This window comes from Heterocephalus glaber, unplaced genomic scaffold (genome assembly GCF_053883595.1).
Source record: "Heterocephalus glaber isolate CG9 unplaced genomic scaffold, H.glaber_assembly_v1.0 deba00000347, whole genome shotgun sequence".
Taxonomy (NCBI): Eukaryota; Metazoa; Chordata; class Mammalia; order Rodentia; family Bathyergidae; genus Heterocephalus; species Heterocephalus glaber.
Window position 1 is genome coordinate 46,610,924 of NW_028258143.1, and position 144,179 is coordinate 46,755,102.

Sequence of the window (144,179 nt, forward strand, 5' to 3'; positions counted from 1 at the left end):
ATTAATGATTCAGAAGACACATTATTGCTAACATAGAAATAATCTTCAAACAAACTGCAAACTCAAGTGAGCCTTATCAAAATCCTGTTTCCTTTTTTACATAATTTGACAGGCTGATCATAAATTCATATAAAAATTCAAGTGCCACTGCATTGAATAGAGTTACCTTCTTCTCTAATTGTTAAAATTTGCCTTTATATTCAGGGGCTCACTTTACTAAATTCATCTTTAATTTCCATCATTCCTTCCTTTATGTTTATTACAATTTATACCAGTAGTATAAAAATTATCATATATTATAATAAGCTGCATAGTTCTGTTTTCTCCTAGTAGTAATCTTTTAAATCTCAGATTTATCTTTGTGTGTGGATAGGCTTGGAGTTGGCCTCAGTTAGCACCTACTAAATGTTGAAAGTTTCTCTTCTTGTATCCTTTTTGCCTTTTCTCTTTTCAGGAATGCTCTCTACTTCTAAATTCTCTGCAAGGCCAGGGTGAGGGTGGGGAAGAGAGAGGAGATAGAGGACACCAAGCCTCAGGAACTAAATGTGGCTAGTGTCCTAGCCTTGTCATTAAGTTGTGTGCCATATAAAAGCTCATAACCTTTCTAAGCTTATTGTTTATTGTTCTATAAGTTGAGAGTTATTACTGTTTCATGCATAATAAATACTTAGTACAGGGCAGGGTGTTAAGTCAGCTCAATAAATGGAAATTATTAAGATTATCTTTAAAACCACCTCAAGTATATTATATTAATAAATCTGAAATAATACTGTGAAGCAGAAATTGATAAATAATAGCATACTAATAAATTTAATTCAGTATTATCTTCTTAAGGAAAATTTTTAATAACACTGCATGATATATAGAAAAACTGTAATTATAATTCTAATAATTGATTTTTACATTTTGTCAATGTATAGGGCCACCCAATGAGCTCACTAACATTTACTTTACAAAGTTAAGTGATTTAAAAGAAGCCTAAGTGTTTCAAGTCTTAATTTTGAGTCTGAATGAATAAATTTTGTGCAAAGTATTTTTTAAAATTCTGCTATACTATACAAAGCTGCCAACCTGAATGACCAAATTGAAAGAGAAAAACAAACATAGCTTAGTATGGTTAACATACTGTATTTATTATTTTTCATAGTATCTAAAAAGTAGAATATATTGCATTATTTTGTTAAAAATAAATCTTTATACAGTTTTTGGAAAGTTAATGGCAAATATATTTTACAAACAAAAGCAATTGTTTTCAAATTAAAGTCAATCTGTGGTCTTTATGAAGTCTATAGAAGCATGTTATGATTTAGTTTAAGTATCTGAAGCAGTTTCTATCTTAAGACATTCCCAAGAAATAGAAAACTGGAAAGCTTAGATAAAGCACCAGATGTCACCACATCACCAAATTAACACTGAATCTTTTCTGTCTTCATTGCATGAAGAAAAAAGAGAAAGAAAGGAACATTTATAGGAGAGAAAAAAACCCCAAAAGTCTGAATATGCATTTATTTATGGGATTCCCCAAAGGCATCTTGGTAAGGTTACTGTATTTCTGAGGATCAAAAATAGATTATAATACTTAAGGCTCAAGACCATGCATTCATAATAAAATACAGTTACTGATATGTAAGTGAATGGAATGCCATACAATGTATTTGACTTATTTAAGTAAACAGTATACATTTTATATTTTAATCCTTTAGGACTTTGTAGGCACATTGAAATCAATTTTTATACAAATGGAGTAAACATCAGATTCTCAGACTACGTAAATATGAATGATAATACTTTGGTGAATAAATCAAAGGACAAGTATTTGTGGCCAACTTAAAAAAATAATTTCAAATGTGAAAACTAATGTTTAGGGTCGTAAAGTTTCTCAAATATAATGCACTTTACGTGTTACTTATATATGATGAGATATAATCACAAAACTTAGAAAGGTAAATGAATAAGTAAAACCTAAGTAGTAAATACTGATGTTATAAAAGAAGAAAATAAAAATGGGTTGGGGATTTAGCTCAGTGGTTTTGCTGTCTGCTGTGCAAGCACAAGGACCTGAGTTCAATCTCCAGTACCAAAAAATAATAATAAAATAAAATAAAATAAGAACTTACACTTTTATCTCCTAATTCAGTCTTTATAGTTTGAATGTTCATTTTTGCCTCTAAATTCTAAGAAACACAAAGTACAATGGAAAGTACTTTGAAGTGGCTACAGGTTCCCAATTAAAGGTCAAGATACTGTGAAAATCCTTAGATATACTAGTAGCTGTCAATTCTGCTAATTCATTTTAACATGCACTTGTCATAGTTTATATACTCAATGTTATATTATAAATAAATGGTAAAAATATATGAATTTTATAATGAGGTAAAGCTTAGATCTATTAACATATTATTTACTATGTAATTTTAGTAAATGAATACATTTTTAAGTGTGTAAATGAGAAGATAATAAGGAAAGTGTAGGCCATAGCTGTAGTTTTATTTATATTTCCTATATTTCCTATTGTATGAATCTACATCCATCATGTTGTAGATTTAGAGCATATGTAGAACTAGCCAAAGAGATAAGAACCCAGGAGCCCATGAACAATGAAACACTAATTTCCACCACCAGGAAAAAAAAATAGACAAAAGAGGAGGGAGAGCAGGAGGAAAAGGAAGAGGAGGAGGAAGAAGAGGAGAAGGAAAGATGAGGGAGGAGAAGGAAAGAGAGGATGGGAGAAGGAAGGAAGGAAAGAAAGAAGGAAGAAAGGAAGGAAGGAGGAAGGAACAGAGGATGAGGGAAGGAAGGAGGGAAGGAAGGGGAGGTGGAGAAAAAAAGAAGAAAGAAAAAGAAAGGAAGAAAGAAAGGAAGAAAGAGACAGAAAGAGAAAGAAAAGAAAGAAAGAAAGAAAGAAAACAGGAACAAAATTTTAAAATAGGGCTTTGATCTTTTTCAAACAGTTTTTAATCAGCCCGAAAGTCTCTGTGATTGATCTCAAAGGCACTTTCTAAAGAACTACCCTCTCCCTTCCCCCAGTTGGTATTCCTTTAGGCAAGCTCATGATTTAGTGACCTATAGCCTTTCACTATTTCTTAACCACCATCTCACATTAAGAAAATCTTCATTTGCAACTGAGCCCTGGTAGTGTTGATTTGAAACCTATTACATTTTACATAAAATATATGAAGAAACCTCTTCTGGTCATAATCTTTACTACCATTTCCCCCAATCCTTGAGAAGAGGCTTACATCAAATAAGGCAGATAGAAAAGTATTAGATTGCCATATGGCAAATTCAACCTACTTTAACAAACTGCAGCAATATTAATTCATCATCTTTCCCAATAGATTAGTTGGGCTGAATATAAGGTTAAAAACATGAGTTTGGTATGGAGATTTGTGACCACAAGCTTAATTTTCATTGGTTGTAAGCAACTGATCATATCTGTACTCTTCCTCTGATTGTTGTTTTGTTACTTAAGCTTTTAAAACTCTGGAGATCCATAAAGAAAATAGAAAGGTGATAACTGGGATTAGATCTGATTTTGAATAGATGACTTTTCCTTAGTTTTGTCAAGACAGACACCTTCTTTAGTACCTTGGGCATCTTGATCACCATCCAATGTAGAAATATCTGATGTATTTTTGTCATTTTGCCGTGAGCGGTAATTTTTATAAGCACGTTGAATGATGGTTGCTGAAATTGCCTCTTGTTTTCGTTTCAAAGTAGTTGTGATTGGTTCATATGTGATTTTAAAAGGGTTGGCTAATGCAAACGCTGATTCTATCTCTGAAAGGATTTTCTCCATCCCTGCATCTTTTCCCACAACTCTTTTTGTGAAAGCAAGTAAGATATCAAGGCAATGAATTCTGTCACCAACAGCCATGGGAAGATCCATAGCCACAAGCTGTCCCTTGTTTGGTTTTGCCAAGAAAAGAGGAGGATCAAGAGCAGCTGCGAAATCTGAAAGCTGGCTGGAATCTATGTACTGGGTCCTATCAGGATCAAATCTCTTCCATACCTGAAAGAATTTCCTAAAATCATCTTCACTCAAGGTCCTAGTTTTTTTCTTAGAAACAATATTTAAAACTTCCTTGACCATAACGATATACATATTAACAATGATCAGCCATATTATGAAAATGTAACTGACAAAATAGAAAATCCCAACAGAAGGGTTACCACAATCTCCTCTAACCTGAGTCCCAGGGTTAATTTTATCAGGATCACAGTCAGACCATTTACTGTTGAAAATTGCATTAAGCATTCCATCCCAACCTGCAAATATTGTAACTTGAAAAAGACAAATCATACTGCTGCCAAATGTTTCAAAATTGGACACGTCATTAATTCCAGCTTCTTTTTTAACATAGGCAAAGTTGTACATTCCAAAAATGGCATAGATAAACATGACTAGGAAGATTAGAAGACTGATGTTCAACAGGGCTGGGAGAGACAGCATCAAAGGGACCATCAGATCATGGAACACCTTTGGTCCTTTCCCAAGACGCAGGATGTGGATGATGCGAGAGAGAAGTATCAGTTGCACAAGTGAAGGGGGAACCAAGTAGTGTCCCACTGTCATAGGCAGAAATAGTCCTGGGTAAAGAGAAAAGAGTCAAGAAAATTATCCATGTGCAATGGTATTTAGAGGAATGTGTTATTTTATACTTAAGTGGTTGTTTATAGATTTTATTAATTTTTTTTTGGTACTGGGGATCGAACTCAGGACTTTGCCCTTGCGAGGAAGGCAGCGGAACCCCTGAGCTAAATCCCCAGCCCTATTAATTTCTATTAATACCTCCTATTTAACAGTTTATTGGATGTTTAGGTTAGTGAAATACCAATTGTATCAATGTCAGGTATCTAGCAAAATTTAGAAAGAATTTCTTCTGTACTGTATCTTGGGAATATTGCAGATCAAGTACTTCAGGAATTACAGATGACTTGAAAGTATAATATAGGACCATAGTCATAAGTTTGTTTGTTTTCTGATTCCTGTTGGATCAGGAATTCCAGTGGCTTAGTGCCTGCCTGGCAAGCGAAAGGTCCTGACTTCAATCTCAGGTACCGGAAAAAAAAAAACCTACAAAAAAAAATCAACAAGAATTCAAACTTATATTGAGTGCCTTATAAAGGCATCATGAAAATATGCCAACATGAATAACATGATTTCTGCCTCAAAGACTTTATAATCTAGTAACTAGTGATGGCTAGTTAAAAACATTACAAAGCAAGGTAGAAAAACTGAATTGTTAAATGTAATTACAAAAATGTTTGGCATTCAGTGACTCATAATTTGTGCTTTAATTCATTTGTTTCCTAAGTGGCATTTCTTTCTCAGGAGCTTTAAATATGAAGGAAGTGAGATTTTCCTTAGAACCTAGGGATGGTTCACTTTGGGTTGAAAAGGTGGAGGATGGGAAAATTCCACGGACCTTCTAAGGAGAGGGCATGTTTGCTGACAGGAAGTGTCATGCCACATATTTCTGTCAAACTTGGTCACTGCCTAAGATGACATTCTTTGTGGGTTTTTTCCACATCCACCTTCTTTAGAGTGCTCTAGTGAATTTTCCATGCCGACTCAAATTTTCATTTCATCTATATCTTCAAAACTCCTCAGTTGTGCAGGAAATATTCTCACTTAATGTAAACAAACTCCCAATATTCTCACCACTTGACTTTTAAACTCCCCTTCTTATCTGAAGCCGAATGATGACATTATGCCCCAATGTGACAATTTCAAGCACAGGCAGCTTAGTCTCCCCAACTCCGTGTTTCTCAAGGAAGAAAGATGAATAAGTTTTTTTTTTTTTCTTTCCAATGAGAATTCCAGATACTTCTTATTTGCACCACTTTAATGAACAAAAATAAATAAATTTCTGGCACTTTATGAATCATGTCATTCAACTATTCCATTTCCTACCATTCCTTGGCTCTAGGATCTACTCATTCCACTTCATTTATACACATCGAAGACTTCAGCAGTTTTCTTCTTGTTTTACCTCAGCATCTACCATCAATAATCCATCCAAAGTCCAACTTCTTTATTCCTGACATTCTCAACCTTCATAATCTTCACCGTTTCACATTTGCCAACCACATCTATGACCCTATTATTGACACAATACCTGATCTATAAAATCTCAAATTCAAATAGCTTTCTTTCTGTCTATATTTTCTCCTTAAAATTTTTCTGAATAAGGAACTCCTACTTCAATCTCATAGGGCTCTTTAGTTTTGAAATTCCTGTTTTCTTTCTCTCAGCCCCTTCCTGTTGGTATTTTCTTCACAATCAAGCTTCATAAACTTTTCAATAGATGGTTGCATTACTTCACTTATCCACTGAATGAATGAATTTTCTAGAAACACAACTAGACAGATAATCTACCTTTCCCACTGCTCAATCATAGAATAGTGCCCGACATAATTATCTCTTAAATATTGTCCCCATGAAAACAAACCTTGCAACTAGATATGTGTTATGGGGAAGCAGACAATAAAGAAACTCCTGTCTTCAGAAACACTTTGATCCAAATTCTTTGCTTGGCTACCTCCTTATACAATAGGTCTTTGTTTAAATTTTTCTTCTTACACAAAATTTGCTCTGATGTCTACTAGTTGAGTGGATGCCGCTGCCTGTTATGCTGCTGTAGCACCCTGTACTTCCTTTAGCATAACTCTAACAACACAGCATTAAAATATACTCTAATTATTTGTGTCCTTTAATAGATTTAAACTATGTATATGCAGGAATTATCCCTATCTTGTTTACCACTGGTATTTTTGTTTTGTTTTGTTTATTGTTAGGAAGCATACTTGGGATTGAACCCAGGACCTTTGTATTGAAATATATCCTGTCCCTTTTTGATTGATTGACTGATTGATTGATTGATTGATTTTTGGTACCGGGGGTTGAACTTGGGCCTTTTTGATTTTTTATTTTGAAACAGGGTCTCTCTAAGTTGCACAAGCTTGGTTTAAACTTATGATCCTCCTGCCTTGGCCTCCAGAGCACTGGGATTACCGGTATGTACCACCACACCCAAGTAACTACTGTATTCCTTCCATATAGTATAACATCTGTGCACAAAGAAAATAATTAAATATATTTCTTAAATAAAAGAGTGAGCTCTCCCAAGTAAGAGAAAACTAGGGACAAATGAATTACAACCTAAAACTCCAGTGTTGTTTTATATAGCTTTGGACAATTAGAGGGAAGGAATAGTGAGTTTCAAAGGTTAAATCATTCTAAGATATAAAGATCCTTCTACTGTTATCCTAGAAATGAATTTACATTATATATTGAAGGGTAATTAAGCATTTATCTTGTGGTTTGTGACATAAAGTATATTCTATTAGTTTAAGAAATATATATTTTTAGCATTCCTATCCTTATGCACATGTGTGAATGAAAAAAATGTGAAGCATTCCTGATTGAAATGAAAAAGGTCTCTACCTGTTTAGCTAAGAGACTATATCTGAAGTGATATTAATAACTTTGGCTGAATTAATATGAATATAAATGAAAATTGGACTGAACAAAATCTTACCTGTGATGGAGAAAATGACCACCATAAAATCCAAAATGTTCCACACAATGGTGAAATAGTAACAGTGGAAGGAGATGAGCTTCAGTATACATTCTACAGTATATAGCATAACAAATGTTGCGTTAATCCAGTAGAGAGCAAGATCCATTTGTAGACTCTGGTCATCACTTTCTATCATCATGATCATTGCTTGGAGACAGATAAGAACCATGATGATGGCATTAAAAACTCGGTTTGTTACCAAGTCAAAAATGAAGCCTTGGAACATGTTCTATGGGTAAAGAAAACAAGTGTGGCACCATTAATAACAAGACGTACATTCATACATATAGTCATCAGAGTCTATAACTTTCCCTAAAATAAACATACGTGAGGGTGTAAGTTTTTACCAAGTAAACCCATATAGTAAAAACAAGGGTGGATGGACATGGCAAATACAAAACATATGCATGTGTGGAAATATTACAATTTTATATAATTAAAGTATGTTAATAATTGTAACATAAAACAATGTTAGAGCAAAAAATGACCATTAAAATCTTTGTGGAGGAACATATTTTATAAATGTCAAAAGCACTGAAGATATTTTAAAATACATTTTATTTGTAAAATAAAGTAAAAGAACTTATTAAAGCTTCAAAAAACATCTACACATTTTCTTACTATTGGACGAGGTATTTGTTTTTGAGAATCTTCATACATCAGCCTCTTTAGTCCATGATATTGTTTCTTCTGTTTTGCAGTTATAAAGATATTGGAGACTCCCTGGTATACAAATGAAAGAAAAAGACATTAAAATCACTTTTAATCCAAACTTTCCTTTTTATTAATATGCACTTAAGAAAAGTTGACAGTTATTAATATAATTCTTTTCAGAAGGTTTAACTGCAATGGTCTAAATCATGTGTGACCATGACTCATGTTCTGGACAAAAATGCGTATAAAACAGACATGGAATACTAATCAGTAATGAGTGCTGTTCAACAATCTTTTGATGTACTTTCCTCTAGGCAGTCACCCCTATTTATAATATTTAGTCTATTATGTCTTTCCTTTTCTTACAGAAGACAAACATACAATGGGGGATATCTGAAAAAATTAACTGAGAAGAACTGAACTCAATAGACAAAGGTTAAATTTATTTGTACCTGTTAATAAACAGGAACAAATAGAATTGCTCAATTTTTGGTTTGTTTTTGCAGCATTAGGGTTTGAACCAAGGGCCTTTGCACTGACCTACATTCCCAGCCCTTTATAAAACTTTATTTCAAGACAGGGTCTTGCTAAATCATTTCCCCAGGCTGGGATCAAGCTTGCAATTCTCCTACTTCAGGCTCCCAGATTATTGGGATTACAGAATGTACCACCCTATTCAGGAAAGTATTTATTTTTTACATGTTCATATATTGCTTTATTTGATAAACCCTGTAAGAAGATATTTTTATTATTCCAAAAGTACCTTCAGTTTGCACCTTCTAGGGCTCATTCATTTTTGTCATTCTAATGCTAATTTTAGTATCTTGTACAAAAAATATAAAGTAATAATGACATGTTAAGCTAGAAATTAGGAATTGTTGATGCCTAAGTTAGAATCCATTCACTTAAAACTGACAGGGATAACCAATGAGAAGCCCAGAAGTAAACCTAGGATGTCACCACACTGGGCTGACCTGCTCAGGAAGCTGAAGAATTAGATCAAAACCACATCTAATCATTTCGCCCTCTCCCACCTCATTAGCAGACTACTGTATTATGCTATATTTTTTTGCACGTGAATAACATTTAATGATATGTTGGAGGTGGAATTTCACAGTTACTATTTCTTTTGATTTGGGGGAAGGCATTCCTAAACCTCATAGAGAGCCGGTCCCTTCATAAGACATAAAAGTGGTGGATATCGTTGGAGCCCTTTGCATTTGTGGAAGCCCAAGGAGTTACAATTGTGCACAAATGGCACCAATACACAGAAATGGTACCAAATTGTGGCTAAGTGTCTCTACGTTCCATAACATTGAGTTTAAGCACTCCTATTTAGGTCCAGCTAGAATTTATGACTCTACTTCAAGCAGAAAGTGCTACTCTAATGTAGACATATGTTTCTGCTGCTTACGACTCTGAAGGCTTCTAATGTATCAGAGTAAAAGAGTATTATCCTTCTTCCAGTCTTCACATATTTGTGTAGATATACAAAAATACTATTCATTTCTTTTCATATCATTATTTATAAAATATTTATAAATAATTATTTATAAAATAAATATTTATATATTTATAAATATAGATAAAATGTATATTATATTTATAAATAAATTTATAAATATAAAATATACATATAGAAACACAAGTATGTATTAATGTTCAAACTTCACTGTGCATATTTTAGACATTGAAAGCAATATGAGAATGAATACTTTAGCAGTACTTGACAATACGGAAGAACAGCAACAATTATTGTGTTCGATACACACCACCAAAAAATGCCATTGAGGTAAATTCTAAACCAATTACTTGAAAGAGGGCATTTGTAAAAATGTGTGAGATTTTTTTTCAGGCATTTATGAACAAACAAAGGATATTTATACTTATCTTTATTTTATGCTTGTTGAAGTTAGTAATAATAACAGCAATCAGCATACTCAGAGGGAGAAATAATCCAAAGATAACAAAAGCAATAAAGTAAAAATGCATGTAGAGGTTGTTTTCAAAATTAGGCTGCATTTCTACCTAAAAATGAATTTTAAAATAATCATTGATTACAACTTTTTAAAACATAAGATTTATATTATAAATCATTTTATGACAAAAAGATCTGATTATCAAAGTATGTGATATGTAAGTCTGAATGTACCCAAAGAAATCTATTCTTCTGTGTAGCTAATGTGCAGTAATTAATATAAGACTAATATATGATTTTTTTTTAAGAAAGAAAGATTAAAAGAAAACCAAACAGTGCTACTTAAATTAATGTTTTTGTCTCTGTTTTTGGTGAAAGAATATTACTTCTATTTTTATTTTAAAATTGATTTCATCGGTTAACTTCTTGTTATAAAAATGATAATCCTGCCGGGGATTTAGTTTAGTGGTTCCAGTGCCTGCCTTACAAGTGCAAGGTCCCAGGTTCGATCCCCAGTACCAAAAAAAAAAAAAAAGAAAGATAATCCTTCACATGTGTTTACTGGGTATCAATCATTGTATATCTTCCTGCAAAGATTTCATTGCCTATGAAATACTCACTCTGAAATGTATTTAATTTCTACAAATACCACATGTGTTGTGTGTTTGAATTGCTTGGGCTTTAACAGTGCATTTTAAACTATATTGTACTTACACCAACAGAGTCAACTGCTGAGTACATAATATCGATCCATCCATTAAATGTTGCCTATAAAAAAAAGACGTTTAATTTTGTGAAAACCTACTTTTGTGACAAAAAAGAAAATTCAATTTGTTTTTAATACTTAAAAAATTTGATAGTAAGGCTTGCAAAATTCAATATACTACATAATTGAGGTATTTAACATGTTTCTGTTATACTGTTAATAATTTTACTTATTTTATTTATAATTAATAACACAATATTTAAAAATAGTTAAATAGAAAAAGAATGAAAGAAGAAAATAGATAAATGGTAAATAAGTACATGCTTTCAAGTGTCAGTTATTTGTAACCATTTATATGTGCTTTTCTGTTGGCTCAATAAGAGGAGAATGGCCCATGTCTTCATATCTTAGATACTGTGTCGCTGAGTAGACATTCCTCAAAGCATCAAATTAATAAAGAGTAGTAACCCTGTTTGGACCAACTTCCTGAACAGTAGTGTTGGAAGCAGCTTTGGCTAGCACTTATTATTTCCTCTGGTAGTGCTGCCTTCACCTCCGCAGGATGGGGACTGTTTCATGTAAGTCTCTCCAGAGAAGCCTAGTATAGTATGTGCAACAACTACTATCTATTAATTACTAATTGCTAAAATATGTTATAATCAAATTTTTACACTTGATCTTAGCCAAAAGGCTGAGAAGCGATAATCAAATTTTTGAATCATCTATACTTGGTTCTTTATGTTCAGCCTACATTATGAATTAATATATAATTGACCTAAAAAAAAAAAACTTCAAGAAAATGTACTTACTACTTGAAGCAGAGAAAGGAAACCATTTCCAACGTTGTCAAAGTTCATTTTTGCATTCTTCCATGACAAGGATTCATTATACATAAGCCTTTCACATTGAGTTATATTCCATACTTCAGACACAGAAAACCTTTCTCCATTTGGTTGATCAAGGCATGCATAGAACTTGCCGGCAAATAACTCTACTCCCATGATACTAAAACTCAGCCAGATCATAAAGCAGACCAGAAACACATTCCAAGTGGGTAGAGTTGTTTTTATCAAAGCTCTCACAACCACCTAGCATACAAAAAAAGTGAATATGCAAACTTTAGATAAGAAATGTGAAACTATTTTAATATCTGACCAAATTGAAAATGCTACTTGATATAATGTTATATTGAAAAATGAAGCAGGGGTATCTAAAGACTGAATAGCCCACATGCCGGTAGTGGAATAATCTAAACAGCAATTCAATTTTTAGCAATAAAAGCACACATTAAAATCCAGATACTCTCAAAATCTTTGAACTAGAAATCATTTAAAAAGCAACAAAGCTCATCAATATAAATACTGGAACAAAATTTTAATTTACTGATTTGATATTTGTTTACTGAGTTTCTGTATTATGCCAGAAATGTTGAAGATTGTGTGTGTGTGTGTGTGTGTGTGTGTGTGAGTGTGTGTGTGACATGATCTGGAAAAGATGTAAAATAAGAAGAGGTGGGACAACAACTGCGTTGACTCCAACCTTAGGGAGGATAAACATTCAAAGAAGAAAAGGAAAGAGTGATATGAAAAATGAAAGATCAAGAGATTGTACCATAAAAAAAGTGATGGGAGGAGACTGCTTCAGGGAGGAGACTGAAAGATCAGTTGTAATATGCAAAGTTTCATACCTCCACAATGAGCGATGGGCCTTTTTTTTTTTTTACCACTAAGAAGTAATTCCAGAATGAGGGATTTGGAAGCTGAATCTACCACCTAAACTTGACTACCAGCAATAGCCTGTAGTCATTTCTTTAACTCCCTTTATCATTTTGGTATTTTACTCATTACTCCACTAAAGCTGTTATGGCAAAAGAAACTAGTTGGTCTATCCAATAGAATATTTTCAATACCTGCCATTTCCTTGTCATAGTGTTTATGCATTTTATTTCCACTTTTCTGAGGCATCATTTATTCTCCTTTTTTTACCTTTCTAACTTTTTCCTCAACCATTACTAAATAATATTTTGCCTGTACTTTCTTGTTTATATGTCATAATTTTCCGTCCCTAAGTGAATATTTTTCATTGTTCTTTCAACCACTTTGTTATAGTTGCAAAATGAGGGCAGAGGTTCTTTGTTGATAATTTATATGCTTTGAGAGGCCCATTGATTCTTCTGCTGTAAAAAACAGCCACCATGGGAGTGCAGACCGGTGCAACCACTACAGGTCCCACTTGACCCAGCTATTCCCCTGCTGGGTATCTTCCCAAAAGAATTAAAAGAATCATACCACCGTGATATATGTGCACCCATGTTCATAGTGGCACAGTTTGTAATAGCTAAAGATTGGAAGAAGCCCAAATGCCCATTAACTGGAAACTGGATAAAGAAAATGTGGTTTTTTTCATAAAATGGAGTACTACTCAGCCATAAAGAATGAAAAACTAGAGTCATTTATAGCTGAATGGATGCATATCAAGGCCATACTCTTGAATGAAATAAATAGGACACACATGTGTAAATACCGAATAGTTTCTCTAGTGTGAGAAACTGATAGTGTAAACAAGGGTTAAAATGATTAAAATGAATAACTGATAATTTGAAATAGGAAAAACTGTCCAAAGATGAAGGGGTGAAGGGAGGGGAAGGGGAAAGGAAAGGAGGGAAAGGAAAAACTATGAGAAAAGAAAAAAAATGGAAATGATGTCTATGTAAATAGGGAAGGGTGGAGGGGTGAAGGGTGCACAGGTAATGAGAAAAAATAAGAACCAAGATACCTCATGTATGGGTACAAACACCCAATGATAAATGTAAATGAATTGTATACCTAAAATGTACCAATAAAAGAACTAAAAAAAAAAAAACCAGCCACCAAGTCCATCAGAAAAGTCTGTGTGATAACACAGAAGTGGGGATGGTTGACACAAATATTTTTGCAGTAAAGAGCACCTAAGATTTATTAAGTGTATGAAACATGAGTTTTGTAAATGTGTAGCTTAGTGATGCATCTGCAAGAACAATTTAACCATGGAATTTTCAGAGGTTGAGATGAGATTTCTGGCATGGACTAGACTATGACTTGACCTTGTCTACTGTTTTGCTGACCTTGAGCTCATGGCTCAGTATCTCATTGTCTTTCTAATGCACATAACACACCAAATGTTATGGAGGGAAGCTTCTCTCTAACATGGGGACAACTTGGGGTACTTCACACTCTCTTCACCTGTATATCAAAACTTATGAGAGAAAAAATTTAGAATCATCTTATAATATTTGTTACAATAGTTTATTTAGCTGCACTCAGATTGTGTGTGTGTGTGTGTGTGTGTGTGTGTTTTGAGCCAAAAGGCTTTCTGTAGTTTCTAGTCATAGGCTATTCTATGAAGTTTTCCTATCATTAAACTGTATTTTTCCTAGAAATTAAGCTGTTTCATCATCTTAACCCTAGTCTTAGAGATCTTGTCAGCAACTTTCTCTTTTTCAGCTAGTTTTCCAACTTATTTTGTTTAAAAAGCACTCTTGAATGTTGCCAGTTTTTAGATGATGTGTTAAAATATGTTTCAGAAGTTATAGTATAAATTATAATCACTCCCTTAAATTTTTGTTCTCTAGGTTTATAATAGTGGAGTCTTGATGTATTTACACCATAATAAAAATATTTCTCTCTCAAATCCAGCAAATCAAATGAATCTGGGAAATAGATTAATCAGGCTTAAATTCTTTTATAATGAATCAAATGCAAAGTCACATGAACTACAAAAAATCAACTATATACTCAGTATAAGTGCATGTATACTTAGCATAGTATATTTAAAAATATATACAATTAATTTACCTATGTGTACATGTTCTTATATAAGCATATATGTATGCACATATGATTTAAATGTGGCACTATTATAATTTGGAATATTTCATTAAAATACATATTCTAAGCAACTTATAGTTTGAATTTATATGAATCAGTCAAATTTTGAGATTAAAAAAATTTTACCAAATAGAATTTAAAAGTTATGGCTTATTAATAAATGGCAGCTTAAATGTAGCATACAATGTATAAACTACAGAGACATTAAATTTTTAAAGAGAAATAATTTCTTTACTCAGTCCTTCCATAACATTGACTATGTGATATTAGATGATACCTGCCAAAAGAATTATGTAAAATAATCTATGTAAACAAAACTATAAAATATGGATGAGTACGAAAAAAGGTAAAATTAGACTTTTTCTTCCATTTCTGCATATAACTGATCAGTGTACATCTACATACAGTATTTATACTACTGTGCTGATCTTAGACTATTTTTTCTATTGAGCCATATGGCATTTCCATTATAGATTCAAAAGTTTAAACAGTGGGTATTTGGTGTGACTAGAAGTATTACCTTTCTCCACCTTGGGCAGAAAAAGCTATAGTGAGAGTGATGGAAAGAAGATTAGAATACACAATGTGTGATGCTTGACTTCAGAAAAAGTAAATTTATTTTAACTCAAACATTGTTTTCATCCAGTAAATATCTACTTACTGTGTAAAATATTCTTATAAATTTAAATAGTTGCTTACCTGATGAAAGGTTTATTTTCTGACAGTTATCGTTTTAAAGGAAGACTTCATTCTATCAATATGGGTTAGAAAGGTACTATTTTTCACATTATATTCTCTTTCTTATTATTTTCCCTTTGCTTATCTTTATAGTTTTCATATCTTTTGAGCAATGAGACCTAAAATGTTAAAAAGCCTAACATATCCATTCCCATCTACTTTTATGAAGAATATAAGGTTTTTGTTGTACAAATATTGTTGAAGGTAGAAATGTGAAGACAGCAAAGCTTCTAGTGTATGAAAATTTAGTAATTCCAAAAAAATCCATGGATTAGTTTAGAAACTTTGTCTTACCTTCATTCTTTCAAACTGTGATAGAACTCTGAGTGCCCGAAGGAATTTAATGGAAGCAAGTGGTTTTAGATCTTCTTGAGTTTTACCTATCAGGCTAAGACAAAACACCTGTACATATATTTTTTAAAAAGAGTTAATATGATAATCTTAATGGAAATAATATATAAAATAAAGTTTGCATTTATTATAAAAATATAGTCAAGGCTAGCAATATATTTTGATACATATCTCAAAATGTCTTAATAAATCATTTTGTATTAAAATCACTTAGAAAGAAGAAACAGTAGTATTTTAAAATGATAAAGAACATATGTTATTGAGATGAACATCTAGTTTTAGATTGGATTAATATTTATATCCTTTTAAAGTCTGAAATTGGATTTAAAAAGACATGAGTATTTACAATACAGTAATGGTATACAATGTATTCATTAAAACTTGTTTTGAAATATATTCAGATATACATTTATATATAACTATTGTAAGGACAAAATACAAAATAGGAGGTCAGAGGTAAGGCATCAAGAAAGATATGTATATTAATAAATCAAAAGAACAAATTTAAAAAGTATAATCATATACTAAAATGATTTTTAAAATAGATACTCATGCATACAATGATTAAAGATTTATAAGTGTTAATTGAGATTGTACAAGGTATTAGAGCCATGATTAATTTTTGTTGTAACTTCATATTTTCTATATTTTTAGCTCAACAAATGTGAACATTTTTCATATTTTATTTTATACTGGTCTTGAAGTAGGCTTTGAAATGTGGGAATCATTTATAGAGCTATTGACTGATGTGGACCCAAATGGACAATGGCTAGGAAACAAGACGGTGAGTTTTGGGGACAGTGAGGTTTGACTGTAGTAGAGGGGAATTTTCAAGAATTAATTTAGAAGACGAGGTCACTATTTCAAAGCAATTAATTATAGACTGAGGGGCTATCATCATTATTTATAAAATAAGGAGCCATTTTTTCATTCAACAAAAATCATCAAGGCACGGGAGATAAAAGAGAGAAAAAAACTGAGAAAAAATTCTGCCCTAACAGAACTTATCCTTTAGTGGAAGAAGACAAACAATAGTCAAAATAAATTATATAACATTAATAATAGTTATCAATATGAAGAAAAAAAAAGAGGAAGGGAAAGGAGTATTAAAGAAGCTGCAGTTTTAGTATATGTGCTGCCGCAGCAAGCACAAGGTTGCAGTTTTAAATAAGGCATTGAGATAAAGTTCCCAGGATTCACTTCAACTAGGAAATAAATACCAGCAAACTTCCAGGCAGAAGGAAGATTAAGTACAAAGGCACTAAAATGAAAGTACCTTTGGCTTGTTTGAGGTGCTTCAAGGTCAGTGCTGGTGAATCAGTATATACACAGGGGTGGGGTGGCAGGGGGAATGGAGAGGAATAGGAGATAAGGTTAGATGATGTGGAGGTTTGCAGCTGTCCAGTTGAGAAGACTGCAGCCTTTGCTCTGAGTGAGATGGGGTAATTATTAGAGGGTTCCAAGGAGAGAAGGGGAAAAGCTGCCATCCATTTTGCATTGGTCACTCTTGTTGTTTTGTGGAAATGAGAAATGAGAAACTTCAATAAACTGGACATTAGTAATGGTTAGGATAAATTACCTAATTGTAAATGTTTTAGTTAAAATTCAATCCAATAGAGGTTAAGATTTTAGGGTGCAGATATTTTCAGGATATTGTGAAACAAACCTACTGTGTTAGCAGTGTTTTCACAGATGACTTTGCAGTAATTCAAGGGTATAGAGCTAAACTTAAAAAAATTTAGAATAAGACAAACGTAGAATGGATAAAATACATATGGAGAGGGGGAAGGGAGCCATAAGTAAGTGAAAGATTAAGAATAAATCAATTAGCCTTTAGACTTTTTCTTTAAGAATACGTACAATAACAACCATGAAGTCCAGCCTATACCAGGCATTAGAGAAATAGGCTTTAAACCCATATGCCATCCACTTCAGAAGCATTTCCAGAATGAAGATGTAAGTGAAGATCATGTCAGCATATTCTAGTAAGATTTTAATGGTCTTCCGCTGGTCAATATATATATCTTCAAAAGCCTATTGGTAAAAAATGTAAGGGTAAGCATACATGAAATTTCTAAAAACTCTTTGACCTAGAAAGGAATTATATTCTGTTTCCAATTAGACAAAACGTATATATAGAGATAGAGAGCCGTGTCATAAAGGAGTTATATTACTAGTACAAATCTGCATGCACAAAGTAACAAGTCATCAAAATATTCCCCAAATTAACGGAGCCAAAAGGAGATTTAGAAAATTAAATCATAGTGGGATAATTTTACACTTTGTTAAAACAGCAAATGACATGACAGTTTAAAATGTTTTTTAACTTTTACTGTATCACTAAACATAGACCAGATGGCCCCAATAGAAACAACAAATGACATAATTATACACCACAAATAAAAAGACACAAACTTTTCAAGAACATATCAAATATTGCAGTCAACTCCTAATAACTACCAAATTCTACCTATTCCACAATGACTATGAGTGTTGCCTAATAACACACAATCTAAACTTGCTCTGTAGAATTGCCTCTGGTCAGAAAAAAAAAACACATTTCATGCATAAGGCAAGATTTCCATTCCTAAAGGGAACCCCCTCAATGACTGGTATACAGGCAGAGTGGAACCCTGTGGTGCTGCTCTCTGGAAGATCAAATGGAATCTGGTGTGGATTGAGAACCATGTAGAAGCCTTCAATTAGGAAGATGTCCTAAACACCTCTTCAGGAACTACTTCCATCGCTCTTCCTGGTTACCAATAGTATAACCAGTCAACTCTCTCTGTAAGGTAGCCACAGAAGTACAGAAATTAATACCTTGGGAGCAGTTAGTTTGGTAGAGCACCAGGGACCTATGTGGAATGTAGCAATGTGTACTGGAAGGAAGCAAGGTTATGTGTAGAAGTGAATCCTAAGGGGTCTGTGTAGTACTCTCCTATTGCTGCTGCAACAGATTACCCCAAATTTAGTGTCTGAGAATGACACAAATACATACTCTTACAAATCGTAAGATCAGAAACCAGAAGTCAGTTGTTTGGGGCTAAAGTCAAAGTGGTAGGAGAGCTTATTGTGTGTGTGAGTGAGTGTGTGTGTGTGTGTCTGAAGAGAGAATCCATTTCTTTCTCAGTTTTTACTGGCTGTCAGTATTCCTTGGCTTGTATTATCTTCCTTCCCCTCAAGACACCTCAATCCAATCTCTGCATATATGCTCTTATTACCTTTACTTTCAATTTTGACTGTTGCATATATTTTGCAAGAACTATTATGATTAGAACAGGTCTATCTGAATAACCCAGAAAATCTCCCCACCTCAAAATCTTTAACTTAACCACATCTGCAAAGAACCTTTTGCCATACAAGTATTTGCAAAATATTTGCAAGTTCTGGTGGATATGATATGGACATATTTAGAAACTGTTATTCAGTCTACCACAGGCTGCACCAAAGGGGATAGAGAGCTGGATAAATAGCCAACTATGTTGCCATGAAGTCATGCATCAGTGAAACAGGAATGAATCAGACTTTATGAACAAGAAATAGGTTTTCTAGATGGTTTCTAGATAATGAACTTCATACCCAAAAGAAAGAAAGAAAGAAAGAAAGAGAGAAAGGAAAGAAGGAAGGAAGGAAAAGAAAGAAATGAAGGAGAGAAACAAGGAAGAAAATAAAGTAGGAAAGAAAGAAGACAATACTTTGTGAGCTTCTTCAGGTTTGAAGACAAAATTTCAAACTTGAGAATACTAATCTGGCCTATTCATCCACTGATGCCGAGGACTGTTATTTTTCTGTAAGGCCTGATGCAAGAAAATGTTCTAAAACAGTCATCTTTTCATTTGAGTCATATAAAGATAGCATGCTTCTGGAAGAATCTATGACAGAGAAAGAGTCTGCGTGAAGCTCATTACAATTCTGATTTTGGGTATTTGTGCTTCTCATTCTCTAAGCTCCTGGAAATATGAATTCAGAGGCACCCAGAAGAGTATATTAGTAGACACAGCATATTTTTCACTAAAATTAAAATCAAGATATCATCTGATCAGTTTTCAACTTCATATGCCAGTACACTGGTAAGAAAAGAACTAGCAAAGATAATTAACCTTGACCATCCTGAGGAAGTAGGATGCTACACAAAATGGGAGGAGGAAGAAATAGCAAATAAAACATGAGTGAAACTTAGCTGTGGCATTTGAAGTACAAATACTGGCTTCCCATGTGTAGTGGGGAAGTACCTGTGAGGGCTTAAAGTATGGTTCTGGACTTCTGGATATGTTCTACTTACCAGTCCAAGTAGTAGTTACACAAGTGCATTGGCTTTCTAAATATCATTCATGCTGGACACCCATGATGTCTTCAGTATGTATGAGAATGCTTATTTTAAAACATTTTCAAATACCGTGCAAAGTCTAGTTCCCAACCATGACTTCATCCCTGTTCTGTATCTCACGATAACTAGTTCTGGTGCATCCTTCTCTGATATTCTTTAATGAAATGTACAAAAATTCACTAGCCATTACAATTTTCTTGCTTGCCTAAGTGAAAGGCAGGACGCTATGCACAGTAAGTCATGCTAGGTGTTTCTTTTTTTCACTCTGCCATATCTGGAAGCATTGCAGTATCAGTCTGCAGTCAACTCATCTTTTTTTTTTTTTTTTTGGTACCGGGGGATCGAACTCGGGACCTCGCGCTTGCGAGGCAGTTTGGGGAACCACTGAGCTAAATCCTCAGCCCCTTAACTCTTATCTTTTCAAAATAGCTGTGCAGTATTCAATTGGGTGATTGTAATCTAGTGTATTTTACTACTCACCTATCATGAACTCTTACTTATCTCACTTAATCTTTGTTGTTAAAATAAGTCTCTTAGTGAATAACCTTGTGAATACAATAAGTCCATGTGAAGAAATCTGTATAATATTCCTACAGAATTAAGATTTTTATGTTTAGGGATAAATATATATATAAATATAAGCACTTAAAATCATATGAGATTTTGTTCAGCTTTTATTTTTAAAAAATTAACATTATTTTCCTGATCTTTGTTTGTGTGATTCCATGTCATTTTATCCCAAGTATAGAGTTATGTAATTACTGTACAGTCAAATTTTAAAACTCTCTTATTATAACAAGACCAATGTTTCTTGTTAATTTACATCTGAACCTGCCACACTGGCCAATTATCCTGACAATGACTAATATATTCTTTGAATCTAAAATTTGGGTATTTTGAGAGTGTTTTCTAAATAAAGTTATATAACAAGGAATTTTTTAAAAATAGTTATACATTGCAAAACATTTCAAACATTTGCAGAAAACAATGAGCTATAGCCTGAGATGTACTTTTTTCATTCATCATAATGCACTTAGATCTGTTTAGGTCATCTTGTCTATCCCTCGTTCATTCTTTATTATTGCTAAGTTTTATTCTGTAGTAGGAATGTACTACCACTTACTTAATTATTAACTCATTGAATAACATGTAGGATGTTTTCAGTATTTTTCATGAATAACCCTGCTTAAAACATCTGTGTAAAAAAATACATGTAACACTTCCTTTTTCTTATTGAATAGACAACAAAGCACCAACACAATATAGAAGTTTGCATGTCCAAATGATTAAATGGTTTTATAAGTAAAACTTCATAAAAATCAGAAGAATCAGGTATCTAATTTCATTCTATTTCCAATCATAATTCATTTATTTTAAGGTTATATATTTCTTTATTATGAAATTTAATATTAACATAACATTTAATATTTAATGATGCGTATACACATTCTAAGAAAGTATAGCATAGAGTTTCTGAAACTAAAACCATAGAATATGATACCTGATGCTATACTAAGTATTCTGAGAAAAGTAATCTGGCAAGGTGACTTTATGAATTAACAGTTATGACACAGTTGTCCCTGTAAAAGTACTACTCACCCGGATGGCTCACTTACCAGAGCTCCAGTGCTGAGCAGAGTGACAAGGCCAATGAAACATTTGAACCAACTGTTTTCCACTATTTTACAGCAGGTTTTCCTTATATTCTGCCAAATTTTCCCTTTCTTGTATTCTTTACTTATTTGACCAAGTGAAGATCTCCTACGATCTGTCAAGAATGAAAACATTAAAAACAAAACTCTAGAAAAGTCATGAAAAAATCAACATTTCCAGGTTTTTACTATAAAAATACGACTTAGAAGTTATGTTTCAGAACTCGTTTATTTATATATTATATTGTAAGTGGTCTGAGATTTATAACATTTGATTTTTACCTCTACTATGACTGTAGTCCCTGAGGAGAAGAATTTCATTTGTGAGTTTGACAGTAATAGGAAGAACTAAATTGAAAATGGCAGGAATGATACCCCTTGAATGTGTAGAACAGTCTGAGAACAGAACTAATCCCTCACTTTTACCAAAACAAACAAAAAAGGGGTACAATCATATGAATCTCCAGTGTTTCATTTTGATACAATCCTTGAAAATTCCTCTCCCATAATTCATTTGCCATCACAGCCATTCCCATTTAAAAACTAAATGCTTAGAAAATGTTAAGAGGCATAATATTAAATCAAATGAGTTGCTTTGATTCTAGTCCTCAAGTGGCATGGAAATGGGAAATTTGACTGAGAAAATTTAAGGGAATGACATGAATGTTGAAATACTTTGTGGGTCAAGGGGATATTTATGTAGTTGAACTCTGCCTTCTGGCCCAAGGGGTTAGTGAAAGAAAATGCGTGCTGGATAAGGGAGTGATTAACATCAGAAAATGAAGAAATGGATAGGGGAGACTGTACAGTCAAAAACTAACATTTTAGTTTTTTATTAGTGTCAAATGATGCACTTCCACTCAGAAACTATAAGATATATTTATTCCTTTGCCATTGATGATACATGTTCTAGAATTTAAACTTCTGAGTACAGATGCTTATTTTGAAGACAGGAAATGGATGGAGCACTTAGCAGTTATCATTTTGATGACTTTACAGTAATTTAAAATGTCTAACCTTGCATTAATTTGTTAATTTCACTTGGAAACCAACTCATTGAGAGGTGTATGGTATATATTTAGTGTATAAATTGCCTAGAGCCATATATTGCATTTTTGACATTCATATAAAATATATAAATATCTTGCTGTTATAATTTGCTTTCCTATGAAAGGTATATGATGCCTTTCATAATGAATATTTAAAATATTAACCCCAATTCATGAAGTCTAAAACATCATGCTGTATTCTACTGCACAGAATTATATAATTACTAATATAAAAATATGGACATTGTATATTTACTCAATTTTATTTATACCATGAAACTACATTTTGAAATGAACATGATCAGTCATATTCCACTTAACATACCTTACTTATATACTTATAGTTCTTTTCTTCTTTAACTCTAATAGTCAATATCTCTGTAAGATATGTCAATGAAATAGGATGATGTAGATCATTTTATTATTGAATGCTGCTTTTGTTGAGGAGGCAGGTTCTCTTTTCTTAGATTATCCATGCACACATCTACACATGTACCTACACACATATACTAATTTAATCTATTGTGTAATTCCAAGATATTTACTTTTTTCATTCATTAGGAAATAATCAGATGAGAGAGTAAGTATATAATAGGTTGAGAGTTATACTTATTCCAGAATCAAACTTTGCAACTATTGCATTAGACACTCTAGGAAATAGGTCCATTCCAATTTGTTTCCCAATTTCTTGACATTTAATACACATGTCTACTAGGATATCAGTGGGTATACGTACACATACCCCCTCCAAACAAGTTCACCTGTGTGTCTCTGTGCAAAATTAATAACTACATTAAGATTAAAAGTGAATCCAATGGTTTTATTTAGGTTAAGAATTTTAGTGTAATTTCAATGAAATTATCAAAGTAACATTTTTCTTACCATTTATAAGATGCTTTGACTTTTCATGTTCATTGACCATTTCTTCTTCAGAGATAGCAATATCAACTGTACTGCATTCAGATGAGCTAGATTGTTTTATTTTCTAAAAAGAAGACCAGGCAAAAACTTGTAATTGAAGCTTAATTTTGCCACTGCCACTAAGATTTATTTCATTTTTAGAAGTAAGAAAAATCATAAATAGAAGGAATATTTCCAAGTTTAAAAGGCTTCATACCAATTTCTTGGGAAGTATATACATATATATCAGTGTTTGTGGAAATAATTTAAAATATTTTATTTAACCTGACACTTAATTTAAACTAAAATAACTTTAGATCAAAAATAAAAGTTATATAAAAACTTTTTTTGCATTGGAAATGTGGCTTATTGGTAAAGCACTTGCCTGGCATGCCCAGGGCCCTGGATTTGATCTCTAGTACTCTAAAAAAAGAGAATGAACAAACAAGCAAAAACTAGTTTGCTCATAAGATTCTACCTCAAATTTACAAAATTATTTAGATTCCAAAGTTTTCTTAAGGCTATTCACAAGTGTTCCGTAAATGTTAGACAAGGAGCAATAAAATAAATCCTTCCTTTATGTTAGACATGAGTAGCTAATAATGCAGTTAGTTTTGTTGTAAAATCCAGCCAATATTAACATTGTGTTTGCAACTTTTGAACACAAATTACTGTGAGGTTATCAAGAAATGGGACAAGAAAATCCTATATAGTATTTTCTAATTAAAACAAAATCCAGATAAGCATATTAAAATGTTTGCAAAAAGCAGATATTTATTACATGATTAAGAAAGATTTAGGTAGAGTGAAAGAAAATGGGAAATAAATATTTTATTATACCTATTAATCTTATGTACAGTAAGTACAAAAGAAATGTTGTTTGAAATTTTTTTCTTTTGGTTTAGTCTCACATGGGCAATTGTTAGTAAATATTATGGTGTTTAATTAAAAAATAAATAATTCAGCAGAATAGTACTCAAATGGATTTTTAAAATTTTGATTTCTTTTAGATTTTCTTTCTATATTCTCTTAAGGTAAAGGCTACAGCAATGGATTTATGTAGAATAGGCAATAAATAAATGGAATGAATGTTGGCACTCAGTGTTTTCTAACTGTACATTTATACTTTTTGAGTACTAAAGCATTTGCACATAAACTATTTGATGTGCTTTAGAAACTGTACTATTCCATATTTTTTAAATAAATCAATTAAAATTCAAATTATGAATCATTTATTTTGGTAGAAGATTATTTAATGGCATGAAAAAGTGGCAATGACGTATTACTATACTATAAAAATATTAGAAGGCCAGATGTAAAGATAGTTAGTTTTTGTTTGTTTGTTTTGTTTTGATTTTTTTTTATCGAACTCGGGCGCAGCAGGCGGCGAAACCACTGAGCTAAATCCCCGGGCCTAAAGATTGTTATTTGTTTTGGTTTTTTTTTTTTTTTTTTTTTATCCTTTTATTGGTACATTTTAGGTGTACAACATAATGACATTCATCATTGGAGATATGCACCTTTACATACTCTCTTGGTTCTTATGTTTCCCCCTTCCCCTGCCCTCCCTTCGACCCCTCCATCCCTCCCGATTTACAAAGACTTTGTTTCCATTTTCTCATTTTCTCATATTAATTCCATTCCCCTCTTTCCTTTCCCCTACCCCTCCCACTTCCCCCTCCCCTTTGCCCCTTTTCTTCCTATTTCACATTAAAAGATTGTTACTTGTATACACACAGAAACACACATTTTTGTAATAAAAAGGATCAGAGGTGCAAATATCAAAGAAATGCGTATCTCTCATTATAACATCACATGTGGTTTTGTTTTATTCTTTCACTTTCCCAGATCTGAATGTTAAATATTCATGAGCTACATAATCCAAATAAAGTCTGACTAAATTAAAGGCAGATATAAACATATATATTAATCAACAAATCTTTTGTATTTTACCAATCAATAGGACCAAATAATCATGTAGCATAAGTGGCGACTTTTGAAATTTCAAAAATTCTTGTTATTTTATGTTACATCTTTCTTATGCGGTTTTTTTTTTTTTTTTTTGGTACCAGGGATTGAACTAGGATTTTCTTATGTATTTTTAAAGTCTAAACTTTCCAATCTAATTATCAGAAAGTTTTCAGGGATTTCCCAACATGATGCAATGTGGTAAAAAGCAATTTTGTCCAGAGACAGAGAGTCAGTAGTCAAAGAATTCAGATAAAATAGAGAAATGTGATTGGTAGGAATTTCTTCAGTCTTATAATGGTATTAATTAATTGAAAGTTAACTAAAATTGAAAATACTGGCCACCTTAAGGAGTGAAAATGTCTCCCTACCTAAAACAAAGGTTCTGGAGGACCCTGAATATTTGAATCTCAATTGCTGTTAGATCAATTCAGAAGTTATTGCAGAGCAAATCTGCCCACCCAGAAGAGGTTTGGGGAAATATGGCACCAGAGATATTGGCAACCTGCAAAGACACATTCCCTGGGCTGCTCAGGCCTTTAAGTGGCCTGAGATGATTCCCCAATGGGACCCAAAGCAAGAACCCCATAGTGCAGATGTGACTGCTGTAGATTTAGCTTTTTGTTAAAGAACACCTCCTCCTAAGTCATTATACTGCTTGCAGATGGAGATAATAAGACATTTCTAGAGGGAGCACATTTTAGAAGCTAAGTAAACAACAATAGCTACCAGTTTGAAAATATGGCCTTGACTTTTTTTTTTAGCCAAGGGCTTATGAAACTACCAGCTATTTACAATTAAAGCTGGTTTTTTTCCTTTCTTTTTATTCAACTTAATTATATGTTTATATATTGCAGAAATGAAATAACTGGAATCTTACAATTTAAGCAAGTACAAATGTTTGCTCTTTACTAATCCCATTTCACATTTTCAAGATGGCAAATACCAGGTAAATCTGATTTCTCCAATCATACACATAGATTTTACAAACAAATTCTTTAGTATGCTTTTCATACTTTTCAAACTGCCTGCATACTGATTTATAGAATTTCACAATCACACCATCTAATTTTCCTAAATGCTTACACATATCAATCTTTTATGTGCAGTTACTATTGAACCATTTTTTTCTTATTCTTTTTATGCTTCCCAAGAAGTACTTTATCCTCCCTTACACACAAGGAAAATAAAACCTAGAAAATTTAAGTAATATGCTCAAGAGGATAAAATCAAGAACTAGGAGTGATAGAGCTTATATTTGATGTGTAATATGTACCTGGAAACTCATCATTGATTTACCTGCTTATGAAGAGCATCATAAACACTTTTAGCAAATAATAAGGAATAAAGCGTCTTACCCCTTTGCTCTCTCCACTTTCTGACTTGCTCTGAATTTCCTTGTTATCTAGATTTTCTATGTCAGATTCTCCTGAAGCAATTGGTACAGTCTCAGAGACACTGGGACTGGGCATGAGTGACTGACTCTCATTTTCAGTCATCGTGTTTTTCTCTGTGTCACTGATTTTCTCCTTGTCTTGGGGGAGATCTTGGGTATTGCTCAGTTCAGAAAGTGTATGATCTGAAATATTCTCTTTAACATATGTATCATTTACATGGTCCGTTGTTTTCTCTTGAATATTTTGTTTTTTGCACAATATTTTAACAAGTACATAGTTTATTCCTTTCTTAATGCTTGCTATTGCAAGCTGGATATTTTTTGCTTCATTGTTCTCTTCAGTTGTTGCATCTTTGTATGAAAGAAATGAACTCACACATCCCAGAAAGAGGTAAAGGATCTAAGTAAAAAAGTAAAAGGAAGTGAATTATATATCACTTTTTTCCTTTTAAATAATATAAAACAATCTTCTAAACATGTGGATCTAAGACCTGAAAAGTGTGTGTGTGTGTGTGTGTGTGCGTGTGCACTATAATGTTGCTCAGTTTGTCTTCACCAATGATGTGCCAGGTGCTAGCCTGAGTTTGTGTAGCTAGAGCTCATTTCAGGCTCACAGAAACCTGTGTAATGAGTTGTTTCTCTTATACAGATGAACAAGAAAGGCTTATGGACATCAAATATTAGACTCAAGTCTGCCTTATCCCAAAGCTTATTTTGTCACTGTGCCAGGCTGTTTTTACTCAAGGTGAGACAATGAATCATTGCTTTAGGCAGCTGTTTGAACTTCAGCCTTATCCTAGTGATGAGGCAAGCAGTGATTCTGCAAAGCAACAAGCAGGAGCTATCCAAGGTCCTCACAACATTTGTGGTAATTACTGAGAATGCAAACACAGGTGTTGGATAGATCTGTTGATTTTCTATTGTAATAAATTTGTTCATACAAAAAATGAGTTGTGAAAGAATTATTTCTAATACTTCAGTTTGAGCCCAAGAATGTGCACATTTTAAATTAAGAAATATAGCCAAGGCCTGCTCAGATTATAGAGAACTAGATTTTATTTTATTTTGTAATTATAGCATATAGTGGGTTTTTTTAGATTATGGTGCTGTGCAGATTTATAGTTATTAATGTATTAGACCTATAGTAATAATTTCAGCATTTTATTTATTCTGGTAGTTTTCTGTCCTTTCTTGGGATATTTGAAATTTTGAAGATTTATTTTGTTTTACATATAATTTATAAATGGAAATGTTTAAAGTGCATAAATTGTGCTTAATAATATATTTTATATATCAAATTATATACTTAAATTTACATAATAAACTTTTACTCCCATGTTTCTAATTTTTTCACATACTGAAATCTACTTTTAAAATAAGAATACATTTAATTCTTAACTATAATTATAGTTACTTAAAATACTTTTAAATTACTTTATTTGGTTAAGTATTGGGCATAGTGCAAAATAAGGAAAAGATGCTAGGTCAAAATTTCATGATTGTAGGCTTTTTATAAGCAAAGACCCATATTTCTCTCTTTTAAAAGTTTCCATTGTTTATTTTATGAATAAATACAATTTCATAATCAAATAATAAGAATAAAAATAGTCACTACATTGTATATCATTACCTCCAAAGTAGTTACTTAGGGTACAAGATACAACCCAAAATGACTCAGCACACTGCTAGAAAAAAGTATGTCATAAACATTTCTTAAATGTTAATTATAGAATGAATAAAAATACATTTTGGACAATACAGTGTGGACTTTTTGGAAAATAAAAATGTATATTCTGATGATTATGTTTCTGGAGATGACAATCTAAGATTTCTTATATCATAAACAGACATGTAAACACCTTTGGATGTGTAATGAGAATGTTAAAAGGCTAAAATTAAATTAGCTTTAATGGTTCAAAGTGCTCTAGAACTGTGATAGAAGGAAAGAGCTTTATAGCAATGCAAACTTCTACTCTTTTACAGAGATGTGCTGCAAATTAAAAATAACTTCATCTCTTAAATATTAAAAAATAATAGCCAGGTTGTCTAAATGGCCCCAATTATGGATGACTGATTACTTCTAATTTGAACATTAATAAAAAGAAGAGGAAAGAGATTACATCACATAGGTAAAGTAACTATGTTCTATTCATAATATTATAGCAAAGTTCAAAAGAAACGTTTATTGTTTCTGTGCTATGGAAAAAAAAGTAAAATAATATGTATAAAACAAAACATTTGAAAGTTTCCCCAGAAATTTTCTCTCAGCCTCCTGAAAGATATACATATAAAAAGCGAGAATTCAAAAAAAAGAAAAGTGAGACTTGAACACTCATATCAAAATCAAATAGGATGAAAGAGAAGAAATATTCAAAGCTTGGTTAAGTCAGTATTTTTCAGATGGGAATCAAGAAATAAATATGGATCAGGAACATATCAAATATTGAGATGTTTTTGTTTTCCTATTATTATAATGATGCCTTGATACATATTTAATTTATACATATAAATATGTATGAATAACATACACACTAAGCTCAAACTTAAATTCAATTTCATATCGTTTTCAATATCTTTTCATGTTTTTATCCCTTCTGGTTTGATTTATGCAACCATACTAGATACTATAATCCACCTGGTGACAAGTATCTAAATTGTGGGCAAAACATTTGGAAGGAATCTGTGTTTATAAGGAGTTAAAATTTCTAAATAATATTAAATAATTATTTGAAATTTACTATAATATAAAGAAATTAATCATTTCTAGGGTGCAGGATGATAATTAATTACAGTGACACTATAAGGGTTGTATTACTATTATGTTTATTCCCCCGTTAAATGTAGTCAGACTTAAAGAGCATGCATTATATGAAGAGACTTAGTAAATGACAGAACTGGGAATTGAACCTGTGGATTTTTAAAATCTGAATTCTACATTTTCTGCAACAGAAAATGATAGAAGTATTTAAAAACCAAATTAAACAGTTGCTTTTCCATATTTTTAAAGAAAATACTTTTACTTATAGCTTAGAGTCATTGCAATTTTTCTTTTGGAGTAAGATAAAATTTAATTTTTAAAAAAATATAGAATGCCTTCCTTTTTCACATCGGAACTATGGAAGGTTAAAAGATCAGCATCTTCATAATGTATTCCCTTTCATTTATCCCCTCCTTTATATTTACTCTTGTGTTATGATCACAGTGTCCCACAAATGGATGACTATTAAGAGAAATAAAGCTTAAAGATCTATAGAAATATGATGGCTAACTGGAAATGGAAGAGTATGACTTGAAGTTTCTAATCAGCAGAAATAAGAAAAATAGACCAGAGTTTACAAATTTGTCTTAGCATTTCTGCCTTTTATGATCTCTCTCTCTCCGTCTCTCTCTCTCTCTCTCTTTACCCCTGTGTCTATGTGTGTTTCTGTGCAAGTGCATGTGTGTGTGTGTGTGTGTGTGTGTGTGTGTGTGTGTAGTGGTTGCTTCTCTCACCAGTCATAACAGTCAAAGTCCTTTCTTTTAGAGATAGAAATTTACACAGAATTTGGGGAATTACCCTTTTACCATTATTAGCCCTATAAGTTGTATAATTTGGGCTTGGACTGATGTTAACTCTACCTTCAAGGAAGAGCTCTCAGTGACTTAATATAATAAATGTATCCCATGCCTTGGGAAGTAGAGAGATTAGTTTGGAAATGAGCATGAGAGTTAATGAGACAACAGGAAAAGTTTCCTGTGGCTTCTAGGAAAAAAATCCCTCTTCTGCTGGACTTTATATATTGTGGCAATGTGAGGATGTGAAGTGTTAGCCTGCAGGAGCCATTCTGACAAACAGTAAGAAGCCAGAGGAAGACAGAACTGAGATGTACAAAGTCTTGCCTAGAATAACTCTGTTTGAATGTCTGTGCCATACCACAATGGAAGGATGATCAATTGCTGATACTTTGTGTTTTATATAGTGGCATATCAGCTCAGCTTTGTTTCAGGCACATAGAAGTCTTTGATATCACTGGAGGTTGAAAGTGTACTAATAGCTACTAAGGACAGAGGGTATTGAATTAGTTTTACATGTTGAGCACTACTCCAAGCTTCCTGATAAGGGTCTTCATGGTGCCTTCCCTCATGAAGCTAACAGTTGCATGAGGAAGATGGACCATTACATCAACAAATACACACAACAGCAATGTAATAAATGTATAACAATGTGATTTCTGAGATTAAAACAAGGAATGAATACCACAGAAAAAATTAGGTGTAATCTATGAATTGTTTTTTATTTTAAATGTATTTGATCTTCGTGATATATGAGGAAAAAGCAAATACTGAGTCCTTTTTTTCCTGTAATAATAATTTTCATTTATAAACCATACCCTTTTCCTATAAGCAGTTTAAGCTACTTATTTGATTTATATAATGCAAATTTAATTATTAGGACGTTTAAAAGTGAAAGCTTTGGCAAAACAGTTTTATGAACCAATGGGTTACAATCTTTGTTGCACTCTTAAGTCAAATGAGAATTTTTTAAAAAACTGATATCCAAGACATATGCACATATCAATAAAATCAGAAATGCTGGGAATGGATCTAAAGGATCAGCAAAATTTATTAATTGTTTAGATAGTTGCAAAGTGCAGGCAAATTTGACAACCAGTGTTACATTTAAGTGCTTTTGAAAAATTAACAAGCACTTGAATCATCTGAGGACTTTTGTTGCAATGTAGATTATTCTTCCACAGATGTAGTGTATTATCTAAGTCTACATTTCTAATGACCTCTCAGTGGTGGGGAACCTATGGCACACGTGTTGTTGTGTTTTTCTTTTAAGACAAAAGATGTTAACATAGAGTTGTTTTTTCTAAACTAAAACCTCAGTATTTGGGTTTAATTGCAGTGTTGGCACTTTGTGATAAATAAGTGGGTTCAGGGTTGTAGTTTGGCACTCCGACTCTAAAAGGTTCGCCATCACTGTATGATGTCAGTATTACTTTGAGTAACAAGGTTATAAACTAGTACTATCCAATAGAAATATGATATATTACATACGCAATTTTAAACAAAGTGTTAAGTATAAACAGAAAACAGGTAAAACTACCTTTAATAATGTATCTTATTTAACTAAATGTACTTAGTTAAATACAGATATTATTTTAAATGCATTCAATATAAAATTATTAATGACAATTTACATTATTTTTCGGAAAGATTATAAAGTATATGTGTATTATACATTTACTGTACATCTGGCATTAGATCAGCCATATTTTATCTGGTAAGAGCCGACAGGGCTAGTGGTCCCAATATCGAACAATCCAGTTACAGATCACTGGACTTTCTCAATCTACATCATGAAGATACCAAAGTATATTGTACTATTACTTTCAAGGACAATGTGAAGGCATGAAATACTTACCAATAAGTTTCCAATCAAAATGACCATCATGTAAAAACAAATGCATGAGGATTGGCCCCCTACTTCCATGCAGTCCCATAAGGTCTCTATCCATTCTCCACACAAAATTCGGAACACCAGCAGGTAGGAGTGAAAGAAGTCATGCATGTGCCAGCGTGGGAGGTGACAATCTTTGTCTATGCGGCAGACACAATCTTTGTAACTCTGGCCAAACAGCTTCATGCCAAATACAGCAGAAAAGAAGACGAATGTGAACAACAGCAGAATCAAGTCTTTCAGGGCCATTAATGAGTTACCAAGAGTCAGTATCAGCCTCCTAAATGTTGGCCAGTATTTCCCCAACTTGAAAATTTGCAACTAAAAGGACAATATGAAAAAAAAATTTTAAAGAAGTAAACAACAGGAAAACCCGGTCAGTATTTGTTATAACATACATTTAAAATTTGTAGCAGCACTATACTCACACACACACAGCCTTTAAAGTAACCTTCAGTGTTAGGCATTAATACTAACCACTGAATATTTATTTTACACAAAAGTTTTGATAAAACTTACATATTACACAACTTTGTACAGTAAATGTATATATAACCCCTTCTATTGATCAATTTGTCAATTCTCATTCAATATTATACTCATAATTATTAAAGTTTTATTTTTTAATATCTGGCAGAACTAGTATCCATTCTTTGATTTGCTTTTCACAATGTATTGGCTATTTTTCCAAATTATGACATACTGGTGATATTAAAAAAGTTTTTCAGGATCCATTGAATTCCCCTGAAGATCCTACTAAAAATTAACATGCCAAAGACCAAGTACAACATTCCAGGTTTAATATACACACTACTCTTCTTTCACCAGGTATTTCATTTGTATTTAGACAGTATAAAATCATCTTAAAATTTCTGTTATTATTTTACAGTGTACATACAGTCATCTAAAACTCATAAAACTTTAATATATGTTATACCTTCTTGATTTTTCACACACATATATATAATATTTGGTTTTCTGGACTCTCAAGTAAGACTTTACATTTACCTATGTAAATTTTAGTCATCTTAGATACAGTCTACTACTAGACTTAAATATATTTTAATATATTTTAGCATATTTCCTGTATTTGCCAGTCTTATTCATCATAAATTTGATATCTGCATTCTGTATACATTTCTCTTGTTCATTGAATTGATTGTTGAAGATTTAAGACAGGGTTCTGAAGAAGCTGCCCTCTAGGAAATAATCATTTGGATAAGATACAATCTGCTTCATTGTTTCTGATTCCTGCTACATTCTTTCAATTGGTCACCAGAACATGACAGTATGTTACTTATTGAATGCTTAACGTGTCCATAAATACTGTTTAATATCATTTTTCTTTGCTTAGTTTTTCTTATTCTCACTACTTCCCTAGCTTGTAGACACAAATGATTCTTACCTAATAAACTTCATAGTAATATTTGACTTTGAAAATAAATGTTTTACTCCACATTTAGAAATACTTATTTATTCCCAGTTTTTTAGTAAGAAATTGGCATTCCACTTTTAGAACTCACTATCTTGCTTTTAAAAAAATCTTCAATTATGCTAGCTCTGGTTTCTACAACTGCATATGAAATGTGCTGCATGTATGGCCCTATTTACTTTAAAACTTGGATCAAATAACAGCATTGGAAATAGCTTACTTTCACTAAGTTCTTTATATGTGGATCAATTCACTGAATGCTCCCACTGTTCAAATGAGGAAACTTTATGTTCCAAACATCTCATTTTATGGTTGAGAAAACTGAGATAAACTGGTAAAATAAAAATTACAACTTAGATTCTACTTACTATACTCAGTCTTTCAATACTTGCTAGAAAAAGTTCTGTCAAGCCAAGGAATACAATTATGCTGTCGAAAATGTTCCATCCTACTTGAAAATATTGATATGGATGCATGGCAATTATTTTAAGAATCATTTCTGCTGTAAAGATCCCAATACAAGCCTAAATAGAAATGAACAAACACATAGGGAACAATTATTCCAATACTTATATCAGAAATGTCATACACAGAAACTGTAGCACAGTGGCAACTTTTCACCCTCACATTCCCCAAAACCTCACTCAAGATCGGGTTAGTTTGGATTCTGCATTATGACAAAAGACACATACATTGTATTGAACTATCACATGTCAGACACCATCTATGAAATGACTGATTATTTTAATAAATGTCATTCTTGCAGAAAACAAAAGGATATTTGAGGGTGAAAAAATCTTTCCATTTTGAATTGTTCATTTTGAGAAATGAAATATATGTTAAGAAATTCAATTTTTCAACCTATGAAAGAATAAAAATGGACAAACACTATCCAGAATAAAATGGCAAATCTGTGGAAAATGTCTTTTAAAGACTGCACTGGCAGAAATAACTAAATTACTGATTTAATATCTAGTAAATGTAGAGCTCAAAACTGATTAATATCAGTTTCATTGTTTATATTGGTCCTAAGCAACTAAAATAACAATAAAAGCTAGGATATGTAAATAATATAAATTTTTGTTAATGTATTTTGTTTTTAAACTTTATTTGGAAAAGGACAGGTGAATCTCAAAAATACCTTGTCAAAATGATAATCTCCAATGTAAGGCAAACAAACAAAACAGACAGGGCCAGGCATTGCTTTAGTCAGGATTCAGGATTCAGAGTTCAGGTACTGGTGTCTGTTCTTCCACCTGTCTACTCTAACCTATGGGACAATGGTACCAAGACTGCATATTTGAGGAGGGACAGGCAATATATAATTTCCATCAAATCTGACTAGCAAGCAGCTGACTCAGAATTCAGAATTTAAGCCACAATATTTTAAGTGGCAGTTCCAGAACTATTTGATAATAACATTTACAAGTTGAGAGGTTGGGCAAGGGGGTAAAGCATGAACTTAATGCTTCACTCAACAAGAATGTAATAATATGTACTGGAACTGAAGTTATGACATAAAAAAATGAGAATAATAATGAATAATCCAATAGTAATGATGAAATTGTACATGAAAATAATGTACAATGAGTCTTACTATGTTTCCAATGCTGAGAAAATAAGAGGTGTCTTCACTCATTGGGTAATGCTCCAAGGCCAAAATATGTGTGTTTAAAATTATGCATATGAAAATAAAAAGATCAGTAAATGGGTTCATTATAATCCTATGCACAAAGTCTTTCAATTTTAGCCAACAAAGAGAACAATCCCAGATCAAGAAAGCTTTTGCAATCCTATACCAACACAATGGGCATTTCTTCCTGGATTTGTTAAATTCTGAAACGAGAGAAAAGTTAAAGATTAAAATTGTTTCACTTCTAGCTAGTAGACATTTTTGACTTTTACATACAAAGGCAAGATTTGATTTGGAATTAGCAAATCAGCTAATAGAAATAATCTATGATAATAAAAAGTAGAGTGAAGTAATTTTCTTTTATTTGTGTTTTCTATTTAGATAAATGAAAATAAAGAAAAGTATGCATTAAAGGAAAAACATTAAATAGATCTCAAGAAAACAAATGGAATAAAGGTGAAAACATTATGATTTAAAATTTCTACATTTATATGCTTTACAACATGGTGGCTGTCAATATTATTCATAATAAAGAATTACAGGTTACACGTAAAAAATGTAGAGATGAATCTAGAAAGGATCTTGAAATAGTATGGAATACAACTGGCCCTTGAACAACACAGAGATCAGAGACAAAGAAAGTAGAAGATTCTGATGTAACTTTCTGAATCTCCTAAAACTTATGGATGAATACTCTATTGCTAACTAGAAGCTTTATGGACATGTATCCTTATCTTTTGTCTGTATCTGACTAATGAATAGATGTGAAAATCACAGATTTCTTTTTACTGTGATATGCAATGTACCAGAGAGATGACCTGCTCATATAGAGACGATTAGCATCATACAGAGTTTTCCTGAGTTTATTCCTAACTTTGCTCATTGTAATAATGGAAGGTGACTATAAAAGTATTATAGTATGTGCTACAGTTTATTTTCCAAAATTATGATTAAGGATTGCATCTTTACATTTCTCTTGGCTGCAAATGTTAACATGTTAGGTTTGTTTATGTACATAAGTTTTGACAATTTTAAGTTTTTATAATTTGTGGACACAGTTGTAAACAATAAAATAGATTATTATCTACATGTTTTGTGCATTCATGAAACATCTTTATCTTAATTTTTTCAATATTTCTAGACTATGTAGTTCACCTGCATGTTTTTTTAAATTGTTAGAAATGTGAGATAGGAAGAAAAGGTCTAAAGGGGAAGGGAAAGTGGGAGGGGTAGGGGAAAGGGAAGAGGGGAAAGGAATAAATATGAGAAAAGGAAAAAATGGAAGCAAAGTCTTGGTAAATAGGGGGGGTGGAGGGGTTGAAGGGAGAGCAGGGGAATGGGGAAAAAATAAGAACCAAGAGAGACTATGTAAAGATGCAAATTTCCAATGATGAATGTCAGCATATTGTATACCTAAAATATACCAATAATATTAATGAATGAAAAAATTATATTATTTAAAAATTTTGGTTATAATCATCTAAATTCTGAAAAGATGAAGATTTCCTTAAAAGTGAGTGTTACGAATATCATAATACCTCCTCCTTGAATGTCTAATTGTTTTGTGTTTTTATATTATTTACTTTACCTTCTTTATGTCTGAAAGTAGACTCTTCCAACATTTCCACTGAAGTGCTCAGGCAAGTTGGTAATCTTTTCTTCATTTCTATTTGTGTGGTTTTGGTCTGAAAATAAATTTAGTACATATAATATTGGCCTCTCCCTTTTAAAAGTCCTAAACTACAACTGTAAAAAGGTTAAAACCTTTCTAAAAATGCTGATTCTTACTTCTAGGAATCTCTTTGGGTTCTATCATTTGAAAATCTCTGCATTACTTCCAGTATTAAACTGATTTAGGATTATATTTAAAAAACCGAGTATTATGTAGTTAATAAAATTTTGTTTGTTTGTTTGTTTTGGTACCAGGGATTGAACTTGGGACCTTGTGCTTGTGAGGCAGGTGCCGGAACCACTGAGCTAAATCCCTGGTCTGTAGTCAATAAAATTTTATGCTGAGTTCAAAAATAAAAATAAAGACCACTCAATGTTAGTGGTATTATTTAAGTTTGAGAAAGAAGTCAACATCGAGTGCAAAACTATGGTAAAATGTTCAATTTTAAATATGCTAATGAATATTTCCCCCGCACCTTAACGTGTTTTGTTTGTTTGTTTTTTGCTTAAATATATGTTATGTGTATAACTTTTAAAATTCTCCTGGAGAAATAAAAATGATTTGGATTTTTGATGATGAAATGAGTTTTAAAGAGTATCAGGTATTCCAATATATTTTAAAAAGCTGACTTGGACAGAACATGTATGATACTAAACTAACAGAATAGGATATTGTTCCAAAAGGAATAATTTCCTTTTTCCCTCATACCTTTTGAGTAACATTTTAAGAGGTGTTTTGCTTTGTTCATCTTTGTAACAGGGTTAAAAAGAATTGTAAAGATACTCAAAATCATAGATTTTGATGTAGATATTACAAGTGCTACACAATCATAACAATCACAAGAATAGCCAGATATGCTTCCAGTGATCATGTGGAAACATGATAATAGATGGACGACAGCACACGGTATTAACACTAACTGTTTTTACACTGGATACACACAAAGAATGATAATATTTGTATGCTACTTGACTTGAGGTAAACAGGTGGGACTGCCCTGAAATAAAGTTAACTGGCAAGGAGCCTACTGCTGCCCTCACACTGAGGTAATAATGCCCAAGGCTCATCAATTACCTGTACCCAGCATAGTTCTCTGGTAGGTAAGTTCTGCTACTCTACACCTGAGGTAGCACTATAGATATCCAGGGAGTCATCATATTCGTCTCACTCAGCATCAGGCAAGACTCCTCTAATTTCTTAAATACCAAACCTAGAGGTTGAAACTGCACACTGAGTTTCATCAGGAAAATGACAGATTCTCTGAATTTTGCAGAGCTTTATTCCCTCGCTTACTTTTAGTTGAAATCTCAGTAGCTGAGTTTAAATTATTTACTTAAGAAATGCTGATCTCAGATAAAATTTTCACTGAATTACAAGGTTATATAACATGGAAGTTATGAATTATACGATTCCAAATTTCTATGAAATAAAAACCAATAGAAATAAATTTATTGTTACTAATATCTAACAAGGATCTCCCAGATGTGTATCTGCATAAAGATGATACTTTGTGATACAGTGTGAAATCCTCAACAAATATTTTTAATACAGAGGAATTGTTTCTCATGGAACTATGTCAGATAATCACAATGTTTGTTTGCAAAAGAGTAGTCCAGCAAAGCAAATTGTTTTTGTGTGAGAGTAGGGAAGGGGAGGCTGGCAGTAATGTGATTGTTGGTAGACTGACTCAGTGTTCAGTTTTCTACTCATTTGGCATAAACTGTGAACATATTTTAGACCACACAGTGAATGGACCACACATTAGTTTAGTAATATATTTACTTCAATTGAACTACTTATAAATGTTGAATGAATGGCTGTGTATTGGACAACTACTGATATAGCTATTTCCAAAGCAAATTTAGAATATTATAACTCAACAACTGTTCTGTTTGGGAAATTTAAGAGCTAATAAGAGTATCTGCCTGAAATTTAGACAATCCAATGAGATTAGATTGGAAAAGGGCACTTCTCAAAACTCACTTAAATTTTCTTTATATCATAAGCATTAATAATGAAGAACTTAGTGAATACTGTAATGTTTTGCATTTACTCAGCTGCAAATATCTGATATGTTCATCAGGTTCAGACTTGCTCTCTGTATGCAGCCATTCTATCTTCCTAATCCCCTGACTCCTGCTCCCGTCCTTCAGCATAGGTTCCTTCTGTACATCTCAATCTAAATTTTTTGACTGAGAAATCCCCTATTTTTTTATGAGAGATCCTTTATTAAAGGTTCTCAATGTATCACGCCTCTCTGCTTCATTGTACTTCTTTCATTTCATTTTTAAAATATAAATAATCATATAGTGAACCATAGGGACTCAATATCTAGCCTCAACAATTCGTAACATTATATTCTTCTCTTCTGTTTATTTTCAACTCATTTATTTGAAAAAAATGTATAAAATCCTGATATTGTATAATTTTCAGATGAAGCTCCTTAAAAAGCATATGTCATAATACTACTGCATGCCAGCAACATTAGTAATTTATTAATATTACCCAATACCCAGAAAATACTGTTTTCTTTCATTACTCAATTTTTTTTTCAGTACTGGGAATTCAATCAAGGGCATTCACACTGAACTACATTCTCAGATTTTTTAATTTTTATTTTGAGCCAGAGTCTTGCTAAGTCATTTTAAGTTGCCTAGGTTGGGAGTCAAACTTGCAGTCCTCCTGCCTCAGCCTGCAAGAGGGCTGGGATTATAAGACAGCACTACCATAAACAACTAAATAATTATTTCACAGTTTATTTGTTCAAATAAAAGTACAAACAAGGATTATACTTGCATTTGTTTGGAGTGCTACTAATTATATTCTGATGTCAATTTATTTTTTCTTATAAGATTTGTTAAAAATACTGGATCACTTATAGACTATTTCACATTCTCAATTAAGCAAGTTGTGCCCTTTCAATGTAATTTAACGTGTGCTTATAGCCTGTCCTACGGTCCTTGAGAAAGACAGTTATATCAATAGGCTTACTAGTCTTAGATTTTGGCAAGTATATGGTATGCATGTTGCTTTGTGTTTCCTATTCATAGTATTTGGAAATACATAACTTCTTGTCTTAGGTATACAGTTTTGTGTTTATGACAATTTTATAGAAAATCTCCCCATTAAACTATTAGCTTTATGAATACAGACAATGTATTTGTATTTGTTAAAAGTTTTTATCATTCATGTTTAGTACAATGGTCAATACTGTTTTAATTTATTAGATAAATGAGCTAGAAGGATGTAAATTTAGATGTGGCAAATATTTTTAAATACCTAATTTTCTTCCTGAGTTTTTGCCAGTAGATAGCAATACTTAGGAAAAGTTTCACCTGCAAATGGTGTAACTGATGAAATAATACTGTTTCAGCATTTGCCTCCAGAGCAAGGTAGTAAAGTGAACAGTGGGGCTTCCTCCAGAGTCAGAGTCAGCATAGGTCAAATTTGCATCAGAAACACTGTAATAGAACTGAATTTAATATTATATGAAGACACATCAGATATCTGGCACAAAGACTAGCACTCGATTAATTTTATATACTGCTACTATTGCTATCATTATTATTATTTTAATTATGCTTAAATATAGTCAAAGACTTAAGAATTCATTTTGGTCCCCTGCCCCAGTGCAGCACAGGTGAGCTGCTCCCAGAGCCCAGGAGGAGGCTCGCAGGCTGCCATACCACCCCTTCCTCCAGTGCACAGGAGTTGAGCCACACGGGTGCCAGCAACAACTGCCCCTGCCATCAAGATGAGAAGACACGTAAACAAGTCTCAAAACCAGACTTCCAGATCACCTAAAGCAACCCCAAAGGGAAATGAGATGGAACACTCTGACATGCAACAACCTAGACTCCCTGAATAGGCAACAAAAGAGGATCTGGAAAAAATAAAATCAGAAATAATTTCTCAGATAACAGCAGAGATTCTGCCCATAGTGCAAGACACGATTAATAAATCTAGAGAAGACACAGATTAAAAAAATAGAGGAACTGAGGAACATGATGGAATCCCAACATAGGAAAAAAATGGAATCCATAAAACAGATGCAAACAGAGTTCCAGGAGATGAAAAACTCCATTGAAAGCTTACACAGAAAAATGAGCCAATGTGAGGACAGAATTTCAGACATAGAAAATAAGATTGCAATTAGAGACCAGGAAAAGAAAAATTGCTTTAAAATAGTAAGGGACCACAAGAAACCAATCCAGCAGCTATGAGACAATGCAAAGAAGAATAACATAAGACCGATCAGAGTTACTAGGAAAAGAAAAGTTTCTTTAAAATTGTAAGCAACCACGAGAAATCAATCCAGCAGCTGTTAGATGATGCAAAAAACAATAACATAAGACTGACTAAAGTCAATGAAGAAACAGGAGAGAGTGCAGATGACATAAAAAAAAACTGTTCACAGAAGTGATGGCAGAAAACTTCCCAAGCAGGGGAAAAGAACTTGACATACAGATAAGTGAGGCATATGGGACTCCAAATAGCCTTGATCAAAAAAAAAATCTACACAAAGACATATAATTGTTAAGATTCCAGAAACCCAACAGAAGAACAAAGTTCTACAAGCAGTGAGAGAAAAGAAACAAATCACATACAAAGGAAAGCCCATCAGAATCACAGCAGACTTCTCAATGCAAACCCTCAAGGCAAGAAGAGCTTGGAGTGATGTATTTCAAGCCCTAAAGGAAAACAGCCTCCAACCCAGATTGATGTACCCTGCAAAACTATCTTTCAAAATTGATGGAGAAATAAGATACTTTCATGATAAAGAGCACCTCAAGAACTTCATGAATACCAAACCGGCACTCCAAAAAATTTTAGACGATATCCTAGGAAAAGACAATGAGGATCACAACCCCAGGAAGCCCAGCAGAATGAATCCACTGGCCACAAGAAATTAAAAGCTAAGGGGGAGAATCCAACAAAAAGAAAATGTCATGACAATGATAAGTTAATACGTATCAGTTATAACCATCAGTGTCAATGGTCTCAACTCACCAATCAAAAGAAATAGACTGGCAGAATGGGTCAAGAAGCAAGATCCAACAATATGCTGCATACAAGAAACACACTTAATTCAAAAAGAATTAAGACTGAATAGACTGAAAGTTGAAGGGTGGAAAACAATACTACATGCCACAGGAACCCCCCAAAAAGCAGGAGTAGCTATCCTCTTTGCAGACCAAGTGGATTTCAAACCCACACTGATTAAGATTAAGAGAGACAAAGAAGGACACTACATCCTTGTAAAGGGAACAGTCCAAGGGGAAGAGATGACAATCATAAATATCTATTCCAGCTATATAAAACAAATACTATTGAACAGGAAAAATCATGTAAGCACTAATAGAATAGTAGTGGAGAACCTCAATACCCCATTGTGACAAAGAGATAGAGCAACTAGACAAAAAACAAGCAATGAAATACTAGAACTCAATCAAACTCTGGAACAAATGAACTTAACAGATGTGTGCAGAGTGTTTCTCCCCACAAAATCAGAATATACATTCTTTTCAGCTGCACAAGGGTCATTCTCCAAAATAGACCACATACTCACTCATAGAACATATTTAGGTAAGTGCAAAGGAATTGAAGTTATCCCCTGTATAGTATCAGATCATAATACGATGAAATTGGAGATAAATAGCAAAAGAAACTGCAAAAATTTCATAAACACATGGAAATTGAACAACACACTTTTGAATAAACAATGGGTCACAGACAAAATTAAAGAAGGAATCAGACAGTTTCCTCAATTAAATGACAATGACAATGCAACATATCAGAATCTATAGGTCACAAAGAAAGCAGTCTTACAAGGGAAATTCATAGCAGTGAATACTCATTTTAGGAAAATAGAGTGAGCCCAATAAAACAACTTGATGCTGAACCTCAAGCTTCTAGAAAAAGAGCAGGACAAACCCAAAGCTCATAGAAAGGAGGAAATTATAAAGATCAGGGCAGAAATCAATGGAAGGGAGACTAAGAAAACAATACAAACAATCAATGAAGCCAAGAGTTGGTTCTTTGAAAGAATGAACAAAACTGACAAACCCTTAGCCAACCTTATCAGAAAAAGGAAATAAAAGGCCCAAATCTATGCAATTAGGAATGAAAAGGGTGAAATTACAACAGACCCAGCAGAAATCCAGAGGATCAATACCTACTTCCAGAATTTATAGGCCAATAAGATGGAAAATACAGAAGAAATGGACAGATTCCTAGACACGTATGAATTACCAAAGTTGAACGAAGAAGACCTAAAAATTTTAAACAACCAAATATCAATTAAAGAAACTGAAAATGTAATTAAAAATTTACCAACTAAGAAAAGCCCAGGTCCTGATGGCTTCACCACTGAATTCTACAAGACATTTAGAGAGGAACTACTGCCACTACTGTTTCAACTCTTCAATGAAATTGAAAGGGAAGCAATACTCCCAAATTCATTCCTGGAAGCAAGCATCACCTTGATCCCCAAAGCAGAGAAAGACTCAAATGAAAAAGAGAACAATAGGCCGATCTCACTAATCAACATAGATGCAAAAATGCTTAATAAGATAATGGCAAATAGTATGCGCAAGATTATCAAGAAGATCATACACCCTGACCAAGTACGATTCATCCCAGGGATCCAGGTATGGTTCAACATACTCAAATCAATCAATGTAGTACACTATATCAACAGAGCCAAGGACGAAAACCATATGATCATCTCAATAGATTCAGAAAAAGCATTTGAGAAAATCCAACATGCATTTATGATAAAAATCTTACAAAAAATTGGAATAGATAGTCTCTACCTCAATCTGATAAAAACCATCTATGAAAAACCAATAGCCAATCACACTAAATGGTCAAAAACTGAAATCCTTCACACTAAAATCAGGAACAAGACAAAGCTGTCCATTATCACCACTTCTATTCAATATAGTTTTGGAAACATTAGCCATGGCAATTAGACAAAAGAAAGAAATAAAAGGAATAAAAATAGGAAATGAAGAAGTCAAATTGTGATTATTTGCAGATGACATGATACTCTATATAGAAGACCCCAAGAACTCCACCAAAAGTCTTCTAGAATTAAAAACCAAATTCAGTAAAGTAACTGGATTCAAGGTCAACATACAAAAATCAGTAGCATTCCTCTACACAAACAGCAGACTCATTGAGAGAGAAATAGGGCAAAGAATTCCTTTCACAATAGTATCAAAAAACCTGAAATACCTAGGAATCAACCTAACAAGAAATCAAAGACCTCTTCTCTGAAAACTTTGGCACTCTGAAAAGAGAGATTGAAAATTATATCAGAAAATGGAATGACATACCTTCCTCCTGGGTAGGAAGGATCAACATAGTGAAAATGGCCATATTTCCAAAACTGCTATATAGATTCAATGAGATCTCAATTAAAATTCCAGCAGCATGCTTCATAGACCTTGAGAAAACATCCCAAATATTTATTTGGAAGAAGAAGAGACCTAGAATAGCATAAGCAATTCTAGGTAACAGAGACATGGCAGGGGGTATCACAATCCCCAACTTGAAACTATACTACAAAGCTACTATGTTAAAAAAACAGCATGCTACTGGCAAAGAAACAAACCTGAGGACCAGTGGAACAGATTACAAGATCCAGAAACAACTCCAGACATACTTTGCCACCCCTTCTTTGACAAAGGAGCCAAACACCCTTACTGGAGGAAAGATAGCCTCTTTAATAAATGGTGCTGGAGAAATTGGGTTTCAACTTGCCAAAGATTAAAACTAGACCTATATCTCTCATCATGCACTCAATTAAAAATAGAAATGGATTAAAGATCTAAATATTAAAACAGAAACGCTGCACTGGCTGGAAGAGAAGTTAGGTATAACTCTTGAAGACACTGGTGTAAGAAAAGACTTTATGAACAAAACCTCAGTTGCCCATGAACTAGCACAAACAATCAACAAGTGGGATCTCTTCTTACTAAAAAGCTTCTACACAGTAAGTGAAACCACCAGCAGGGTGAAGAGACAATCCACAATGTGGGAAAATATCTTCACCTGCTCTTCCTCAGACAAAGGTCTACTATCTCAAATCTATAAAGAACTTAAAAAGATCAGACCTCCCAAATTTAAAGACCCAATCCAAAAATGGGCATCTGAAATGAACAGACATTTCTCACACAAACAAGTAGAAATAGCAAATAAATACATGAAAAAATGTTCAACACAAATGGTCATTCGAGAGATGCAAATGAAAACAAGGCTGAGATTCCCCCTCACTCCAGAAAGAATGGCTGCTATCATGAAATCAACCAATAACAAATGCTGGCTGGGCTGTGGGGAAAGAGGAACCCTTGTCCACTGCTGGTGGGAGTGTAGACTGGTGCAAGCACTGTGGAAATCAGTATGGAGATACCTCAAAGAACTAGGACTGGAAGTCCCATTTGACCCCACTATTCCCCTGCTGGGTATCTTCCCCAAAGAATTAAAAGAATCATACCACAGTGATATATGTGCACCCATGTTCATAGCAGCACAGTTTGTAATAGCTAAAACTTGGAAACAGCCCAAATGCCCATCAACTGGAGACTGGATAAAGAAAATGTGGTGGTTGTTTTATAAAATGGAGTACTACTCAGCCATAAAAAATGAGAAATTAGTGCCAGGGATTTAACTCAGTGGTTCTGCCACCTGGCTCGCAAGTGCAAGGTCCCAAGTTTGATCCCTGGTACCAACAAAACAAAACAAAACAAAACAGAATAATAAACAAAAAAACCCCAAGAAATTAGAGACATTTATAGCTAAATGGATGCACATTGAGGCGATACTCTTAAGTGAAATAAATAGGACCCCATGTATAAATACTGAATAGTTTCTCTAGGGTGAAAAACTGAAAGTGTAAACAAGGACTCAAAAGTATAATAGATAATGTGAAATAGGAAGGAAAGGGACAAAGAGGAAGGGGAAGTGGGAGGGGGAGGGGAACGGAAAGAAGGGAATGGAATTAATATGAGAAAATGAAAAAAATGGAAGCAAAGTCTTTGTAAATAGGGAGGGATGGAGGGGTTGAAGGGAGGGCAGGGGAAGGGGGAAAAAATAAGAAACAAGAGATTATGTAAAGGTGTGAATTTCCAATGATGAATGTCATTGTATTGTATACCTAAAATGTACCAATAAAAGGATATATAAAATTTAAAAAAATAATGTATGTAAAGCTTTTTAAGTTGAATCTGGAGTGCAATAAATAGTATTAATATTATATGGTTATGAAATATCTGCAATGTAAGGCTATTCAAAGACAAACTTTTCTATAAAGATCAAAAGTTCTTAGTGTGGACAATTGCATGTGATAGTTTGGGTAAAAGGTATCTTTAATATGAGGTGTAATTCTCATATATGACAATTTTATTCATATATTTAATATTTTTTCAAGTGCTTAGTTTATTCTGAGTATTAAAAGATGCTTTACACATGTTTCATTTGGGCTTGAAACAATGTACAACAAGTACTATAATTTTATAAATTTTTCAGAATAAAATCTGAGGTTTAGCACAGTTAATAAATTTCCAAATATCATACATATATTACATGGCTAAAATAGACTGAAATCTATAGTTATCTGACTGCAGGTAACTAGTTACCTGGTGCTTTTAGCAAATATAATCTATAACTGTCCCATAATATGAGAATATGATGCATCTAAGCTATCTCCCTCTAATTCCAGCATTGGAAATGTAATCTGACTGGTCTTTAATCACATCAATCACTTAAAAAGCCCTCAATATTTCCCATTCTATTATGTGTGTAAAGGTTTATACATTCATGAGGATGCTTTTTAATCTCATTTCCAAAAAATCTCCACATGACAAAATGTTCTAGGGCTCTTCCAGGAAAAGAAGTTCTTTATAACTGAAAGAGTTTAATTAAAATCAAGAAAGCTTTATGTGATCCAAATAGCAAAGTGAAAAGAGATAATGGGAAATACTGAAATTCTTTCAAGGTCAGTGCTAATAAAGCATTTCATCTTAAAATAAGAGAACTATTATACTCTAGGAGATGTTTGTGAGTAGTCACAGCCCTTGAGCTTCTGAAATGCCACTTGAGAACAAATTACACATTCAACATATCATTCAAACCTAATCATTTAATTTGAAGGACCCCTACTCATTTCTGGAGACAGAAAGCTTTTGTAATTTGTTTTTCCATAACTCAGCCATGAGAGACAATAGTCTCTTTTACACGTTTCCTTCATGTAGTCCATAATTACTTCTTGCCCAATGATATGTATGTCATGAACACAAGTATAAAGTCATGGGCAAGACCCTGTTATACCATTTAGGCTCCACTTGTTGGTACAGTGATTTCTGAAAACTTTTCATTGACCATAATTTAATGAAATGATTATATGAGGAGTTAAGATTTCCTTCCCTTTTTGCCTCAGAAGAGACCTTTGGTATTAATGAACCCCTCAGCTAATGTTCCTAGGTATTTTATTCAGTGTTGGAATGTGTGTTGGCCCTTTACATTTCCCCATTCCTTTTATTTTTCTTTTTATATGTAAGGGTTCTCAAATATGGTTCCTTTCTATTCCCATCTACTATTAAAATAGTTCAAAGAAGTTGAGAAAAGTTCCATTTATCACTCTTACACCACAATTTAATTTTTAAAAATGATTTTCTACAACTTCCTTACTGTTACTTCTGTCATTACTTTCAGATTCACTTAGTGAACCTTTTCACATGACGATCGTAATCTGTAAAAGGATTCAAACATAACATTAGGATAATTGAAATTATAGGAAAGTGTTGACGTTTTTACTAATCATGGATTTGAATATTCTATAGGTAAAATAATTTCCTACATATCATGCACAGTGTACATCCTGTTGAAGGAATTAGGAAATCAATACATGCTTTCTTCTTTTTTATAATGCTACTAATGTTCTTTCATCCATTCTTTTGGTAATTCATCACTTCTAAATTAGGGAAAGTACCATTACTTTAGAGTTGAATAACCAACCATTTCCAAAGTTAATTCTGGTGTGTTATCTGATGCAAGTGTGAATTAATAAAATATACCTGTATTAGGAGAAATCAATTCTAAAGTCATATTCATAGTTTATCAGCAATAGCAATATAAATTTTGGAAAAAATTGTACACATTAAATATTTAAACATATTGGTCATTCTTACCACCGTATATTAAGACTCCTGTTATTAGAATAGTTTTACTCATGTACCACATACATATAAGCCTCTATCAGAATGTAATATGCTCCAAGTTCTTGAGACAGAACCTCTAGAAATATAATTCTAAGAAACATCAAGAAATCATACCTCAGCTGCTTCATTTCCTTCTTGAAGTGCTTTTATAGTTTGTTGCAATTTTGGTTCAATCTCAGTTTTTTCAGAAGCTGTCTGCTTTTCCTTTTCATAGGCCATAGAAAGTATGCCTAAGAACAAACTTGCCATATAAAAGGCGAACCAAACAGTAACCACAACAAAAAATATCATGTAGATCTTCCCAGATGAATAAAGAATCTAAGGAAGGGCAGAATACAACAAAAACAGGAAAATGTTATTTGTCTGTTTGTATTCTACTTTTAAAAGATAAATGAAATTTTGTTATCATAATTTATGCACAACGGATATAATTAAAATTAGTTTAAGCAATGGCTTTATCTAAAACAATGAAAATCTCCTCAACTTTATACATATATGTAAGGTATAAAATATATGGTACAGGGCCGGGGATTTAGCTCAGTGGTTTCACCACCTGCTGCGCAAGCGGAAGAACCGGAGTTCAATCCCCGGTACCAAAAAAAAAAAATTAATAATAATAATAATAATAATAATAATAAAAATATATGGTACAAAACCAAGGGTGGAATTAGGCAACTTAATTAATTTAATTAATTCAGGGCAAGCATTTGACTTTCATGTCTTCATTATTGAAAGCATAATCATCTCTTTCTTTCTTATTTATTTATTTATTTAGACAGAGTCTTGCTATGTTGCCTTACTTCCTCAGCTCAACCGATTTCTGCTGCCTCAGTCTTGTGAGCACCTGGGACTAGGAGAACATGCCACAGTACTTGCCTAAAAATCATTGCCTTTTAATGAATAAATTGACCAGTCACAAATTGGAAAATTATTTTCTTCTTTGCAATAGAATCTTTAAATATTGAAAGTTTAGTCAAATCAGAGAACGCTATAGAGAATATTCTTCTCTAATCATTATTTTATGGAAAAATCACAACAAAATACAAAATTAAGCATATACAAAGTTGAGGAGAAGGAAAAATTTTAAGCTTGTCACAGTATCTATTTTGGTGTAAGACATTTAAATAAATAAAATGAGATAATCATATGACTTATGTGACCCATATGAAATCATTACAATAAGTATATTAATGAACAAAAAATATGACTGAGCATGAGTACCTTTTATTTCATAACAGTTACCTAATAGATTGGAAAATTTAAAAGTTTAGAAAATTATAAGGCAGAATCTTGTCTAGTATTTATTTCCATCAATTGAAAGTATGTGATCAAAATTTCAAAAAACAAATGGTAACAGTCTTAACTGTCAAGCATCCATCTGAATCAATACAAAAATACTATTTATGTGAAAAATGTGAGTCTAGCCTGGGAAACTTAGTGAAACTTTGTCTCACAATAAAATAAATAAGTAAATGAATAAACAAACCAACCAAGAAATAAAACATTCTGGGGATATATTTCAGTGGTAGAGCACCCATAGGTCCTAGTTCTATTATTACAAAAAGGAATATTTGCAAAATAATAGGAAATTTCAATAGTCAATAAAAATTTTTAAATTAACTTGAACCATATTTGTTTTTATTTTTGTTTTTCTTTTGTTTTGTTTGTGGGGCTGGGACTAGAATGCAATGCCTTCACACTGAGCTACAATACCAGCCCTTGTCTATTTTTTTTGTTTTGTTTTATTTTTGTTTTTGTTTTTGGTACCGGGGATCGAACTCGGGACCTTGCACTTGCGAGGCAGGTGCCAGAACCACTGAGCTAAATCCCTGGCCCCCTTGTCTATTTTTTATTTTGAGAAGGGGTCTAGCTAAATTGCCCAAGCTGAGCTTGAACTTGTGATCCTTCTCCATCAGCCTCCCAGAATGCTGAATGTGTGAGCCACCATTTGTGGCTGAGCATATTTGTTTTTAAAAGTATTTTTTAACAACACTTATATCTCAGTAAACCAGCTACTTAAATTTTGGTTAAACATTTTACCACTGAACTAGCTAACAATTTAGTCAGTCAAAATAAATATAGTGTATTTATATTATATTTTAAAAAGAAAGTTCTCCTTTAATTATACATAACTTCAGAATTTAGAGTAACAATTTTATATAACATCTCTTGATATTAATTCTGCTTTTTTTTCCTTAAATTCTTTTATTGGTACATTGTAGGTATAGAACACAATTACATTTCTCATTGGGAATTGTACCTTTACATAATGCATCTTGGTTCTTATTTTTTCCCCATTCCTAGCCCTCCCTCCCCCCCCCTTCCCTATTTACAAAGACTTTATTTCCATTTTTTCCATTTCTTGTCATTTTTCCTTTCCCTTCTTTCCTTTCCCCTGCCCCTCCCACTACCCCTACCCCTTTGGACCTTTTCTTCCTATTTTGCATTATCGATTATTCATTCTAATCATTGGTACATTGTAGGTATACAATATAATGACATTCATCATTGGAAATTTGCACCTTTACATAGTCTCTCTTGGTTCCCATCTTTCACCCTTGCCCAGCCCTCCCTTCAACCCCTCCAGTCCTCCCTATTTACAAAGACTTTGTTCCTATTTTTCCATTTTCTCATATTAATCCCATTCCCTTCTTTCCTTTCCCCTACCCCTTCGACCTCCTTTCCCTTTGCCCCTTTTCTTCCTATTTCACATTACCTGTCATACATTTTAGTCCCCATTCACACTTTCAGTTTCTCACACCAGAGAAAATATTTGGTATTTATACATGTGTGTCCTATTTATTTCACTTGAGAGTATTGCCTCAATGTGCATCCATTTAGCTATAAATGTCTCCAATTTCTCATTTTTTAGGGCTGAGTAGTACTCCATTTTATTTTAAAAACCCCACATTTTCTTTATCCAGTCCCCAGTTGATGGGCATTTGGGCTGTTTCCAAGTTTTAGCTATCACCAACTGTGCTGCTATGAACATGGGTGCACATATATCACTGTGGTGTGATTCTTTTAATTCTTTGGGGAAGATACCCAGCAGGGGAATAGTGGGGTCAAATGGGACTTCCAGTCCTAGTTCTTTGAGATATCTCCATAGAGATTTCCACAGTGGTTGCACCAGTCTACACTCCCACCAGCAGTGGAGAAGGGTTCCTCTTTCCCCACAGCCCCACCAGCATTTGTTATTGGTTGATTTCATGATAGCAGCCATTCTTTTTGGAGTGAGGAGGAATCTCAGCCTTGTTTTCATTTGCATCTCTCGAATGACCAGTGATGTTGAACATTTGTCATGTATTTATTTGCTATTTCTACTTCCTTATCTGAGAAATGTCTGTGCATTTCAGATGCCTATTTTCAGATTGGGTCTTTAAATTTGGGAGGTCTGATTTTTTTAAGTTCTTTATAGATTTGAGATAGTAGACCTTTGTCTGAGGAAAAGCAGGTGAAGATTTTTTCCGACATTGTGGATTGTCTCTTCACCCTGCTGGTGGTTTCTCTTGCTGTGCAGAAGCCTTTTAATAAGAAGAGATCCCACTTGTTGATTGTTTGTGCTAGTTCATGGGCAACTGAGGTTTTGTTCATAAAATCTTTTCCTACACCAATGCCTTCAAGACTTCTACCTAATCTCTGTTCCAACTGGTTCAGAGTTTCTTTTTTTGATATTTAGATCTTTAATCTATTTCAATTTTAATTTAGTGCATGGTGAGAGATATAGGTCTACTTTTAATCTTTGACAAGTTGAAACCAATTTTTCCAGCACCATTTATTAAAGAGGCTATCTTTCCTCTAGTGAGAGTGTTTGGCTCCTTTATTGAAGATAAGATGGCTGAGTGTGTCTGGCATTGTTTCTTCATCTTCTAATCTGTTCCACTAATTCTGCTATTTTGAAAACAACAATTCTCATGTGACACAACTTCTCATTAAACAAAAATTGAATCTGTTTTTATTACACAATTGTGAAAAAGCTATGGTACACATAATTAGCTATGAAGGCAGACTCATAATTTTTGTGAAGGTAATTTAGTCTACTTAACCTACTGAGCATCACAGCTTAGAAAATCAGAACCCTGTGGAACACAAGTTGTTTCCCCTTGTAATCCTGCAGCTCACTGCCATGGCTTAGCATGGAGAAAGGCCATAGTACCGTGTATTACTAGACCAGGAGAAAAGATCAAAATTCATATTTCATAGTGTGGTTTCTACCGAGTATACTTTCACACTATTGTGAAGCTAAAAAATTATAGATGAAGCCATTGTAAGTCAGAGACTGTCTCTCTGTTGACCTTGTAGAATTGTTTTAATGATGAAGTGAGATACCACACACACAAAAGCATAGAACTGGCACGGAAGCCTACATATAGCTTGACGTTCAATAATTCTGCTACTCTTTCCTTTTATCTGCAAATTCCTTCACACATAAAATTTTAATGCATTTGGTCATTTTGCAGAAAGGATGATATGGTGCCATTTTTAAGTGCAGAGTGAGTTCTCTGTCTTCTTACCTGGTGATAAAGTGCTTCAGGGTAATCCTGAGTCATTAATCGAAATAGGGCAAGGAAGGCCCACCCCAAATTGTCAAAATTTGAGGAGCCATGATCAGGATTTTTGCCAGCTTTCACACACACATATCCCTCAGGACATTGACTAAAGACAAAGAAAAGAAAAGAAAAGTAAAGAAAAAGTGCTTAGATGACTTTCAGATTATAGCCAAGTCATAAATACAGAACATATGCTATATGTGAATAACAGAGGGCTCCTCATTCCACAGGATGGCATTAATCTTCCCTCCAAAACTTTACAGTCAAAATGGTGCAAATTAGATTTTAGGTTGATACACATGGATAATGTTAAGCTAAAATAAGAGCCATCAAGATAGTTTTGCTAAGCATTTATATTTTTGCATTAATTTATGTTTTAATTGTCAAATAAAAATTGTGTATATTTATTATGTATAACATGGTCTTTGAAATACGTATACATTGTGTCAAAAGGCTAAATTGAGTTAATTGGTGTGTTCATTATATGACATGTTTTTTACCTGGTGAGAACACTTAAAATCTAATATCCTGACAATTTTCTAAAAAAGTAAAATCTTGTTACTTATCATAGCATTATTTTTTCAAACAAAATTCATAGCAAAAATACAATTACAGGAAAACCGTACTGATAAAAATAAAACTGCAATAATTGAGACATTAATTTTCAAATGATCTTACTCAAACCCTTAGATTCCATTACTTAAGGGTGAAAAAACATTTATTACATCAATAATTAATAAGCGCTTGGGGAGAAGGAGTAGATTAAATATTTATTTCCTTTTAGGGAGTCTTCATCCTTTACCTAGTGAAGTGCATGCGTGTTGTGGTCTATTATTGCAGTAGTAGCCAAAAAAAATCATATTTTCCTCTATCCAAGCCCTTACATCTTTCTGTCTCACATTATCTACCAGGAAATGGCCGAAAACTGAACCCCTACAGCCACCTTGTAGGGCGCCGTGGGCGCTGCGGGGTGGTGTGGGCTACCGACTGGCGGCTGATCCTGGACTGGGTGCCTTACATAAACGACTAGTTTAAGAAGGATGATTAGTCCCTTGTGGAACTTTCTGGTGTCTGATGGTGCCTGATGCTCCGACCACAGCGCCCCTGTGTTCAGAGAGCCCTGGGGACAGACACCAAGGACACTCACAGCGCAGCCTGGGACTTTCTGTGCTGCTGAAGAGTTTTGATATTTTAATTCCCAGAGCATTAAACCTTACTCTCAAATCTGAAAAAAACCCCAAAACAACAACAACAACAACAGCAAAAAGCCACTTGGGTTTTGAGGCTTGTAGATGCTTATCTTCAGAAACTGAGCAAATGAATTTTTGTTCTTAAATTAGGTCACTAAGGAGGGGGTGGTTTATCATATAGGAAAATGTAATTGCTATAGGTGAACCATTGTATGGCTTTTTCTTCTTCCCTTAAAATGTATGGTTGCGTTCTGAAGATTCATAACCAGACATCTTTGAAATGCATTTCAGGTCATATTTGAGTTGGGGATATACATAGAAAGAGTAAGTTGAAGTAGAATGTTATACAAAGAGGTGGATTCACAAATTGGATAATTGGAGAAAAAAAATGGAAGCTCAACTGAAGCTGGAAAAAAAGATCTATGCCAAGTAAGTGAAAAAATACAACTATACAACTCATGCTTCTTCTTTGATTTACCTTTTGTCAATCTGAGCCCCAGAACCTAAAAAAGAGCTGACTTATGGATTGATTTCAGTTCATCCCAACTAAGCAAAGCAACACAGGGAAACAGTGTTTTCAGGTCCACAATGGTGAGAAGTGCCCTGGTTCTACTTATTTATTTGCTCTTTCAAAAATATAGGACAGTAAGACAGAGCTTTATTTTTTCACTAAATTATTTATAGTGTTTTAAAGAGTAGTAATTTTTATTAATGTAAACTATCGCCATAAAAGAAATAGATGACATAAATAAATGAAATAGTGGCATATCTTTAATATTTCTCTTTTGTAAGAGAACAAATTTATATTGTCTTTCTTTGTAATTCTCACAAGTGCTGGAACACACAAAAAACACCAAGTCAGATTCTTGCTGAAGTCCCAGCTCTGAGATTTACCAGTTTCTTGACCTTGAATCAATTGCCTTTGGGTTTTCTCTGAATCTGAATTAATATTATTCCATATTGCAGATTTCAGCTCTGGTGAAAATTCATGTGTTTAAATTCTGAACGCTAAAGTGATATATTAGGAGGTGTCACATTTGGGAAATGATTACATCAGGAAGCAAGGCCTCATAAATGTGATCAACGACCTGAAAAATGAGACCCAGGGGAGACTTTGTAGCCCTTCTGCCTTACAAGAATATAGCAAAAAGGCACCATAGGCAGGCTCTCACCAGATAGCACATTTGCTGGCACCCTGATCTGAACTTGAGCCTCTCACATGGGAGAAATAAGTTTCCGTTGTTTACAAACTATGACATCTATGTTACTTTATTTCATTGCCCACAAATGGATTAGGATAACTTCTCTGCATTTTTCTAAAAGGTCTTTTGTGGTCTTTTTATTTTTCTTCTTTGGCACCAGGGATTGAACCTAGGGCCTCATGCTTGCTAGGCAGGAGCCCTACTCTTGAGCTATGTCCTTAGCACTCACCATGATTTTGATCATAAAATGAGATTAAAAATATCAGAATCAACTGGGAATCCAGCAGTAAAAGGAATAATCATTCAATAAGTACCACTGATGGGTGACTCTAAATTGATAGAAGAAAACATTAGAACTACTTACCTAGCATCTGTTCTGTTGCCACAAAGTAGAGCATCTATTTCTCCTTCCAAAAAATAAAAGTTTTCTGTTTCTGAAAAATAGGAAAGAAATGATGTTCTGTATCTAATCTGGAGTTAGCAGCATCCAGGAAGTTCATTTTGACCTGCATAGAAGATGAACATTTCTGTACAGATGAAAGGCAGCAAATATCTTGGCCTTTTGAACCTACTATCTCTGCACAAGCCAAGAGGCCTTCGGGAATCTGGAAGCTTCATTTTCCTGGAAGTGACAAGGCTGAGCAAAGAAAGAGGAACATTTCTTCCAAGATTAAAGTTCAGAAAAATGCTTGAAACCAGCAAGGTATGACCAATCTTTGAAGAAAAAATTCTAAAGACTGAAAGGTGACTGTGATATTTCCACGGTCTATTTCTATTGATCTGCTTGAGCAAGGCCTGATCTGGCACTGAGTAACCAGTACTAGCTGTTTTCTCTCCCGTCACCTAATTTCAAACATAATTATACTATATAAGTCATAGTCCACAACATTTCTCCAGCTGTCCTAATCTTGTGTGAATCAAAATGTAATTAAATGTAAATTGTGTATTTGTAGAAAATCAGATACTAGTAGTGTATTATTTCTGAATACAAACCGCAGAGCCCAAACCCATAAAATTACACATATATATTTATATTTTCATACAGTGGAATCACTGGAATTTCAACTAATCTCACTTTTATTTGTCACTTAAAATTATTTAACAAGACCTTTAAAGCCATAAATAATTAGGTATCTTTGATCAAGCTTTTTGAATGACAGTCAAAATCCCAATGAAATTGACATAGCAGCACTAGATAATGCCAAATTTTCTACTTGCAAGAACTGCGCCATGGCTATTAGGTTAAAAGTATCTTATAAAGAAAATATTTTTAACAATTCATAATGTATCATTTGGGGAAACGTAGTAACTAGAATGGCACAAAGTTTAAAGTGGTAATGTGTACAGGCGGTTTATTCTTAATATAATATCACACTTCAGCAAAAATGAAAAAATTTGGGCTCTGTTTTCCTAGAAATAACCAGTGGAGTAACAATTGCACATATTCAAGTAATTAGCACATATTTGTTACAGTGTTAAAGAAACAAAAGGATGCGAACGGGAATGCAAGATTTAATGTCCATCTCCTTTGGTCCTCACCACTAGGGCAATGACATAGGCATGTCACACACTCATCTAAAAATAATTCTACATTGTTCACATGATAAATCGAACACTTCAATTTGCTTACTAATTTACTTATTATTTAAAACTTATATGCAAAATGTAAATAAAAATTACAATAGAAAGACTACAAAGATTTATGAACATATAAAATGGGCTTTTTAAAAAAAATTTTCAGAAAAGACCTTATAATTTTAATATGAAAGACAAATCTAATAAGGACATGTGATCTAAAGGAAAGGAACTAGTTTAAAGAAGATTGAGCTTGATTACAATCATAGTATTGCTGCCTAGTAGTGATAATACCTTGAGACACTCACTTAATATCTTTGCATTCCCATTTCATTGCTTGAAACAAAGTAGGGAATATCAATGCCTCTTCTTAAAAATTATGATGAAGATATGAGAAAAGGCATATGAATTACTTATGCATAAAAATTAAGTAATGTCTATTCTGCATTATTTTTATGTTCAAAATATATTTATTAATGAAGGTAGAACTCAAAGTATTTTAGGTACAGAATTGTTATTGAAATCCAACAATAGTAAGAATTTCTATAATGCAGGCCATTTTGACTTTTAACTTCATCTCAAAAATTTTAATGAGTACATTTACATTCATTGAAGAATGGAAATATTACAGTACAAAAATCCTGCTTTAAGATATCTCTAATGAAATTGTAAATAACATTATTGTACTTTTCAAAAGCATTTGCAAAAATTTAAGTTCTCCTGATTTACTGTCTGAAGATTGGGAACTTTCCTAACCTCATAAATGAAACTGATTCAAATTTGTACTTGAGCATAATAGGGCATTTAAGTAGTTGGGTTTGACACTGAATGTTTATTTCTGTGAAGACTCCTCTGCCTTTAAGAATTTCATACTTTTTACACAGATGGTGAATAATTCTTACCTCGAATATAATATGGGTTTCCAGTTCTGTTGTATAGGGTTTCATTTTCATTTCCCTGGGGCCACCACAAACATTTGTGCTTCAGGTTGCCCATAAATAGTCCCATCCCAATTAGAGAAAATATGCTCAGAAAAAAGACAGTTAGGATGATGGCACCAGTAAGTTGCTTCAGGCAATGGATCAGGATCCCTACAAGTGACTTCAGACCTGGAAAGAGAAATGTGTGTTTACGATAAAATGGCCATCTTCCTCTTTTGAAATGAACACATCTGTCTTATTTAAGTCTCTTTATCTAGATCTAACAATGTGAATAAAAATCAAACTTTGATGTTTCTGTATTATGACTAATTTATAACACTTGATGAAATAATTCAGATGCAATATTTCAAATGAATTTTTGCTTGTGTCTCTTTAATATATAAAGAAAAACACTTTTTCTCTTGGATATGCTTGCCATACCAGCTACCACCGTCAAACACAAGCAAAAGTACTGTATAAAGGTGTAAATAAAAGTGGGCTGAAATTGTTCAAACAATTTAAAGCTTCAGTGTTCTACATTTTTCTTTAATTAGCTACAATAATTCAATTTTGGCATTAGTTAAATAAAACGTGTGGATAAAAATGTATAGTAATAGTTATCGGTAATGTGAATAATACAACTGTGATATAAGGAAGCTATTTATATGAGAATTCTGACTACTTCAGAATTCTAACTCAAAGCTGGGTTTATTGAACTTTCATTTCTCTAACTATTAAATAAGAACTGCTAAACACTGAAAACGGAAAACAACAGAAACAAAAGCAATGCAATTGTACCTCAGGCTAGATTGCTATTAATATTTTTGTGTATAAGCTGATTTTCTTCCTCTGTCCTTTTCTTTGTTTCTCTTTTTCTATGCTGTCTTCCTAGTTTTTGGTCTGTATGTATTTAGGCTCCTACTAACTGCTCAGCTCAAAAATATATGAGGGAATATAGCAGCTTTGTGATACTGAGGAAATTATCAACAATTTATTTTTGGTACTGGGCATTGAATTCAGGATCTTGCGCTTTCGAGGCAGTCAGTGGAACCACTGAGCTAAATCCCTGGCCCTATTATCACCATTTTTATGGCTGTTTTATTAGCATTAAAATTAGAATACTTATTTCACTTCTTACTGTGTGAGTTGAAAATTTATGTACTTATTTGTTTGTTTATTTGAAAGCATGGTCTCCCTATATTGCTCATTCTGGTCTCACACTCCTTGACTTAAGGGACCCTGTAGATTTAACCTTTTGAATAGCTAGAATTATGTGGGCAAGACAGCCTATACAGCAAACTTTTTTTTTTGATACGTGTATTTCCCTTATGACTCATTTTATCTCCCCTGGTTCAATTTTATTTCTCTTATATTTGGATTAAATATGTCTGCTTTGAGAGATTATGTCAAATTTCAACTATTATTTTAAACTAACATGTAAATCTCTACATAAAAAATTGTAAGACTAAGTGCTAGGGTGCACTTAGTGGAAGAGTACTTCCTCGCATGCCAGAAGCCCTGGGGAAGTCCTGGATTAGATTTTCAGTACCACGGGTGGGGGGGGGGGAGACCATATCATCTCTTGTTCCACCATGTAACATAAGGAAACAATGATAATTAGTTTATCACATTTTTTTCTATTCCAGTTTCTCAGATTTTATTAATGTAATTTAGGACTTTGACAGTTACAATAGTAAAACTATGATATGTTGTGTATTATGCATAATTTGACATGATTTATAGGACAAGAAACATTCAAATTTTTGCAAGGGCTTGTCAGAAAGGTAAAATTCATGGAGCAGGAGTAGAGAGGACTTGGATGGAAATGCCTAACCTATAAAGGGAAGCTGCTTCATACCTACAATGTATACCTGAAGTGTATTGCCCTTCAAAAATAAGTGTGGATCATAGGGCTGGGGATTTAGCTCAGTGGTTCCAGAACCTGCCTCACAAGCACAAAGACCTGAGTTTGATCCCTGGTACCAGGAAAAAGAAAAGCGTGAATCATAGTTTACAATAAATCTGAGTTTATTTAGATTTTAGAAAAAATTACCAGAATTTTATAATGTTAGCATTTATTTCAAAGTTTTCTAAAACACAAATAAAATACGTCCCTAATTCAAGAATGGCTCACAGATAATGTGGTAACCATTGACTTATAACCTACAAACAACAGTAATTTCAAATTTATTCTCTTTGAATTGTTTCAGAGCTCAATCTGATTTATTCTGGACTTACATCTTGCCATTGTTGGCTTTTTACTTTCAAATTTTTCATTTTCATTTCTTTCTTTATAATTATTCAGCAAAGATAAAGATGCAAAATTTAATAGCTTTTGCATGAATCATAATATTTTTCTGTGGACTTCACATATGAATGATATGCGTATTTAGAATTCTAGTTTCACAACCTCCCTGCCCACACTTCCCACACACTATTATGAAGATATCTAAGAATGCCTTTTCATAGATCTGTATCTCTGCTTAATTGCTTACAGGATTTATATACTATTCTTTAATGCTCTATAATATCTTAGACTATATCTAAGAATGTCCTTTATTATTATTTGTTTATATAAGATGAGACCTTTCCATTTGTAAGTAGATTTTTCCTCCAGTTAAAAAAATTTAAAAAATTTTTTAACATATTTTAGAAAAATTTGTTTTTTAAGTTTATTTGTCCTCTTTTTCAGAATCACCAGTTATGCATAAAATGGAACTCAGTTTTCTCTCTTCCATTGGTCTAGCTCATTTTTGCTTCGCACAGAACTTCTCTAGTCTTTTTTCACACAGTGTTATTGTACACTTCATTTTACTGCTCTTATGACCATTGAATATTCACCTTAGGGGTCATAATTTTTTATCACTTTTTCATCTTAAAATTATTTGCATTCATCTATTTATTGTCATATTTTTATCTTTTGCCTGAGATAGGCTAGCTTTTCCTTTATTGGGACTAAAGAACAGATGATTTCTTTGCTCCTATCTTTATACACATTTGTAAAGTAGTACTTACCTTCTCTGGATTTCGTGAAGCTGCCAGGCCACAGACAATTATTTTTGTTAAACAGCTTCATGGAGATATAATTCAGAAGCCCTAGAATTCATGTGTTTAATGTGTGCAATTCAATGCTTTAGAATATTCATATGTTGTGAGTTCATTACCACAACCTCCTCTCTAATATGTTTTTCTGTTTTGTTCAGTCTGGACTCCAGGGTACACAGAGCTGGCCTTCTTCATAGTGTTCTGGTCCATGACAGACCTCACTTTAGTATCATTACATTTGGCATTGGATTTTTGATGGAATAATATCTTAATACTTTCGACTTACAGCAGCCAAAAAGCTATAAAAATTGTTCCTATCAGATCGTACTCATTCAGAACAAATTAGAAGTTGTTTGTTGGTGACCTTCTGCCAGGATATGTTCAGAAATGGAAGCTGTAAATCAGGCCTCAACATCTGCCAAAACTGTGAACACAGTTCTCTGTTTTTTTTAGAAGAAACTCCCTGAACTTTGTGGCATGTGGGTTACATCTTATCCAAGCATTCAAAGCAAAAAAGAAATTGGTAGTGTTTTATATTACTTGGTTCATTTCAGTTGGTTTCTTGATGCAATGAAGAAAAGGAGGAGGTATACTAGACATCTGTCTGAGCTATCCTTAGAAATATAAGAAGAGTTTTATAAACTCATATTTTTAAAATGCAAAAAAATAAAAGTGTAATGGATTAATCTATATTTTGATATCATAAGCATTGAACCGGTACCATGTAAATAACAATCAAATGTATTTTTTCTCTCCTTTTCTGGGGAAACTAAGTTTAAAGATCAGATGACTCTTTGGTTTCAAATAGAAAATACCATCAATTTAACATTTTCTCTGAGGAACAAGAGAGTTCAAATGACTATATGGAAGAATGTATATCACAATGGAAAAAAATAATCCAATGACATTTCTTACCTTGGTTTAAAGGAATAATTTTCAAAATTCTCAAAGTTCTTATAACTTTAAGCATGTGAGTTAAGTTTAGAGGTGAGAACCTTGTTATAATCCTGTAGAAGTAAATTAGAGTTATTCAGAAGTCATACTGAGTTGTTCATCTTTTTATACTCCTTGAAATTTATTTTAAAATTATGTATTGAAGCATTTTACTTATTCACATTCTTCCCATTTTTCAAATAATTTTATTATTAGTTAGAAGAAAACAAAACAAAACAAAGTAGAGAGGAAATATTAATCAATAAACTTCAAAAATGAGAATTTATAATAGTTTGAAGCTAAATGCTCTTAATTACATATCAAATATTCTACATTATTTTTATAAGGTCTGTGTTATCTTATTACTGAAAATATAGATAAATAAGAAAAGTTAATACAGTTTTTAAAGGAGTGGGATTCACTTGAAGTATTTAAAGTGCTAAGGGTGTTCACAGTGACAATAATGATGATGATGGTGATAATCTGGCAGTGTCAAACATGATGATGATGACTGGTGATTGGGTACAGAAGGTAGGGTGCATATCAATTAAAGGACAGGCTCTGGGGCCAGACTGCCTGTGTAGACATGTAGGTTCCATTATTTAGTAGCTGTCTGATGGGAAAGTCAGCTGATCCTTATCCCACAGTACATTCAATTGTTTTTGTTTTTCTTTGGTACCAGAAATCCAACTCAAGGCCTCACACTTGCCAGGCAGGTGCTGCACTGCTGAGTTACATCCCTGGCCCTAGTATCTCCAATTGTAAAATGGAGATAATATATCTCAATTCAGAGGTGTGTTGTAAAGATTAAATGAAATAATGTATCTAAGTGTATAAAAGAGCACCTGGCTCTTTTAAGCGATAAGTTAGCTAAATATTACCGGGTAATAAGAGGAACAAGAGACAAATAATCACAGTAATTATAGAGATAGGAATACAACAATTGCAATGATACTTGCAATTATTTTTTATTGTTGACAATATAGCAGACACTGCTTATACTCTTTACAAAAGTTATTTTTAAGAAAAATGACCAATAGAAAGCTACAAATAGCATATCATTTAAAATTATTTTTAATGGGAATGTGATGGCTGTGATCATTTCCATATCTATAAAATAAAATACACTAAATGGAAAAAATAGATATGAAATAATTAGAATTGGGCATAACATTTTTGTTTGTGTTTAAAGTAAACCCAAATTACATATAAGGAGCAAAATAAAAGACAGATAAGAGGAAGTAGGGAGAGAGATCTTTCTCAAATTGCAAGGGGATCGAGAGATGGAGAGGGGAAGGAAGAGAAGGGAATTAAGATGTGTTATGTGCATGTACCACCTTTACATAAAGAATGTAAGCATGTATTGCAAACAAGACTAAAAATATATAAATACATACATAAAATCTTGGCAAAAGATTAAGATGTTTGCCACTTGAAGAAATACTTACTCGAACAAAGTCACACTGAAATCGAGCCAGTGCCATGGATCCCCAAAGAAAGAGAAAGGTCCTGCCCAGATACCTCTGGCAATGACTTTTACAAGAATTTCAAATGTGTAAATTCCAAGCAAAGTATGTCTGCAGAAAAATTTTTATATCAGTAATAAAAGTAAGAAGAGTACATTGTCCATTCTGAAATACTATGTTTATAATAATTATATGGTATTTGAAAATAAGTCATGAAAAAATCAACACATTTCTGTTTGGCAGGCCAAAAACAGCCAATCAGATAACAGTCAAAACAGCAAGTGCCCCTTGGGCCTCTCAGCACAATGCTTTTAGTTTCTAGGACGACTATGCTTCATGGTGTCAGCCATGAAATTTGACTGCAAATTTCTTTCAACAAGTCTTCTTTCAACACGATGCTTTCATATTACTAAGGTTAATGATGACAATATCAAATTTACTCCACATGGGATTGCATAATAATTAATAATAATAGCTAATTGAATGTACAAGACCTAATTTATGATCACCACATATAAGTAATTTTTTAGTGAATCAGTATTAAATATACCTTCCAAAGTCAACAATGTTTTGTTTTTGGTACCAGGGATCAAACTTAAAACTGCGCTTACAAGGCAGGTGGCAGCACCAACTGAGCTAAATCCCAGGCCCAAAAGTCAACAATGTTTAAGAGTACAGTTCTGGAAATAACTTTAAGAATGCTTTCTTCCCTAGAAAATTTAATGGGCCTTTCTATCTTTGAAGTCTAATCCAAAGGAGACTATTCACATTTCTTAAGAAAAGGAAGTAGGATAGAACATTAACAATTTCTCAATGAATGGAAGGTTTTCTGAGCTAGAAAAACTCATTTATGGTGTTGCAGTAGTAAAGATTCAGGACACTGAATTATTATATTAATCATTAATAATCAAGTTTGCAATAAAAGCCCAACTGCATGATACCATGAAATAAATTTGCAGCTAAAGAATCAAATATTAATCTGATTTACTGAAAAACAGATGCAATTAAAATCTAACTAAGAATAATGAAAGGGCAGAATATCCTAAAATTGATGAAATGACAAATGTTTGTTTTTATTTGGAAATTCATTCATTATTATGCATATGTAAATACTACATTATATACTATAAATATGCTACAATACATAAAGTATAAATATTTAATTGTGTAATGTAACATGTAATTTATTAAAATATAATATTGAAATAGATAAAATTCTAGGAACAAGATATTATACGGGATACTATGTAAAATAAAATTACATAACTTACTCTAATGCTGGTCCCCATTCTGGCAAATTATTCATGGTCATGAGTATGCAATCTGTGAGGACACTAATTAAAATTAACAGTTGGAAAAGAGTAGGTAACAGTCAAGGAATAATGGGTAATAAACAACATTAGAAAAGATATATTTCTGTAATCTGTCTTGATATGCATTTGGGATAAAATATATTTGTAAATATTTAATATATATATTACTCTTGCTGCAAAACCAATAAAGATGTAAATTAGTATTTGTTAATTTCTACTACTATCAAATTAAATTATATTATATTAAATTAAAGCAGTGTAATCCAGGTTTCAATGTAACATGGGACATCAAAACAGAAAGAAAAACCTTCAAGGGGACTGGGATTTAGCTTAGTGGTTTTGCCACCTGCGGTGGAAGCACAAGGACCTGAGTTCGAGCTCCAGTACCAAAAAAGAAAGAAAGAAAGAAAGAAAAACCTTCTGCAGGGATAGTTGAATAATAGAATATTTGATTTGGTATTAGTGCCCTTTAAAACACACTCAAGCAGCCAAAAGAAAAGGATATGGATGTATCAATACTTTGATAGTTGTTCCTCTAATAGTACTGAAAGGAGATAAAGTACAAAAGATGGAAGCAGCATTAAATCTGAAGATGGTTCTGTTTTTATTCAATACCATGAAAGTCTATAAGGAGAAAAAAAATAAGTGAAATTGGAATGTAGAACTATTGTGATATCCAACCTGACTCCATTTTGTGCCTCATTACCACCCACCCCCATTTTATGTAAAGTCAAGTCATTCCGGGTGGTGGCCTCTCCCCACCTTGGGAGTCCCCTCAGTTGATGCATGACAGATGCTGCATCCCATTTGGTAGAGCAGTCTGCAACTGTATGTTATCTTTATGACCTTGTGGACAGAACACTTTCCACCTGTGCGATATTTTGTTTCGACTAAACTGTGTAAAACTTCCCTTGACCCCCTACTAACTTAGCAAAGTTCTGCTTCTGTAAAATTCTGCTTGTGCTCTCCCTCACCCTGAGTGCTCCCCAACAAAAAGAGCTGCTTAAAAGAAACCCAAATGCCAGTTTTTGGAGTTGAGTGCTTTCGGCCCAAGCCACCCTTGAACACCAGCAATAAAGGACTCAAATTTGACTCAGAGTGTAGCGATTCTCTATAATCTCTAGGGAATGAGTATAACACTGTAAGATCATCAATTATGCAATATTGCAATGATTAGCACAGTTATACTTTTCTTCTTTTGAGTACTCTTTTACAGCCTAAGTCAAATGGAAATGCATTTATTACTTTCATTCATAATTAGGCTTAACAACTTATCTATAATTTTTTTTTGTTTTGTTTTGCCAGTTTTATACTGAAGACAAAACCAAGGACATTAGAAAATAAATCCAGTTCCTCAGTTAGTCCTGGTCTTGCCATGGTGCAACTCAGGGAAAAGCTTCAAGGACAGGTTATTGTAAAAAGGGCTGTTTTCAACAATATGTTACTTAATGGCTTCAATTGTAATGTCAACTTAGACATCTGCCAGATTAACTTGACTTAAACAGTGTACTCATCACCTCAGTCCTTTGCTCACTAGGTTAAAGTCATGCTGATATTTCCATTACTTCATCTTATTCCCCACAAGTTACGGCACAGCTAAGTTTCCAGGTATAGCATCCCTCATTCTTTTCTTTATTTCAGAATCATTCTCTATCCTTGCCTCTTCATAAAAAGTCTTTCCTTTGCATTATTAAAATTTGAAGAGTTTTTCAAGCTATTGCTCAAGTTTTTCTTTCCTAATGAAAACTCTTTCAGCTTTACTAGTCTATACAGTCTGTCTTTTCTAAATACAATTTGTTCATATTTGGCATTCTGTACTTGTTATAGGATTAGACAGACATTAATATGTACCTGAAGTCTTCCTGGCGATAAAGTGTGAATATATGAATGTATGGATGAGTACACATGATGAATATAGGTTGAGCACTTTCCTAACTTTTGAGTAAGCTCATCAAATTAGCTGTTCTAAATTTTGTATATTCTAGACATTTTAAAGTTATTTCAAGATTGATAACCATAAATAGTCAATCACCATACTATCATAAGTCATTTATATTAAGGTATATCAATACATATATTGAGAAGTAAACAAAACTACATAATCAGATAAGTTACTAGTCTTGATAAAAATCTTAAATACATGTACTCCCAAAATAAAATACTCAATGTAGTTTCATATAATTAAAAATTATCTTTGTGTGTTGTTCATTCTCTATTTTCTACCTTAATTACAATTTTTGCACATTTGAAAAATAACATAAAAATGTAGTCACAATAGTTTCAATTAATTCTTACTTTTTTGTTCCTGTAGTAGTATGGGTCCACATCTTCCAAGGGCTCTGACACCATCCCTCCAGAAAGGCTTCCATAAATAAGTGGGAGCTTTTTGCCAACTTCCAAATCAGGATTCGGCTTTAAATCATCATCTTCATTTTCCTCATCGTGTTTCTTAGCGATGTGCTGCTTTATAAGTTCTAGAGACTTTTTGCTGAAGGGAACAAGGCCCTTCAGTTCTGGGGAAGCCATTATTTCCAATTTTGTACCTGAAAGAAATTAATTTTCTTCAGTTTGATAAAGAAGTTGGATTTATTAAGAAAAATAAATAAATTTGCAAAAGGTTAAAATGTGAAATATTGAGACAAATTGAATAAGTACTTTCAAAGAACACATTCAAGAGTTTTGCAGAAATCTAAGTTGTTCTGAGTTTTATTGTACTTAGCATTACACTTCACTTGTAATTTTATAAATTACTCAATCTACTTCATCTAGTCATTACTTGAATGTTCTTTATTTTATTGAAATCTTTATCTTTTTCAGTTTAATAAAAGAGTTCTAAGGTTGTTAGAGACATTTTTTGTAGTCAAATTCAATTTTCACATGAGCTGTACATAACCATTAATTGGTCTCCCCTAAATGTAGCATTCCTTGATCCTAGACCATACCCTTCTGTGGTCTTTTTATGTTTTTCATCACTTCCTTTGACTCAGTCTTAGTAAAGACAATTTTTTTTTCAGTGCTAGGAACAAAAACCAGTGCCTCTTTCCCTGAACTACTCATCCAGCAATATGGGTCAAATTTAACTTATATTTTAACTCCAATATCCTTACAAGTTTTGCCTTCTTCTTCTATTACATCCATTTTTCTGAGGAATGTTCATAGAGTTTTAATTAGTGTCTCTATATGGACATCTACCAAATGCATTTCTCAAAACACTTTCTTGCCCAAGATGTGATAATTTTACCAAAGGCAGCAATTTAACAGGTGAAAAAAAAAGTATTGTCTTTCTGCATGACTACAATCATTCCAACCTTTGAGTTACTGCATGAGCAAAAACACAAATTCATTACCCTGAAAACTACTGACAATCTTTTCCTATCATCAACCCTTCTGACTAAAATGAAATTTTTATAATTTTTCCATTATATGTCTTCAACATTATACATTTCTTTACCCAACTGAAGGTGGCCATGTTTGTAATACTATATTTGAGATGTTCTAGTTGCCTTCACATGTTTCAACTTTAGTCTTTATCCATTTTAATTCATCTTCCAGAGTCATGTTCATCAAATATAATTTCATGTACCAATTCTCAGTTCATGAATCTTGTTCTTTTTTCACACATAAAAATGTATTATTTTGCTGATTTGTTCATGTCTTTATGTTTTGTCTCTTACAGTGCTGGTATTACCTGAGTTCCTTCTACAACAGTTTTCTAAGACAGAAATCACATACATTCACACAAATACACTCCCTAGAACTTTTCTCTCTTGTGCAAAATTGATCTAATACTTTAGCACATTGCTTGCCTATTAATTAAAAATAGAAAGATAAGTTAGTCAAAATCAATGAGAAGCCACTTATAACAATCAGAATTTTGCTAATTTAAGTAAATAATAAATGAAAGGTATTTTTAAAAGACAGAAAACAATCTTCCTATACATCAAAGGGGAGGATGTACAGTATGTATCTGTGTCATAAATATACAATGGAAAAACCAAATACTCTGCTCATTACTTAATGCCTTTCATGGGATTGTAAGTTTTTTGGGCTTTCCTTTTCATGTTTGTTTCATTTTACCTGAAGAATGGCTTCCTTTTTATTTTAAAGAAATGTCTATATCAAAAATGTTATCATATTTTTTAGTTCTCATAGTATACATATAACTATGCTTCAAAAATTTAAAGAGATATTTTAATTGGTCTACTTCAGCCTATGGAATTATTTTATATTGAAATAGTTATATGTAACCAGAAAGAGGAACATTTTCAAAATACCAATGCTAGCTTATGCCCAAGTTTTTAAAGAGACATTCCGGGTTTTATGTATGAAGCAACTGTAATGAAGATAATAAGGACTAAGAAGATCAGTATGCACCTACTTGGAGTTCCATTTTCAGACTGATGGCATAAAGGCAGTTGTTCAATTTAAAATGGAATTATCGTCCAACACTGTTATTTTAATATCACATAGAAAACTGACCCTAAGTTTTCCAAGAATTACTCACAAACAGTACAGACACATCCAAACATATACCAGACAACACTTCATATGTTAAGCTTCACTGAAGGGAAACATAAGCTTTGAAGAATTATAATTTATAAGTTACAGATAACTAAAGTTTTCTTACATACAAATTTCTTCTGTAAAGCATTTATTGAGCTTTTATAATTATATTCTTTGTACAGAGACCCAGAAATATGCATATTTATTAATAACATGTTTATCATTATAAACATTAATACCACATTATATTATATAATGCTGCTCCAAAAGGTAGTTCTTCTGTTTATAGTTTTTCTGTTCTATGCCTTAGAAAACACCTGCAACCTAATATTGTCTCACTATTTTTTTAACTGCTCCTTCTATTATAGAAAGCGAAGAACTAAGGTGGTTTCACTTCTTCAAATAAAATTAATTAATTAATGGGCTTTATGGCCAATAACTGGCTGTTCAAGGATTTCTTTCTTTTTACATGAACCAATTCTGGTCCTGCTTAATGTTCTTACTGAAACCTTGAATATTCAATAAGGAAAATGAGTGAAATACATATATATACATATTTTAATAAATAAATTTGAAAATTTTATCATAGTATGAAAAAATATGACTTGAAAAAATATGATAATAAGATAGATTTATAAGGGACTGTTCAAACATTTGACCAACAAATAAAACAAATTAACACTCAATCCCTTAGTATTCTGTATGATTTATTTGTGATACCAACAATTTTGATTGTGCTGGAAAAATATCTTAGTAGAAAGAAATGAAACAAATGCAATCATGAATTTTGAAATGGGATAAATTTACATTCAAATCCCAAATATTGTTCAATGTTTTGAGACACCTCAGTCGAGTTACCTAATGTCTTGAAGATTTTTTTTCTGTCATAAAATTGGGATTCCTCCTTGGATTAAATAAGGACATTTTTAAAAATGGAAAAAACCACCCAGTATCATAATTAACACATAATAGGAAATAACGTGAACATTATGACTTGTTTTTAGATGTCCCCCCAAAGCCTCATGCAGTCATAGGTGAGGCTTTTCCAGAGGTGGCTGAACCTAGAATGTGTGACTGATTCATGGTCTAATGCTAGGATTAATGGTGCTATGATTAAGGATGGGGTGATTACTAAATTAGTTCACTGACTATTTTGGCACTGGCCTAATCCTGGTAGCCTGGATATAATATAAGGGACAGAAAGAGGCTTGCCTTCCCCCCCACCTTGCTTGCTTTGCTGCCTTCTCCCCACCATGAACTGTTTCTCCTCTGTAATACCTGTTTGCCATGACACCTTACCTTAGAGCCAGTTGATTATGGACTGAAACCTCGACAAACTGTAACCTAAATAAACATTTCCTCCTTTAACTTTGGATTTCAGATATTTTGCCTCAGAAATGAGAAAAGTAACTAAGAAAATGAATTTTAAATTGTGATAAAATTTGATATCTTAGAGTGGTGGGACAGATCGAATAGAATAACATATAATAGTACTACAGATAAAATTTTGGATCAGAGATTTAGCTCAGTGGTGTTGCATCTGCCTCACAAATGCAAGGTACTAAGTTCAATCCCCAGTTCCACACACACACACACACACAAAAAGATTTAGAAATTTGGACTGTCTGCTCAAGTAGAGTGCAGAGATGCTTTTGTGCCAGAAAACTGTCAAAGAGTTTTACTTAATAGTAACTAGAATAAAAATCAATACTAATTTGTGTCTGCCAAGAAAGCTAATATTGCTTTCCTCTTTATTGACAGAAGATGGATGAGGCAGACTTTCTCTATTCTGCATAATCTATGACCAGGTACAGAAACTGAAGAGTCTTCAAATGGTATCACAATATTAATGAAAATAAAATGACATATTGAGACTATTTAAAAGAATAAATGATGCACAATAATTGAGCCAGAAAGAATACAAGTAAAACCTCTTTGTTTCCAAGTATTTTGATGATTTTCATAAAGAATAGATAAGAGACTTCCATATTATTCAGAAGAATGTATTGAAATCAATGAACAGAAGACAGAACAGACGTTGTTCAAGATAATAAAGAGCTTCCTAAATGGCAGTCATAAATGGATTGGGTTTATTTAGGCATTAGACCTGTCTTTTAATTATCAATGAGAAGCACTGACTTGTTGATTGGTAAAATTAAAGTGATTAAAATATAAGCAAAACTAATCTTATATAGCATTGAATTAATAAAATAGAATACATTTTTATGTATGATTTTGGACTATAGTGGGAGTAATTCTTGCATGTAATATTTTAAGAGACCTCTTCTGATGGCTAACAAAATAAGCTTATGTATGTTAAGACTAAAAGTAAAATTCTATTCAATCCAGTTATTCTCTTTCTAGGTGTCTTCTTGAAAGAGTTAAAGACATCAGATTACAGTGATACATGCACACCCATGTTTATAGAAGTGCAACTTATAACAGCTAAATGTTAGAAGCAAGGTATATGTTCATCAACAGATAAATGGATAAAGAAAGTGTGGTGTTTGTACACAATGGAGTACTATTCTGCCATAAAGAAACTTGAGTCATTTGTAGGAAAATGGATGTTCCTGGAGACCCCAATGTTAAGAAAAATAAATCATATATACAAACATAAATATCACATAGTTTCCCTTATAGGAGAAAATACAACATAAAGAGCAAAATAAAAGGTAGATAATAGAAAATAGGAAGATAGATCTGTTGCAAAAGAGAATGAGATGAAGACCTGGAGGGAGGGTGGAAGGAGGGGAAGGAAAAGTGATGAGAAAAAGAATTCAGATGTGTTATGTGCATGTACCAACTCCTCACAAGGAAATTAATCATTATGTACTGCAAACATGTACTAATGAAAATTTAAAAAAATAAAAAAAAATTATTCTTAAAGTGTACAGAAAGGGAGGCTTCAAACTTATTGTAATGATACTTCCATCAGTGGAAATAGTCTAGATGCCTTTCAACCTCAAGATTCAATTTATAAGCCTATATTTTTACTGCATAGTCAAAGTATAATATCCACTTTCATATTCTGTTACCACTCTATATTAAAATAAGCTTAGACTTCTCATTTTGCTATCCAGACCTTAGTAACATTCCTGAGCCTTGTTTTCCTGATATGTGTAATTTGAAATCCTTAATATATTTCACAATGCTGTAAAGATTAAATCAGAAAACACAGAAATCTTGTACCATGGTTCAGGCTCCATCAGCACTTAGCTCTCTCAACAGAAGTACTTACCCTAGATGACTCGTTTAAAGGTAATTTTGATGTTGAATGAAACTACTCTGAATTTTTGACTAGCAGAATGAATGACTAGCAGGCATCGTCTTCTATGGCACTGAAAAGCAGTGTAAGCATTTATCAAATGCAATAGGCATATATTTGACTTCTAGATGGTTGAGTGCAAACTCTAAATTATTAATCATTGAATCATAATTCAGTAAAAGCATTTCTGTGGGAATTTATATAATATGGTTCTATCACTATGCTTTCCAGAGAGCTATCTTATACAGAATTAATGCCTGAAAAACAGAAAGATTAATAGTTAGTATGTCCATTAGACTGCCTTTCTAAAAAATTGAACTGTGAAAGAAAACTTTTGTCAATAATTGTATCACACTCAGTTCACACTTCTTCTCTGAAGAGTCTACCTGTACCAATATTTTATGTTGTTAATTGAAGTGAAAGTCATTTCTCTTGGATATCAACTGAAAAGTGAAGAACCAGCAGAAGTATGGGGAGATGGGGTGAACTTTTATAGAAAAAGATTTCTTTCCTTGAGTATGAACCATAATTTATCATAATAGTCTGGTAATTATAATTATGATAACTCTTAATGAGTGACTATCATTTGTGGAGAATGAAATTAGATGTGTCTAATTATATTATTTAATTTCTCACCTATTGGCTTGTGATTACCATTTTACAAATGAGGAGTCAGAGTTGATCAGTTTCATGTGCTCTCCATCATCATATAGCTGATTAGGTGGTAGAGGTAAATGCTAACCTAGTTGTTTTAAAATCTAAATTTGCGTAGCTTTTAACTATAACATAAGAAATATTTCCAAACTACAGATATTTTAGGTAATATTTTATTGATACCTCAGTATGGCAACTTTGTCCAAAAATCCAGGGGTCCACAGGGATAGTTTAGCTTCCAAGTTCCATCACTGAATAGTTGATAGGTTAATGTCAGTTGAACATTTCTAGAATTTTTTTCTTTTTCCAATGATGCCAAAGTAAAATATTTTCAATTTGTAAAACTGAAGAAGAATGAGTGTAGTAAACATTAATTTGGATAAGAAAAGATATTGTTTAACATGGTAGCCCACTATATACATTTAGAGAATTTGTTATAGTATAAGTAATGGTAGGAGATTTTCAATAGAAATGAGACAGATAATATATAGTATAGACTATATGTTAGACTCTCAAAGATCTAAAATGTGACCACATGATTTCAGCCTACCTAGTCAAATGCACCAATTCAAGATTCTAATCTAGTTTTGTAAGTGAGGTAGAAGTTTGAGCAACATCTTTCAGCAATTTCAGGGGCAAGGGTAACAATAGAGTCAATGGTCCAAGGCAGAGCATTTGGTGGTTTGAGGCTGACCTACTGGACTGGTTTTGCCATTTGATATTGGCTGTGGTCTTAGCTGTGACAAAGTATTTTCTTAGGGCTATTAAAATTTAGGTTTTAATCTATCACATGCTTTTATTTCTCCATTTGGTTTTGTTACTGTTATTAAAAATATTCAAAGTATTACTATGCAATTCAATGATTGCTTAGAGGCAGAGATTTATGATAAAGCCCACACAAAATGATAACTAAAACTCTAGGTGTGGAATATGTAGGTGCTATTTACTCATTTCTGTCAGCTTTTTTCCATGCTTCAGTTTCTTCAACTATGAAGTGAGAGTAATTAGTACCTACATCCTAGAGTAATATTAGCATGGAAAGTTAAGAAATATAAGGCATCCAGAACCTTGATAGTTAGGTACTACACAGTCAGTAAATATTATTTATTGTTATTTTTAATCCTTTTGAATATAATATTTTTATGTGACTCACAGTTTGAATGGAAATAATTGCCTTATTTCTGGAATTTTTGAAGAGAAAATGCAGAATGTAGAAAATGGGAAGGCATTCCTTGTTCCTCGAAAAGCAAAACTAATATTGTCAAAATGGTCATATTACCAAAAATGATATATAGATTTAATGCAATCCTGATAAAAATACCAAAAACTTTTTTCATAGAACTAAAAAATAATTCTAAAATTTATTTTGAAACAGAAAAACACACAGGATAGCCAAAGCAATGCTGGGTAACAGGAGCAAGGCAGGAAACATTATGACCCAGATTTCAAGTTATACTACAAAACCACCATATTCAAAACAGAATAGTACTGGTAAAACAAAACCCCAAACATATTGATCAATGGAAAGAATAGAGGATGCAGAAACAAACCCAAGCACCTTCAGCTACCAGATTTTTGGCAAAGGGGTCAATACTATAACTTGAAACAAAGGTAGTCAAACAATGGTGCTGAGAAAACTGGGTGGCCACATGCAGAAAAACAAGTTTTGATCCATATCTCTCATCCCAAACCAAGAATCAAATAAAAATGACTAAATACCTATATATAAAAACAAAAACACTGAATTTATTCAAAGAAAAAAATTGGTAGACATAGGCATAGGCAAAGATTTCCTAATCAGAACCTCACTGTACAGGAAATAGTACCAAGAATTAACAAATGGGATTTTAAATTGAAAAGCTTCTGCAGGGGAAAGAAACAACCAACTAAGTGAGGAGACCACCCATGGAATGGGAAAATATTTTGCCAGCTAATCCTAAGACAAAGGATTAATATTTAGAATATATAAAGAACTCAGAAAAGACCTAATTAAAAATGAGCAACTGAAATGAATAGATACTACAGAGAAGAAGAAATACAAATATCCATTAATATTCCAGATGTGGCAGTGCACACCTGTATTTCCAGCAATTGGAAGGCTGAGACAGGAGTATTGCTGTGAGTTCAAGGGCAGCCCAGAATGCATAGTGAGACATTTACTAAAAAAAAAAAGTTCAATAAATACATTAAAAAAGGTCCAGCATCTTTGGCCATTAGAGAAATGGAAATCAAGTAAACACGGATATTCTACCTTAGTGTAGTAAGAACGGCCATTATTAAAGACTGAAAAACCTACAAATACTGCTGAGATTGTATGAAATAAAGAAAACCTCATACATTACTGGTGGAAATATAAAATAGTACAACTACTTTGGAAATTACTATGGAGATTTCTCAAAAAACTAAAAATAGAAATTCCATTTGATCCAGGTATGACTCTCCTGTCTATCTTACTGGAAGAGCTAAATTCATCCTAGTACAATGATACATATCCATGTTTATAGCAGGACAACTCACAACAGATAAATCACAGTAGCACTCTATATGCCCCTTAACAGACGAATGGATAAAGAAAATATGGTATAATACACAGTGAAGTGCTAAAAGCCATAAAGAAGGATGAATTTGAGTCATTTGTAGAAAAATTGATGGCTATTGAGACTCTTCAGGCTACTGTATGTGAAATAAGTCAGTCAGAAAAGGCTAAATATTACATGGTCTCTTTAATATGACAGACTCAAAATATAAACAACTTAAAAAGCAAAATAATGTTAATGTTAATAAAGTCGACAGAGAGGCAGACTTTGTAGAGATGGGAAGGGGCTAGGCAGAAGTAGAGAAGGAGGAGAGAAAGAAGGATCAAAATGGGGTATGTGTATGTATCAAACCTCCAAGCTGAATCCAAACACTGTATCACAAACATGTCAGAATTTTTTTTAAAAAAGAGAATATTCAGAATATAGTTTAACTTCTTACTGGTAGCCTAAAATAATAATAATATCCAATTATAATGATTATCTGCAACACTATGACATTCTTACATTATTTTATTTTTTTAAATTGATGATTATTAATTAAACTATCAGTTAAATAAAAGTGCATAGGAAATAAACATGCTTAATACCTCTTTTTTTACAACTATGTACACTTTTTACTTATGCACTCAATCTTTCTCTCATAGAGTTTTCAGCATTATTATTTCTTGAACTGTTATTTTCCTTCATCCCTGTCACAGGAAGTTAATACTGATGGACTTTAGATATATTTTCCTTTACTTCTCTCTTTTTCTTTAACCAGAAGCTTAGAAGAGCACATGCACACACACACACACAATAAGAGATCCATTACATATAATAAAATTATCAAGAAATATCTTCTTTCTAGAAAAGAAGCTTGTCCTCGGTTGTGCTCTTGAAACAATCATTCAATTACCTGTATTTACTAAAAGTACTGTTGGAAGTTCAATAAAAGAAAAACCAAAGGTCTCTTTTCTTAGTTGAAAGACAGAACCAGGGTACCTCGGAACAAGATACCACGAAAGCACAGAACACAATTTTCCCCTAAACGCAGGTGGTCATCACAGCATTCAACCAAAATTAGAGAAACAAGGTGCTCAGGTACTGACTGGCAACATTCATGACAGTAAATGTCCAGGTGACACCATTTCTTCATTTTTCTCTTATCCTAGGAATGGCCTGCTTTACCATTCCTTTGTAGGCTGAGCTTCCCCATTTCGGAATCAGAGGAACACTAGCCTGACATTTTCCTGCGAATTCTGGCAGCTGTAACAAAATCCTTATCTACAGTGTTAAGGGAATTGAAAAGCCACTGACTGAACTAGATTTTGTTACATGGTACAATACAATTTTAATTCCTGTTTATATCATATCCTAAATAATTTAAAAGCTCAATGGGCTCTAGTATTTTATATTTTATTTTGCTTTATTTGTAAGTTTTTTGTCTCACTCTTTTAGATTTTATTCTTCCTACTTTCATGTTGTTTCCTTTTTCTTTTTGGGGGGTTGTTTTTTTTGTGTGTGATATTAGTGGTTGAACCCAGTGCTTCCTTTTACCTGTTTCCTCTTCTAACAACTGTCTCTAATTTACTATGTTTAAATACAATAATAGGTTGTATCCAGTGAAAAAAATTAACCATGCCAGCAACCTGCTTTCTCTTGTCTCCCTCTCATTTCCCTCTATGTTCTTGTGCTGAAGTTGCAGATGGAACGGTTGAGATTAATGGACGGCTAAATAAGGTATAGATTACTTCTCTCTAGATTCCCAGATTCCGGACAAGTTTTAGAAGTAGCTAATGCTATTTCTTTTTATTATAGCTATAACCCAAAACATGTCACAGTTAAAATAATGACTTCAGTTCCAAGGGCAGAAGTATTTTTATACAGACTTCTAAAGCACAGCATGGTATTTTGATTCATGTACACATTTAGTGTTATACTTTTGACATAATTTGTGGAACACACACTTTTTAAGTGTTAAGCATAGTATCAGACAACCGTGCTAGAAGTATTAATACAATAGTCACTGCATTTAAGGAAAAAAGGAAACATAATTGTAAAAAAAAACCCCAATCTTATTTTATTGATTTCAAAAAATATATTAAAGCTTCAAGAGAAATAGGGGTTGAAATTTACATTAGTTCAAACACTGGTGGACTTGGATTTTACAGATTGATAAACTGTCTAATATCTGAGATTAATCAAATAATGTCTATCTCCTTGAGGAAATGAGTTGTCTAAGATATTAAACTTTAGAATGACACACTCTATGAGCATAGTAAGATTAGAAGTGCATAAATAGTGCCAAGGACCAAACCAAATCTCCCTACCTGCATCTGATCGCAAGTTTGCAATAACAACGCCTGTGCAGGAGGATCTTGGCTGCTTTCAAAACAGCAGGAAGGGACGCAGATCAGTGGTGGCAAGAGCTTCTCAAGGATCTCCTATCTCACTAAGAAATGAGACTATGGCAGAGTCAAAGACAATAGAAAAAGAGTTTGCCAAGAATGCAAAGTAAATCCGATTCTGTCCTATATGTTTCTGCTTGAATTTTCAAAGATAAGAAAGGTGCGTGGTTCCTTTACTAGTGATTCTGGAAGAATGGTTAACTGAAAATTCTAAACTACCCAATTTCTCCAGTGTATTCAAATATTCTCAAAACTTCCTGTTGTGAAATTGTAAAATCATCCTCCAGGATTTCTAAATTACACCTTGTTACTCCAACAAAATGATCAAGTTGTAAAGCAGCAAGTTGTCCTAGAATTCTATGTCTGATGAACCCAGTCCATTAGACCCTTAGCCAAAAATTCCTGGCCAGCAGACACATTAGGGAATCAAGTGAAAGAAAAGTAACCCCTGCCATTTCCCAGAGAAATACAAAGGAGACTCTGATATGCTACCAGACTATATAATTTGCTCTGAATCCTGAAGTCCTTCATAAAACAAATGTCCCTGAGATGCAAGGCCTAATTTCACTATCTGTTTTAGGAAATTCCAAATCTAGAACCATCCCAGAAGTCTCTTGAGAACAGTTCAGAAATAGCTCCTTGATTCAGCTAATGGAGTTCTTTGAACCTTCATTGTTGCTCAGCTTCTCATACCCTACATTAATGACCAGACAGAAGAGTTTTGAAGCACTTGTCATAATCAGCCAAATACAAACCTCTAACACCTACTGTGGCTCTGATTTAGCTTAACATTGACTCAAAAACTTCAACAATGTACCAGACTGTGGGAGGTTGACAAGATGTGACAATGTCTAAACTATAGATCATGAATCCTGAAGCCTTCAATAGGACAAAACTTGTGAGAGGTCCAACACCCTGGTGCTGAGAAATGTAGAGAGAAATATCCTCTCAGCATAGCTGATGTAAATCATACTAGCTTTTGACACCATGACAGAAATCTCCTAGGACTGATAGTAAAAATCCAGGAGCATATGGTCCAACTAGACAACTTCAGAATGTCTTGTGTTGCAGCCTCTTGAAATGAATCTGATACAGACTGCTAAGCAAAAAAAAAATCCCTTTGACTGATAGTCACCCATAACCCAACCACCTTCAAAAGCAAATGGACACATAACTACATACATAATTAGTTCTTTTTTCTTACAGGAATGTACAAAGGATGAATCATTAATTGAAATTTCTGGGAAAAATGCCTAATAACATTCCTTCTCCAGAAAATCCAAATTCTTTTTATCTCTTTGGTCATCTCTTTTCCTCAGCTCTCTAGTTTTCTTCATTAGCTAAGTGCCTGTTTAGCAATAGCCTTATCATGTTAGCATCCAAGCAGCAAGAATTCTGGCATAATATCACTCTAAAGTTTGAAAAAAAACCATAACTACACAACTGGGACATTCACCTTATCTTATGACTCCCATATGCCTCTGGAATAACAACTTTTTTTCTTCTACTTCTATTCTTTACAATGCACCCAGTCTATAAGTAGTGTGACTAAAAGTTCCCAGTGGATAGGAACAATGTTTATCTATTGTTAGAGACAAGCTATTAATGGAATCCTCTTTTGCAAAAGCATTCTGAGATGATAAATTGCATGGCCACTGAATCAATGAACCAATGTTGAGCCCCTCAGAGCTGCTTCAACATCATTTCACATCAGCAGCCACAGCTGTATCTTCTTAAAGACATGCACAATAAGGACAAAAGGGATATCAGAAGTCAATGTTGCTCCCTCTGTCTTGCACTTTGAATCTCTGAGCAGTCTGCTAGCAGTGCCACAAGGCTGCATGGACAGATTCTCCATTGTAGGTGACCACTCAGCAGTCACAGCCTCCTCATGCCCATTTTTCTTACCTCACAAAATTGAAATAATCACACTTAAATAATCAAAATAGATATTTTGGGGGAACTGGAGTTGATACTAGGAAAGAGAAAACCAATGTTCAATTCGCCTTGCCGAAGAGAATGGTAAATTTGTGATATATATTGTGTGTATGTTTATACACATGCATATGCATATGAACATCCCTAATGCATGTCCAAACAATAGCAGACAAGGATGTAGCCCATAGAGTAAGATAATAAATAAATGATGAAGAAAATGACATAAACAAATTTAGGACATTAAACTCATAGAGTAAGAATCATATCTCAAATATCAGTTTCATGCTGACATGAATAGAAAATAAGCCTAAAACAACTTCTCAGTCATTTCAAATTATTCTGAAACAATTATGATTCATACCAGACAAAAATAATGTATCAAGCCTGTTACACCAGTGACATTCAAAGAATGGTAATAAGGTCAATAAAATAAGTTAACTGGGAACTAGAAGGTACCATCTGCATAAGTGAAAGTTACAGAGAAAATAAAATCTTTAAAATAGAATCTATTATGGTTGAGTCATAACTGCTGACCATTTTAGCTATTTAATGACCAATTTAGATTGACTCGTTGGGGAGCTATCTCACTGTATTTAGAAGATATATTATGCCCTATATTTCACTTTTTTATACATTACAAAATGATTCACAGCTAAATTCTCTGATGCAGATCCCTTTCTCTTAAAATTCTCTAATTAGAATCCTTTTTCCTTGAAGGGTTTAGAACTCAAATGATAGTTGAAGCGCTGGTTTTTAATTTTAATGGGAAGTTAAAAAATATAATCATTGATGTCTAGGAAGCAGAAGGTCATTGAAGTTGTGAAATTCTCAGCATAATCAACAATGTTAATGGTAAAATTCTAGAGACGTACTCCTCTTCTCCGTGGAAATGACTTTGCTAGGCTAGCTTGTGGAAGTAATGGGTATGCTCATACACTTCAGCTGAGAGTGTGTATTGGTGCTTTGTTTTTTTCTTAAGGGTAACTTGTCTATAACTTCTCAAATAAAGTTTCATGTACTCTGGTCCCTGTAATTAAACTGCCTTATCAAAATTCTTGTAGAAGTTTGAGAAGTCACATTTGCAAATGTTTATCATAACACACTTTTAGCTCCAAAGAGGGGAAATAAACTGTCCTTCCTAAGGAGCTAATGCTATAAATTCTCATATGTTGCAATGAAGGAATAATAGTCAATAATAAAGGAATGAGACAAGTATATCTGTGCTCAAAAATAGTCACCAAATCAATTACTAAGTTAAAACTATAAATTTGAGGAGTTGCATCATTCAACATTGAGCAAATTTTTAAACTATTTTTAAACTAATAGCATTATATGTTTTCATCATGTACAGCATGATATTACAAAGCATATATACATTACAAAATAGCTAATTCAAACTAGTTGACAAATATATTAGCTCATATCATTAGGTGATAGCACCTAACACCCACATTCTACATGTTGCAGGAATATAATATATTGTCATTAACTCTAGTCAACCTGCCATACAATAGTTCTCTTAACATTTCTTCCTCCTACCTCTAATCACGTGATCTTTGACCAATATCTCTCTATCTCCTCCCTCAACCACCTCAACTTCTGGTAACCACCAGTATTATCTCTACTTCTTTGTTATAATTATATACATAAAATTGCATGTGAGAGCACAGCATGATATTTCCCCCATTAGAAATAAATAAAATATCTATGGAAAAGTACTAAAAAACTATTAGGGACCTCTAGTGCCTTCTAGTTAATATTTTTATACTTCTTAAACATAATTCGCCATACATAGATGTACTGCTAAAACTCTGAAATGGAAAGTTCATGCACTCAAATTTTGAGAATAAAGGACAACTGAACTGAAATGGCACTAAGCTACCTGGAATTTTGCAGCCATTCCGGTAAAAAGAACTTTAATTTCTCCCTTGACTTCAGTCCAGTTGGTTTTCTGCTTTTGAATTATTTTTCCACTTTGACTGGTTAGTTCCATTCTGGTTTTGATTATCTGGTGCCTTGCTGGGTTTTTTGTTTTGTTTTGTTTTTTCCCCAAAAGGCAGTGAGGTTTTACATTTATTAATGGTAGGAAAAGAAACATGCTCTGGCAAGTGTGAACCAATTAAAAGTAGGAAGAAAGTAAGAAAGAAGTAAGTAAGAAAAGAAAAAGTAAGTAAGAAATAAGAAAAGAAAAGTAAGAAAGAGGTAGGAAGTTACTACCTTCAAGTTGATTACATTCAAGTTACATACCCAGAGTACAATACAAAAAGACTCTTACAAAAGAGAAATAAATAAATATTTTTGCCTCTGGCAGAAAGTTTATCCAGACTAAATTAATTCACCTTTTATACTTTTTCCATGAATCAGGATTCTGCCTGTATCTGTATTCTGCTCCCAGGTCAACCCATGTTGCCTTCAGATCCTATTCTTCCATATATTCACTTAATTCTGGACTCAATCTCTCATTCTGGCAATTTCAGCCAACAATATTCCTAGAAAATTGTAAATATGCAACTTTCTCAAAAACATTAGTGTGTATTATTATTTTTTTAGAATTCATTTTATTGTTAATTTATAAATAATAACTATATTTTATGGGGTACAATCTGATGTTCAATAATTGTATATATTATGGAGTTATTAAATGAAATTAATTAAACATACCCATCACCTTACATATCTATCATTTCTTTGTGGCAAGAATATTCAAAATTACTCTTAGCAATTTTCAAATACAAGCACCTTAATGTTAATCATAGTTACTATGCAGTACAATAGATCACTAAAACTTTACTCCAGTCTAACTGACACTTGGTACACTTTTCCCTGTACCACAATCTCCCCTTCCCTCATCCTCTCCCCCACCTCCAGCCTCCAGTAACCATTCTCTATTTTTAGGAGTTGTTTTTTAGATTCCACATATAACTGGAATCATGCAGTAGTCAAGCCTCCGTTTCTATTAGTTCTGCATCTATAAATTCAATCAACCATAAATTAACAACGATCAGATAAAATATAATGATAAAATATATCGATCTGTACTGAACACATACAAATGTTTTCTTGTTGATTTCTTTTATACAATATAGTAGAACAATAATTTATGTGTATTTATAGTGCAAACTGTATTATAAATAACCCAGAGATTTTTTTGAAATATATGGGGGATGTGCATAAGTTAAATGCAAATATCACATCATTCTATGTAAGAGACTTGAGCATTTAGGTAGATTTAGGTATTTACAGAGTGTCCTGACGCAAGCAACCTATGGATATTGAGGAATAACTATATTTGTTTTTTTGAGATCAGGAGCATTCAGGGTGGTATGGCCACAGACGCCCCATATTTGTTTTTCTATACCTGGCATATTTCACTTAACAAAATGTCCTCCAGGTTCATCCATGAAGTCATACACAATTATTTTTTCAAAGGAGTTGAAATGATTATTTTCCAGAGACTCTGCAATTCCATGTTCATTGTAGCATTATTTACATAGCCAAGATATGAAAGCAACCTAAGTGTCTACTGATGGAGAAGTAGATAAAGGAAGCATGGTATATATACACAAAAGAATACCAGTAACCCTAAAAAATGAAGGGCATTTTGTCATATGCACTGTCACTTGGTTTGATTACAACCCTTAAGTATTAATCCTGGATTTCTTCTGAATTAAAAAACAAGAAAATCAGTCTAGGAAATCAATAAATATGAGCAAAAATCCAAAAGCATATGTTCCATCCCTTCCCAAATACAAAAGTTCTCTTTTCAGAGTTCAACTTTCCCCCTACAAAGTAAGAAAATTTAGATTCTAATGATGAAGTTTCATTAAGATAATCAAGTGTTGAGGTCTTTGCAGGTGTCTCCTTTCTAGAAAGGAGTGCAGTGACACACATTCAGAGGAGCATAGGCAACTTCTGCTAGAAGTGAAGACATAGGAAAAAGCCTTGAGATCAGCACTTGACCTCAAATTCAAGTACAAGGATGTACTTGAAAAGCTCAGTGAGAGTTTGAATGCTTGGCAAGAGATGCACAGGATGTTAAGTCTCTGTATAAGATGGAGTCTCAACAGGGTGAAACGTGTATGACTGTTCAGATAGTGGAGTCAGGGAAGGAGTCCAGGAAAATGTTGTCTCATTTAAAGTACGTCTATTTAAGTATCTCTATGAATACTTCATGGTTCACTAGGAAAGTCTTTTATTTCTGTACATTCAATAAAAACTTCATGCTGTTACTTTCCATTCTACCAAAACAAGCATGATGGGGTCAAGCCAGAATCTTCTCAGTACAATTGTTATGACCCCGTCAGATTCTTGACCGGAAGAATCTGGCAAAAGGCCCTTTAAAAGCTCACAAAAGAGGAATGTGTTGTTGGCCCTGCTAGACTAATACAAAGGAGATCCTATTATGAATGTAACTCATGAACTCACCAGAAATCCTATGACATTTTTGGCCTATAATTTTAGATGCCACTGGGCCTACAAGAATACTTTTTTCCCTTTAAATTCCAGCACTGGTTTATTTACTGAAACCCTGGAGGTCTCTTGAAACTAGCTATTTATCTCTGTTCCTGATAACTGTGAGTCTGTCTACTTTTTCAAGATTCTGTCATCTCCAAAATTGACTCCAGCTTTTTCAAATGTGGAACCAAATACAATAAATGCCCACTCCCTTCTCAACTGGAGTGCAACTTGAGGGGAGCTTTGAAATATATTGTAGTGAATATGAGTTAAGTTTTTATCTCACTCTAACCTGGGCAAAAAGTAACCAGCATAGGGATGGAGGGCCCAGAGAAGAGAGTCAATATGGACTAGAGCCAAAGTCAGAGACTAGTCTGGTGCATTTAGACCATGCCGACTCTGTGAGACAGGTGGATGAAGAGCCTCACTCTAGCAGTTAAGTCAGAAGGGGTGGAATATTCCACTTGATACAATATATTTAACTAGAGACCATAGTCTCTAAATCTTTATCACCCAAATCTGTACCAAACATCTTAATCACAGGCACATCATTTTGGAATTTCCCCTAGTAAGACCCTTTCTTTCAATATCTTTGATGCTGACTTATCAGGCTGACACTTGACTCTCACCAGAGTCAGAGATGTCCACTGAGCTATTCTCAGACAGATCCAGGATGAATAAATTAAGTCAGAAACACTGAACTGACAATGTGGAAGTCTGTTTGTTGGAGACACTAGGTTTTAGTTTATTAAGACAGAGCCTAGTTTATTTTTAAACAAAGCAGTAATTGAACAAATATATGGAAGTCTCTATCATAGCTGGGTCAAGAAATATATACCAGCTGAAAAATATCCATAGCATCCCTCAGATGAAAACATTCCCTTCAGCCAAATGAGTTCCCTTTTTAATCCAGAAATAAGACCTCACTTAACTGGTGTTGGTTAGCCCACATTAATAGAAGAGGACGAAAGTGGAGAACAGTGAGACCTGTTTCTACAGCTTAGTCCTATGCAATGTTGAGTGACTGCACATGGCTTATAGCCAGTGAAGGTGGACAGATAAACATATTCCTCTCAAACTGACCAGTACTGATATTGACCTATGTGGAAATAATGGAATTAGGTTCTCAGAAATAAGGATGCCCCTTTTACACTAATTTTGTCACCATAAATTTTCAAAAGAGAGTCTAGGGTAGTAGGTAGAGAGTTGCACGTCAGTCTCTGAATAGCCCAGTTGCAATGCTGATCTGATGCTGATGATATATATGCAGTAGTTTATTAGGATAAGATATTAGACAAAATACTGCTGTTTTAATTTCTATTATACTTAGACATGCATTTACTGTTCTTGGACAAAACTGGTTAGACCTTGCATCAATTACCCTACAAAATCCAGGACCACATTAAGTTTGGGGGACAGAATTCCCAGTCTCTATGTGTTCAGCTCTTCTTCCAGTTCTCCAATGGAGATCGATTTGCCACAATATGTCTAAGGGACTGATCATGTCATCAGTTAGCCTCTTTTCCAGGGCCTATGTTCAATTTGAAGTCTTTTCACTATCATTTTAAACACAACCAAGGGGGAAACAGGGCTCACAGTACCACTCCTTTGAGTGCAATATTTTAATGAGGTTTTTTTTTTTGTGAAGAGCAGATTTTATGTGTAAACTCTGTTTTCTTCTATATTAATTAATGGATCACATAAATTCAGCAATATTCAATATGCTTGATAGTTTAATCTCCACAAAGCAGCGTTATGCACCTAAAACAAAATTTCAAAGTACAAAATGAAAGGATATTAATATCTATAGAAATTCACAGGTGTTTAAATATGAGTGGTTAGTCGAAGCTCATCCTTTTGCAAGGATGAAGGTTACAGGTCAGAATATGCTTCAAACAATAAAGTGGTAAGCAATGGGTAGATTTTTACTTCATTCCCTCTACACGTTCTAGAGAGGCCTGTCCAAAGACCTTCCCCACACAATCCATAGTTGTACAAAATGTTACTTTTCCCCAAATCTTTCACTAATCTTTATTAATTAGTCTTGAGCAGAAATTTTGATGAGCCACTCACAACTCAGGAAAATAAAGGTTAATCATGTTAAATAATTTGCTGTGTTTCCACATATATGGAAGTCGAGTTTTATAATTCTAAATTCAAAAGATTTCTCCAGTAGTGCTCCAATTCATTTTTTAATTAGCCAAATAATTTCATCAGGTTATTCCTTATTGGTTTAACCTTTCTTACCTGTAAAAACAGTAGTTCAATTATAATAGCTTTTTAAGCAAAGCTAGTTCTAATAGGTATGGTTCCCAGGACTGTTTTTATTACAGGGTTCAGTTTCCTTCTGCTTTGCCAAAAACCACTCACCTAAATGATAACCAGGGGGAAACACCCACTACGCAAACTCTTTCTTATTTCAAGATATATTCCTGGCCAATACAGAAGCTTAACTCCATCTTTCCATTAATAAAGCTGGCCCATCAATGAATAATTCCACAAGAATTTAGCATTTATCTTGATTTAACCAATGTACTAAGTTCTAGGGGTAACATAACCAGAGTCACATCATCACTTCTCAAAGAAAACTGAAGCTCCAGAAGGTGCCGGTCTTACAGGGCTAAACAATACAAAAAGCAAGCAAGTAAACATACACAAATCAAAACCCTGTTGAGCAAACATGCAAAAATGCCCCGATGCTTAAACTAAGCACAAAATTTCCAATCATATTTATGTCTCTACTTTTATATTGATGATTTGTACTGGATATGAAAAATATAAATCTTGAATTTTAAACTGCTTAGAATAAAGAGACTGAATTCCTTAGAAGCATAGTCCAACCTGCATAACCTTTCACTCTATCTGTACTATCAGTGTGTCGTGTAGTATAAAAGTCATTGCCATACAGGCTTTCTAGAAATTTTAACCTACCAGAGCACCCTGGTTTCCGAACCTTCCCTGGCGGGATGTGACATTAGCCACACATCCAATGCTGAGCGGACACTCACAGAGCAAGCACTTGGTGTAGCTAGCTCTCTTCATTCAAGTCCAGATTCCTCATTTCCCTTCCCTTGCTGGGGACTCTCAGGGTGTGTGCGGGGTGGGGCAGGTGGGAGTGGGAAAAGCTGGCAGCAGCGGTCACCATCCTGGTCTGACCACGATAGCGTGAAAATCGCACTTACTTGCTACCAAGTGACAGGTCTCCACCAGGACTTGAGGGAACCCCAAGAAGCAAGGCTCCTGGGAGTCCTTTCCTCCGGGGCTCCCGTCTCTTCAACGACCTCTGGTTCCTCAACTGTTGCTTAGGAGATGTTGCTAGGCTGGCATCTGCCCTCAGCTGCTGCCGCCAGCTGGGCTACCATGCGATGCGCCACTTTACACCGGCCCCTGAGCTGCAAGCTAGGAAAGGAGTCGCCAGGCGGTTCCGCAGCCGCTGACCCCCAACATGGTCCTGCCTAAGTGGCCAGTGGAGCAGCGTCTGCCGGTGGAAAGCTGTTTTTGTCTCTTTCCCACTCCTCCCTCCCGCTCGCAGCCACCCCAAACTCTCCCCCGCCCTCACTCCCAGGCCAGGGCTCCCTTCAGCTCAGGCGTGGGCGGGTGATACCGACACAGAGCAGCTGCAGAGGCAGGACAGCTCGGCTGCGAGTCTTCTCCAGCTGCCTGCGGAGAGAGAGGATGGCAGCAAGAGGCGCGGGGCTTGGGGACTGGGGAGGAGGTGTGTTGTGAGGGGTGTGTGGGGAAAGGAGGATGAAGAGGGGAAGAGAAAGAGAGGAAGGCAGCAACTCGGGTTCATTCTCTCCAATTGTTTTTGCTTTTCCTTTGCCTCGCTGCACCAACAGAGTACCGCAAGACAGTTGTCAGCCTGCAGCCTCCAGAGCTGAACGTTGCTGTAGATTAGTGTGTGACGTGGTTGTTGTTATCTGTAGATATACAGATGTTTAGGAAATAATTGGTTGGAATCACTGTCACCTCTTGCTTTATCTTTTATTTTTTCCACTCTGATGATTTGAAAGATGAGCTACAGAGAAAAATATCACTCATGTTTTGGAATACTGGGGCTCTACAGTGTAGTTTAAGGGTGAAGGAAAGAGATGTTTGTCTTCTTCCCCAAAGGGAGTTTGGAAAATGTTGCCACACCACAGAATATTCATTTTGTAACCCTATCTTGTTTTGACAACACGTCATTTTATCCAAAAATGCATTAACATATCTCTGGATAATAAGAGCATTTTAAGTAACTCAATTCAATCCCATTATCATATTTAAAAAATAGCAATAATGATTTTGGAGTGTCCAACTTGGTTTCTTTTTAAGAGATGACGCATAAATCAACGTATTGTCTTCCCCACCCATTGAGGTCATAAGTGTATTTTCTAGGGCACAGAACCTTCCTTTGGAGCATTTTAAATTATGCTCGCCCAGTAAAATTCCGCGCATCTTTTAATATATTCAAACATAATTTAACATTACAAACCTAATATCAGATATCCTAAAGGTTAAAAAGGATATTTGAAATAATTGAAAGCAATATTACTTTACATAGGTGTAATGAGCAGGTAAATGCCCCCACGATGTACAAACTAGTGTTGTGAACAAGAAGCAAATAAAAGGGAAACTAAAGGCATGGAATTTACAATCTGACTAGGACAAGCAATTTTTGTTGTTGTTTTGAAAAAAAAAATTGCCAATACTCAAATAACATAACTAAGATTGATCTGAGATTTGTACTGCAATGTGTGCTCCTGATAAGTATTCAGCTGAGAAGGGGCTTGCACTGATTTTCTCAGCAGAAAGAGGTGTGTGGTAGGTGAAGCTTGTTTTCCACACTTCTTTCTTAGGAATCATAAAATTGCGTGCTCTAAATTTTGCATTCTAAATATTTGTTTAATAGGAAAAAGTTCTGGATACTTTTGCTCTGCCTTGCAAAGAGAAATCTGCTCTACCACACTATGCTTGAACTAGAAAGGCTCCTGGGAGCATTACTTCCTTGCAGCTTGTTTAAATGGAGGCTGTTGATTAGAACCTCACAGATGTCAGTGTTGAGAATGTGGACAGGGCTTGTACTCTTGATCCACATCCCTACATCTGGGGTTGGCAACTATCTTGTATTAGAGAAGATAAGCCCTCACTCTTCCCAAAACAAACAAATTGGAACTCTCCTCTGAAAAATAGTCTCCCCAGTTGATCAATTTGTTTTTTGATAACAACCCTCTGACTTTATGGATGCTTTTATTTGCTAACAGTTTATTTTGTGTTTACAACCTCCCCTCCATCCAAACTCTTGCTTGTATTCTTAATAACCTTGTCTTAATAACCAATGCCAAAAACAACTTGCATGAAACATCCAATAGCCTAACTTCTGATTTTGTCCCAGTGGCATATACTTTTCTCCATATCACCACAGCTTTATTTCCACATGCACATTTTGAAGCTTGTCATGTTTAGCAACTGCCTTGTTTTTCTCTATGAGACTTATCTGGCATTCTAAATATCTCTTATATATTTTCTGTCATATTGTCCTGGAATGTATGCTGCACAACAGCTCAGATGTGCTTTCTCCTTTACTGTATGCATTAGTGTACAATAGTGCCTTTAACGCAGGTTGGAGTATAGAAAGTACCAAGGTAATCGGCTAAAGGTATGAACACCATGATCTTACCCACTCTGTGCTTCCTGAAGAAGACTGTAGCACTTCACCATAGGAAAAGACCACAGATCACAGAACACATGAAAGGTGGATAAAAATTGTTTGTTGATTTGACTTCATCATGCCAAATATCTTGTAACTTGAATGCTTCTATAACATAAGAGTGTGAAAATTTCTGATTACAAAAACTTGAAATAAAGCATAGATCTACCAGAAAAGAAATGCTAAGAATGAGAAAGTTCAATATTGTTTGTTGGGAAGGCCAAATGACTCAGAGATATAAATTACTGTGTAACAAAAAAAAAGCTCTCTGTTTCTCTAATATGCATTGTTATAAGAAAAGGAATAATAAAAATTACTGGCAAAGATTTGAAGGGAGAAAGGAGAAACCTTGTATACTGGTGATAGGACTCTTGCACAATATTGATGTGAATCTAAATTAATAGTCACTTTGGAAAAAGGTATGGAGTTTCTTCAAAAAACTAACAACAGTATTACTATATGGTCTAGCATTCTCATTTCTGCATACATATATCCAAAGGAGCTGAGTATGTTGAAGTGATGTTTGCAAGCAAGTGTCCATCAGCTGATGAAAGGATAAAGAAAATGTAGCAGATATACAAAATCAAACACTATGCAGCCTCAAAAAGAAGGAAATTCTGTCATTCACAACAACATGAATTAAACTATAAAACAGAATGCTATTGAATTAAGTCAAGCATAGGAAGAAATATACTGTGTGATCTCATTTATATGTGGAAACTAAAAATAAATGTATCTTATAGAAATAAAAAAAAGAAAAAGTGGCTACCAGAAGCTAAGGGAAGGAAAGGAAAGATGCTGGTTGAAGAGTAAAGTGTTTGTTAGACTGGAAGATTAGGTTTTAGTGACATGTTGTACTGCTTGGTAACCCAGTTAATAATAATATATCACACATTTCAAAATATTTTTAAAACATATTTTAATGTTCTCACTACAAAAATAAGTTGTTAAGGTGCTAAATATGTTAATTGGGTTTAATAAATCCTATCATGTATATGTAGGTCAAAATATTATTATATATCTCATAAATATACACAATTATTTTATTAAAATAAATAAACTGTAAAAATAAGCTCCATTTTCTAAGTAGACAAAACCAATTTCATAACGTTTTCCACTGACAAATTTTGAAACTGTTTTGAATTTCCTGAGTTCCCTAGAATATAAACAAAATCACATTCAGCCAGTTTGAGTTTCTAAAAATCTTCCAAATACATGCATAATCAATAAAAATAGTGGAAAAATATAAATTAAATGCTAGAAATTAGAAAAACATATACCAAACATCTTATGAGTTGGATCCCTCATATGTGTATTCATTTAATAATATTATTTTGGTTTCAGAAATAAAACTACAAAAATTATAGACACATAGAGAGTTTATATTCCAAATATTTCTAACCATGGTACATTCCATTTGCAATTTTACATGCAACATACATCTAGCTAGTAATTCCCAGGAAGCTTGGCAGAAGCCCGAATATTTTTAGGTGAAAAAAGTAGTGCACAAACTAAATAAATCTGAATTAACTATGGACTTGCATAATTATGAATCAATATTATTTCACTAATTATAACAAGTATCCTATAATAACATAATATGTCAATAATAGAGGAAATTGTAAGTTTTAGGATGGGGAGAGATACATGGGAATTGTAACATTCCCAATGACAATAAGAGAGGCAGATATCATGTTTCTTCTAAAGAAGGTATCAATGTCACCTTTGTGGTAGCTTACCAAATCACATAAACTGAATCTAATCAGAAGAATATGCCAGATAAGATCAAATTGAGAAATATTGTACAAAATACCTGGCTACTGCTCTTCAAATGTATAGAGGTCATGAAAAGCTTCTTCAAACCTTTTCAAAGGTTTTCTGCAACTCAATTCCAAAGGCTTCTAAACCACAAGGTCAGGTAGTCACAGTAATGATCCTTCTTCTCTGGTACCCAAATGTGTCTCAATATCTGCAATTTACAGCAAGAGAGGTTCATCTGTACTCATGCTTTCAGTCTGTGGTTGGTTGGCTCCAAGATAGGAATGGCATTGTGGAAGGGCATGGCAGAGGAATGGTGTTCAACCCACAGCAGCCAAGGAGCAGAAAAAGAAGGAGGAGCTGGGGAGAGAGATATGTCTTACCAGGTCAAGCCCATAATCAACTGCCTCTTCCAACCAGTTCCCTCCTCCTAAAAGCACATTTAGCTATGAACCCAGCAGTGGATTAATCCACTGATAAGTACAGCACCCCCATGACCTGTCACCTTCGAAAAGTCCTGCCCTGAACATATACTAGCTTGGGAGGGACATTCTAGATCTAAATCGTAACAGTGCTTTATCCCTTTAAGCAACTTGAAGGAAAAAATTAACTTCAAGTTACATATTTCACTAAAATATTCAAGAAGCAATTCTCCAAAGAGATGTTATCCATATCTTTTTACCTAATCAAGCATGAGTGGAATTTCCAGAAAAGCCACCAGATCTTTAACTGGCTTTTCTCTTGTGAACTGAGTATTTCATTTATAGCTGAGCCTGAGAAATTCACTTCTATCCTCTTTCCAGACTTTACCTACACATTCAGTGAAGTCTTTCACTCAGGCACAGACTCCAACTTGTCTCCTCTTCCCTTTTGACAGTTCTCTCCCAGAAGTGATTGCAACTCTTGCAGAAACAGAATAGAATTATTTTTCAGAACCACTCCCACTACATTACAACTGGTCCTGGGAACAAATCTTGAATGAATCAACAGTCAACTTGGACTGAAGCACACCAGGGAGAGCAACAACTGTCTTGGTTGATACAGCAAATATCAGCAGTAGTAAAAAGTTAATCATCTAAATCTATCATCTTGAAATGTTTCTAAGCTGAGAAAAATTGGATTGTTTCTCCAGGGCATTATACAAAAGCAAAAGAATTATCAGTCACTTAGAATGAATCAGCTATCTTTCCAACAGTGTTTAAGCTATATTGGCTTTTACTTTTTTTATTTTCAATTGTTTATCTTTTTTAAAGACTTTAGGGACTCCTTTGCTGCCTCCAACAAGTCCAGTTTGGGCAGTAAAGTTACTTATTATAATCCAATTATTAATTATAACCCAGTTATTAATTGTGTCATTATTTCAAAATTTATATCTTCATCTAAGAATGTAATGCCTAAGGAGTCAGAGACTGCCACACTTTCTTGGCTCTCTGTCTCAGTGTCTCAGACATTTCTATGTATGTTTGCTTGCTTTGACTGGTGAACTATATCATGGATCCTCAGGCCTGTATTGCTCTGTAGCCTTTTAAGAACCTGGCCACACAGCAAGAGAGCAGTAGTTGAGTGAATGAAGTTTGTCTATTATAGCGATTCTCCATCACTTACATTACCGCCTGAGCTCTGCCCCCTGTCAGATCAGCTGTGGCATTAGACTCTTAGGAGAATGAACCCTACTGTGAATTGTACATGTGAAGGACCCAGGCTATGCATTCACTGTGAGAACATAATAAATGCCTGATGATCTGAGGTCTAGGTGAGGCAGTGATGGTAGCACCAAGGAGTATACTCATTTTGTACACATATACTAATAAAAAAAGAAACCGAAGATAACAAAAACTAAAGCAAATCTTCCCACTAGTCTCCAGTAGGAATATTATCTTTCACCAAACCAGTCCCAGATACCAAAAAGGTTGGGGACTGCTGGACCACAGAAGAGAAAAGCTACAATTATGACCTTTGGATATGCAAGAATTGTTGCATACATGAAGTATCCTATGTTATTTGTAAAAGAAGATAATAATGAGCCTCTATATAAAGGTAGTGGCAAAATATGTAATTAACATAGCATATTGTGATATGATCATTCTTTAAGGACAGTCAGAATAACAACAGAAAGCAAAGTATTTTCCAACCGTCTAAGAATAAAGTTAATATGGACAGGTAAAAGGAAATAGTACCACATTATAACCTAACAGGCTTCCTAAAACTGTGACTTTATTGTAAAGTACAGTGAGAACTTTGAATATCCTGGAGAAACATAGAAAATAAATTAAGCATCATGCATAGCAAGGCAAAATCCCCAAATATACTAAATATTTAAAAATTGTTAGTTACACTCCATGTAAGGTCTCTCTTTCCATAGTTCTGCTCTTGGTACAAGTAAGCATATGTAAGGAAACTAAAACAGTATAATCAGGTAATAAGTGATTCATATCTGTTGATAACAGTTTATATTCTATGTTCACAAATATATTATACAAAATGTAACATTCTGTCTTATAGATATATTTTTTTCTATATAAAGACTATGTTTAGTAAAAATACTAGGAGAAAATTTGGGTGAAATTAAGAATGGTGAAGCTACGTGAACAATTTTGCTCAATTTCTTGAACAGATTATACATATTTGCCACCTGCTGTTTTGTACTCTTTCCTAAGATTACTTTCTCTCTCTTCCTGATTCCTTTCCTTACATACTTCCACTTGGATCTCATTCAATTCATTTTTACCACTTTTTCTTTATTTTTAAATTCTTACATTCAACTAACCTAAATATATATTGATATATATTAAATATATTATGCACTCCAGCTATAAAAAAGACAGAAGTGCACAACCCTAGAAAGTTTTGTAATTAGTTTCAAAGATTTGAAAACTGATCTGCAGCTCATCTATTATGTTAAAACAAACTCTTAATCTCCCTGTGAGCTATGACTCTCTCTTTCCTTTCTCTACCCTGAGAAAACCGTATATATTTGATGTTTCCTCTTTTCCTTTTTTCCTTCTCATTCTGCTCTGCAATGTGGCTTTATGGCTTTAGGATCTTTTTCTCCCACTGAAATGCTATTGCTGGGGTTATCAGAAAGAACATCTTTTGTGAGGAAAAAGTCTGGCAGAAGGTACCCAGGTGGTGGTTGATGTCATAAGATGCCTTGTTAGTTTATCTTTCTTTTTGTTTTTTATTTTCACAAAAATTTTGCAATATTTACAAAAAATTAAAATTGGAAATCTTTGTATGCTAATTACCTACTGTCACGCCTCATGATACAGTACCTCACATTATTAAAATTATTTTCTGCCTTTCGAAAATCATGATGTCCTATTAGAATACTGGAAAGTGGGGAGGAATCATATAGAATTATGGAAGAAAATTCCATAAATGCTAGAATATGCTTTTATTGTACTATTTCCTTCTTGAAACCTTTCTTTGTTTTTGTTTACATCACCCCTTCCTAGCTTAATTACTCTGGCACTTCTTCCCAAAAGACCTGACTTTATTCTAACTCTTTATGTGGTTTGGTGCTATGCAAAGTAACTTTCTACAGTGATGTAAATGCCCGTCTAATACAGCAATCACTAGTCACATGCAATTACTGAGCATTTGTTAGTGAAACTAAAATTATTTCATTTTAAACATCTATGAAGTGTGAACATTATTTCTTAACATACTTTTCAAGAATCTGCATGCTCTGGACATTCTCTAACTGTGGTCAAATGAAAATTTCAAATTTTTTTCTTGTAAAGAAAATTTTTTTTTTCTTGCAAGAATTTAGATACATAATTATTTTAAATAAGAAATTACCTGACTGCCACCTGGTGTTCAAATTCAGCCTTGTATGCTACCAAGTCAAGCTTCTGCTCCAACACTATCATATTTTATTAAGCTTTTTCCTATTGGAATTGAGATAGTGTACATAATTTGGGCTTGAAAAATGAGATCTATTTTTATTCTAGCTGTAAATATGGTAAAATTAGTAATTATATTCAATATATCTGACTTTAAAATTTATACATCTGAAGTAATTTTAATCTAAAATCAGGAGTCTATAGCTGTTCTCCCTTTTTCTTCCCTTCTTTCATCCTTTGCTAATTTTCTCTTCTCTCCCTCTTATTAATTTCTTGCATTAGTATTGCTTTCCATCACTATGGAAGCTGAGTGATCCCAAGGTCAGAGGTTGGGGAACTAGAGACACGGGGAAGTCAATGATATAATTCCAGTCTGAGTCCACATTTGAAGACCATTATCTCTGCTGGAAGATACTCGCCTTTTATTATATTCTAAGACAAAGAATTCCTCCTTACTCAGCCTTCAGAAGACTGAATGGGGCACCTACATTGGGGTGGGGCAATCTGCTTTAGTCAATCTACTAATTCATCTCATCCAGAAACTCTCCCATGGGCATACTCACAAAAATGTTTAACTGAATATCTGGGGACCCTATTGCTGAGTCAAATTGAGATACAAAATTAATCACTTTATATATACAGTACATATTCAGTTTACATATACATAAATAAAAATTTGCAACAGCCTGTGTTTATTTAATTTGCTTTCACCCTTCCTTTAAAATTATTAGCAGGAACAATATAAATAAATTATCAGACATTCAATGCTGACAGTGCTCTCTAGACAACATCTAGTTCAACTCTTGCATTGTGCAATTTTAGGTGTATTTCATGTGGAAAAATTAAGACAACTCAGTCAATGAAAAATGTATTATAAGTCTTGGTTACCTCAGGCCTTTTTTTCTTAAATCTCAAATAGCAAGCAGAAGGAGAGTTTTCAATGTTAATTTAATGCACACATTATTTGTCAAGCCCCTACTGTGTGCCATATACATTGTGCTAGGCACAAAGGAGACATCTGTCGTCTAATAGAGGATGCAGACAAATAAGTAGGACATGCAGTGTGATGTGGTAGGTGCATTAAAAAAAACAGATAGAAGGTTTTATAGAGATGTAAAGCAAACAACCAACCAAACATTTCTTACCAAAAGTGATGGCTAAGCTTTGACCAATGCAGTGAGTTCAACAATAAACAAACTCATAATAGTTGTCTTGGTTATATCAGTAAGAAATTTCAACATGACACATAAGAGTAAGGGGCTTGTGTGTCTAGACACCATTTTTTTAAAGAAATATGAATCAAGTTCTAAAACAAACAAAATGATTCTTGAGACTTATTCTCTTTCTGATGAAGTACTAAAGTCCTCCATAACCCAGGAAGAGGGACAGGTAAGGAAAGAGAGAAAAAAGTAAGTTGGCAGGAAGGACAGTAGGTAGTTTAAAAATCACTTGTGTAAAAAATTAATAGCACTAAAGTGCTTCAGGAAAAGAATCACATTTTGAAACTCTAGGCAGGCGATAGGAATTTTATATGAAATCAATACTCAAACTTTAATAAGATAAATTGTTTTAAGAACTCAGAATGTAAAGATATCTTTGCTATACTTTGGGAGAGAATAATTGGGGGAAAAAGGGCTTTTATATTGGAATCTATGAAAAACCCCAACATACTGGAAGACAGAATTAAGTGCAAATTTCAGAGGTTATTTTATATTAAAAAAAAGCTTCCTTTAAAATTGTATTTTGTTTTCCTCATAATTGAGAGTTTATCTTCTGAGGCATCTACAATTGCAGATTTAAAAATTTCTACAAATAATAAAATTGTGACAAAATAACTTTCTACATATAATCTATTGCAAGTGCTTTTTGGCTTCCATACACAGTCATTAAGAATAAATTTCAGTATTGTAATGGTACAAAAATTAGTCTTGCTGCAATGGTAATGATTTTCAATAGCCCAAGTGCAGGAAAGAAAACCAGAAAATGCATTTAGATAATGTAAGAAATATATTACTGCTCTAACATTTTCTGAATTTTATGGATCTTGAGAATAAAGAGATTACAATTGTAAAATTGATAACTCAACTCTATCTGGCATCATTTTACCTAAAATCAATTGTTTAAAATGTTAAAATTATTTAAACTTTTTTATAGTTTTAAATTCTTATTGATAACTATATACAATATATATTTCAGCTGAAACTAATTGTACTCATTTCATGAAGGTCTAATTGTTTATTGAAGTCAGAAACAGTAGAGTTTGTGACTAATGCAGTAAATTATACTCTGAAAAACTTTGTTTCCTTCAAAAAACTCCACATTCTCTTTTCAGTGGCTACTTTTAATGTTCATCTAGTTCTTCATTCGTGTCCATCTAAAATCTAGTTGATCTTCACTTGTTTCAGAACTTCAAAGAACTCTGGGTTGCTTACATGAGTCCCAGTTACTGGGGGCAATTCAGCTCGTGTTCCTCTGATGCTTAGGGTAATTGAAAAAAGCCTTCTAATTAATTTAGGTTTTCCCATTTGTGGAGAAAGAAATAAATCATAACAAATAGGCCTCTGATCTCTGGAAAATGAAGAATAATCTACTTTTTTTCTACTAACACATCCCCAATTCTGTGATCTGAAATCCAATTAACACAATCATCTAGGGAATTCTTAAAGGAGAAATGAATTTATTAAAAAGCAGTACACCAAGAGCAAAAAAGTTGAAAGCTTGAAGCTTTGGCTTGAAAATCGTCATCACAGGCTGCCTTCTTTGTCCTTATGTTATTCGCTAAGCTAAGGGCTCAGATGGAAAACAGAATATCATCCTTAGGTCAGAAGTAAGTTTATATAGTTCTATTCTTGAGTCCATGCTGCTGACCTCTAAAAGATAACCTGCTAATCTTTAGGCTCTAAACTAAAGGCAATTTTTAAACTTCAGTTTGCTTTAGGAAAGCCTAAAGAAGTTATTGAAAAGCTGATGCTCATGGAGTGGAGTCCACGGATTTAAACTTTCACTGTAGCCCAGATGAGAAGTTTAAAGAAACTAAAGTACAGTTCTGCACTGACCTGGCTATTAGGGTGAAGTAATTTTGCATATGTGGACCTGAGGTGTTTTTCCTAGCAATTACAGGAAGCAGCTTCTTCCCTCAAGAACTCCCCTGGCCCACATGAGCTACTTCCTGCATTGCTCTCCAGCCCCAGCCATGCCAAGCACCCTCTTAGGGACTTTTCTATTTACCTGAGAAGAATGGCCATGGGCTCTTCCCAAAACTCACTTTTCCTAATGCAGTGTTTTTGGCCAAGCATCAATATCTTCTTAGACTATTATGTGAGAGTCTGAGCTTTTGCATAACACAGTACCCATCACGGGCCCGCTGGGACTCCTGAGTGCAGCATGTTGAAATGCAGCTCCTTCCCAGCCTTAATAAGAGCCATGAGCAGCAAGTTAAATTTGAATCCATTTTCTAAACACGATTAAATGCAAGTGCTAAAAGGAAATAGTCATCTCTTATGGCAGTAATTTCCAGAATTGTTGTAACTTAGATATAAAAGAGGGGTGTTAAAGTATCTTGTAAAATCAATGAGCATATTGGTAATTTTATTTCTTATTTCTTATTTCTAAACTTCTCTCCACTTTCATTTATCTCTAAATTTATTTTACAGTGAACATTTTTTGTAAATCACTTAAAAAGAATCCAGTTTAATTCATCACACCAAGTTTTATGTCTGAAAAGTGCATAGCACTTTAAGAAATTAATGAGTGTCCAACTTGTTATAAAATATAAAACAATTAGATTTGGATAAATTGTTGCTTTAATAAAGCTTATCATTAGCACTGTTCTTACTAATATATTCAGGGTCTTAATTTTTGATTAATTTTGTGAAAGGTAGTATTATGAAGGGTGCCCCAGATATTAAAAATGTAGTAGTAATATAGAATTTACGAACAAAAGCAGGAGTCAATATAACAATATTCTAAAATACAAACAAATAATTTTATTCACTTATAAGACTACAATGTAGAAAAATGGAATGTCTTTCCAGAGTACACAACAGGAAAAGCCGAGCTGAATGAATGTATTTGGCATTGCTTACTGCAATGTCAGATGTTCTACCGCGTTTATCTTTTCTGGGCCAATTTTTTGCTCCTTACTGCTTTCTGTAGTCTTTGCCCTAAATGTTCTTACATGACCTAATGGCACATTCTGTGGCACATTCATCACTACGATCACAGAGAAAGCTCCACCCAGCAGTTGGAAGAGTGTAACTTCCATGAGTGAAGCTGAAGTAGTCAGATGAGACACCCGGATAGGAAGGAAAGTTGACCTTCTATAGGAAAACTTTGAGCAATGAGGTGTAGGAGTCCAGTGGTAACTGGAATAAACTCCCTTTTAACATCTGCCTAGTTTGGACTATTTGAGATGCTACTAAGGAGATATTCAGTGAGACAAACCCAAAGTCATCCTTGTTATAATTCTATGGCCACATCAGTCATATACTACTGCATATTTATTCTCCTTTTTTAGAAATCAGAACCTGAATCAAACATTTGTTTGCTTGTGCTTTAATGGTGATTGTAATCCCTCAAACTTGCTCCCATGGAATTGTAATCATCAGTAAAAGTGAGACATATTAGCCATTTACTTTCAAGATATTTTTTCTATGTCCTTAAGACAGCGTGGCTGGCTGCATGATGTTTAATATTTAATGGGTTAGCTCTTTTGGGAAGATACCCAGCAGGGGAATAGCTGGGTCAAATGGGACCTCTTGTCCTAGTTCTTTGAGATATCTCCATACTGATTTCCACAGTGGTTGCACCAGTCTGCACTCCCACCAACAATGGAGAAGGGTAATGGGGAACAAATAAGAACCAAGATACATCATGTACAGGTACAAGCACCCAATGATAAATGTAAATGTATTATATACCTAAAATGTACCAATGAAAGAATTTAAGCAAAAAAAATATTTAATGGATTAATTTCAGTCCTAATGTAAGTTTTAGTGAGTTCTAGTTTGTTCAGCTCCCACTAGAGGAAGCAGCCAGCAAAAGCCTGACAGAAATAGACTTCTCAAAATATACTGAATTAAGAGGTCAGAAACTGATCCCATAGAGACAGTGTATACCCAACACTGACTGTTCAAGGTTGCCTGAGTATCCTGAGAGGGAGATTTGGAGTTGTGGTTAACAGACATTCCAATCTGGGAGTAGGAAGCTCTTTGGATTAAGGGAAAGAAAGTTTTGAAAATGTGTAAAATGAACTTGAGAAAACAGAGAAGATATGTAGACAAATGGTTCAGAATTCACTTGGAACAAGGGCATGGGTGGGAAAAGGAATGTAGCATAAGTTGTTTTATGAGTGTCATATCATTTTCAAAGTCTTACAACTATAGCAAATTGATCATGGTGCTCTCTCATTTTTATACATTGAATTTCATTCACTAATATTTTTGCTTGGAGTTTTTGAATTTATCATCTTGACTGACACTGGCATGTAAATTGCATTTTGAAAAATATCCTCAGATATCTGACTGATGGTTATGGTGACCTTATAAAATATTTTGAATGGATTTTCTATTTTCTGAAAAAGTTTGTATGTTTAGAAAAATTAAAAATGGGAAAACATCTAGATTTGAATTTTTCCTTGGGGATAATTGTATAACATCTTATCCAATTTTTTAAGTAGAGTAAAATTATTCATATTTCCCATTTGTTCCAATGATAAATTTGGAAAATTACATTTTGAAGAAGTTTTTTCATTTTACCTAAATTTATAACTTACAGGAATAAAGTTTTTTATTATACTTATATCATCTTATACTTGTAGAATATACATTTATGCTCATACTTAAAATCTTTATTAGTAATTTCTCTTTTCTTAATCAATTATATTAATTTTGTTCTTTTCAATTTCCTTAAGAGTTAAATTTGTTTTTTCTAAGTCCTTTGCTCACTAGTTTTCTATTTCATCAGTTGTACATTTTATTTTCCTGATTTATTTTTCTGATTTATTTTCTGACAGTTTCTTGAAATGGATTCTTTAATTATAAATATTTCAGGATTTCTTCTTTATCACATTATGCACATGTCTATAAATGTCACTTAGAATTTTTTAGCTGCAGTCTAAAAGTTTCTATCTGTTTTATTTCCATTTTTATTTAGCTTAAAATATTATCTTATTTCTTTGACAATGTGTTTATTCAATGAGCTACCTAGATGTGTGTTGTTTAACTACTAAATAGTTCAAGGTTTCCTTTCTTTTGTTTTTATGATTAGGAGCTTAATTCCTTTTTCTCCAGAGAAATATTGTAAATGATTTTTAGACCTTAGGCTTTATAACCCAAGAGGGTTTATTTTGTTAAATATTCTGTATATCCATTGGGAAAAATGTATATACCTGTGTTGTTTAGAATCTTCATGTCAATTAGGTCATTTTTAATAATGGTGTTCAAATATTTTTAAATGCTTCCTGATTCTCTGTTGTTGATAGAGATATGACAAACATCTTATTATGATTGTAGATTTGTGTATTTTTTTTTACTAATTTTGTTAATAGTAGTGCTCTATGTTTTGAAGCTATTTTCAGATAAACCATTAGATTCAACTTGTTTTCATTATAAAATGTTATTCTCACTTCTTGTTTTAGTCTATTTGTATGATTTTAGTATTACTACACACTCTTTCTTTGGTTAATGAGACAGGATGTGTCCTTTTGAATCCTATAACTATGATACTTTCTTATATTTAAGATATGTTCATTGTAATAAAAAAATAATTAGATTTATTTTATCCAGACTGAAAACCCTCATCTCTTAATGTTATTATTTCTATATTTGGATTTAGATTAACTTGCTCATTTATTCCATATTTTCCTTCTGTTCCTATTTCCTTTATTCATCTTTCTTGATTTGTGAATTAATGCAATGTATTTTTAGATATCTCTCCTAAATTAACTTGTTAACTATAGATTGTGTTATTATTATTAGAGAGAGAATATTATTAGAGATTGCAAAATGTATCTTTGATTTATTGAGCTCCACTTAATACTTTATTCCTTCTTGATAGTATAAATTTATCATTATACTTGAGCTTTATTTACTGTATTTCCAACTTTTGAGCAGACTTCATCATGTATTTTTGTTGTACATGCTGCTATTACTGTTTTAAAACAACATTCATTCATATTTTCCAAAATTTAGGAAACGTACTTAGCTGTGGTACATAGTTACACAATTCAAAACTTTTAGCCATTCAGTAAATGCATGAGAACTAGTTAACATTATTTGGTGGTTAAAAAATTCAACTCTGAAATGTAATAGAAGGTCAAAATAACCCGTCATGTATAATTAAAAGATTACTACTAGCAAAGTATAAACTACTATAATGAATTCAAAGACACCAGAAAGTCTTGTGAAATGAATATATCAAGGTGAAGAGTTAAGCCAAAAAAAAAAAAAATCAGCAACAGAAAAATAAAACAATGACAGAATGACAAGAATAAGTCAATGCCTTTTAGTAATAACTCTCATTGTGAATGGTTTCAACTCATCTATCAAAAGGCAGATTGGAAGAATAGATCCAAAAACAAAACCCAATGGCATATTTCATAGAAGATACACACCTAATGTAAAAAGAAATTCATACATTAAAAATGAAAGTCCAAAACACAATATTCCATGCAACAGGAACCCTGAAAAAAAAGCAGAAGTAGCTATCTTAATTTCATACTAGGTGGACTTCAACCCAAAACCAATCAGCAGAAAAGAAGGTCATTACAATTGGTCACTACAATTGGTCAAGGGAACAATTCAACAGGAAGAGATAACAATCATAAATATATACACCAAACACCAGCACACCCAACTGCATAAAACAAACACTAATGGGCACAAATGATCAGATAAACACCAACATAATTGTGGTAGAGGACCTCAATATCCACTATTATAAAGAGTCAGAGACATGCTGAATCAGCCCGCTGCAGACAGAAAGGTCCTGAGTCGCACAGAACATGCCTAATCAGCCCACTGAAGACAGGCAGGTCTGTGCACACCCTACCGAGGTCCTGAGTCACACATAAGACACCGAATCACCCCGCTGCAGACAGGCAGCCACCTGATTCCACACTACAAAGATGCAGAGGACACCAGACCACCAGACCAAGGTACTGAGTCCCACTGTTCCTGGCCCAGAGGTAGGGGCTTCTGAGCCGTTGTCCCACTGCTCCTGGTCCAGAGGAAGGGGCTTCCAGGCCACCAACCCTCCCACCATTCCTGGCCCAGAGGGAGGGGCTTCTGAGCCACCATCCCACTGCTCCTGGTCCAGAGGAAGGGGTTTCCTGGCCACCAACACTCCAGCTGCTCCCAGCCCACAAGAAAGGGCTTTTGGGTCACCAACCCTACTGCTGCTCCGGCCCCTGCCCCACCGCATCCAGCTCAGAGGAGGTAATCCGTGCAGGCGCTAACATCCCCCTGCCCCAGTCGAAATGAGAAAACATGTAAATAAGTCTCAAAACCAGACTTCCACATCACCTAGAGCAGCCCCAAAGGGAAATGAGATGGAACACTCTGATATTCAACCACTTGGACCCACTGAACTGGCAACAAAAGGGGATCTGGAAAAAATGAAATCAGAAATAATTTCTCAGATAACAGGAGAAATTGTGACCCTAGTGGAAGATATGATTAATAAATCTGGAGAGGAGCTCAGGAATATGATGGAATCCCAACATAAGAAACAAATGGAATCCATAACACAGATGCAAATAGATTTCCAGGACATGAAAAACTCCACTGAAAGTCTACACAGCAGAATGAGCCAATGTGAGGACAGAATGTCAGATATAGAAGATAAGATTGCAATTAATGACCAGGAAAAGAAAAATTGCTTCAAAATTATAAGGGGACATGAGAAATCAATCCAGCAGCTGCTAGATGATGCAAAGAAGAATAACATAAGACTGATTGGGCTCAATGAAGAAACAGGAGAGAGTGGAGATGACATAAAAAAATCTCTTCACAGAAATAATGGCAGAAAACTTCCCAAGCAGGGGAAAAGAGCTTGACATACAGATAAGTGAGGCATATAGGACTCCAAATAGCCTTGATCAAAAAAAATCTACACATAGGCATATAATTGTTAAGATTCCAGAAACACAACAGAAGAACAAAGTTCTCCAAGCAGTCAGAGAAAAGAAACAAATCACATACAAAGGAAAGCCCATCAGAATCACAGCAGACTTCTCAACACAAACCATCAAGGCAAGAAGAGCTTGGAGTGACATATTCCAAGACCTAAAAGAAAACCGCCTCCAACCCAGATTGATGTACCCTGCAAAACTATCTTTCAAAATTGATGGAGAAATAAGATACTTTCATGACCAAGAGCACCTTAGGAACTTCATGAATACCAAACCAGGACTCCAAAGAATTTTACACAATATCCTAGGAACAGACATTGAGGCTCACAACCCCAGGAAGCCAAGCAGAATGAATCCATCTGGCATGACAAGAAATTAAATGTAAAGGGGGAGAACCCAACAAAAAGAAAAAGTCATGGCAATGACAAGTCAATACGTTTCAGTTATAACCATCAATGTTAATGATCTCAATTCACCAATCAAAAGAAATAGACTGGCAGAATGGGTCAAGAACCAAATCCAACAATATGCTGCATACAAGAAACACACTTCATTCAAAAGGAAACTCACAGACTGAAAGTTAAAGGGTGGAAAACAATACTCCATGTGACAAGAACCCCAAAAAAAGCAGGAGTAGCTATCCTCTTGGCAGATCAAGTAGATTTCAAACCAACACTGATTAAGAGAGATGAAGAAGGACACTACATCCTTGTAAAGGGAAGGATCCAAAAGGAACAGATGACAATCATAAATATCTATGCACCAAACACTAGTGCACCCAACTATAGAAAACAAATACTAACGGTCATGAAAAGTCATATATGCACTAATACAATTGTAGTGGGGGACCTCAACACCCCGCTGTCACAAATAGATAGATCAACTAGACAAAAAATAAGTAATGAAATACTAGAACGCAATCGAACTCTTGAACAAATGAACTTAACAGATGTATACAGAGTCTTCTACCCCACAAAATCAGAATACACGTTCTTCTCAGCTGCACATGGGTCATTCTCAAAAATAGACCACATACTCACACACAGAACATGTTTAAGTAAGTGCACTTTTGCACTTACTTAAAAGAATTGAAGTTTTCCCCTGTATGTTATCAGACCATAGTGAGATGAAATTGGAGATCCATAGCAACAGAAACTCAAAAAATTTCATAAACACATGGAAATTGAACAACACACTTCTGAATAAGCAATGGGTCACAGAGGAAATTAAAGAAGAAATCAGACAATTCCTTCAATTAAATGACAATGACAATACAACATATCAGAATCGATGGGACCCAATGAAAGCAGTCTTACAAGGGAAATTCATAGCAGTGAATATGCATATTAGGAAAACAGAATGAGCCCAATTAAATAACCTGATGCTGAACCGCAAGCTTCTAGAAAAAGAAGAGCAGGACAGCCCCAAAGCTCATACAAGGAAGGAAATTATAAAAATGAGAGGAGAAATCAATGCAATGGAGACTAAGAGAATGATACAAAAAATCAATGAAGCCTAGAGTTGGTTCTTTGAAAAAATCAACAAAATTGACAAACCTTTAGCCAACCTTGTCAGAAAAAGGAAAGAAAAGGCCCAAATCCATGCAATTAGGAATGAAAAGGGTGAAATTACAATGGACCCAGGAGAAATCCAGATGATCATCAATACCTACTTCCAGAACCTATACGCCAATAAGATGGACAACACAGAGGAAATGGACAGATTCCTAGATACATATGAATTACCAAAGTTGAACGAAGAAGACCTAAAACTTCTGAACAACCCAATATCAACCAATGAAATTGAAAATGTAATTAAAAACTTATCAACTAAAATGCCCAGGCCCTGATGGCTTCACTGCTGAATTCTACAAGACATTTAGAGAGGAACTGCTGCCACTACTGTTTCAACTCTTCAATGAAATTGAAAGGGAAGCAATACTCCCAAATTCATTCCTGGAAGCAAGCATCACCTTGATCCCCAAAGCAGAGAAAGACCCAACTGAAAAAGAGAACTATAAGCCAATCTCACTAATGAACATAGATGCGAAAATCCTTAATAAGATACTGGCAAACAGAATGCAGAAGATCATCAAGAAGATCATACACCCTGATCAAGTGGAATTCATCCCAGGGATGCAGGGATGGTTCAATATACACAAAGCAATCAATGTAATACACTATATCAATAGAGCCAAGGACAAAAACCATATGATTATCTCAATAGATGCAGAAAAAGCATTTGACAAAATCCAACATGCATTTGTGATAAAAACCTTACAAAAAATTGGAATAGATGGTCTCTACCTCAAACTGATAGAAGCCATCTATGAAAAGCCAACAGCCAATATCATACTAAATGGTCACAAACTGAAATCCTTCACACTCAAATCAGGAACAAGACAAGGATGTCCACTATCACCACTCTTGTTCAATATAGTTCTGGAAACATTAGCTACAGCAAATAGACAAGAGAAAGAAATAAAAGGAATAAAGATAGGTAATGAAGAAGTCAAATTGTCATTATTTGCAGATGACATGATACTCTATATAGAACATCCCAGGAACTCCACCAAAAGTCTTCTAGACTTAATAACCAAATTCAGTCAAGTAGCTGGTTACAAGGTCAACACACAAAAATCAATAGCTTTCCTCTACACAAATGACAGACTCACTGAGAGAGAAGTAGGGCAAATAATTCTTTTTACAATAGCATCCAAAAAACTGAAATACCTAGGAATCATCCTACTGAAAGAAATCAAAGACCTCTTCTCTGAAAACTATGGCACTCTGAAAAGAGAGATTGAAGATGATATCAGAAAATGGACAGACATCCCCTGCTCCTGGGTAGGAAGGATTAATATAGTGGAAATGGCCACACTTCCAAAACTGCTATATAGATTTAATGCAATTCCAATTGAGATCCCAGCAGCACACTTCATAGACCTCGAGAAAACAATCCAAAAATTCATTTGGAACAAGAAGAGACCCAGAATAGCAAAAGCAATTCTAGGTAACAGAGACATGGCAGGGGATATCACAATCCCCAACCTTCAACTCTACTACAAAGCTACTGTGATAAAAACAGCATGGTACTGGCAAAGAAACAGACTTGAGGACCAGTGGAACACATTAGAAGATGCAGAAACCACGCCAGACACACTCGACCATCTCATCTTTGACAAAGGAGGCAAACACCCTCACTGGAGGAAAGATGGCCTCTTTAATAAATGGTGTTGGAAAAATTGGGCTTCAACTTTCAAAGATTAAAACTAGACCTATATCTCTCACCATGCATTAAACTAAAATCAAAATGGATTAAAGATCTAAATATTAAAATAGAAACTCTGAACCAGTTGGAACAGAGGTTAGGTAGAACCCTTGAAGACGTTGGTGTAGGAAAAGATTTTATGAACAAAACCTCACTTGTCCATGAACTGGCACAAACAATCAACAAATGGGATCTCTTCTTATTAAAAGGCTTCTGCACAGCAAGAGAAACCACCAGCAGGGTGAAGAGATAACCCACAATGTGGGAAAACATCTTCACCTGCTCTTCCTCAGACAAAGGTCTACTATCTCAAATCTATAAAGAACTTAAAAAAATCAGACCTCCCAAATTTAAAGACCCAATCCAAAAATGGGCATCTGAAATGAACAGACATTTCTCACACCAACAAGTAGAAATAGCAAGTAAATACATGAAAAAATGTTCAACATCACTGGTCATTAGAGAGATGCAAATGAAAACAATGCTGAGATTCCACTTCACTCCAGAAAGAATGGCTGCTATCATGAAATCAACCAATAACAAATGCTGGTGGGGCTGTGGGGAAAGAGGAACACTACTCCACTGCTAGTGGGAGTGTAGACTGGTGCAAGCACTGTGGAAATCAGTATGGAGATATCTCAAAGAACTAGGACTGGAAGTCCCATTTGACCCCGCTATTCTACTGCTGGGGATCTTCCCCAAAGAATTAAAAGAATCATACCACAGTCATATATGTGTGCCCATGTTCATAGCAGCACAGTTTGTAATAGCTAAAACTTGGAAACAGCCCAAATGCCCATCAACTGGAGACTGGATCAAGAAAATGTGGTGGTTTTTTATAAAATGGAGTACTACTCAGCCATCAAAAATGAGAAATTAGAGACATTTATAGCTAAGTGGATGCACGTTGAGGCGATACTCTTAAGTGAAATCAATGGGACACACATTTGTAAATACTGAATAGTTTCTCTGGTGTGAGAAACTGAAAGTGTAAATAAGGACTAAATGTATAATAGGTCATGTGAAATAGGAAGAAAAGGGGCAAAGGGGAAGGAAGTGGGAGGGCTAGGGGAAAGGATAGAAGGGAATGGAATTAATATGAGAAAATGGACAAATAAGAACAAACTCTTTGTAAATAGGGAGGAATGGAGGGGTTGAAGGGAGGGCTGGGCAAGGGTGAAAAATAAGAACCAAGGGAGACTATGTAAAGGTGCAAATTTCCAATGATGAATGTCATTATATTGTATACCTAAAATGTACCATTGATTAGAATGAATAATCGATAATGTAAAATAGGAAGAAAAGGTCCAAAGGGGTAGGGGTAGTGGGAGGGGCAGGGGAAAGGAAAGAAGGGAAAGGAAAAACCCTGAGAAGTGGAAAAAATGGAAATAAATCTGTAAATAGGGAAGGGTGGAGGGCATGATGGGAGGGCTAGGAATGGGGAAAAAATAAGAACCAAGATGCATTATGTAAAGGTACAATTTCCAATGAGAAATGTAATTGTGTTGTATGCCTACAATGTACCAATAAAAGAATTTAATACAAAGAAACCGAAAAAGCTCTTACATCATGAATAAGCACTCTTCACACCTGGGATGCAAGTATGGTTCAACAAATGCAAAATAATAAATGTAACACATAACATAAAAGCAAGCAATGACAAAAATTACATGAGCACCTCAATAGATGAATAAAAAACCTTGATAAAAATCCAATATCTATCCAAGATAAAAAGTCTTTTGAAAACAAGTATGGAAGGACTTTATCTCAACCTCATAAAAAAGTTTATGAAAAACATACTTCCAATATCATATTAAATGAAAAGTTGAAAGCTTTTCCTCTAAATCAGGGACAAGACGAGGATGTCCCTTATTAAATATAATACTCAAACAGAGAAAGACCTGCCCATACACAAGAACTATAGACCAATCTCACTAATGAATATAGATGCAAAAACCCTTAATAAGATACTTACAAATAGAATTCAGAAGATCATCAAGAAGATCATACACCTTAACCAAGTGGGATTCATCCCAGGAATGTAGGGATGGTTCAACATACAACAATCCATACATAGAATACACTATATCAAGAGAGCCAAGGACAAAAACCATATGATCATCTCAATAGATGCAGAAAAAGCATTTGACAAAATCCAACATGCATTTATGATAAAAACCCTACAATAAATTGGAATAGACACTCTCTACCTCAATCTGATAAAAGCCTTCTATGAAAAACCAATAGCAAATCACAGTAAATGGTCAAAAACTGAAATCCTTCACACTAAAATCAGGAACAAGACAAAGCTGTCCATTATCACCACTCCTGTTCAATATAGTCTTGGAAACATTAGCCATGGCAACTAGACAAGAGAAAGAAATAAAGATAGGAAATGAAGAAGTCAAATTGTCATTATTTGCAGATGACATGATACTCTATATAGAACATCCCAAGAACTCCACCAAAAGTCTTCAAGACTTAATAACCAAATTCAGTAAAGTAGCTGGATACAAGGTCAACACACAAAAATCAATAGCTTTCCTCTACATGAACAACAGACTCACTGAGAGAGAAATAGGACAAACAATTCCTTTCACAACAGCATCAAAACACTGAAATACCTAAGAATCAACCTAACAAAGAAAACAAAGACCTCTTCGTTGAAAACTACAGCACTCTGAAAAGAGAGATTGAAAATGATATCAGAAAATGGAAAGACATCCCTTGCTCCTGGTTAGGAAGGATCAACATAGTGAAAATGGCTATACTTCCAAAACTGCTATATAGATACAATGCAATCCCAATTGAAATCTGAGCAGCGTACTTCACGGACCTTGAGAAAACAATCCAAAAATTCATTTGGAAGACCCAGAAGAGCAAAAGCAATTCTAGGGAATAGAGACATTGCAGGGGGCATTAGAACCCCCAACTTGAAATTATACTCCAAAGCTACTGTGATAAAAACAGCATGGTTCTGTCAAAGAAACAGATGTGAGGGTCAGTGGAATAGATTAGAAGATGCAGAAGCAACTCCAGACACACTCAGCGACCTCATCTTTGACAAAGGAGCCAAACACCCTCACTGGAGGAAAGACAGCCTCTTTAATAAGTGGTTTTGGAAAAATTGGGTTTCAACTTGACAAAGATTAAAACTAGACCTATATCTCTCATAATGCACTAAACTAAAATCAAAATGGATGAAAGATCTATATATTAAAACAGAAACGCTGAACTGGCTGGAACAGAGATTAGGTAGAACTCTTGAAGATATTGGTGTAGGAAAAGATTTTAAGAACAAAACCTCAGTTTCCCATGAACGACCAGAAAAAATCAACAACTGGGATCTCTTCCTATTAAAAAGCTTCTGCACAGCGAGAGAAACCACCAACAGTGTGAAGAGATAACCCACAATGTCACCTGCTGTTCCTCAGACAAAGGTCTACTATCTCAAATCTATAAAGAACTTAAAAAGATCAGACCTCCCAAATTTAAAGACCCAATCCAAAAATGGGCATCTGAAATGAACAGACATTTCTCACACAAACAAGTAGAAATTGCAAATAAGCATATGATACAATGTTCAACATCACCGGTCACTGGAGAGATTCAAATGAAAACAACACTGAGATTCCACCTTACCCCAGAAAGAATGGCTGCTATCATTCAACCAATAACAGTTGCTGGCAGGGGTGTGGGGAAAGAGGAACCCTGCTCCACTGCTGGTGGGAGTGTACACTGGTGCAACCACTGTGGAAATCAGTATGGAGATACCTCAAAGAACTAGGACTGGAAGTCCCATTTTACCCAGCTATTCCTCTGCTGTGTATCTTCCCTAAAGAATTAAAGGAATCATACCAAGAGACATATGTGCACCCATGTTCATAGCAGCACAATTTGTAATAGCTAAAACTTGGAAGCAGCCCAATTGCCCATCAACTGGAGACTCGTTAAAGAAAACATGGTGTTTTAAAAAAAATTAAATGGAGTACTATGCAGCCATAAAAATGAGAAATTAGAGACATTTATAGCTAAATGGATGAACACTGAGGCAATATTCTTAAGTGAAATAAATAGGACACACATGTGTAAATGCCAAATAGTTTCTCTAGTGTGAGAAAATGAAAGTGTAAATAAGGACTAAAAGGTATAATAGATAAAGTGAAATAGGAAGAAAAGGGGCAAAGGGGAATGGGAAGTGGGAGGGGTAGGGGCAAGGAAAGAAGGTAATGAAATTAATATGAGAAAATGAAAAAATGGAAACAAAGTCTTTATAAATAGGGAGGGATGGAGAAGTTGAAGGGAGGGCAGGGGAATGGGGAAAAAATAAGAACAAAGAGATATTATGTAAAGGTGCAAATTTCTAATGATGAATGTCATTATACTGTATACCTACAATGTACCAATAAAATTAATTTAAAAAAATAAATATAATACTCAAAATACTACCCAAAGTAATTAGCAAGACAAAGAAATAAATGTGATTCATATAAGAAAGAAGTCAGACTATCCTAATTGACAGGTGATGTGATACTTTATGTAAGACACCAAAACTTCCACCAAAACCTCCTAGAACTAATCAAATAATTCAGCAAAGTTGCAAGCTAAAAAAGTCAACACACAAAAATCAATACAGATATTTCTCATTCATTGACATACCTGTCTAACGACTCTTCAGACTTATCATCAAAGGGTACTCTTGGGAATTGGAGCTGCATTCAGACTTATGATACAGGCATGTGAAGAGTAGTGCGGCCTTATAGTGGCTTCTTCTACAGTATAGTTCTTTACTTTTTGCTAATTGTCCTTTACAGTACAATACATTACTCTATGTATGTAGAATATACATATATCTACCATATATAGGCTATATATGTAGTTTTATGTTATATATGCAAATAAAAGCAAAGTCATCAAATTAGAGTTTCCTTTGATTATTTCTTTGTTCTGAATATTGTAATTTACACACAATATATAATTCTTCATTTAGAAACCAATTCATTTAAATACCTAGTCACAGGAACAAAACACGCTCATTAAACGAGGAATGTCTGTAATGTTCCTATACCCCAATAATGAGCCTGTTGAAAGAGAAATTAGAAAAACAGTACCATTCATGACAGTTTCAAGAAAATTTAAATAATAAGGAATTAACCTAACCAAGGAAATCAAATACTTCTATAACAGAAACTATTTTACTCTGAAAATGGAGATCAAAGAAGACATCAGATAACGGAAAGATATCCCCTGTTCATGGATAGGAAAAATGAATATTGTCAAAATGGTTACACTACGAAAACTAATATTCAGATTTAATGCAAACACAATTGAAATACCAACAATATTTTTTTACAGAACTAGAAAAACAATCCTATAATTTATGTAGATCCAGAACTCACCCAGAATACCAAAAGCAGTCCTGGGCCAAGAGAACACAACAATTTCAAATTATATTACAAAGCTACAGCACCAAAACCAGCATGGGACCAGCACCAAAACAGACATGCAAATCAATGGAACAAAATAGAGGATGATAAAACAACTCCAGGCGCATTAAGCCGATTAACCCTTGCTGAAGGAGCTAAACACTTATGTTACATGAAAGATAGCCTGTTTCACAAATGGTGCTAGGAAAATTGGCTATACATGTGCAGAAGGTAAAATCTAGACTCATATCTTCCACCAAGTACTAACATAAAATTGATGTAGATGAAAGACATATATATTAAAACAGAAATATTTAATCTACTGGGAGATAAAATAGGTAATACTCTTGAAGACATAGGCATAAGTGAAGATATTCTGAACATAACAATTTGTATAAGAAATAACATCAAGAATCAACAAAAACTTCTACACAGCAAAGAAAACAATTATTAGAGTGAAGAGACAAAATATGGAACGGGAAAAAATTTTCCAGATACTCCTAAGATAGAGTCTAATATCTAGAATATATAAAGAACTCAAAATCAGATCACTAGAAGACCAAATAAAAAATGAGTAATTTAAATGAATAAACAAAATTAAAATGAAAAGAGGTACAAATGGCCACTAAATACATTAAAAAAATGTTCAACATATCTGGCCTTTGCAGAAATGCAAAATAAAACAACATTGAGATTCTATATTACTCCAGAAAGAATGCCTATCATCAAAAAGTCAAATAATAAATAATGGTGAAGCTGTGGGGGACGTAATGAACCCGCATTGTTAGTTGGACTGTATATTAGTAAACCACTGAGGAAATCAGTGAATTTTTTAAAAACTAAAATTAGTTTTTCTCAAAAACTTAAAATTTTTAACCCAATTATTATTCTTCTAAGTATCCACTTGAAAGGGTTAAAAACATTAGAGTGATACATGCCTATTTAAGTTTATATCAGCAGAAATAATAGGCAAATCTTGGAAGCAGGCTATATATTCATTAAGAAATGAGGGCATAAAGAAAATGTATTTTTACCTAATAGAGTATTATTCTGCCATAAAGAAAGTTAAATTTGATCCATTTGTGGAAATATGGATGGATCCTTACATCCATAATGCTAACTGAAATAAGTCAGTCACCAAAAGTCAAAGATCACATGGTATCTCTAATATGTGACACCCCAATATAAATAATTTAAAGAGAAATAAAAATGTAGATAATAGAAAATGGAGATAGAATTTTTGCAAATGAGAAGGGGGTCTAGAGATAGAGGAAGGATATGGAGAAAGGAGGGGAAAGAGAAGTAAAAAAAATTAAAATGTGCTATGTACTTATAACAACCCCCTACTATGATTGTAATCATTATGTACTTCAAACATATACTAATAAAAAGAAGAAAAGAAATAACTCTAATATAGAATGACAAAACAACAGGTAAAGGAAGATATAATCTGTACGTATTCTCTAGCAAAACACAGTAGAACAAGAATGTATGATTTATCATTAATGTTCCAAGCAGGGCAGTATCATGATATAACAGAAAAATATGAATATAATCTTCTATTATAATCTAGGAGAAAAAAGTAATTATCACTTATCATCTAATAAATTCATATGCAATTGTATCAAAAACTGAAGAATGTTATGAAATGACAATTTCATTTTATATACTAATTTTTATTTTAATGTCCTAGAAATATATATTCCATTAAATACAGTTCAAAGATGCTTGTATATCATTTTATCTCTCTTATTTAACAGAGTTTAGGTGAACTAGTCAATTATAGCCAAAAAAAGGGGGGGAATTTATCTTAAATTTGAAAATAGGGAGAGTAACATTATTTAAAATATAATTTTATACCAGGAATATCAAATAGAGTAAATTAAAACACTTATGGAAAATATAAAATAATATGTTGGGGTGATTAGGTTGAATATTGACATAAAAATTGCTACTTTTTCTACATGTAACAAATAGAAAAATGAAAGAAAAATCACACTTTAATGGTAACAAAAATATCTAAGAAAAATTCTAACAATGTGTAAGCTTATATAATAATGTTGATGATGATAAAATATTATTATAGAAGTACTATATTAGTATATTTTATAACTTTCACATTTAAAGATTCAGCACAGTAAAAATTTGATAAGTATACATTGGTTCCCCAAATCAATATTTAAATATAATACCATGCCTGTAAAATTTCCAACTCATTTAAAGTAAATATTTTTATCCTCTGATTATAGAGAAAGATAAACATAAAAAAACTAAGAAATTCTTACTAAAGGAGAGTAATGAAACAGTATCTATTACTAAAATGTATTACAAAATTATACCAGTTGTGTTCTCTTTAAGAAGCAAACTTTTGGCTTACTTAGTTTTCTCTATTTATCTATTCTTAATTCAATTTTAATGATATTTTCCATTTACTTATGTAAATTTTTAAGTTTATCTCTTGTCTAGTCTTTTTTATTTTCCCCTTGCTTTAAATTTAATTCTTTCTTCATTTATAGTTTCATAAATTATAAAGTTAGGTTATTGCTTTGAGATTTGTTTTTTTAATGTAAGTGTAAAACCTCTGTGTTTTATTTTTAATTTTTAATTAAGTTTAGTGGTACAACTAAGATGTACATACTGATCACATTCATCATATGGAATTTGTACCTGTATATGATATATATTAATTCTTATTTTTCCCATTCCCCTCCCCTCCCTTCTACCCTTCTTCTCCTCATTTACAAAAACTATGTTTCTGTTTTATCTTTCTTTTCTCATTTTTCCCTTTCTTCCTTTCCCCCTCCCCCTCCCTAGTGTCCATTCCCATTTGAACTTTGTTTTCCTATTTCACATTATCGATTATACATTTTGGTCTTTTTTTACACTTTCAGTTTCTAATATCAGAGAAACAATGTAATATTTACATGTGTGTCCAATTTATTTCATTTAAAAGTAAAGTCTTGAGATGCACACATTTAGCTATAAATGTCTCAAGTTTATCCTTCTTTATGGCTGAGTAGTACTCCATTATATAAAAAAAATTACATCGTTTTTATCTATTCATTGGTTGATGGGCATTTGGGTTGTTTCCAAGATTTAACTATTAAAAATTGTGTCACTATAAACACAGATGCACATACATTGTTGCAGTATGTATGATGCTTTTAATTCTTTTAAGAAGATACCCAGAAGAAGAATAGCTAGGTCAAATGGAATTTCTAGTCCTAGTTTTTTGAGGAATCTCCACACTGATTTCCACAGTGATTGCACCAGTCTACACTCCCACCAATGGTGGAGAAGGGCTCCTTTTTCCCCACAGCCCCGCCAGCATTTGTTATTGGTTGATTTCTTAATAGCAGCCATTCTTTCTGGGGTGAAGTGGAATCTCAGCATTGCTTAAATTTTCATCATGATTGCACACACCTGTAATCCCAGCACTTGGGAGGGTAAGGCAAGAGGACTGCCAGGAGTTTAAAGCCAGCCTAGGCTGCACAGTGAGTTCAGGGCAGGCCTGAACTACAAAGTTCAGAGATGCTGTCTTAAAAAACCAAAAACCTAAGCTAAACAAATAAATTTACATCTCTCAAATGACCAGTGATGTTGAATATTTTTTCATATATTTATTTGAAATTTGTACTTCTTCATCTGAGAAATGTGTGTTCATCTCTGATGCACATTTTTGTATTGAGTCTTTAAATTTAGGAGGTTTGATTTTTTTTTCAGCTTTTTAGATATTCTAGATAACAGCCTTTTGACTGGGGAACAGCTGGCAAACATTTTTTTTCTCACTCTGTTAGTTGTCTCTTTGCTCTATTGGTGATTTCTTTTGCCGTACAAAATCTTTTTAATAAGATAAATCCCACTTATTGATTCCTTATATTTTCTGTGAGATTGAGATTTTCTTCAAAAAAACTTTGTCTATACTAACATCTTCAAGAGTTCTGTCTATTCTCTCTTGCAGCAGATTTAGTATTTCTGTTTTCATATTTAGATCTCTGATAGATTTTGATTTTAATTTAGTGCATGGTAAAAGACACTGGTTTATTTTTAGTCTTTGGGATGTGGAAAGCTAGATTTTTCTGCACTATTTCTTAAAGAGGTTGTCTTTCTTCCAGTGAAGGTGTGTGGCCCCTTTGTTAAAGATAAGGTGGCTGAGTGTGTTTGGAGTCGCTTCTGGATCTTCTACTCTGTTCTACTGATCCTTTGGTCTGTTTTCTCCCCCCATTACCATGCTGTTTTTATCTCACTACCTCTGTAAATAATTTCAAGTCAGGGATTTTGATACCCCTTGCCTTGCCTTTCTTGTCCACAATTGTTTTTGCTGTTCTGGGTCTCTTCTGGTTCCAAATGAATTTCAGGAATGTTTTCTCTAGTTCTGTGAGATATGTTATTGGTATTCTGAATGGGAACGCATTAAGTCTGTATAACAATTTTTGGGGTATAGCCATTTTACTATGTTGGTTCTTCCTACCCACAAACAAGGGATAGCTTTCCATTTTCTGATATGTTCTTTGATCTGCTCTATCAGAGTACATAGTTTTTCACGTAAAGATCTTTTACTTCTTTTTTAAATAAATTTTATTTTATCCCATTCCCCCAAGCCCCCTTCCCTCCCTATGTACAAAAGCTTTGTTTCCATTTTTTCCTTCTATTTTCACTTTTTCTTGTCCTGTCTTTTCTCTCTCCCTCCCTCTTCCCTTGTTCCCTTTCCCATTTGAAAACTTTCTTCCCATTTCTCAACATTGATTATACATTTCAGTACTTGCTTCCACTTTCAGTTTCTCACACCAGAGAAACAATGCCATATTTAAACATGTGTCCAATTTATTTCACTTAGGAGTATGGTCTATTTATTTAGCTATGAATGTTCCATCTATTTAGCTATGAATGTCTGTAACTCATCCTTCTTTATGGTAGAGAAGTATTCCATCATATAAAAAAAAAAAAATCTTCTTTATCCACTTGTCAGTTGATGGCCATTTGGGCTATTTCCAAGATTTAGCTATTACACACTATGCTAGTGTAAACATGGGTATGCATATATTGCTGCAGTATGATGTTTTTAATTCTTTCAGGAAGGTACCAAGAAGAGGTACAGCTAGGTCAAATGAAATCTCTAGTTTTAGATTTTTGAGAAATCCTCACACTGATTTTCACAGAGGTGGAAATCTACACTCCCACCAACAGTAGAGAAGGGTTCCTTTTTCCTCACAGCCCCACCAGCATTTGTTATTGGTTGATTTCTTGATTAATAGCCATTCTTTTATGGTACCAGGAATTGAACTCAGGACCTTGTGCTTGCCAGGCAGGTGCAGCAACACTGAGCTACATCCCTGGCCCTGAACATTTTTTCAAATATTTATTTGCTCTGACTAATTCATCAGATGCCCATTTTTGCATTGGGTGTTTAAATTTGGGAGGTTTGATTTTTTTGAGTCCTTTATATATTCTAAATATTAGTCCTTTATCTGATGAATAGCTGGTAAAAATTTTTTCCCATGCTGTGGGAAACCACCACCATGTTGGTGGTTTCTCCTTGCTATGCAAAAGCTTTTTAATAAGATGAGGTCCCAGTTGTTGATTCTTTGTAGTATTTAAATAGCAGTCTGGCTTTTATTCATGAAGTCTTTGCCTACTCCTATGTCCTCAAGTGTTCTACTCATTCTCTCTTCCAGCAGATTTAGTGTTTCTGTTTTAATATTTAGATCTTTGATAGATTTTGATTTTAGTTTAGTGCATGGTGAGAAACATTGGTTTAGTTTTAGTCTTTGGCATGTGGAAAGCTATTTTTCTTTCCAGCACCATTTATTTAAAAAGCTATCTTTCCTCCAGTGAGGGTGTTTGGCTCCTTTGTCAAAGATGAGGTGGCTGAGTGTGTTTGGAGTTGTTTCTGCATTCTCTTTTCTGTTACATTGATCCTCAGGTCTGTTCTTTTGCCAGTATCATGTTGTTTTTATCACAGTAGTGGTGACTTCTATTTCTAGTCTTGTTTTACACATGGAAATAAAATCTTGGACCAAGTGAGGGGCAGGAAATTTGTCTCACTGGGCACTAACAGGTTAATGGACAGAGCATAGTGACTAATAAGGACATTTCTCACATAATAGAGATCTGCATCAAGACCTGTGAGCTAGCGCATCTCATCCTTACTTGTGTAGAGGCTCACACTGGGCCTGGCAGCTCTTCACCCAGCTCATGGCGCCTCTGGCTGGTGGCAGCCAACTGCTGCTTCATACTCCCACCTTCTCAGAGGCATTGTCCACAGCTGGAGGGGGGGGGCTGTTCCAAAGATCTTTTACTTCTTTGGTTAAATTGTTTCCTAATTATTTCATTTTTTGGATGCTATTGTGAAAGGTGTGGTTTCCCTAATTTCTCTCTCAGTAAGTTTGCTATTTGTGTACAAGAATGCTATTGATTTTTGAGTGCTGACTTTGTATCCAGCTATGCTACTAAATCTGTTTATTAAATCAAGAAGTGTTCTGGTGGAATTTTGGGGGTATTGTATATAGAATATCATGTCATCTGCAAATAATGATAATTTAACTTCTTCCTTTCCTATCTTTATTCTTTTTATTTCTTTCTCTTGTCTAATTGCTGTGGCTAACCTTTCCAGAACTATATGAATAGGAGTGGTAATAGTGGACATCCTTGTTTTGGTCCTGATTTTAGAGTGAAAACTTAGTTTTTAACCATTTAGTATGATGTTGGCTATTCATTGTCATAGATGGCTTTTATCAGATTGAGAAGCCTCCTTATGTTAAATGCATCAGTTTTCTCCACAGTGTTCTGTTCAAGCTGTGAAATTCCAATCAAAATCTCTGCATACTGTTCTTTAGTTGTTTAATTCACAAACCAGTTTTGAACTTTCATGGCAATGTAAATATTTAAGAACAATAAAAATAATAATCTCAAGAAGGAAGCGTGTTTGAATGATTCATGCCATCAAACATGAAGGTTTATTATGAAGCTAAAATTAGCCTACAGATAGACAAATCAAACAATATATCAGAATAGAAAGCCTCAAAACATACACATAGTATATGGTACATAACAGCTTTAAAACTGACACAAAGATTCTGTAGATAAAGAATGATCCATTAAACAAATTAATCATATATCCACATAGAGAAAGTGAATCTTGACTTCACATCTACACAAAAATCAATTGTGTAAATATGGTAAATGCAAAGTTATTCCTTAAAATCTCTAGAAAATGCTTTAAGAACATTTATCTTAATGATATTTGTGTAGGAAAAATTCTTGGAAAACAGAATAGCACTAATCATAAACAGGAAGATAGGCAAATTGAACTTTATTAAAATTTATGGCTCAATCAAATGGTACCACTAAGAATAAAACCACAAGGACACAGAGAGAAAATATTTTCAACACATATGTCCAATGAAATATTCATATGCAGAATATGTAAACATTCATACAATTCAATAACAGAAAGACAAACAGCCAAAAATTTTTAAAATGAGCAAACAACTTTAATAAAAATTTCCAAAAAAGGTATACAAATAGCTGGTATAATTGAAACAAGTTATTTAGTTTCATTAGCCATTATGATAATTCAAATTAAGACCACAATATGGAACCCAAACAAAGCTGCATGAATGGCCAAAGTGTAAAGGTCTGACAATGCCAGGTTATGAAACTGCAACAAGTCATATTTTGTTGATGTGGATGGAATTTGTACAACCACCTTAGAAAATTATTTGGCACTATTTACTAAAGGTTAATATTTACAATTCTTTTTTTTTTAATTCTTCTATCAGTACATTGTAGGTATACAACACAATTACATTTCTCACTGGGAATTGTACCTTTATATAATGCATCTTGGTTCTTATTTTTTCCCCATTCCTAGCCCTCCCTTCACGCCCTCCACCCTTCCCTATTTACAAAGACTTTATTTCCATTTTTTCCATTTCTCAGGGTTTTTCCTTTCCCTTCTTTCCTTTCTCCTGCCCCTCCCACTACCCCTACCCCTTTGGACCTTTTCTTCCTATTTTGCATTATCAATTATTCATTCTAATCAATGGTACATTTTAGGTATACAATATAATGACATTCATCATTGGAAATTTGCACCTTTACATAGTCTCTCTTGGTTCTTATTTTTCACCCTTGCCCAGCCCTCCCTTCAACCCCTCCATTCCTCCCTATTTAAAAGAGTTTGTTCTTATTTGTCCATTTTCTCATACTAATCCCATTCCCTTCCATCCTTTCCCCTAGCCCTCCCACTTCCTTCCCCTTTGCCCCTTTTCTTCCTATTTCACATGACCTATTATACATTTAGTCCTTATTTACACTTTCAGTTTCTCACACCAGAGAAACTATTCAGTATTTACAAATGTGTGTCCCATTGATTTCACTTAAGAGTATCGCCTCAACGTGCATCCACTTAGCTATAAATGTCTCTAATTTCTCATTTTTGATGGCTGAGTAGTACTCCATTTTATAAAAAACCACCACATTTTCTTGATCCAGTCTCCAGTTGATGGGCATTTGGGCTGTTTCCAAGTTTTAGCTATTACAAACTGTGCTGCTATGAACATGGGCACACATATATGACTGTGGTATGATTCTTTTAATTCTTTGGGGAAGATCCCCAGCAGTAGAATAGCGGGGTCAAATGGGACTTCCAGTCCTAGTTCTTTGAGGTATCTCCATACTGATTTCCACAGTGCTTGCACCAGTCTACACTCCCACTAGCAGTGGAGTAGTGTTCCTCTTTCCCCACAGCCCCACCAGCATTTGTTATTGGTTGATTTCATGATAGCAGCCATTCTTTCTGGAGTGAAGTGGAATCTCAGCATTGTTTTCATTTGCATCTCTCTAATGACCAGTGATGTTGAACATTTTTTCATGTATTTACTTGCTATTTCTACTTGTTGGTGTGAGAAATGTCTGTTCATTTCAGATGCCCATTTTTGGATTGGGTCTTTAAATTTGGGAGGTCTGATTTTTTTAAGTTCTTTATAGATTTGAGATAGTAGACCTTTGTCTGAGGAAGAGCAGGTGAAGATGTTTTCCCACATTGTGGGTTATCTCTTCACCCTGCTGGTGGTTTCTCTTGCTGTGCAGAAGCCTTTTAATAAGAAGAGATCCCATTTGTTGATTGTTTGTGCCAGTTCATGGACAAGTGAGGTTTTGTTCATAAAATCTTTTCCTACACCAACGTCTTCAAGGGTTCTACCTAACCTCTGTTCCAACTGGTTCAGAGTTTCTATTTTAATATTTAGATCTTTAATCCATTTTGATTTTAGTTTAATGCATGGTGAGAGATATAGGTCTAGTTTTAATCTTTGAAAGTTGAAGCCCAATTTTTCCAACACCATTTATTAAAGAGGCCATCTTTCCTCCAGTGAGGGTGTTTGCCTCCTTTGTCAAAGATGAGATGGTCGAGTGTGTCTGGCGTGGTTTCTGCATCTTCTAATGTGTTCCACTGGTCCTCAAGTCTGTTTCTTTGCCAGTACCATGCTGTTTTTATCACAGTAGCTTTGTAGTAGAGTTGAAGGTTGGGGATTGTGATATCCCCTGCCATGTCTCTGTTACCTAGAATTGCTTTTGCTATTCTGGGTCTCTTCTTGTTCCAAATGAATTTTTGGATTGTTTTCTCGAGGTCTATGAAGTGTGCTGCTGGGATCTCAATTGGAATTGCATTAAATCTATATAGCAGTTTTGGAAGTGTGGCCATTTCCACTATATTAATCCTTCCTACCCAGGAGCAGGGGATGTCTGTCCATTTTCTGATATCATCTTCAATCTCTCTTTTCAGAGTGCCATAGTTTTCAGAGAAGAGGTCTTTGATTTCTTTCAGTAGGATGATTCCTAGGTATTTCAGTTTTTTGGATGCTATTGTAAAAAGAATTATTTGCCCTACTTCTCTCTCAGTGAGTCTGTCATTTGTGTAGAGGAAAGCTATTGATTTTTGTGTGTTGACCTTGTAACCAGCTACTTGACTGAATTTGGTTATTAAGTCTAGAAGACTTTTGGTGGAGTTCCTGGGATGTTCTATATAGAGTATCATGTCATCTGCAAATAATGACAATTTGACTTCTTCATTACCTATCTTTATTCCTTTTATTTCTTTCTCTTGTCTATTTGCTGTAGCTAATGTTTCCAGAACTATATTGAACAAGAGTGGTGATAGTGGACATCCTTGTCTTGTTCCTGATTTGAGTGTGAAGGATTTCAGTTTGTGACCATTTAGTATGATATTGGCTGTTGGCTTTTCATAGATGGCTTCTATCAGTTTGAGGTAGAGACCATCTATTCCAATTTTTTGTAAGGTTTTTATCACAAATGCATGTTGGATTTTGTCAAATGCTTTTTCTGCATCTATTGAGATAATCATATGGTTTTTGTCCTTGGCTCTATTGATATAGTGTATTACATTGATTGCTTTGTGTATATTGAACCATCCCTGCATCCCTGGGATGAATTCCACTTGATCAGGGTGTATGATCTTCTTGATGATCTTCTGCATTCTGTTTGCCAGTATCTTATTAAGGATTTTCGCATCTATGTTCATTAGTGAGATTGGCTTATAGTTCTCTTTTTCAGTTGGGTCTTTCTCTGCTTTGGGGATCAAGGTGATGCTTGCTTCCAGGAATGAATTTGGGAGTATTGCTTCCCTTTCAATTTCATTGAAGAGTTGAAACAGTAGTGGCAGCAGTTCCTCTCTAAATGTCTTGTAGAATTCAGCAGTGAAGCCATCAGGGCCTGGGCATTTTAGTTGATAAGTTTTTAATTACATTTTCAATTTCATTGGTTGATATTGGGTTGTTCAGAAGTTTTAGGTCTTCTTCGTTCAACTTTGGTAATTCATATGTATCTAGGAATCTGTCCATTTCCTCTGTGTTGTCCATCTTATTGGCGTATAGGTTCTGGAAGTAGGTATTGATGATCATCTGGATTTCTCCTGGGTCCATTGTAATTTCACCCTTTTCATTCCTAATTGCATGGATTTGGGCCTTTTCTTTCCTTTTTCTGACAAGGTTGGCTAAAGGTTTGTCAATTTTGTTGATTTTTTCAAAGAACCAACTCTAGGCTTCATTGATTTTTTGTATCATTCTCTTAGTCTCCATTGCATTGATTTCTCCTCTCATTTTTATAATTTCCTTCCTTGTATGAGCTTTGGGGCTGTCCTGCTCTTCTTTTTCTAGAAGCTTGCGGTTCAGCATCAGGTTATTTAATTGGGCTCATTCTGTTTTCCTAATATGCATATTCACTGCTATGAATTTCCCTTGTAAGACTGCTTTCATTGGGTCCCATCGATTCTGATATGTTGTATTGTCATTGTCATTTAATTGAAGGAATTGTCTGATTTCTTCTTTAATTTCCTCTGTGACCCATTGCTTATTCAGAAGTGTGTTGTTCAATTTCCATGTGTTTATGAAATTTTTTGAGTTTCTGTTGCTATGGATCTCCAATTTCATCTCACTATGGTCTGATAACATACAGGGGAAAACTTCAATTCTTTTAAGTAAGTGCAAAAGTGCACTTACTTAAACATGTTCTGTGTGTGAGTATGTGGTCTATTTTTGAGAATGACCCATGTGCAGCTGAGAAGAACGTGTATTCTGATTTTGTGGGGTAGAAGACTCTGTATACATCTGTTAAGTTCATTTGTTCAAGAGTTCGATTGCGTTCTAGTATTTCATTACTTATTTTTTGTCTAGTTGATCTATCTATTTGTGACAGCGGGGTGTTGAGGTCCCCCACTACAATTGTATTAGTGCATATATGACTTTTCATGACCGTTAGTATTTGTTTTCTATAGTTGGGTGCACTAGTGTTTGGTGCATAGATATTTATGATTGTCATCTGTTCCTTTTGGATCCTTCCCTTTACAAGGATGTAGTGTCCTTCTTCATCTCTCTTAATCAGTGTTGGTTTGAAATCTACTTGATCTGCCAAGAGGATAGCTACTCCTGCTTTTTTTGGGGTTCTTGTCACATGGAGTATTGTTTTCCACCCTTTAACTTTCAGTCTGTGAGTTTCCTTTTGAATGAAGTGTGTTTCTTGTATGCAGCATATTGTTGGATTTGGTTCTTGACCCATTCTGCCAGTCTATTTCTTTTGATTGGTGAATTGAGATCATTAACATTGATGGTTATAACTGAAACGTATTGACTTGTCATTGCCATGACTTTTTCTTTTTGTTGGGTTCTCCCCCTTTACATTTAATTTCTTGTCATGCCAGATGGATTCATTCTGCTTGGCTTCCTGGGGTTGTGAGCCTCAATGTCTGTTCCTAGGATATTGTGTAAAATTCTTTGGAGTCCTGGTTTGGTATTCATGAAGTTCCTAAGGTGCTCTTGGTCATGAAAGTATCTTATTTCTCCATCAATTTTGAAAGATAGTTTTGCAGGGTACATCAATCTGGGTTGGAGGCGGTTTTCTTTTAGGTCTTGGAATATGTCACTCCAAGCTCTTCTTGCCTTGATGGTTTGTGTTGAGAAGTCTGCTGTGATTCTGATGGGCTTTCCTTTGTATGTGATTTGTTTCTTTTCTCTGACTGCTTGGAGAACTTTGTTCTTCTGTTGTGTTTCTGGAATCTTAACAATTATATGCCTATGTGTAGATTTTTTTTGATCAAGGCTATTTGGAGTCCTATATGCCTCACTTATCTGTATGTCAAGCTCTTTTCCCCTGCTTGGGAAGTTTTCTGCCATTATTTCTGTGAAGAGATTTTTTTATGTCATCTCCACTCTCTCCTGTTTCTTCATTGAGCCCAATCAGTCTTATGTTATTCTTCTTTGCATCATCTAGCAGCTGCTGGATTGATTTCTCATGTCCCCTTATAATTTTGAAGCAATTTTTCTTTTCCTGGTCATTAATTGCAATCTTATCTTCTATATCTGACATTCTGTCCTCACATTGGCTCATTCTGCTGTGTAGACTTTCAGTGGAGTTTTTCATGTCCTGGAAATCTATTTGCATCTGTGTTATGGATTCCATTTGTTTCTTATGTTGGGATTCCATCATATTCCTGAGCTCCTCTCCAGATTTATTAATCATATCTTCCACTAGGGTCACAATTTCTCCTGTTATCTGAGAAATTATTTCTGATTTCATTTTTTCCAGATCCCCTTTTGTTGCCAGTTCAGTGGGTCCAAGTGGTTGAATATCAGAGTGTTCCATCTCATTTCCCTTTGGGGCTGCTCTAGGTGATGTGGAAGTCTGGTTTTGAGACTTATTTACATGTTTTCTCATTTCGACTGGGGCAGGGGGATGTTAGCGCCTGCACGGATTACCTCCTCTGAGCTGGATGCGGTGGGGCAGGGGCCGGAGCAGCAGTAGGGTTGGTGACCCAAAAGCCCTTTCTTGTGGGCTGGGAGCAGCTGGAGTGTTGGTGGCCAGGAAACCCCTTCCTCTGGACCAGGAGCAGTGGGATGGTGGCTCAGAAGCCCCTCCCTCTGGGCCAGGAATGGTGGGAGGGTTGGTGGCCTGGAAGCCCCTTCCTCTGGACCAGGAGCAGTGGGACAACGGCTCAGAAGCCCCTACCTCTGGGCCAGGAACAGTGGGACTCAGTACCTTGGTCTGGTGGTCTGGTGTCCTCTGCATCTTTGTAGTGTGGAATCAGGTGGCTGCCTGTCTGCAGCAGGGTGATTCGGTGTCTTATGTGTGACTCAGGACCTCGGTAGGGTGTGCACAGACCTGCCTGTCTTCAGTGGGCTGATTAGGCATGTTCTGTGCGACTCAGGACCTTTCTGTCTGCAGCGGGCTGATTCAGCATGTCTCTGACTCTTTATAATAGTGGATATTGAGATCCTCTACCACAATTATGTTGGTGTTTATCTGATCATTTGTGCCCATTAGTGTTTGTTTTATGCAGTTGGGTGTGCTGGTGTTTGGTGTATATATTTATGATTGTTATCTCTTCCTGTTGAATTGTTCCCTTGACCAATTGTAGTGACCAATTGTAATGACCTTCTTTTCTGCTGATTGGTTTTGGGTTGAAGTCCACCTAGTATGAAATTAAGATAGCTACTTCTGCTTTTTTTTCAGGGTTCCTGTTGCATGGAATATTGTGTTTTGGACTTTCATTTTTAATGTATGAATTTCTTTTTACATTAGGTGTGTATCTTCTATGAAATATGCCATTGGGTTTTGTTTTTGGATCTATTCTTCCAATCTGCCTTTTGATAGATGAGTTGAAACCATTCACAATGAGAGTTATTACTAAAAGGCATTGACTTATTCTTGTCATTCTGTCATTGTTTTATTTTTCTGTTGCTGATTTTTTTTTTTTTTTTTTGGCTTAACTCTTCACCTTGATATATTCATTTCACAAGACTTTCTGGTGTCTTTGAATTCATTATAGTAGTTTATACTTTGCTAGTAGTAATCTTTTAATTATACATGACGGGTTATTTTGACCTTCTATTACATTTCAGAGTTGAATTTTTTAACCACCAAATAATGTTAACTAGTTCTCATGCATTTACTGAATGGCTAAAAGTTTTGAATTGTGTAACTATGTACCACAGCTAAGTACGTTTCCTAAATTTTGGAAAATATGAATGAATGTTGTTTTAAAACAGTAATAGCAGCATGTACAACAAAAATACATGATGAAGTCTGCTCAAAAGTTGGAAATACAGTAAATAAAGCTCAAGTATAATGATAAATTTATACTATCAAGAAGGAATAAAGTATTAAGTGGAGCTCAATAAATCAAAGATACATTTTGCAATCTCTAATAATATTCTCTCTCTAATAATAATAACACAATCTATAGTTAACAAGTTAATTTAGGAGAGATATCTAAAAATACATTGCATTAATTCACAAATCAAGAAAGATGAATAAAGGAAATAGGAACAGAAGGAAAATATGGAATAAATGAGCAAGTTAATCTAAATCCAAATATAGAAATAATAACATTAAGAGATGAGGGTTTTCAGTCTGGATAAAATAAATCTAATTATTTTTTTATTACAATGAACATATCTTAAATATAAGAAAGTATCATAGTTATAGGATTCAAAAGGACACATCCTGTCTCATTAACCAAAGAAAGAGTGTGTAGTAATACTAAAATCATACAAATAGACTAAAACAAGAAGTGAGAATAACATTTTATAATGAAAACAAGTTGAATCTAATGGTTTATCTGAAAATAGCTTCAAAACATAGAGCACTACTATTAACAAAATTAGTAAAAAAAAATACACAAATCTACAATCATAATAAGATGTTTGTCATATCTCTATCAACAACAGAGAATCAGGAAGCATTTAAAAATATTTGAACACCATTATTAAAAATGACCTAATTGACATGAAGATTCTAAACAACACAGGTATATACATTTTTCCCAATGGATATACAGAATATTTAACAAAATAAACCCTCTTGGGTTATAAAGCCTAAGGTCTAAAAATCATTTACAATATTTCTCTGGAGAAAAAGGAATTAATCTCCTAATCATAAAAACAAAAGAAAGGAAACCTTGAACTATTTAGTAGTTAAACAACACACATCTAGGTAGCTCATTGAATAAACACATTGTCAAAGAAATAAGATAATATTTTAAGCTAAATAAAAATGGAAATAAAACAGATAGAAACTTTTAGACTGCAGCTAAAAAATTCTAAGTGACATTTATAGACATGTGCATAATGTGATAAAGAAGAAATCCTGAAATATTTATAATTAAAGAATCCATTTCAAGAAACTGTCAGAAAATAAATCAGAAAAATAAATCAGGAAAATAAAATGTACAACTGATGAAATAGAAAACTAGTGAGCAAAGGACTTAGAAAAAACAAATTTAACTCTTAAGGAAATTGAAAAGAACAAAATTAATATAATTGATTAAGAAAAGAGAAATTACTAATAAAGATTTTAAGTATGAGCATAAATGTATATTCTACAAGTATAAGATGATATAAGTATAATAAAAAACTTTATTCCTGTAAGTTATAAATTTAGGTAAAATGAAAAAACTTCTTCAAAATGTAATTTTCCAAATTTATCATTGGAACAAATGGGAAATATGAATAATTTTACTCTACTTAAAAAATTGGATAAGATGTTATGCAATTATCCCCAAGGAAAAATTCAAATCTAGATGTTTTCCCATTTTTAATTTTTCTAAACATACAAACTTTTTCAGAAAATAGAAAATCCATTCAAAATATTTTATAAGGTCACCATAACCATCAGTCAGATATCTGAGGATATTTTTCAAAATGCAATTTACATGCCAGTGTCAGTCAAGATGATAAATTCAAAAACTCCAAGCAAAAATATTAGTGAATGAAATTCAATGTATAAAAATGAGAGAGCACCATGATCAATTTGCCATAGTTGCAAGACTTTGAAAATGATATGACACTCATAAAACAACGGTTCAGTGGGTCCAGTTGGTTGAATATCAGAGTCTTCCATCTCATTTCCCTTTTGGGTTGCTGTAGGTGATCTGGAAGTCTGGTTTTGAGACTTCTTTACGTGTTTTCTCATTTCGACTGGGGCGGGTGGCTGTTAGTGCCTGCACAGATTACCTCCTCTGAGCTGGGAGAGGTGGGACAGGGGCCAGGAGCAGTGGTAGTGATGGTGACCCAAAAGCCCTTTCCTGTGGGCTGGGAGCAGCAGGAGGGATGGTGGCTGAGAAGCCCCTTCTTCTGGACCAGGAGCAGTAGGATGGCAGCTCAGAAGCCCCTACCTCTGGGATGGGAGTGGTGGGAGGTATGGTGACTGGGAAGCCCCTTCCTCTGGACCAGGAGCAGCGGGACTCAGTACCGTGGTCTGGTGGTCTGGTATCCTCTGTGTCTTTGTAGTGCAGAACCAGGTGGTTGCCTGTCTGCAGCGGGGTGATTCTGCATCTTCTGCGTGACTCAGGACCTAATATTTAGAATTCTCGATTCAGCTTGTATTTATCTTACAGAACAGTGGCTTGTTCACTAGTATCTCAGAGCAAATTTTTTTTCTCCATCCTCATAGACAGATTATTTCTACCTTTTTTCTTTAAAGAGTTGTTATAAATTTTGCACGTGAATCCATGTTGCTTAATGCGGGGACCTGTAAACCTCCACACAACTGGCAGCATTTTTTGCTTCTTTAATTGTTTCCATCCATCTTTCATAGAAAGAATTTGTTGCTCTCTTAACCCAAATTCCTTTTCTCCTTTCATTTTTATGGGCACAGAATTACCTACACATTTCCTCAGTGTCTGGCAGGTAACATCCTCTACCATAATCAAATTCCATAGCACCAGTCAAGTTTCTAGAGTCATAGCATCATGCAGCAGGACAGCACAGTGACTTTAAATTTATTCAGTCATGTCTAATAATGACCTCTTTCCAGCCAAGGAAAGCTCTTACTGTTTGTGAAATTGTGTTTCCATAAAGATGGAGTTGAAAATATTTCACAATTTTACATAGAAGTTTCCATGGCTTTCTCTATGTAATAAAGACAAAAAAAAAAAAAACCCAAACAAACAACTATAAAACACATTGCCTGAAATTTTTTTTAATGTCTTCTATTTTGCTCACATTTCTTCCCAAATCACAATGTCAGTTTGGTCAACTTGTAATACTTCTTGATTGTAAATGTTAATGTCCTATGTTCATAGTAATCAGTACTCTTGGCTCTATTCTAGGGTGATCATTTCAAAACTAAGTCAGCTGTACTTTCATTTTGAAGACAAATTTGTAAAAATTAATCCAATGCCAGTTTCTGGTCTCCTCCAGTCTTCTAGGAGTACAGCGGTCAGGTATACAATTAGTGAGACCAGAAACCTAGGAGTGATCCATATTAATTTCTCTCTGATCCTTGCATATATTCTGCCCTTGGTAATGGAGTCTGATGTTTTCACTCTTCTATGGCATCCAGCTCCAAATACTCATCCACACTGATAGCGTCGCCACCCTCCCTCACTATGTCAGCTTTATCAGCACCAAGACGATGTCCTCCTCATCCATCCATGTACTCTCTTCTCCTCCAGTCTCTGAGGAAGATTCTTTCCATAATATAAAAGTTCTTATAAGAGCCCAAATCCTCTATAAATAAGGATCAAGATCTTTACTACTTCCATAGCCTTACATGATCTAACATCTTTTTACCTTCTAGTCTCATTTCACACTATGACTCAACACATGGAGTGCATCCCAGCCACTTTATTCCTCAAGCTCTCACAAGCTATGGTAACTGCCATAATCATCTTTCAGATCCCAAGAAAAGCTGAGTTAACCATCCTGAGTGGATCAAAGTCTTCTGCATTTACAATGATGGCAGTTTACACATTAGTAGTTAGACAGATGTATGGCTGATTATTCAGTCAATATTCATGACTCTAAACAGAGATCAAATAGAACCCTAGATGCCTTCCTCTTTATGACAGTCTCCGTCACTTAGAACAGGATATGACTCATAATTTTAGCTTCTTAATAATTTGGTGAATAAATGAAAAAATAATTATCTAGCAACTTTAAGTAAGAACAAACTATTATTTAATAAAATTCCCTTAAAAATTCTAAAGCCTCAGCATCTTTTTTTAAAAAATTCTTTTATTGGTACATTTTGGGTATACAATACATTTACATTTCTCATTGGGAACTTGTACCTTTACATGATGCATCTTTGTTCTTATTTTTTCCCCGTTCCCAGCCCTCCCTTCACCCCCTCCACCCTTCCCTATTTACAAAGACTTTGTTTCCATTTTTTCCATTTCTTATAATTTTTCCTTTCCCTTCTTTCCTTTCACCTGCCCCTCCCACTTCCCCTACCCCTTTGGACCTTTTCTTCCTATTTCACATTATTAATTTTTCATTCTAATCATTGGTACATTTTAGGTATACAACTAAAAGGTATAATAGATATTGTGAAATAGGAAGAAAAGGGGCAAAGGGAAGGGGAAGTGGGAGGAGTAGGGGAAAGGAAAGAAGGGAATGGAATTAATTTGAGAAAATGGAAAAATGGACACAAAGTCTTTGTAAATAGAGAGGGATGGAGGAGTTGAAGGGAGGGCAGGGGAAGGGGAAAAAATAAGAACCAAGAGAGATTATGTAAAGGTGCAAATTTCCAATGATGAAAGTCTCAATATCTTGATAAAGCTTCTTTTAAAAATTATTTCCCTAATTCTCTCTCTCTAAATTTCCTTTCATATTCCACTTATTTTCTCTCTTTCCTTTATTCTCTCCCCAAAGAATCTGTGTCTAGCTAAATTCATTCTACTTCTCTCTATTTCCTTAAAAACTTACTATTACAATTATTAGGATAAGTGAGAAGCCTTTGGCTAGGAGATAAGTCTTACAAAAATAAGTAAGCTTGGGAAATAATAGTAATTATCTGCTGAAGTATAAGTTTAAGCGTTTTATATGAATTGGCTTATTTAAACTTCAAAACAATTTATTAGGAAAAGGCTAAAACATCCCATTTTAGTGAGGAAAACATGAGATAAAGTGTTGGTAATCTGCAAAGGTCACAAGGTAATAAACAGTAGAGTTTTTGTCTCAACCTCAAAAATCTGACCTGACTGTCAGTGATCCTTATCAGTAACCAGTATCATCTCCCTAAAGCAACAACATAATTTTCAGTATGAGTTAACATGGAAAAAGTTGTGAAAATGCATTCATTTGTAGTTTTTAAGTTTCCTACTCCCCATCAAGAGTCTAGCTCAAACCCTTTTTAGGCCAATGAAATATAAGTACAATGAATTAATGACTGAAATCATAATTTAGCCAAGGAATCAGTCAAGTGGTGCAACTTAAAGGGTTGCAGCAACAAAGTGATCTGATAAATGCCACGAGATAGGAAAAGTATTTATAGGATCGATTGTAGGGGAATGCTTGACAAACACTAGTAACCAGACACTTAAGATAAATTACATGTGTGGTCAAAAGGCTTGGAGTAGAACATACTCATACTACTAATTAGAATGGTACTTTTTACAAAATCTTTGAACTGTAGAGGGCTGCACTATTTTTTCTCTGATTTTCATTTTCCTATCTGTACCAGGACAGATAATGCATAAGACAGATAATGTTAAGGAGAGTGAATTTACATCAATAAATTATTTAAATATTTCACAGTCCAAATTAAGATGTTAATGTCTAGAAAAACATTCACTTCTGCCTTAACAGACTTTATGCCCTACTTAGCATCTGATAGGAATTATTGTAACCTTTTTCATTGTAATTTCAGCAAAAGTTGAAACTCTTTTCAGAAGAATCTTTCTCTAATTTCATCCATCTTATTTTCTTTGTCTGACTTTTATTAAACTGAACTTAGAATCAAGTTTTTAAATTCTACCATTGCACAAAGAATAATGTCTCCCTTTCACAAATTCCACTTCCCAATCCCTTGACATGTCAATATGTTACTTTACTTGGCAAGATGAACTCTGCAAGTGTGATTTAATTAAGGATCTTGAGATTTAGAAATTATCCTGGATCATCTGGGTTGACCCAATGTATCAGAAGTGGTCTTTAAAAGAGATGCACATTATCAGAAACAGAGACAGTTTAAAGATGGTATTGTGTTGTCTTTCAAATGTAGGAAGGACCCTTGAGCTGAAGAACTCTGAGTATAGTAGCTGGAAAAAGCAAACAAACAGATTCTGGCTTACAGACCCAGAAATGATGCAGCTGTGTACACACATTGGTTTTAGGACTTCTGACCTCAGATCTTACATTATTTGTAAGCCACTGCATTGGTGATAATTTGCTATAGTCCCAATTTCTCCATAGTATGCATGTAACTGATGTTTTTTTTTTTTCATTTTGAGTTGGCAAAGGAGCAAAGAAGTATTATGATTCAACCCAAAAAGTTAATTATTTTGGAGGTGCTGAGGCAAGAGATAATTAATGTAACTCTTGGAACAATATAAAGTCAAAGAAATTCAGGTTTCTGAGAAATCTTTTAAGAGCTTCATAGTTTACTTTTAAAAAATGATTAGACCAAGTACATAAGAAAAAATAATAGTGGCAGTAGCATGGGAGGCAAATGTAGATGTGAATACATGTAGGCTAATTAATTTAGATATTCACTTAATAAAGTTCCAATTTAAAACTATTAATTTTCTTATCCTATTATGTAAGATTGTCAGAAAAAGGAGGTCAGCCCCAGGGAGTTAGCAATGCATACAAACTTATATCGGTTTGATACGCAGATTTCACCACATAGCAAATTCTGGAACCTTGTCATTCAAACAAAACTTTTCCTAGTAAATTAGAATCAATATTTATAGTCTTTGTTAATTCCTCTCTTTGTAATTATCCTAACATGAGATTTTTACTTCATGTATCGTTTTCACTAATATGTACTTGTAATCTAGACATTTAATTTCTCCTTTATATACAATTGATAGATGTTAATCTCTTCCCCTTTACTCCACATTTAGTCTGCCTACATCTTGATCCGATTCTTTCCAAGACTGATTGAATCTTAATATGTTCAAATTTTAACATATATTTCAAATATATATGTATGAAAAGTGTAAAAATACTGATAAAACCTTGGTATAATTCTATATCCAAAAACACTACATTAAAAAAAAAAAACGTATCTCTGACTAATGATGTAGAAAACCTGGGAATAATTCTAAGTTGTCCTCTGCCTATATGTGTTAAATGATGTTTAACAAATGATGATTACCAAGTTTTATTCCTCAAAGTAATTGAAGAAAGAATCTTCTACTTGCCAGACATCTCTCTCACCTCTGTTGCACTTTCTCAGAGAGGATTCCCAGAACTCCAAGTTTTGTTTTCCCAGTAGCTGTCTAGTGCAAACTGAAAGGCTGTGATCTCACTAGAAGATGCCAAGAGAATCTGTTATTCCTGGCTGATTTTATAAAAGCATAGTTTTATGAGTGCCTTTAATCATTGATTTGGGCAATATCTCTAGGTTCTAAAAGACGGAATGGGAACATTTAAAATATCCCAAAGGAATGGGATTTTTCTCCCATTTCAGTCACTTGTTACCCATCCACCATTTTTTCAATTAAAAAAATGTATCTTTGTGCTTGTGTTAAATAGTTTCCACACAGCGGTGAACATTTGCACTGGATAAAAAAAGAACTGCTCATTACTCTTTCTTTTATGTGTTGGTTCCTGCATCAATCAGCACAGTTCATTATGTCACAGTGTCCATTTCAGTTGTGACTCTCATTGACCATAATTCATTTCAGTCCTTGGAAATTTTACAGTATCTCATTAGGTACAGTTTTAGGCCATTTTATGGTAACTATAATTTTTTAGTCTTCCAATAACTTCATTATAGGTAATCATTGAAGGAGCCATCTTAAGAGTTGTTAAATGGTGAGGGAGGGGTATATCCAGAATAGTTTAAAGTTACTCTCCCTTTGGATATACTCTATGCAGATGATTACATTTCAGAAATAATCTGAACTTGATCTCAATTAGACTTAGCCGTTTATTACAATTTCTATATTTCATATAATCAAGTGGTTTGAGTGAGTTAAATTAATCATGTTTTCCATCTTTGGGAACTTCATCAATTGAAGTTAGACAAAGAGACAGCAAGAGTGAAAATAGTTTCAGAATTCTTACTATAAAAGTCTGCTTGGAGATTATGAAAAAATCTTGCTACTTTTGTTTTGAGTCTAGACTTTAATATCCTCATGTCTCTGACCTGTCCACCACATTGAGGTGGGAGAAGATGGACCTGAAAGAGGTCATGGTTCCTCAGCTTACTCCATGTAATAGACAAAATCAGCATTTGCTGTCCCTGGACAAACCAGTGAAGAGGAAATTGGTCTATGGTTCCTAGATTGGAATGCTTGAGTCTTATGCTTAAATTAATATGGTGCAAGGAATGATGGACGGTCACTTGGGATCTTGCTTTTGACATGCAGAGAGGTCAGTGCTGGCAAGGTAGGTGAGATGAAGCATCTCTTCCTGGAAAATGGAGTGAGAATTGCCCCCATAGAAAAATGGGTGGGAGAATGAGAATGGGTGAATGGGTGGCCCTCTGCCACAGGAAAAATAAATGTGCCCATTATATGCCATTTAGATTCCTAAGTATTTCTACAGAGCAGTTTAGTAATGAGATACAGTGGACGTGACTTTAAATCTAAAACAGTCACCTTTGTACTAGAATGTTGGATAAGTATCTTAAGTATCTACATCTGATTCTTTACCTGGAAAAGGTAATAATAATACCAGTAGGACTGATGTAGCTCTTAAATGATATATTACATCTAAAACTATATAAAGTCCTTGATATGTAGTACAGTCCTACCAAAATGTTAACTATAGTACAAACTTTATTGCTATCATCAGAATCTTATTCTGGAATGAATGCTTCTTTGTTTTGAATTGAGTGTGGTTATACATGCACAGAGAAATTGATATTTATTAAAATTAGTATTAACTCTGACCCAGAGTCCACAAAGATGGCCCATGAGCCACCTTCACTCTTTTGAGACTTGTAAACAAGTTTGCATTGGAACACAGCCACACTTACTTGTTTACATATTATCTATGGCTGCTTCTGAGCATCTTGTCAAACTCAAGTAGTTGGGAAAGATAGACATGAACCATATGTCTCACAAAGCTTAACATATTTACTTCTGTGTCCTTTATACAAAGAAGTTTGGAATTCCTCCCAACCACTGTGCATATATATGAAACATTAAAATGTGGTTCAACAAGGGTGGTAAGGAACACTAACAGCAATTCAAAATTAGAAGGAGGATCAATATATTTTGAAAGATAAAATGATGATAATGTTAACTTGCCTATGATTTGGGTTTATTAGGCATACAATCCTGTAATGACTTTGAAATAATTTTGCATTAAAATCCTCCAACAAGAATATATTTTCCTGTTTTTATTTTTTGTTTTTGAGAGAGAGAGAGAGAGAGAGAGAGAGAGAGAGAGAGAGAGAGAGAGAGAGAGAGAAGGAGTTAGAGAAAGACAGAGAAAGTACTGTGGTTTGAACCCCAGGGCTTTGTACTAAGCTATATCTTCAGCCCTTTGTATTATTTATTTTTAAATTTTGAGACAGGGTCTTGCTATGCTAAGATACACAGGTTGGGCTCAGTCTATGACCCTCCTGCTTCAGCTTCCCAGAGTGCTGAGATTATAGACTTGTGCCATCACACCTTGCTACAAATTTTCTTTTTCAGCTTTACTAATCTTTCTTCATTTCTTTGGTTTTGGTATTCATTTTCTAGTAGTTTAAGGTAAGAACCATCTCCTTTATTATTGTACTTTTCTTTATTAACAAAGGTGTCATTTAAAAGTACAGTGTGTTCTCAGTCTTTCTTATTTTCCATCCCACAGGTTTTGTTGTAAATTGTTCTTCTTGTAGGTTTCTTCACTTTATAATTTTTAGTTTTCTTTTTAAATTTAGTGGTATATTTTATTTTTTTGGTTTTATTATATTTGAGAATATGATGCAAAATTTATTTTCAAGTTCAAGATATTCATTTAAACTAAGTGTGATCAATTTTTACATGTTACATAGAAAGACAAGAAAATGTATTCTTTATTTGGTGAATTTAACATTTTTCTCCATAATTCACCATGGTTATGTAATCAAATATATTGGTCACATTTTCATAGGTTCTATGTCTTTACTTGTTTTGTGTCTACTATCTCAATTCAATTTCAAAATCAGTAAATTGAAATCTTTCACTGAGTTGGAAGAAAAGTACAATATGACCTCATCCAAGTACATGTGTAAAATCATCCTTAAATGTGTGTAACCTTTCTTACTTCCACATGTTATTGCCATCATTTTCTTACATTACCACCATCACATTCTTATTTCCACATAATCCATATCCATTTTTCAAGCTTTTCTATTTTTAAATTTTTGATATGAATACACACACACATACATATATATGTATATATATATTTGGGGGGTCAAAAATCAGCACTTATATTGAACGGTTCGGTAAATATTTGGCTAACTTCTTAGATCTAAGAATGGCTTCTGTTACGTGGTATTTTCCAGTGTGGTAACCAAGAAATATACAATGTCTCTGACTAGACCAGCTTTAAGTCAGCACCCAGCTTTATTTATGCTGTTTCCCTAAAATAGGAGTCTTGCCGTGATGGATTATTTTCACTTCCAAGACATAATTCCACTATGGAACACTAGATGGAGCAAAAGTCTCACTTAACTCTTCTCATGAACGGGCAATGATGGTGTTTTCACTCCAATCAACCTTAAATTCTGATTTCGGTCGTTTATCATTGAGACTTTTTTTTTCCTCAACTTCTTATATAGACCACACTTTATAGCAATTTGTATAATTCACCGTACATTTTATACTGCACATATGTGTGCATATCTGAGAAAGGGAAGGAAATTTCAAGATGAAGTAGCAAGACTATTGGACCATGTTGCTTAGATATACTGGGGTCCACAGGATCTGAGATCCATGGGAGTATAAATTAACTTCAGACAGAGTTCAGAATGTCCAAATCTTCCTGGCCACAATGGTTTAAAATCGGTTAAAATAAGATATGATTTTGTTCTGGGCAAAACTTCTTTTGATCTTTTCAGAACTAGTCACCCAAATTTTAGAAAAATAAGAGAGAGAGAGAAAAACTTAACCATTACGTGTTCGTTACCTATCTAGTACAATGCAAAAGCAGTATTATTCACTTTTTTTGATACTGGAAATCCAACTCAGGGCCTCACACTTACATTTCTTAGAAGAAATCTGGCTTAATAATATTTTTCTTTATGAAATCATTATTAGTCTATCCTATATTTTCCTTAAAATTTTAAAGTGATTTTTTAAAACAGAAAACATCCTTGGTTAACCTGCCAAGCATTTTCTTTTTATTGGTCTAGTAAGAAAAAAAAAGAACTTTCTGGGAAAAAAGTTCTAGAAGAGGTTGGGGGGTGTAGAAAGGCAGGATGTACTAATCTGTCTGTCATTTCTTCCAGAAGTTACATTGGTAATTTTAAAAAATACAATTGAAAAGAAAAGTAACAGGAATGTAGGAATTCAACACCTCCAAAGGAAACAGGAAATTTGATCTGTCAAGTGCAGGGCAGGAAAGGAAAGCATGAAAAACAAAAAATATTATAAACAAAACTGCAAAGTAACTTGGAAATAAATTTATATTAGTCTGCTTGGGCTGCCATAACAAAATTTATAGACTAGATTCCGTAAGCAAGAGGAATTTGTTTTTCACAGTTCAAGGATGACAATCCCAGAACAAGGCCAGTCAATTTGGATTTTTGGTGAGGGTTGTCTTTTTCTTTTTTAATTTTATTGATAAAATTTAAATTTACATAATGATCACATTCATTATAGGGAATTTGTACCTTTTCATGGTGTATCTTGATTCCTTTCTTCTCTCATTCCCCTCCCCTCCTTCAACTCCTTTCCACCTGGCAGAGAAAAGCTTTCTTGCTGTGTCCTCGAAAAGCACAGAGAGAGGAAGCAGTCTCTGGCGTCATTTTTATGGAGGCAGTAATTCCATCATGCAGGTCCCATCCTCTTGATGTTATCTAAACTCAATTACCTCTCAAGCACCTCATCTCTCAATAGAATCACATTGGAGATTAGGGTTCAACATAAGAAATCAGATGGGAATTCAGTCCATAAAAGTGTTGTAAATAGTAATGTAAAGTGTCCATTTTTTTACTGGCAAAATGTAGTTTTTAAAAGTTCTAAATGAATTCTACTCACTATTTAAAAGATAAGAACTCTAACACAATATACATGTGTGAAATATAATTATATTTCATATATTATCATGCATTTATATAAATGAATATATAAAATATGTGGTACTATTTTATGATGTATTAAATGATATGTTCTAAATTATACATAATATATAATAGGTTATACAGTAGATTAAAAGCACTATATATAATGTATATTTTAAACCAGCTACTGACTGAATTAACTAAAAACCTATCAATACTACAGAAACTAACTTAGCAAGACTGCAGCCTTTATTATTTTAGGAAAAACTGTTAAATTAAGTTGATTTAAAAATGAAAAAGTATAGTACATTCATGATTGAATAACTTCACATAGTCCATGTATGAAAATTATGAAATGTCTCCTAATATGCTCACAAATCTGACATAATCTCAAAAAAATTATATTGTGTATGTGGTCTAACCTAACCAAGTTTTTCATTCAAAATTTATGTTGAAGACTAAACTTCTATAGATTTCTAAGTTTACTTTAAAAAGATAAAATAGCAACACTGACAAGATATCAATATATTCTGCAAAGCTATCCTTTAAAAACCTATATGACCTCTATGTGTGCAGAAGCGAATACACAAAGGAAACAGAATAGAAGCTTTAATGAAGTAGATGCATGCATGTATGCACATTTGAAATAGAAGATGGCACCATAAATCTGGTTAAGGTATTAGAAAAACACACTTTCTAATGAAGAAAGCATACACTTGATCCTTCCTTATACTCAATCCAAGAGCAGATTTTAAATATACTAAAGGTAAAGAATGTGAAAGTTTCACTACAAGCAAAGAAAAATACCTGGACTAGTTTGCAGACTATGGGAAGGAAAAAGACTTCTTATGCAAGACCAAAGCATAAACTATACGGTATGAAGAAGCCAGTTGTTAGGGTTTCAATAGTAAGGTTTTCTGTTCAGTGAAGGATCCCATTGACAAATGAGCAAAATACTGACCGAATGTAAGACTAATGGAGGATTGTTATCTGGAATATAGAAATAACTTCTGTCAATCAAGGAAAAGACACAAACTCCAGTGGAAGGGGTGGGAAACCAATGAAAATGACAAACTACCACAGGTCCAAGTTCAACAGCCAAATGGTATGCAAAGAAACTTTTATAGAAATGCAAATTAAAACAGTGAGACATTATTCTTCTCAGGAAGACTGCAATTAAAAGTATAAAAATATGAAGTGTAAGTGAATATAAATAGGGTGCTAACTTCCATTTCAGTGGAAAGTATTTTTTCCAAATTAGAACTAATGTCTATGATCCTGTGATCATATATATAGTATAAATATATATCATACAGAAATTCTAAGAAACATATGCACATTGATGGAGATATTACAATTGTGTGTGTGCTTGTGTCCGTGTGTGTGTGTTGAGGAATGAACCTAGGGCCTTGCACATGTCCCAAATAACAATACTGACTGGCATTGTTTGTAGTGACAGTCGGTGGTAATCTCAGAGTCCATCCCTGAGAGATATGAGAGAAGTTTAAATGTAGTGGATGTTCATTCTAGTTCATCATGAAAGACTGAGAATAAACAAAAGTGTTTCAGCAACACTGAAAGATGACTAGTCACAAGTGTGGGTAAGCAAAGTAGGAAACAGGATGAGATTTACACCAAATAGGTGCACAAAAAAAATATCCAAAAAACACGTTACATATTTTATAAAGTTATTACCTTAGAGCTTATAACAAGTCTCTTATCTATGAAGTGATTAGAATTAAAAATATTGATCATAAAATAAGGGAAAAATAAAAGGATGACTGGCAGAGATATTTGACTGCAATGGAATTTTTAATTGAATAGTTAATCAATGGTTATGGTTACTAAGTTACAGTTACATAGAAATAAGAATTTCTGCTGTGCTATTACATAGTAGGGTGGCTATAGATAATGATAATATAGTGTATGTTTCAAAAAGCTGGAAGGAAGGAGCTTGAATATTTTCACCACAAAGAAATGATAAATATTTGAGGAGATAAGAATGTTTACCCTGATTTAAATACTACTTAATATATACATGCATTGAAACATCATATGATACTTCATAAATATGCAAACTTTATGATTTCACATATCAGCTAAAATAATTTTAAACTTAATATATACAGTATTATTAACTCAATTCTTTGAAAGTGAGCTCTAATAGCAAAAAATAAAGGAAGGAAAAAGTTGTATCTGATGTTTGCTAACTGGAGTTATGATATTTTACTTAATACTTTACTTTGAAGAGGGGCATATTTAAAATTTTAATTAATTGCAACTTAGTAGGGAGAAGGAAGTCCACGTTTCTAAACATGAAATTTAAAAATTATGTATTTGTGCACTGTTTATTACTATTGTTGTTCATCACTCCATGAATACCATTACATCACCACGATGCATTTGTATACTGATTAATTCAGTTTCCTCTGCTTGTCTTCCATGCATACTTTCCAACTGCAATTGATTCTGTTCATAGTATAATATGCTCAGCCTCAACTCTTTGGACATTGTTTGATCAATGCTTTCTCCCTTGTTCTTGTGTATTTCTGTTAGAAATCATCTAGATTCTCTAAGTATGCATCATTTGTTATCTTTCTTTGAACTTCTTTTTCTGTTTTAATCTTTAGTAGTTTCTATATTTAATTCTGTGTTTAATATTAATGAGATACATTTATACAAATATGTAGTAACTATTTTAGTGAGTTTTGTGAAACTCCTTTCCTTGTGTTCCTTTCAGTTTAAATGATCTCTTGATTTTTTACATTTCATTAATTACAATTCCAGTATCTAGCATTTGCAACTAGTATGTTTCCATGTCATCCTGCTCATGTGTTTCATGGATTCTTTTTCTATATGCCTTCTAGAACATGCAACATATTTGGTTAAATTTATCTTAGACTTACTATGTTGTACTGTATCTGAGGGGACAATCTCTTGTATTTTGTTAGTTATTATTAAAATTTAGTTCTTTACTTTTTAAAATTTTGATTTTTAGGCCCATCTGTAATGGCCTGTCTTCCTTCCTTCCTTCCTTCCTTCCTTCCTTCCTTCCTTCCTTCCTTCCTTCCTTCCTTCCTTCCTCTTTCTCTCTCTTTCCTGCTCTATGTCCCTTGCCTGCAGTTTTGAGTGTCTCCATTTGGCCATCTGACCCTTACAGCTCCCTATATATGAACACATTTATACTGACACCTCAGCCCTTTAGTTTTCTGGATGGAATGCGGAAGGTATCTCAGTTCCAGGCATGGCCTAGTAAGCAGCTAAGTACCAGGATTCAGTGGAAGATTTTTCTCTTTCTCCTCCCTCGTCTGCACCTTGATAAGAATTTTACTCTTTCTTTGCCCCCCTTCCTGTGTGAGCCTGGGTTCTGTGTCCTCCTCTGTGAGGTGTATTTTCTCCCTGCTCCTATCTATCTACTCTGGCAGCTGGTGCACAAAGTCTAATGTTTTAGCTCTAGTTTCTGTTTTTATATTTTATTCCATTTCAATAGATATTTCACGTATTTTGTGAGTTGTTATGCTTTTTAAGATATTTTCTTTCCAGGTTATCCTAAGAATAATATTTGTTTGATATACTGAAGCTATCTTAAAATATGAACTGGTAGTGTCCTTATCTTTTTTATTTAAAACGAAGCAAAAAATAAATAATTGTAAAGCTTATGGGAGACTTCTTTAGAGTTATTTAAAATTAAGTTACTTTCTCAAAGCCTTAAATCATACAACTATACTGTAGTCCCCAAGTGATGTTTCAAAATTATTCTCCTGAACTCATGCAAATTATTTTAATCTCCTAGTTGCTAGTCAAGAACTTTAGTTTAAAATGACATAATTATAGCTTTAAGAAAAGTTAAACTGCTTTGTTTTCCTTTTGATGGCATAGTAGCAAAGCATAATTGCAAATAATACTGCTTAATAGACAGATTTATTTTAGTGGCTCAGCCAA

At 33.9% G+C, this 144,179-nt stretch overlaps 1 protein-coding gene and 1 pseudogene across 5 annotated transcripts; both read right to left on the reverse strand.

Annotated features, from left to right (window-relative positions):
* Positions 1-1,112: 1,112 nt before the first annotated feature.
* Scn7a (sodium voltage-gated channel alpha subunit 7) lies at positions 1,113-87,988 on the reverse strand. 5 transcript variants are annotated; one of them, XM_087199873.1, is made up of 26 exons: positions 87,635-87,988; positions 82,337-82,486; positions 67,006-67,253; positions 65,216-65,334; positions 64,669-64,758; positions 63,380-63,508; positions 61,914-62,005; positions 57,936-58,142; positions 55,823-55,892; positions 53,031-53,172; positions 48,631-48,834; positions 37,211-37,307; positions 35,587-35,825; positions 34,358-34,513; positions 32,522-32,878; positions 27,074-27,511; positions 23,730-23,832; positions 21,763-21,914; positions 17,680-17,853; positions 15,763-15,870; positions 11,674-11,952; positions 10,873-10,926; positions 10,131-10,268; positions 8,208-8,312; positions 7,545-7,815; positions 1,113-4,590 (listed from the first exon to the last, which is right to left on the reverse strand). In XM_087199873.1, the coding sequence occupies exons 3-26, from the start codon at positions 67,234-67,236 to the stop codon at positions 3,524-3,526; spliced, it is 5,022 nt and encodes a 1,673-aa protein (XP_087055999.1). In that variant the 5' UTR covers positions 67,237-67,253; positions 82,337-82,486; positions 87,635-87,988; the 3' UTR covers positions 1,113-3,523. The 5 variants fall into 5 exon arrangements, with proteins under 5 accessions (XP_087055999.1, XP_012932381.1, XP_087056001.1 ...); XM_013076927.3 differs by lacking the exon at positions 82,337-82,486 and having other exon boundaries at positions 87,635-87,987; XM_087199875.1 differs by lacking the exons at positions 82,337-82,486; positions 87,635-87,988 and adding an exon at positions 87,384-87,599.
* LOC147829948 (U2 spliceosomal RNA) lies at positions 11,456-11,567 on the reverse strand (annotated as a pseudogene).
* Positions 87,989-144,179: the final 56,191 nt, after the last annotated feature.

Excerpts from the sequence above, each read along its gene's own strand:
- Scn7a (XM_087199873.1), bottom strand. The coding sequence starts at position 67,236 with ATGGCTTCCCCAGAACTGAAGGGCCTTGTTCCCTTCAGCAAAAAGTCT. Across the intron at positions 58,143-61,913 it reads AATTATTCCTTTAAACCAAG|GTCTGAAGTCACTTGTAGGG; the intron begins GTAAGAAATGTC and ends TTCTCTTTCCAG. Across the intron at positions 55,893-57,935 it reads AAACCCATATTATATTCGAG|AAACAGAAAACTTTTATTTT; the intron begins GTAAGAATTATT and ends CCTATTTTTCAG.